Source organism: Silurus meridionalis, chromosome 15, assembly GCF_014805685.1.
Source record: "Silurus meridionalis isolate SWU-2019-XX chromosome 15, ASM1480568v1, whole genome shotgun sequence".
NCBI classification, from domain to species: Eukaryota; Metazoa; Chordata; class Actinopteri; order Siluriformes; family Siluridae; genus Silurus; species Silurus meridionalis.
Window position 1 is genome coordinate 10,940,014 of NC_060898.1, and position 117,650 is coordinate 11,057,663.

A 117,650-nucleotide genomic window follows, 5' to 3' on the forward strand; every position below is an offset into this window, starting at 1 on the left:
CATATGAAATTTAAATGTAAAGAAATAGTAGCGTAAGCCAGACGATCCACTGTGGAAATGTAATGACTGACACAGACAACTTAATTGTCTAATGTTGCAAACCCAACATAATTAATAGAGAATTAATCTGAGCATATATTCTCTTCATCACTTTTTTAAAATATTTAATTCATCAACTTTCTGAGATGTGCAATGATTTAGGTGACAGAAATTGCAAGTCCTAAACCTAAAGTGCAACACTAACAACATACACAACAGAAAGTATCACACTTTATGAATACAATAATTACATATGATCATCATTATGTTCATTTGATGACAATGCTGTAAAAAGAGGTGTGTGTGTGTGTGTGTGTGTGTGTGTGGGGTGGGTTAAATGGCTTTTGAATCAATTCCAAAGGCGCGCTCTGATTGGTTGCGACGCGGTCACGTGGCGACGGAGTCACGCGCTTTCCAGGAACCCGTCAGGAAGAAGATAAACAAAACAAACCCGAGAGGAAGAAGACAGCGTGGATTTGTGCGGAAATTTCATTGCAAGTTCTCGTCCAAGGCGATTGCAGGCGGATCGCGACGCCTTTCCTTGGACAACGGGAAAAGCCTGCTCACGTGTGAGTAAACGTTTTAAGCGCAGTGAAAGTCGCGGACGCCGTCGAAGGGATCGTTAATATGAATACAAACACTGTCTCCTGCCTGTTAGCTCGGAGGCTAAGTGAGAGTGGGAGGGACGGAGGCCATAGTTGTCAAAGCAGCACAGCAAGTTTTAGTTCCGCACAAAACACTGCACTCCGCTCCACTGTCTTCTCACGGGACAGATTTCGTGGGCTTGATGTATCAGGATCCACTACTGTGCATTTTAATTCATATTGCACTCAACTCTGCTGAAAAACTCTAATGATGGCTGCTTTGCTCTCATTGTCACGAGTGTCGCTGACTTGTTCTAGAAGGGTTGTGGTGTGTCTGTGGTTTTATTTTTTTCTGGCTGTGTTGTCAAGGTTAGTGCTGCTGAATGCTGGGCAGCACGCTTTTGTGCATACTCATTTGCCACGTTTTAGCCTTAATACATTCAGAAAAAAGTTTCCACATGAGGAAAGAAGGAAGAAAATGTCTGTAGGTCAAACGTTTAAAATTTGATCTAAAATGCCAAGCAACCTGGCAGTGTGTAAGAGTTGATGAAATCAGCTGAATAAATGACAATCACTCTCATCCTCCTGGATTGTAAGTTTGATTTACTTGTTATAGATTGCTGATATCTCTGGATAAGAGGAACAAAGCCCTGATATGATGAGGATGAGTAGTGTATTGCAGACTAGGGTACACGCCCCCCTACAGCACAACACCAAGTGACAGATGCTCTGTAAAGTTGTGAATCTGTGTGCCTTTGTCACGATATAATTCAACTTTTTAGTAAAAAAAAAAACACATTTCCCCATGATGGGAATGAATTGCATTGCTAATAATTTTTTATTTTGTTTTTGGCGATCCAGCTGCAGTATTAGTCCTTCTGTATTAGCGAAAGAAATGTTTATTAACCATCAGAATGGTACTACTAGAGAGTGGTGTGGTTAGACTAAAATATGAGATAATAAGATAAATAATCTCTATGTCTAATTCACTTCTTTACGTAACGCGGGGAAGGCCTTGAGTGTTGTTTGTTGCTCCGCGTTCTCAACCACACTTTATAGGTGAAGGATATTTACGGTGTTCAATGATTGACGTTCAGTCGGACCTCTTAGATATGCTCAAGGGGCGGGCGGAAGCCGCCCTCGTGTCCAATGAGGGCGCTGGAAAGCGTGGGCGTTGGCGCAGTGCGCTAGCGTTTGGTTGACGTTTGTTTTCGATTAGGGACCCGTGTTGAGTTCAGCGTTGTGGAGTAGGTCAGAGTCAGACGCGAATCTTCGACTGGATTTAAAGGAACAGGCGCTCTGTTTGCTGTAGCGTAGCACTTGTAAGCATTTTTACTTAGAAAGATTTTTTTATTTTTAGAAAGATTTTTTTTGTAGATCAACGCTTCCTCTTGTAAACATTGCGTGGGTGACATCATGCTGTAAGAGGAAGAGCAGCGAGCAAGCCACGCCGGGTTTCAAACGAGTTATTTGCTTATGAAATGTGACCAAAATATACATTTGACAAAGTTCAGAGTTCACAAGCAGACCAGGCAGAGCTTTCGGACATGAGCTGTCAAAAGCTCCAGGTTGCATTGAAAGAGATGTACCTGGATTACCTGGATTTACCTCTTGTTGTTTACAGGCCACTCCCCTTTTTGAAGTTTATTTATTAGTACTAATACCAGGACATCCAGGGCTTTCTGTAGTTCATTTCAGGCCAGTTTAGGAAGTTCTGAAGAGACATAAACTAGACATCAATTCTGGTGGACAGAAGGAAACATTGGAATATAAGATAATAAGATGAAACATCTGTGTTTTAGTGAATTATTATTATTTATTTTTTTTCCTTTACACCGACAGCAATAATCATGGCAAATATGTAAGTTCACATAAAATCTTATCACAACATCCCCATTCTTAAGATTCTTCAGTTCCTGCATTTGAGTCCTTGCTGCTCAGACATGCCAGAGAGAGAGAGAGAGAGAGAGAGAGAGATAGATAGATAGATAGATTCTAAACACTATTTTCAAACACTATTCCCTGGATTTAATCCCATGATTGTTTATGTATTGCATATGTGTTTCTTTTACAGTGCAACAGAACAACATATATAAGACTCTAGGAATCAAAGCATCTTCATATCAAGCAATGTTTTTAATAGTCTTAATATGTGGGCTGTTTTGGGAGAAGGTATAATAGGCAATTGATTATTATATTATCAGCTCAGAAACACAACAGCAATACTTTGGGACAGGAGCAAGCAGAAAGCGAAATAGTCTTCCTTATCTTTACACCTTAGGTCTGGTGGGCTTAGGCTTCCTTGTAATTTACAGTGCTGACAGCCAGTCAGCTCTTTCTGCAGAAAGCTCCCTGCCACTGAGAGCACAACAAAGTAACAGCAGAAATAGAAAAGCTGCTGGCTTCAGACATGGCACACAGACCACACCAATCAAAACAATTTCAGTTTCAATTATTTCCCTTTAAAGCACAGCTTTTGTTTTGTTATAATCAAAGACGCTTTAAAAAGAACACTGGTACAGCTGCTCATTCATGCAGTTATCCAATCAGCCAATCATGTAGAAGCGACAAAATGCATAAAATCATGCAGATACAGGACATCAACTTCACATTAGTGACGTTATTGTTTGTGCCAGATGGGCTGGTTTGATTATTTCAGAACATGCAGATCACCTGGGAATTTCCACACACAACACAGGGGAAAAAATATTTATTGAGCATCAGTTCTGGGACAGAAGTGCCCTGGTGAGAGAAGAGGCCGAATTGCTTCTAGCTGACAGATTATGGTTGTGCGAATAGCCATTTTTTACAACTATGCTGGGCAGCAAAGCATCTCCACAAGCACAGCACATGTTAAGGCAGATGGGCTGCAACAGCAAAAAAATAAAAATAGCACATAAAACACATCGGCTTGTTCTCCTTTCAACCAGGAATCTGCTCATACAGTGGGCACAGATAATTTGAAGCAGGGCAGTTAAAGATTGTAAGAGAAAAAAGTGCTGATTTTCCAGCCTTCAGCTGTTCTGTTCTCACTGTAGACTCATATTACTGTTGTGGTTCGACAGGAAAGGAATCTGATGTGGTCCTCTGCTGTTGTAGTTCATCTACCTTAATAATAAGCTAATTGTCTGTTCTGCTTTTCCACTCATTGTGGCTATAAACAGTGGCTATTTGAATAATCATTTCAGCTTGACTTCTCAACAACCACATATTCAGGCAACTTCTTTGATGTATTGAAACGCCACCATTCTCTCAAATTTGAGTCTGATTACAAATTTGAGTGGGGAAAAAAGTTTTTTATCCCCGGTATGTATACCGCATTGTGTTGCCCAAGATTCACCCTTGCTTTAGGGGATAATCTCACTTGATCACTTCAGCCCGCTGTTTCGCTTCTCTAATCATTAAGGCTGTCTTATGCTTATTCCTAGACTTATTCTAAACATGCTTTACTTAAACACAATGCATTACTATCCCAATCAACTTTTCACAATCACTTTCCCTTTCAATTTGGTGCCTGCCAAAACCTTATGTCACCTGAGGGAGTTTCTCTTTGACGATGTGACCTCTGGCCTTGATTATTTGCAAACTCACTCAAACTTAAGCTACAGATGGATTTCTTGCTTTGTGAGCATGTTTATTCATTAAAAAAAAAACGTACAAAAGGTTGTTCTGAAAACACTAATACTGTGTCAAACAAATATGATGTTATTATGTAGGCCACTTTGCACAATGCAAATTCATGTCTTAATTGCATTGCAAATTCATGGCTTTGTTGCGACTTCTGCGATTTTCTTTCCCACCATTTGCAGTTTTCTGTTTAGCAAATCTTCATAAATCATGAAATCATCCAGAAACAGTTGCCGATACAAAATGTTATAATCACTTTTTATAAAGAGCTATCATTATTAATGAAGTCGCACTGTATCACGTAATAATCTGACACTTCTTTTATACGTTCAGGTCAAACTCTTTATTTTATGAATTCATCTTTTTTATTTTTGACTGAAAAATCAAAAGCCTTTTTTTTTTTTACTACTTTCACCTTTTTTCATTAAATCTACTGCTCTGAAATAAGCAATGTATTATGATAGATTTTGTTTTACATTATTGAACTCCAAACATTCTCTATTTTCCCTGAAGAGAGAGCTCCTGTGTAGGACCACCTGAAAGCAGACAGGATTTGTCAAGAAAGGGGGTGTGGCTTCCAGACATTTTTTATTAATATTGTTATATTAATATTAATAATAGTTCAGGGCACCTCCAATCCAAGTGTTGATTGTCTCATGTTATTAAAGAGAAAACATTTTGTACATAATATGCCAAAACATTTGATCACTAGCAGTGTACACAAATTGAGTTCCTACACAAAATGTTTACATTTAGGCAGGTCTGGTCATGGGGTATATCAGTAAAAGAATGCTGAGGGTGGAGCCACCAGAAAGGAGGAAAAGAGGAAGACCATGTTTATGGATGTGGTGAGGGAAGACATGCAGGTAGTTGGTGTGAAAGAGGCAGATGTAGAGGACAGGGGGGAATGGAGACGGATGATCCGCTGTGGCGACCCCTAATGGTAGAAGCAGAAAGAAGAAGAACACAGATTAACCGAATGATCTGCACAGTGTGGTTACAAAAAATATAGACATTCCTGGAACTTCTAGTCCAGTGAAATTGATAGACCAGAATTAAATGTTGTATTAAATGTGGTCATATAGCACAAGCCTTGTTTACTTCATTGTTACTGCCAAGACTGTACTTGTACTGTACCATTAACTATCTAGCTTTACAAAAAAGCAATGCACATTATTGTCCTGTTTTTCCCAGTATGGATTTAAGTAACTAACAAGAGATCTTCTCGGAGGAGTTACAAGGTCTTTCTTTCTCTTTGTTCAGCATTTCTGTTTACAGCCTGTGCATTCTTTGCAACACAATCATTTCAAAAGCTGGTATCACCTTCCCTGTGATCTGTGAACTTTCGCTCCAGGAAAAATTGAGGCATGATAATTCTAATCGAAGTTCTAGTGTAGAATTCACCGTAACCCGTTATTAGCTCATTTTATTGAGCAAATGTCATGTATTTTTCTGTCTTTCTCACTGTATGCTTTATTATCTTTCGGGCTTAACCTTCTAAAGCTGATCATTCAAATCACAGCAAACTAACACTTTTTTGAACAGTTGAATGAATGAATTGCAAAGGAAAATGCTGTCTCTTCTCTGTTACAGTGACTTTTGCAGGTTCTCCCGGGCAGCACAGAAAGTCAGGATTGTGAGAACAGTGTAATGACGTATTGGAACTCTTCAACCATTGTGTTCTGGAAAGTTTTGTATGCAAATATTCCTTTTCGGCTGTTGAGAGAGAATAAGAATGCAGTCAGGCACTAACGGGAAAATACACTTTGTTGTTTTTTTCCTCTCCGTCTTCTTCAATGGTTCGTGTACAAGCGCTGCTGTTTGTGAGAACTGAAGGGTGATAAGACACTCATTTGACTTGTTCGCTACACCCGGAGGAAATGATGTCATTTTGCACACGAAGAAGACTCTATCTCGCAGCTGGCCGGTACATCCCTTGCGCTCTCACGCATATTTCACTTGATTTGTTATGCAAAGGGCATTAGGCTGTTCGGGTTCTTTTGTCTATGACGATCTGTAGGCAGTGGTGAAATGGTGCTGCAGAGGTTGTTTAAAAATATCCCCAACACTCTTGCTCTCTCACCTTCTTCCCAACTGGCTTCGGGGCTGCTATCGTTTCTTCCATGGAGCTGCATCACCTTTTTTTAAAGGGCCTCTGTAACTTTTTCTGACTATGGCGAGAAACGCTATGTCGTCTTGTCCTTTGTTGCTGTTTAGGTCATCCTACACAGAGGACCTCAGGTCTTTTAACTGATGCTGCTAGTGCTTGTTTTAATTTCAGCAAACAGTCGTATGTTACAGCTGCTTGTAGCTACTGTTTGTGCACTGAATTGCAGTTTGTAAGTGACATTTTATCTATAGACAACTCCACACAGGCTGAGTCACTGTCATAAAGAAAAAGTGTATCACGCACGCAGATAATGTGTATCATTGTGATAATTCAACCAAATACCAGTTTTCATTTGTTAATGTGTTTTGTTGTTTTTGTTTGCATTTTCCTTCTCTGCAGAGAACAGAGGAGAAACACACAGCCATACCCACATGTGTGGCTGAGGCATTGTTATTACAGAAAGACTTGCTGGTCACATCAATTTTCTCCAACAGACTGATATAAGAACAAGGGAATTGTGGGAAAAAAGGTGGCAAAAAGGTTTCCGCCAAGGAACCAGTGATCTGTTCTTGGCAATGCCTCAGGTAAAGCGTATTATTTAATGTGTCAGCTGTATTCTCAAAAGATATTGATTAAATATGCATTTGTTTTATGTTAATTAAAATAATTTATCTTATTTTACCTTTGTTTTAATGCTTTATCATAAACTAACGTCCACCTTAACTAGAATACTTACAATATTTGTATTAACGACCAGTATTTTTACTTTCCAGCTGATAATTCAGCAGTATCTTTTTTCATCTGTCCTGCAGCCTAGTGTCAGTGGAATGGATCCTCCCTTTGGGGATGCCTTTCAAAACTACACTTTCGCTGACCAGGCACTGACTAGCACAGACCTGTTAGCCAACAACTCTGACCCAGACTTCATTTATGAACTGGTGAGATTATGCAGTGGCTTTAAATAACATTTGAGAACTTTGAGCATGTTGTTTAATTATATCTTGTCGGCATCTTTGCATTTATCTTTGCATTCTTCTTGCAGGACAGAGACATGACTTGTCGCCAGAGCCCTGGAAGTGAGGAGTTTGAAGTTGAGGACTGCAAAGAGTTTGACAGTATGGAAAATCCTCCAGAACTAATAGACACTGACTTGACTTACAGCTCCAACTTTGAACAGTGGGACACGTATTGGGAAGACTTGACCAAGTACACTCGCCTCACCAGCTGTGACATCTGGGGCACAAAGGAAGTGGATTTCTTAGGCTTGGATGATTTCTCCAGTCCTTACCAAGATGAGGAAGTCATAGGCCGTACACCCACCTTGGCTCAGCTCAACAGTGAGGACTCTCAGCCGGTGTGTGACAATTTATACCTTCCAGATTCATTGTCAGGCCAAAAGCAGACTGTTTTTCCTCCACCAGCGGTAGGCAAAAAGATGGGCAGAACCACCACTTCTGTCACGTCCTCCAACCACAGTACACTGCCGGATTACGCCGAAGGTTCACAAAAAGCCACGTGGCCAGTGCCCTCTTGCACTGAGACTATGGCAAAGGCCCAGATGCAAGGGCCTAGTAGGATTTCATCTCCACAACCAGAGAACACAGATTATGTTCGCAAGGCAAAGGTTCGCATTAGCGTACCACGTAAGCCCTTCCCAGATAGTTGTGCTCAGCAAATCACCGTGTCTACCAGCTCCACTCTTACTAAAGAGCATGAGTCAAGTGCTTCTTTGATCGGCAATGCCCAAGCAGCCACTACTGACACTCCATCTTCTCTGATTCCCCTGGTTTGTGAGAAAAGTGTTGAAGTCTGTAAACAAGAAGCTCCATGTGGCTCTACTCCAGAGGTGGGGTTGTCGAGAGGAAAGCCACAGAAGCTTAACTTCCCTGTGGCCGGCATCAGTGAAACGTTACTCACCGTGAGTGCCCTCGGGGCCGACGCGACCGCTGCCGCTGAGAAGAAGAAAGAGGAGGAGCACAACTACTCGCTGTTCTTGACCAGGGCCAGGCTTGCAGGCAAAGCGTCCACTGATATGGAGGAAGATGAAGACGAGGAAGAAGAAGAGGTCGAGGAGGAAGAGGAAGAGGAGGAGGCTGAGGGGGTGGATTTGGATGACGAAGACCACGATGAAGGATTTGGCAGCGAGCATGAGCTTTCGGAAAACGAAGAGGAAGATGAGGAAGAAGACGACGACTATGAGGGAGACAAAGACGATGACATCAGCGATGCGTTCTCAGAGCCAGGTACATACCAGCATATTAAAGAACTTATTCCAGTGTCCTGAAATACATTTATAGTGCGTTTTTATTATAGGTCTCACTATCCATTACTTGCAAATGTTTTCATAGTGTACTTGTTAATTCAGCACGTTGTGTGTAAGCACTGTTCTAGCAGGTTTAGAATTGGGTCATGTTTTTCCTGTTTGAGAAGCTCCAGTTAGACATAATGTAAACTCTTACTGATGAGACATTATGATTAGCATGCCTAGGGATTATAAAGTCAAGCTGAAGCTGAAATTATATATTTTTTTCCCCACTCTGTATTCTCAAAGAACAGTTTTTCTTCATTTTGGCTTTTTGTGGCTTCCAATTTTTTGTTGATCTGAATTTTCTCCTCTGTTTCGAGCAGGATGTGACACAGACATGGTAGAGGATGTCAAAGGTTTGACACCTGGAATTTCCAGGAAGAGGGGCAAGCGTCGATACTTCTGGGAATACAGCGAGCAGCTCACCCCATCTAAACAAGAACGTATGCTAAAACCTTCCGAGTGGGACAGAGACACCCTTCCCAGCAACATGTATCAAAAGAACGGCCTGCATCATGGTGAGATGATAAGATAATTATTGCACATTGCAGCATGTATTTTAACAATGGAACATTAAAGTGTGATAAGAACCCACCGAAGTGTGTTCTTATCATTTAACAACATGGTCTGGAGTAAGTTGTTTCACTTATATCATAGCAATTTACTTCCAATTGTTGTGAAACATCTGAGAGACAAGTTGGTTCTTATATTCAGCTGTGTTAGAACACTAATAAACGTTCATTCTTTTGTCTCCATCACTCTCACTCTCTCTCAAAGATCAGCAGAAAGTATACAATTTGAAAATCTGCTCGATTTGGTACCTGCTGGACTGTAGGATTGTATTCGTTAAATAAATGTCTTCTAACAAAATGCATTATTACAGCAACAATTTTCTAATGTCTGTTTATTATACGCCTTTGATTATAAGAAGGTCAGCCGTGTCCCTGCGTTTGAGCTGTTACTATAGAAACAATAACGTATCGGAACTGCTGCATTCATATTAACCTGCCAAGCCGTGTGACTCGACAGAAAATAATACAGGATTTTTTTTAACTGACCAATTCAGAGTATATAAACGATTTCAAAACAGTAAAACGAAATGCCACACTTGTAAGACTGAATGCTAGCAATTCATAATAGATCCTGTATATACATAATAGATATTCTTTCTAAAACATAACAAACCTGAGTACCAAAATAACTTTGTTAATTATTAGGAAGCTGCTATTACTAAAAAAAAAAGAAATTTCGTTTAGAATGATCTATAGCGCTTTTAACAATGGACATTGTCCCAATGCAGCTTAAAGAGATGGAGGTTATTCAGTTTTAGTTTAGTGCCTATGATCTTATCCCTAATAGGAAAGCCAGTGGCGGCAGGGAAAAACTCCCTAAGATGGCATGAAGAAGAAACCTTGAGAGAAACCAGACTCAAAAAAGAATCCATAAGCATCTTGCCATCCACCCGGGTGGCACCACATTTCCATTTGTTACAGTTCCATTATTGTTGAGGTGTGCTATTCAGTGATGGGTACTGAAATGCAGAACTGTTCCTGCAAAATGCATCCTAATTCATTACAGTATTGTTTTTTCTATTTTGTGAATCAAAAGTAACATAATTTAATATACCGGTTTAGGACACACCCACTTCTGGTTGAAATCCAAAAAATAATGCAGGTACTTGCAGCACAAAAACAGTGTTATTACATTACACTCCTATTACATTACCTTCTGTTTTTCTATCTCAGGAAAATACACACTAAAGAAGTCTCGACGGACAGACGTAGAGGATCTCACCCCCAACCCACGGAAGCTGCTTCAGATTGGGAATGAATTGCACAAACTTAACAAGGTGATTAGTGACCTGACCCCTGTTAGTGAGCTCCCCTTGACTGCGCGGCCTCGATCTCGAAAGGAGAAAAACAAGCTTGCATCCAGGTAAGCTTTCATTCAACTCCACTTATTCTCTCCTCACTTGCAAAATTGTACTTCAAACAAACCTCACCGGGAAAAAGGTATGCTTGCACAAAATGTTCTTAATTATGTGAGTATAAGCAATTAAAACTTTGACCAAGGCAGAATATAGTTTTATGGATTTCAATTGGTGATTAAAGGGTTTTTTTTCTCTCTTCATACGCTTTTAATCCTTCGATAAAATCAGTGTTTAACCCTCAGCTAGACCTGACAAGATATCAAAAATAAAAAATTAATTTGCTTGGAGTTTATGCCTCATCCACCCTGGAGTGAAACAGACATGAATATAGGTCATTGCTACTGGAAAACAGTATGTGCCACATTAGCCGCGGTTGCTAGCAACTGTGATGGGTCAAGTGCCTACGAAAAAATCGGTCTACTCAGATCCAAATTATCTGCAGTTTTTCTAACTGATTTTTATTGAGCGGTTGTAAGTTACTTTATTCTAAATGCACACTAACTTAAAGAATACTCAAAAATATGCTAATCCTCCCAAACCTTAAATGCAGAATCAAATGTAAAGGACCTTATTACAATTTTGGCCACAATATTTTAATCTGTAAGACCATCTTACCAGTGCCTTAAAAAACAAGCTTGAAGTTCCTCATGAAATAGGTCCTTTAACCAATTTAACCAGTTATAACAAGTTCCATTTATCGTCTAAGTATTGCTGTGTCAGTATATATTTTGGGGGAGAAAAACATGCTTTGAAATTAGATGCTTAATCAATTGAACTTAACTTAAGTTGCCTCCTCCAAAATGGTAATGCTCTCTGACCTTTTGATTAAACGTCTACTTTTATGTGCATTCACCCATGAGCTTGTGTAAACCTCTTTTTTTTTTTCCACTGTTAATGTGTAACTTTACTTTGACAGTGAAATTACACTTCCTATTTAGCATATTTCTTTAGCAGTAAGATAGAAGAAAGCATTAAACACATGACAGTAATCATAACTTTCTTCTAGCTACCATTACCTACAATCCAGTAAGCCTCTAATGAGAGATCTAGAGGTCAGTGCTTATAACTGCAGAAAATAGTAAATGAGTTATAGTATTGCGGCTTTAGTTTTAATTGATAATAATATACATGCCCTTCCAATAACAATAATACAGTAATATAGTAAACCTATTAATTCAGTCTGTTCTACATGCCACATCTACAGTATTGGTCCAACAACCAAATGCAGGTACCAACCAATCTAAAATCTGCAGTACTATTTTCTCACAACAGCATTTATAATATAATTTATAATGATTTTAAAAGCACATTCTATAAACAGTTTACTAAATCATGAGCTACAGAATCAGATTTTTGTCAAAATAAAGAATTATTGAGTCAGCAGAGGAAAAATTGTACCTCAGTCACGCTAATAAATACTGAAATACTTATACAAATAAAAAAAACAACAGACTTTAGGTTAAAACCAGTATGCATTGGGACAACATCACAGATACCATGACACTTTGACATAAACCTAGCCAAGGACATAATTCCCATTAAACATTATGATAATTAGCAAAAACATTTTTCAGTTTTATTACAAAATTCAGTATAAAATCTATACAGCTATATACTCCTACACATTAAATACATATTTAAAAACTTGCCTGTTAAACTTCTTTACATTTATTGCACTTTATATCACTACAGGTGATGTGATGTTAAGATTTAACTTTTTGTTTTATTTATATATATATATATATATATATATATATATATATATATATATATATATATATATATATATATATATATAAAATATTCTTTTTGGATTAATTGTTTTCATTTTGTTAAGAATTGCAAAAGTTTACATGGAAATTTAGGCTAGGAATATGAATTATTAATATCAAATTATTAACTTGGTCCTAAATGTTAATTAAATTACCTGATATTCATAAGTGATGGATGCAACACAAGTAATACGCTTTAGGATCAACATCATAAATCAACACCAATCAACAAAAATAACAAGGCTAGATAACCAAGCAGTGTTTTTTAAGTAAATGAAAATTAAAAGTTAATTTCAACTGGCAACTGTAGCAAGAAGTAGTGTGACCATTAGTGACACAAACATGGCCAGCAAGCAATGCAAGAGGTCTAACGTTTTGTAAAAGAGAAGTATAATAATGTTGTGACTACCTACAGTGAGTGAGAGACTTTTATTTTTCTCCTCACTGTGAAACAATATCCCTTTATTGTTCTTAAAAGAAAAGCGTTGGTCTTTAATTTAGCAAAACAGAATGGTGAAATAATATTATATATGCATTTTTCATCAGAATATTTATTTTTAGTGAATAGATGTAATGGGTTTTTTTTGGTACAAATTGGCCAATTATCTCTTTTTTTTTTTTTTATTGTGTTCAGTGGTGGTTTTGAATATATTCTATAGTTAGATATGCATATTGTGTAGCAGCTATTGATCTAAAAACATAAATAGCAACTAATGACCATCAGTTCTCAACAATTTGAGCAACACAAGTGAACTTTGCATTACAGCATTTTCGTGCAAAACTGTTACTGTAAAATCATTGATCATGTTCAGAATGGCTCAAAACATCTCTCAAATACAACTGTGCATTGTTCTGTTCCTCAGGGCCTGCAGACTGAAAAAGAAAGCTCAATATGAAGCAAACAAAGTCAAGCTATGGGGCCTGGGCACTGAATATGGTACGTCAGTTTTAAAGTTAAACTAGAAAGAGGAAAATCAATGCTTACGCCAGTTGATGTCCGTAGTGGAATCTGATTCAATCCTTTAGCCAAAAGCTTTTATTGTGCTTTTTTTCTTGTTGTATGTCTCGATTGTGATGTGTCTTTGAATGGACATCATTGCCTACCTGGAACCACGCCACCACTGTTATATGTTGAGTTTATTAGTTTATGTATGCTTTTTTTATCTGTAGATCGATTGCTGTTTGTGATTAATACAATCAAAGAGGAGATTGTGAACAGAGTTCAAGATAACTCGAATAACAACGGGACAAGTATGGCAGAAAAGCTTGACAAGCTCATAGAGGAGACACTAGGTATGACACTGACTTTAAATCATTTTTATTTAGTTTTAATGGTTAGCAAAACCTCTGCATACCATACAAGGATGTTCATGTTTACTCTGCATATTTTTTTAGTACTGACTCTAGACTATTCAAGGTCTGCTTTTTTTCCAGCATAAAAAAAAAAAAAAAGCTTTTGCATGGTGCATGTATATTTTAAATGTCTAATAAATTGACATTGATTCATTCAGCGTATGCTTTTATTATGAGCAAATGACTAATGAAGCCTAATACAGTCCCACCACATAGCTGAACATTTGAGAGTTATATTCTTTGCTCAAAGATCCAGCAGTGGCTTTCTGGTAGTCTTTTGTGCAGTGTTTTGACCTGTATTGTTTATAGTGTTATAATAAATAACGAGCCATATGCTTTTTCACATTGGAGATCTAAACGTGGATAATGAATAATTCTCATTTTTCTTTCTCTTTGTGCAGTGCAGTCACCAGTAGCTGGCCAGACTTCAGACTTTGTGAACCAGATCCTTGAGAATACAGGCAAAGGTGATCCCACTGGAGGTCTAGTGGGACTGCGTGTGCCCACACTGAAAGTGTAGAGGCATACAGATAGTATTTGGAAGCACACTCGAAGCCATCCGCGCCATTCCTGTCTCACACTGTAACGGCCCAACACTCTGCATGCCCATGTCAACAGGAGATGCTCAAAATGCTTAATGTGGATATATGCATACGAACACCTGTCCATCTGTGCAGACGTATGTATATATTCGCCTTCCACGCACCTACAGAATTCTCTGCACTCAGTAGTCTTTTTCCTTACCATGTGTGCATGTGGCTGGTTGAAAAAACCTCCATCTGCAAGCCACCATTTTGCAAAATTCAAAAGCCAATTGACGAGATACCTCCCGGAATGAATCATCCTTTTACAAAAGAAGACGCAACTAGTTCCTGTTGTAGCCATTTTTCCTTATGTCCAGCAAATGCCCCTTTACTGGATACAGGAAGCAGAGGTGTTTTCTTTAGGGAATAATGCATCATTATTAACATTAATTTAGACTCTGGATAGAAAAAGTCATTCTACAACCTAATACACACATTTTTACCTGGTCATTTAAAATGTTCAAAATTAACTAAACCTCTGCTTTCCTACTCTAGTGTCCTGGCTTTTGCAGGATTAAACAAGTTAAAACTTTATATGCCAACTCTGACAAAGCCAACACAAACATATTAATCATCTAACTGTATTGGAAAGCAATTAAAAGATTTACGTTACGCGTGTGAATTTAGAAAAGGGACACAGCACGACAATTAGAATTGGGCTTGAATGTTCTGTTCCTTTTGTCTTGGTGGTCTCAGGCCGAAAAAAAGAGAGATTATTGACTGACTGGAGCAGATGGTCCATTTAAATCTCCTTGTTTACCTGGGAAGACGTAATATTTTGTAGTGGTAACTCCACTTCACTTTGATCAAAGTGCCCTCACATCAAATGATCGTGGACGTTTTCCGAAGTCGCATTGAAGGGGCTCAAATGTTTCCCTGACTCGGTCTTGTTCATATTTGTACTTATTAAAAGTAAGATTCATTGTGCCTTGTAGATATGGAGGTGATTTTACTTGAAAGCAAATAGACCATGTTTCAAGGAGAAAAAGAGCAGTGAGGCAAGTCAGACCTGCAAGTTTGCTGTGTATTTCAGCTTGATAAAGATACTATGAATGGACATAGGAACATGAAAAATATTGATTTATGCCACAGAGTCTGTGCTAGGTAAAATAAGATGGCTCTGACAAATATTTCTTTCCTCTCTCTATTTTGGTACTTCATTTAAGTGTAGAATGGATGTGTGTGTGCTCGTGTGTGTGTGTGTGTGTGTGTGTGTGTGTGTGTGTGTGTGTGTGTGTGTGTGTGTGTGCGCGCTTGGGAGGGGGAGTGGTTATTTTAAGTACTATTCATATATTAAATACGAAAAGAAAAAAAAAGAACGAGAGATTTGCACACTATATTCTGATTGTTTTGTTTTTGTACCAAAGACACGTGCAACGTAAATTGGCATCTAGCCAGTTTAAGTAAGGTTTTGCACAGCTATCCTGACACCGTATTGAATGTAAGTAAAAAAAAAAAAGTTGTAGGGTCAGGGATTTTCAATGAACTGTGAAGTTTGCTTGGGTCCAATTATCTACAGAAAGAAGCATTCACTCGTATCCTCCTAGCGCTCTTGTGCTGTTCTTTAGCTCTCAAGTTGAAGTGTTGCTTTGGAAACCTTTGTACTTAGATCAAGCAGTTCAGTTTCCCACCATGCAATTTTTTCCATTAATGCTTTTTAAACGGTAGAGCTGAAGATGCTTTTGTAAATGCATATGTATGACATTAACGGAGAACCAAAATGTTAGTTTATTAATATTCTTTAGTTTTATGGAGAATAAGCATACAGCAAAAACTTTATCTTGAGTTTGTCATGTGTATATTCCGTAATTAATACATACACACTCTTGTATATGTATTGATAAAATGGTACCTTTGTAACGGATTATGTTAATAAGCGTGACTCATTTTTATAGCTTTATATTCACTGAGCAGCTTGGAAATAAGAAAGAAAGACTTATTCTCTGTAATTTTTGCAATGGTTACCTTGATGTTTTCTGTTTTTAATGTTCTATGAACATATCTCTAAACCCTTTTTTGAGAAAGGCTTTGATGAATATATCATCAGGACCTCATGCTCAAACAAATTTTAAACCTAGACGCAGTCATAGGCTCTTCCTTGTCCATAACTAAGAGTGCTTATTCTTTGAGGCAGGAAAACATTATGAGAGAGAGCTTTAAAGTTGCACAAATGATTGCTAGCTGCTGCACCTTCATATTTGTCCAGTGTGAAAAGCTACTGCACTTCACAATGCAGAACTGCATGTTATCTGGAAAGAAAGAAAAAAAAAGAGAGAAGAAAAAAAAAAAGCATGATTGATAGTCATGGTTTATCTTCGGGTGTTTGTGGAGTTATTTTTGATTGAATGAAAGAAGGGAGAATATTTTCCTCTACAGCCTCCAAAATAGCTTTGTGAAAAAAAATAAAAAAGCTAAAGACATTTGTACACCATAGTAGCTCATTGATGTTCTCTTTTTAAATTTTTTTTTATTATTTCGTTTGGCAGCATAGTAATTTTGTATATACCATTCATGTTAGAGGCTAATGTAATTTGCAGTGTTCTCTTTATACATAGAAATTAGATATATCTTCTATATTTATCTTGTGTGTATATACAAACATATATATTATATGTAAGATAACTAAAGCACTTTGTCTAGACAAAAGAAAGAAAAAAAGGAAAAAAAAAGCATTCTTTTCCTTCCATCTGCTGCTAAACAGGCCTTGTTTGAATGCTGCAGTGAGTACTTGACTTTTACCATCTTAACCAGGACAGGTTGACAGTGAAGTCACGAAAGGACAGGCCCCTGTGTGACGACAAGTCAAGCGTCACAAACTCCATTTGCCTTTAGTAGACATTTCCTATGGAAAAGTGCAAATTCTGCTTTGTGTTCTTCTTCAGGTTGATGTACAGTATTGACATGTTCTCTTTGGACATTGCCAGAGGTGAATATTGTTATCAATAATTTTTTTTTAAGTAATTTGTACTTAAAGGTGGAAATCGGAGGTGATTGAGGAAGCGTAAGCTCCTTATTAGTGGTTCAGAAAAAAAAAAAAAAAAACTATATCGCTGTACTGTAAGGCAAATCTTGTTTGCCATAGGGAATTAATCAGACTACATCGATTTTGCCTTTCCAAACACCCATCCATTCTTGATAAAGGGCAAGGCTTGAAAAGCTTTGCTGCTATGAAAACTTATCCTGGCCTTCACCTTGCCATCTTGAATTAAAACCTCTGGCATTGGCTCTCAGTAGTTATGACCAATTTGTAATTAAAACAAAAAAAAAAAAAACATTTGGCAAGTGACAATGAGCATGGAGAATTAAGGTGGAGGTGCATGTTTATAAGTCAGTGGCCTGCTGTAGTGGGAAAATATCTGTGTTTGTCTTAGTTTTTTTTTTTTTATTATTAATTCAGTTTCTTGCATTTGATGTGACATTGTGAGTTTAAGTGTTTAACTCGAGAGACTCTGTGGCATTCGGTTAAGGATATGGTTGTTATTCAAAGCCAGTAATTTTTTTTTCCTGTTGTTTGGTTTTTAAATTAAAGCATGAAAAAGCTATTGCATTATGTGAATTTTACATATAGCTTAAGTTAGAGTTAATAAAGGGGCCTCTGCTGCAAATCTATCCTAACACAAATCTGAAATATTTCTGATCTTCAAAACTTGTACATTATAATATTATACACACTGCTCTTAAGCTGGAATATATTTAAAAATATTAATTGTTTAGTAGAGTACCTAACATTTATTTTGCATGTGTTCCTTCATTATATTTGCTTCATACAGCGATAACTGCTTTTTCCAGTTTAGAAATAATGATCCAACCAGCAGTTTGTTTGTTTATTCGATGTATTTTTTTTTTTGCATATTATCCTGAGTCTCAGTTAACATTTTTCCATTATTGTTGCCAGATTGCAATCCTAAAAACGAGTAAGCTATCTATTGAATCCAAATTGTGCTTCTATTTGTTGTCTGCACTATATACAAATTAAATGAATGTTTGGTTGAAGCTGCTTAACCATTTTTGTTATATTGTACAGAAAATCAGTAACCATTCCTTGTTCTGTTTGATTTATGTGTAAGCCCACTCCTAACTAAAAAAATATTTTTCTTGTTTGTTGAGTATTTGCCACTGTATCTGTACAGAGAAATGGCCAGTTGGATCCCAGTAAAAAAAAAAAAAAAAAGAAAAGAAAGAAAAAGTTACGGAAACATTTCTTGCATCATTTTCCAAAATGGCTACAGTACGCATTTGAAAAGAGAGATGTTTGTGTTCATGTGTTTCCTTTTCATTTGTATAATTTTGGCATGCATAGTTTTGTACATATGTGTCCTGAGCATGTGACAGACATAGCTCTAAGTGGTGCATTTTGTATGTCTTTGTAGTAAATTGGGATGCTCTCCCAGTAAAGAAATATTGGCTCTTTTTGTTTTTACTAAGAAATTGTATCTAATAATGTTCAGGTTAAGTCTAAAAGTTGTACCTTATGGTGGCCATAACTTACTATTAAAGGATGATAAATGGTTTAGAGCATTTGCTAAACCTTTTATGAGAGACAGTCTGTCTTATTGTTAATAAATAAACATGCCCATTCAAGTATATTTACCCAATTGGATGGTTGTCCGTTAAGTTGTTCTGTCTGATGGTTTGTCATGTAATGGACCTTTTACCAAGCTTTTATTTTTTATTTTTCATACATTTTGTTACTAATTAAAAAACCTAAAAATGATTTCACAGAAGTAGATGTCTAAGAAGATTAGATAAGACTAATGCTAAAACACTGTCGCTTCAAGAGTGCTCTAGTATGGCATTCCTCAAGCTTACTATTGCTTGAAATTGTTATTTGTTTTAAAGCTTTTTTTTTTTTTGTATCGTATCACAAGTATCTAATTGTCATTTGAGTGTGAAGATGAAGTATGAACATTGTGCATGATGACTTAACTCACTTCATACAATACAGAGTAATCAACCATCCAGTGAGACCATGACAAGGACATTGAGTAGAGATTATACACACTGATCAAGTCACTGAACTTAAACAATGAGCACAAGGGGGTGGATTATAGACGCCACACAGACTCTGTTGTAAACATAATGCAGTGGTGCTCCAGCCTTTTTATGTGATTGCAGATTACTTCAAGCTGAAAACAACCCTCATTGCACTTGGTCTAACTACAAATTACAAATTGTTTTTTAAATGATGCCTGCAATATCAGGTGCCTTATTCAAACAAATGAAATATCCAAACTTGATTTAATGATGTTTTATAAGGAAACTTCAGCCCATTATGCCAAGAACTAAATCAAGAGTTTTGTTTTCTGTAGTTTTGAGATGTCTGCAGAATGAGAGCTGTTGCTGCTTTGCCTCAGACAGTTTTCATGTTAAGATGAATGTAGTCTTCCTTCAGTGAAGTCAATTCAATATGTTAAGCTTGTACATTTTAACTTGTGGAACATTCTGGTTAAGAGACTATCCAAAGAGTGCAGCAGTCACGATGTAGAGTTGTTTTTAAAATGCTAATATTGTTTCTATTTACACCATGTTTTGTTTTGTTTATTTTTATTTGTTAGTTTGTACATTGGGTTCAAATCAATTGGTGAATGCACAAGTCCAAACCTTTCCTTTTTCAATGATATTGCTTTACTTTTTTTTTCTGTTTGGTTAGAGTGAAATATTTTTTTTTTTCATAATTCCAGAATGATACACGAAAAGGTCTTGCTAAAATAAATTTAGCAGACCTGCAGTGGATTAAAGACTTCCTTAGGAGCCCTTGAAGGAGCAGGTAGATCAGCCTTGGAAAGACAACGTCAGACCTTGTAAGCATTGTGTTCCCTCACCAACATTCAAGATTTTTGTGCCTCTTAATTCTTCTGGTTCTACTGTTCCTCCGATTACCATGTGATTTTATCTGGAACAGTCTTATTCATTCACCAACAGAATGGCCTTCACCACTTTACTCTCCAACGAACAGAAAATCTCCAATTTTCCAAATACAGATCCACGACACATGTAGACATAACGTTGTTTGACAGATCTGAGATCCTGTGTCACTGGATAAGAGGGCAGGAAGCAGAAGACTGTATTGTTTTTGTTAATATTTGTGAAGCTGTTCACTTGTGCGAGTTGCCGACAGCATGTTTTCCCTGTACCTGACCACATCCATAGAGAAGTCCAGAGTCTTCTCTCCATAGCCGCATGGCTTCCCTCGATGCTTTTTGAAGGAAAGGAAGCTCTTTGTGCGAAACAAAACATGGACTTTGGGTAGGAGTGCCGTCTCGCCGCCCATTGGTGCTGAATTTTGAAAATACATACTTGAACACCCTCAGTGGCATGAGAGCTGTGACGTATAATCTGTTGTCAGGCTCACAAACTTATTTCTTCCACTCCTTTGCAAGAAACAGTGCTGGACAGTGGTCAGTTTGACATCAGTTGGAGCCACTGTAAACACCCGTGCCAAGGCCTCGTCCTTATTATAGGATGACTGTAATGGCATGGACAGGACCTGCGGTCGGGTGGGAGAGAGGGGTGTGTAAATGTAGCGGTGGTAGCTCTTTTTGTTCACTTGTTTGTTTTTTTTAAGGAGGACATCAGAGTGCTAGTAGGGTCACCTGGACTGTTGGCCCCAGTTTTCTCGACTTCAGAAGACAACCACACAACCTGATAATAACAAACCCTTGTGTTCTGTTTGTTTTGTTTCCTGAGCACCACACTCACACATCACACTGCAATGATTTACATCTCCTTCCAAACTTTGCCAAATTTATATTGCCCTTGCTAATTAGTGACCTTCGGCATGGTTTCCAGAAAAGCAACAACCCCCCCCAAAAAATGTTTAGCTTGTTTTGAAATCCATACAATGTTCAATTATCAATTGATGGAATTGTCACTCATTGGGAAAAAAAAACCCCACACAATTCATAAACTTGATGTAATGCTTCTGATTGTTGATGCATTTTGTTGTATGGTATTCTCCTAGATAAATTAGCATGGGATCTTTAAGTAGCTCGTACTGTGTGTGTACTCCCCAAGTGTAAATTCTCTTTATTTATTTTTTGTCATAGTAGGAAGGCTGTATTTCATTGCTAAGTGCTCTAATTCTCTTGGTGATTCTAAAGCAGAATTCTGCAGTGTATCCTACTGAAACTAACAGTTACATGATCCTATTAGCAATGTCTATATTTGTAGTTCACATATATGCCTGTTCAAATACAATATCTTACAAGTTGTTCTATTTATGTTTCAGTGTTGTGCTGTTTTCTTTTCTCATGTTTTATTATTTTTTGTTAGGTTTTTTTTTTTTTGTTGGTTTTTTTTTCATTTATTTTTGGAGGCAAAACTGGTTGGAAAACAACTTGATTTCTTAAGCATTGTTAATGTACAGATATGAAGTAGGCTTAAAATCAGTTGTGACATATTTTTTATGTGTCCACTTGTGCTATTGTGCCTCTTTGTTTCTTTCTTATTTTGTATTATCCTTAAATATGTCTCTGCATTGTATCAGCCCGGAGTTGGTACCACAACTTAGCTTGTAACCATTATAGTCTAATGCTATTATTGATTTTAATATCACAAATAAACATTAGATACAGCAGTATTTGCTTGGTGTGGTTTTATACAAATACATACAAAACTTTTAGACAAATAGTCCAGATAACCCTAAAACCCTCTGAGTATTTCTTATACTGTAGCTTATATGCTCTGTCTCTCTTCTAATTTTTTCATTACTGGACATTCATTGGCCTCTTGATTGCCAGTGTGACACGGCAGTCCTTAAACTAAATCCTTCCCTGAACCAGTTATAAAATAAATACATAGTTATGAACTTGACTCACCTCTCCAGCACTGTCTCAAAGGGACTATCATGTTATCCCTTACTAACGGTTTCCCCAGATCCTACCATTCAGTCTTTAAAAAAAAAAAAAAAAAAGGTCTTGCAAATTGTTTTCCCTACATAATGATCCACTGATGCAGAGGTGAGAAGTAACGAAGTACAAATTCTTCATTACTGTACTTAACCCTCTACTGCACACATTTTGCTGGTTCATGATACAAATAATTCCACATCATTTATTGGTTCATTTTGGGATTTTTTATTGCTAAAAAAATAATTGTTGTTGTCTAGGGGCAACGTTGTGCAACAATGGTACAGAATCACAGAGAAAACTGTGAATTCACAGATCATATAACAAAACTCGAGTGTAACACATTTATAAAATTCTTTTTAAAATGTAACAAAATCATTCAACACAAAAGTTAAAAGCACTTTAAACATATTTACATATTGGATTTGATCCAGGTGTGTGTTTGTATCATGTAGTGTGTTGTGTTGTGTTATTTTATGTACTTTATTCTTTGTGAAATAAAAAAAAAAAAAACAGTTCTCTGCTGTGAAACAGAGGTGTACATTAAACCTTTTATACGTCACTTTGGGTGTTCCTGTATATGCACCTTCTCTTCTTGTCACACATTATTGACCAATGTGAGGTATTGTCCAAGCAGACATCCTGGTTAGGAATGGGAGCCATGTGCCCCTGCCCCTGCTTCATTCCATCTTTTTATGATTTGCACAGACTATGTGGTATTTGATGATCCAAAACGCAGTGGCACGACTTGTGTTCAATCAGCCCAAGTTTTCCAAAACCACCCAACTGCTGCGCTCCTTTCACTGGCTTCCAGTAGCTGCACTTATCAGATTCAAAACACTGATGCTTGCCTACAAGGCCAAAAAATGGACCAGCACCATCTTACCTCAGTGACCTCATCACATCTCGCACTGCACCACGCTGTCTGAGCATATAAAGCATTCAATGAATCCAACAAGTCAACACCTCGCATGTGCTGATTGTAAGTGGATACTGCTGCAGGGCATGGGACCTCGATCTTTCTCTTTTAGCCTCTGTCCCATCTTTTGACATGAGATATAGGGTAAGCATCAACCAGTTGTCAAAGAACAATTAAATTAAAATATTTTGGTATTGGTTCTGCTAGGCGCAGTAATACATTCCCAATTGCCCCTACATCTGGAAGCTCAGGTGGATAGACAGCTTGACCATGATAAATCTCAAAAGTTTGTGGAATGCCGTCATCCAAGAATTTGTAACCCCATTTTCTTGGTTTACTGGGGAGGTATTGCTTGGATCTGCTCTTGCCCTTAAATGGTACTTTTTGTTCATCCACACTTAATGTCTCACACATAGGCAGTTCTTTTAGCTTGGTAAGGATGTGATTTATGAGAGGCCGAATCTTGTATTCTTGTATCTTGCATTCTTGTGGGCGGTAAAACTGTTTTTGCTGCAATGAAAAAATCTTTTGATTACCTCCCACCACACAAGAGGCATCACATCAGCAACACATGCTATGCAATGTGTTAGAAGAAGTACAAATAATAAAAAATAAAAAACACATAAGGGTTTTTCTTCTTCTTCTTCTTCTTCTTCTTCTTCTTCCAGCTTTTCCCATTAGGGGTCACCACAGCGGATCATCCGTCTCCATTCCCCCCTGTCCTCTACATTTGCCTCTTTAAAACCAACTATCTGCTTGTCTTCCCTTACCACATCTATAAACCTCCTCCTTGGTCTTTCTCTTTTCTTCCTTCCTGGCGGCTCCATCCTCAGCAGTCTCCTACCGATATACCCCATGTCCCTCCTCTGAACATGTCCAAACCATCTCAATCTCGCCTCCCTTGCTTTGTCTTCAAAACGTCCTACATGCCCTGTCCCTATAATAAACTCGTTTCTAATCCTGTCCATCCTCGTCACTCCCAATGAAAACCTCACTATCTTCAGCTCTGCTACCTCCAGCTCCACCTCCTGTCTTTTACTCAATGCCACTCCAATCCATACAACATTGCAGGTCTCACCACAGTCCTATAAACTTTCCCTTTCACTCTTGCAGATACCCTTCTATCACACATTACTCCTGCCACTCTTTTCCACCCACTCCACCCTGCCTGCCTGTTGTTCCTACTGCACACTTCACTGCTGTCACATTGTCCTCATACATGTCCTGCACCACCCTCACATACCTCTCTGACACACCTGACTTCCTCATACATTACCACAATTCCTCTCTTGGCACCCTGTCATATGCTTTCTCTAAATCCACATACACACAATGCAACTCCTTCTGACCTTCTCTATACTTCTCCATCAACATTCTCGAAGCAAATAAGGCATCTGTGGTGCTCTTCCTCAGCATAAAACCATACTGTTGCTCACAGATGGTCACCTCTTCTCTCAGCCTGGCTTCCACTACTCTTTCCCATAACTTCATGGTGTGACTGACCAACTTATTTCCCCTGCAGTTACTGCAGGTCAGCACATCTCCCTTGTTCTTAAAGATTGGTACCAGCACACTCCTTCTCCCTTCCTCAGGCATCCTCTTACCTTCCACAATCTTGTTAAAATATTATGTTAAAACTTCATTGCCATCTCTCCTAAACATCTCCACGCTTCTACCGGTATGTCATCTGGTCCAACCAACTTTCCACTCTTCAGCCTCTTAATCACTGATCTCACTTCCTCCTTACTAATCCTATCCACTTCCTGCTTCACCAACTCCACACCACCCAACCTTCTCTCTCTCTCATTTACCTCGTTCATCAGCTGCTCAAAATACTCCCTCCAGCTTCTCAACACACTCTCCTCACTAGTCAACACATTTCCCTCTCCATCCTTTATTGCTCTAACTTGCAGCACATCCTTCCCAGCTCGGTCCCTCTGCCTAGCCAATCGGTATAAATCCTTTTCTCCTTCCTTTGTGTCCAACTTCACATGCAGCTCCTCATATGCCTTTTCCTTGGCTTCCGCCACATCCCTCTTCACCTGCTTCCACATCTCCTTGTACTCCTGTCTACTTTTCGCATTACTCTGTCGATCCCAATTCTGTTTTGCCAACGTCTTTTTCCTTATGCTGTCCTGCACTTCCTCATTCCACCACCACGTCTCTTTGTCTTACTTTCTATTTCCAGATGTCCCACCAATACCTTTCTAGCTGTCTCTCTTATCACTTCTGCAGTAGTTGCCCAATCATCCAGCACCTCTTCACCACCACCGAGCCCCTGTCTGACCTCTTCCCTGAATCTCATACGACAGTCTTCCTTCTTCAGTTTCCACCATCTTCTTCTTCTTTCAGTCCTCAATCTCCTCCTCTTCTTCTTCACCTCCAAAACCATCCTACAGACCACCATCCGATGCTATCTAGCTACACCGTCCCCTGCCAACACCTTACAGTCTCCAATCTCCTTCAGGTTGCATCTCCTACATAGAACATAGTCTACCTGTGTGCACCTTCCTCCACTCTTATACGTCACCCTATGATCCTCCTTCTTCTTAAATTAAGTGTTCATCACTGCCATTTCCATCCTTTTAGCAAAATCTACCACCATCTGCCCTTACATTCCTCTCCTTAAAACCAAACCTTCCTATCACCTCCTCATCCTTCACCTTCTACCACTTTATCTAACTCACTACAGAATTTTTCCTTCTCCTCCATCTCACAACCCACTTGTGGAGCATAAGCACTAATAACATTTATAATCGCCCTTTCAACTTCCAGCTTCACTTTTATCACCCTATCAGAAACTCTCTTCACCTCCACTACACACTTACTAAACTTTTCCCTCAGAATCACCCCTACACCATTTCTCTTTCAATCCACACCATTATAAAGCAGTTTAAACCCTCTAATGCTCCTGGCCTTACTCCCTTTCCACTTGGTCTCCTGAACACACATGTCTACCTTTCTCCTCTCCATCATATCAGCTACCTCTCTCTTTTTACCAGTCATAGTACCATTTAAAGTGCCCACCCGAACCTTCACTCTCCTCCACTTCTCCTTTACCTGCTGTCTCTGTAGACGTCTTCCTCCTCTCCTTCTCCTCCTTCGGCCAACAGTAGCCCAATTTCCACTGGTACCCTGTTGGCTAACGATACCTGTGGTGGTCCTTGGTAACCCGGGCCTCAACCAATCTGGTATGAAATTCTCTTTCGTGATCTGCATATTTGATTTGACACATGTTTTATGCTGTATGCCCTTCCTAACGCAACCCTCCCCATTTACCCGTGCTTGAGACCCTAAGAATGCACTGGCTTGTGCAACCCTCATGGCTGGGTTAAAGTTTTAATTATACATAGAAAAATATGGCACCATTGTTTATGTTCTCTGTAGAAGTTTTACATGTTTGCATGAGTGTCTTGTAAATGTTTTGCTTATTTTACTGAAAATAAAATGTTACCCACGATCAGATTACATAATTGAATTAAAATATGTAACATATTAGCAAAAATGTTATTCTGTTTCCATTCACTTTCATAGAAAAAGTTAAATAAAAAATGCAGGAGAGATTTTATTTATTTTTATACTGAGCAATAAAATGCTAATCAAAGGATGGACAGAATTAGAAATGAGTTTGTTAGAGGAAAAAAAAGCATGTAGGACGCTATGGACACAAGATGAGGGAGGGGCGATTAAGATAACTTGGACATGTGCAGAGGAGGCATGTGGGGTATATCGTTAGAAGAATGCTGAGGATGGAGGAAAAGAGTAAGGACAAGGATGTGGTGAGAAAAGACATGCAGGTAGTTGGTTTGAAACCATCCAGAGACGTACCAGCACCATTTGGATTCCACTTCATGTTGAGTTTGGATATTGGACCTCTTTGAGTGTTTAAAGGCTCTGGCATAGAAAAGCTGGTGTTGGATCTATGATGCTCTCAAATGCCGAGCTGTTTTCTGAGTTGCTTAGTAGCTCCTAGTTCCATAATCTCAAATGACTGTATAAGACTTAAGTATTGTTTTAAAGATTTATAATCATACTCTTGATATCACCCTAATAATGATGGGTTCCCCTTTTGAGTCTGGTTCCTCTCAAGGTTTCTTCCTCATTACATCTAAAGGGGTTTTTCCTTGCCACAATCGATCCAGGCTGCTCATCAGGCATAAATACATGTCATTCACCTTAATTCTTGGTGAAAAGCACAATAGAAATAAACTTGACTTCACTTGACTTTACTTGAAAGAGGCAGATGTAGAAGACAGGGGGGTATGGAGACAGATGATCCGTTGTGGCGCCCCCTAACTGGAGCAGAGAAGAAGATTAAGCAATAAAATAGCTGTTCAAAATAGTGTTTGACATACACAATGACAAAGACGTGAGAAACTATATTAAAAACAAAAAAGACTTCATTCAAGCATTCAACTTGTGGCAGAAGTCCCTCTCACTTGGAGGTCACCGGGCTGCAGCCATACCTACTTGTCTGGGGTCGTCAAACACGCCGGTGCGTTTTGTGCCATTTCTTCCTCATAACGCTGAAATTTACTTAAATGACTGGGTTTTTGTACAGATAAGAGCAATACATGATTCAAATCTGTAAAGGGTCTAGATTGAGTAGTAATGGCTACTTTTTACTTAAGTACATTTCAGAGCCCATACTTCTTTACTTTTACTTTTTCACTTGAGTAAAAAAGTATAGTTAGTACTCCAACTACAACTTTTACCAGAGTCTTTTAAAACATCAGTATCTGTACTTCTACATAAGTGAAGGATGTGTGTACTTTTGCCACCTCTGCAATAAAGTGAGAACATTGTAATGATAATATCAAAACAAATTAAACTGAAAATGAAATAAATCAAATGTCAGTTCTTAGTTTTATAGTTTGTATAGAAAATATGTCCTTTATGTATCTGCTTCAAGCATTATGCGTAATATTTGCATCCTGACAAGTCTGTTCTAATCTTGCCTATTCATTTTGTTAGAATTCTGCTAGATGTCAAAGGATACTTTTTTTTATATCAGTCAAAAACCTTTGACTTCTTTCGGAATCAATAATTTGTTTGAGAATACACCCACATTCATTTATCTTCCTTTTTATTTTGTGTATGGTTTTGAACTCCATCAGAGGGAATTTTGGGTAACTTGAAGACAATTTGGAAAGAAGAATGGACCAAACTTGAACCACAATGGTGCAAATAAATAAATAAATAAATAAATAAATGAATAAATAAATAAAGGAAAAGCTAATTACTTCTCATCACAGTCCCATTACATTTCAGATTTCAAAAAAGCTGGTGTAGCACCTTTTTTGCTTGGATATTTAAAGCATACCTTTGTTCAAGCTGATGAATACATAATTTTTTTCATATTTCTAAGTATAAGTACTTTTTTGGTAAATATGTTTATTGGAAAGTATGCATTTAAAATTGGTGAACAAAACATGTATGACTCTTCACTAGGAAAAAAGAAATCCACTTTCACCTGACGATTTTGCATGCAAACATTTGCACTCAGCTGTATTTTATCAATCAAAAGGTTTGGATAGACGACATTGAATATATATTTTCACTGAAACATTTTGGTGACAGCTTACAGGTGCATCTCAATACATTTAAACATCATTAAAAAGTTGATTTAAATAATTCAATACAAAAAGTGAAACTCATTATATAGATTCATCACACACAGACTGGTATATTTCAAGTGTTTATTTATTTTAATTTTGATGAATTTGGCTTACATTAAATTTAATAAAACAAATAAAAATAAACAATTAATCTCAAAGAATTTGAATACTTCATAAGACCAGTCAAAAATATTTTTAAGTGAACTGTTGGCCTTCTGGAAATTATGTTCATTGGTGGTCTAGTAGTTAGGATGCGACGCTCTCAACGCTGCGGCCCGGGTTCGATCCCCAGTCAGGGAACCAACCCCAGCCATTAGGGTTGCACAAGCTTTAGTGCTGGTCCCAAGCCAGGATAAATGGGGAGGTTTGTGTTAGGAAGGGCATCCAGCGTAAAAACGTGCCAAATCAAACATGCAGATGATCCGCTGTGGAGACCCCTAACGGGAAAAGCTGAAAGAAAGTTTTTACTGTTAGGTACTCAATACTTGGTAGCGGCTCCTTTTGCTTTAATTACCGCCTCAATTTCGCGTGGAATGGAGGTGATCAGTCTGTGGCACTGCTGAGGTGGTATGGAAGCCCAGGTTTCTTTGACAGTGGCCTTCAGCTCATTTGCATTTGTTGGTCTCTTGTTTCTCATTTTCCTCTTGACAGCACTCCATAAAGTCTCTATGGGGTTCAGGTTTGGTATAGTTGGCTTGCCAGTCAAGCACATCAACACCATGGTAATTTAACCAACCTCTGGTGCTTTCAGCAGTGTGGGCAGGTGCCAAATCCTGCTGGAAAATGAAATCAGCATCTCCATAAAGCTGGTCAGCAGAGGGAAGCATGAAGTGCTCTAAAACTTCCCAGTAGACAGCTTTGCTGACCTTGGACTTGATAAAACACAGTGGACCACTACCAGCAGATGATGTCTCCCCAAACCACCACTGACTGTCCAAACTTTACACTGGACCTCAAGCAACTTGGATTCTGTGACCCTCCTCTCTTCTTCTAGACTCTGGAACCTTGATTTCCAAATGAAATCAAAATGTTCTTACTTTTCATCTGAAAAGACGACTTTGGCCCACTGAGCAACAGTCCAGTCCTTTTTGTCCTTTTCCCAGGTAAGACACCTCTGACGTTGTCTCTGGTTCAGGAGTGGCTTAACACAAGGAATGCGTCAGCTTTAGTACATTGATACATCTGTGCATGGTGGCTCTTGAAGCACTGACTCCAGCTGCAGTCTATGAATTTCCCGCAAATTCTTGAATAGGCTTCGTTTCACCTTTTTCTACTGCATTATTTCCTTCCATTCAACTTTTCATTAATGTGCTTGTATACAGCACTCTGTAAACAACAGCTTCTTTAGCTTTGACCTTTTGTGTCTTACCCTCCATGTGCAGGGTGTCAATGATCGTCTTCCGGACAACAGGCTTTTATTGTCATTTCTACTATACACAGTGGCACACAGTACACAGTAAAAACGAGGCAACATTCCTCCAGAACCCTGGTGCTACACTAAACAACATAGAAGTCAGCAGTCTTTCCTATGATTGTGTAGCCTGAACCAGACTGAGACACAATTTAAAGGCTCAGGAAACCTGTGCAAGTGTTTGGATTTAATTTGCTGATTAGTGTGTGACACCACGAGTCTCCAATATTGAACATTTTCACAAAATTTTAATTTTCTGAGATATAGAATTTTTGGTTTTCATTAGCTGTACGCCATAATCTGTGTGTGATGAATCTAAATAATACTTTTTGTATTGAATTACTTTAATAAATCAATTTTTCAATGATATTCTAATTTACTGGAGATGCACCTGTATGTCTGCAACGTGTTTTTCCGACTTTAAAACAAAATATTTATTAAGCGTTTTCCCTTTACTTGTAACAATATAACTCTAAAATAGTAGCTAATACTAAAAATGGAAAAAATCTGTCCAACATTTCGGCTCTTTAAGCTTAGTTATTAAAGTAGTTAAGCTTTCCCCTTTAGCTTAAAAAAACGCGTTTCCGTTTAGTTCGGACCTTTTCGCTTTACGTACCACAACAAAGATGGCGGCGTCACCTGACGTCTCCGTTCGAATATGTGTGCAAGAAATGATTAAATATGATTTAGAAGTTAAAGCTCTCATTCAGGTAGGATTCAAGCTTTTCTTTTGAATTGTTTATTGGTGAAAGTTGAATGATATACATGTTTCCCTCGCCGCACATGTGGATAAGTTTTCTTCTACTCAGCAGACCTGAAACTGGTTGAGTGTTTCTTGAGTTCACACTGTGTGTTGTTCATAACAGGATATACGAGAATGTCGGGGTCCACACAGTGTGTTAATGGAGCTGAACGCTGCGGTGAAGGAAAAATCAAACTATTTAAGACAGCGGATTCAGGTCAGGATGTTTATACATTACATTTAGCTGTTTTTCGTATTCGTATTGAATGTTTTCCAGTCCTATTAATATGAAAAGCACAGCAATTTGAAGACCAGGACATTTTATTAAACGTATTTCTTTTAATAAAGTTCATACTGTAGACTAACTTTTGACATGCATGCTTTTTTCTCTAAACCATGGGTGTAAAGTGTTTTTCTTCCCCCCACATTGCCTTCCTGTAACCTTCAACCAATCTAAAGATTTTTGTCTAAACCCATTTCTCAACATTGCTTTTCCAACACAGAACTGCTGCACATTGAGAACATTATGAAAATGTCAGAAGATCCCTAATTTGGAAATGCATACTTGATACAGGCTAATTATTAGTGTTTGCATAAATAATCAGTAGTTTTTTATTATTAAAGTAGCAGGTGACCATGAGTCTTTTTATAAGTCTTTCTGAACTTTTATACTCAATACACAATGTATGAAAGCTTAGTTTTTTCCAATTGAGAAATTTTATTAGCAGTGTTCCGCAATGCTCTATATTTATCTGTGGCTTCTTTTGGACCTATATTTACTGATGGAGCAAAAATAAGCAAACCTTTTGCCCACAGTGGACATCATTTATCATTTATTATATTTGTTATATTTCTTTTAAAGTTTTAATGCATAATGCAAATCAAATAAAAAATATTCCACCTGCTAATCGCCTATAACATGTTGTTTACCTTATTTTTATGTTCTTTACTAATTGACAATAACATAAAATGGTTTTTTTTTTTTTTGCTGACCTAGTGAAATAGGGTGAGACTAAGTTGTTTTTAATAGCAAAACCTCTAAAAGTCAGTCTGGGTAAATGCTGTAAACTACTAAATATATTAACCTGTGCATTATATTTAATATGTAAAAGTGCAATAACCTATGCAAATTATCATCTGAATGCAGTCAATTTGAGGTGTATTTTATTTATTTATTATTGTTGTTTAACAGGCTAAACATGAACTTAACCAGCTGAATTGAGCTATGAAATGAGCTAGTCATCTTCACAAACACCAATTAATGATCAACCATTTACTATTTTATAAATATGTCAACCTTTAAGTATATTTCACTCACCAATGTAATACTCACACTGCTGTCACTGCTTTGTGAAGAATGTATAGCATTTTTTTGGCTTCTACTTTACTAGCAGTGTTAACAAATTTTTGTGCAACTATAAAAAACTTTTTTCTTGAAATTGATTTGATGATTCTTTTTGGGTTCAGTTTATTTAATCAGTAAGTCTGTGCTGTACAAGAAAATTTAGAGTTAATTTTTAGTGTCCTATAAAATAGCTTTAACTGGGTTTGGACCTGTGGTGCTCTATGGTACAGTGGTGTCAGCCAGTGCTGCCCCCCAGTGGATTCATTCTGCTGTTTTGTATTTTTGTACTATTCTAGTCAGGAATAAGCCCAACATGCTGTTACGTTTCTGTTACTGTTGAAGCGAATGGACATTTGATTATTAAAATCAATCCATGTTGATTTTTTTTTAAGGTGGACATTATCGATTATTTGTTGCAGTTGTTGAGACCACCTCATATAAAGTTGACAAATTTATGTTTTTTTGTTTAACATAAAGATTGGCTCTGTCATGCTGTGGGAGGCAATTTTTTTATTGGTCTGCTTGTCATTTTAGAGCATATCTTCCCAATTCCTGGTCCTGGCGTGGCCTCTGTATTATAAGTTACAGCATCCCCTGCCCTAGCACACTTATTTTTACCCGCTTTTACAGTCTTTATAACCCAGTTGTGGTTGATCTGTGGGAGATTCTGGACTGACTTCTGTATGATGCAGCATGTGTGAGCAAAATAACTTTAGTGTTCCATATGTCCAGTACCGTTTCTGAATTCACAGTACAATGAAACTTCTTTCTAAGAGGCTTCATTTTGTTTTTACACACCTCTGTGTTTATCATAACCAACAAATGACGTGTGGACTTCTGTCCAATTCCTTTTTTTTCTTTTCTTTAAACAATTTGAACTAAATAAAAGTGCAGGGAGCTGAAACATCCTAATATGATTTTTACATATACACATGTATGTATTTTTGAGATTTTAACTCTTTTGGACACACATGAAAATGACAAGATTACAGATGTTTAAGTAAACAGTGAATAAACTGGGATTCCCTGTAGAGGAAGTTCTGTCAAGAGTCAAACTCCTTTATCATTTAGATAATCACAGTCAGCATCCAAAGCGTTCTTTTCTGCTGACAGCTAAATTCCTGTGACAGCTGTGATTGGCTAGCAGTTGCCAACAATCTAACTTCAGGTTAGGCTAATTTGCTAAAACATTACCTAAATAGTTGTGTGTTATCTTTTTTAGTTGACTAGGTGCATCTCCTTTGAGCTAATTTACAGTTGATCTGCATTTCAAAAATGTATATTTAGGATTCTCCAAAAAATATGATTTCAATATTTTGAATTGATACTTCTGTCGCCTCCTCAGCTCTATAATCAGTTTAATTTATAATGCAGCATTGTGTTGCAAGGAATGGTCAAATGTTTAAAGAACTCTTTTTGGGTTATAGGATTTGGAACAAATGGCTAAAGAACAAGATAAAGAGACTGATAAGAACATTATTATGGCTGAAACAGAAAGTCACCGCAAACAAATGTTAAGGTGAGGCTCCGGGTGCTTGTGCTTTTATGCTGTGGTTGCCTGTATATTTATGTCAAGCTTGTTTTTGCTCTTCTGCAGTAACCAGACAGCATGGAGGAAAGCCAACTTGGCCTGCAAGCTGGCCATCGACAACTTGGAAAAAGATGAACTACTCCACGGTGCGGATTCTGTGAGGCAAAGGCAAGTCTTGTCATTGCTACATGTTGCAGGAAACAAATGCTTTCAAATAGCTTCTAATATTTGCTATTATTATGAGATTAGATATCTGTTTATCGCTTTCCATGTTAAAGACACGAACAAAGGCATATCCAAGAACACATTACAGAACCGGGGGTTTCAAGACTACAGATGTAAAGGAAAGTTTTCAAACAGATAATATGTTGGAAGAACTTGGATTCATTCTTATTGAGAACAAGAATAGGTTCAGGAGTCTTAGTTACTGGTCTCACGAGTACTGACACTTAAATTAAGTAAAGGATAGATTAAAAGGGTGATTAATAGAAAGACGTTATTAAGTAAGTAAGTAAGGTAGTTCACAAACTAAGCAAGTTGGTAGTAAAAATGGTAGTAAGTAGCTAAAACAGCTGTAATTGGATTGCCATTTTTTAATTTTTGTCATTCTCTTTATGTTGGGTACAAATACAGTCGACGAATGTTGTTCTCTCTAGTATAGTTCCTGAGATTTCTAAAAACTCCCACAAGACACAAGGCATTTTGAAACTGTTCTGGTGTCTCCTAGTTGACTTACAAAGACACTTTATTTAATATTTGTTTGATGGTAGGAAGGCCACCAAAGAGAGCATGGTTGAGACATCCAGTAACATCACAGAGAGTTTGATGAGCATCAGCCGAATGATGTCCCAGCAGGTCAAGCAAAGTGAGGAATCCATTGGCACTCTGGGTAAGTGCACTCAGATTGGAATTTTTTCTAAGGCTTTCTTTTGTCAAAGTTGTTGAGCCTCTGTATTATTATTACTCTTAATAATATAGATTTAGTGTTATCTGTTGAATCTTTAGTTCAAGGCTATTGACATGGCAGGCTGCACTCCAAATATGATTTTAATTAATACATTTAATTAAAATAATTATGCATGTAAATACTTGAATCTTTTAAGCCTCCTTTAAACAAATCAAAATAATTTGTGGTATTATCTGTAGTTTAACAGCCAATTACAGAGATGCATGATTAGTGATGCCTGTTTTTGTCACTGTTGGTATCTCACATTTACATTTACATTTATGGCATTTGGCACTGGCAGCATGGTGGTGCTGGGATTTAAACTTCTGATCTGAAGTCTAATGTCTTAAACACTATGCTGGCTGTTATATCACAAATAAAATCACTTTCCTCTATATCAAAGTGATCTTTCATCAATTGAAGGTTGGATGGTGTGGAGATGGTGAAGCAGGAAGTGGATAGGATTAGTAAGGAGGAAGTGAGAGCGGCTAATAAGAGGATGAAGAGTGTAAAGTCGGTTGGACCAGATGACATACCAGTAGAAGCGTGGAGATGTTTAGGAGAGATGGCAGTGGAGTTTTTAACCAGATTGTTTAACAAGTTTTTGGAAGGTGAGAAGATGCCTGAAGAATAGAGGAGGAGTGTGCTGGTACCGATCTATAAGAATAAGGGAGATGTGCAGACCTGCAGTAACTACAGGGGAATAAAGTTGATCAGTCACACCATGAAGTTATGGGAAAGAGTAGTGGAAGCCAGGCTGAGAAAAAAGGTTACGATCTGTGAGCAACAGTATGGTTTCATGCCAAGGAAGAGCACCACAGATGCAATATTTGCTTTGAGAATGTTGATGGAGAAGAATATGACAGGGTGCAGAGAGAGGAATTGTGATACTGTATGAGGAAATCAGGTGTGTCAGAGAAGTATGTGAGGGTGGTGCAGGACATGTATGAGGACAGTGTGACAGCAGTCAAGTGTGCAGTAGGAACGAGAGACTGATTTAAGATGTAGGTTGGATTGCATCAAAGCTCTGAGCTCTTTCCTGTTTGCAGTGGTGATGGACAGGTTAACGGAAAGGTCAGACAGGAGTCTCCGTGGACCATGATGTTTGCATGTGTGTGAATGAGAGGGAGGGCAGTGGAGGGGTGCGGTTGCAGGGAAAAGAGGTGGAGAAGGTGGAGGAGTTCAGGTACCTGGGGTCAACAGTGCAAAGTAATGGAGAGTGTGTTAGAGAAGTAAAGAAAAGAGTGCAGGCAGGGTGGAGTGGGTAGATTGGAGTGGCAGGAGTGATTTGTGATAGAAGGGTGTCTGCAAAAGTGAAGGGAAAAGTTTATAGGACTGTGGTGAGACCTGCGATGTTGTATAGTTTAGAGACAGTGGCATTGAGTAAAAGACAGGAGGCGGAGCTGGAGGTAGCAGAGCTGAAGATGTTGAGATTTTCATTGGGAGTGACGAGGATGAACAGGATTAGAAATTATCTTATTAGAGGGACAGCGCATGTAGAATATTTTGGAGACCAGGTAAGGCAGGTGCTATTAAGATGGTTTGGACATGTGCAGAGGATGGACATGGGGTATATTGGTAGGAGAATGCTGAGGATGGAGCTGCCAAAAAGGAGGAAAAGAGAAAGTCCAAGGAGGAGGTTTATGGATGTGGTGAGGGAAGACATGCAGGTAGTTAGTTTGAAAGAGGCAGATGTAGAGGATGGGGGGTATGGAGACGGATAATCAGCTGTGGCAACCCCTAATGGGAGCAGCCGAAATAAGAAGAAGAAAGTTGGTCAAACTCCTTGAATGGGATGTACAATAAGCACATATGGGTGTGATGGTCATATGGGAATATCTTGATGAAGTATGATGATTCAGAGGCCAGGGAGACTCATATAACTAGCATTTAGCTATCAATTAAATTTTATCTAATGATAATGTTAAAGTATAAAGTTTAGTTTTCTAAATAGATTATTTTAAATTCTTTAAAATAACATATTCAACTTTAATTGGGGTAAATGGGTACTGAAGATGTTTTACTTTTCTTAAAAGACAGTAACACTTTTGAATGTAGTAAAATCATGCTCTTTGTTAATTGAATGGCTCTGAATGTGCTTTAGTTAAATCCACAATCCATCTTTTTGCTTTATTCATAGCAACATCATCAAGGTCAGTGCTGGAAACAAGTGAAGAGTTTAAATCAATGACTTCCACAATCCACTTGGGACAGAAGCTCATCCTGAAATATAATCGGCGTGAAATCACAGACAAACTGCTCATCTTTCTTGCACTTGCTCTGTTTTTTGCTACTGTACTCTACATACTGAAAAAGAGGCTTTTCCCTTTCATTTAGAGCAAAAAATTTAAGTTTTTTCTTTCTTTCTTTCTGTCTTTCTTTTGTCTGTCTTTCTTTTGTCTGTCTTTCTTTTGTCTGTCTTTCTTTTGTTCTTTTGTCTGTTTTTTTTAATTGCCTGCAACTACTTAAAATGTTCTGTTGATAGTGTTGGTGTGAATGTTTGTGTGCCTGTCTTCTGTACATCCATTAGAGTTTGCAGTTTGGAACTCATGAATAATAATTTACAGTTTTTCTCAAATGCTAAAACACAAAAGCCAATCCTCTAAACCAAATGACCAGTTGTCTAAACACATTTACTAAATCTAGCCATCATTTTCCAATATCATAAACACATTTCACATGACACAATTCACAAAACACAATCCTCCGTTCTCATAAATCTTAACACATTTTTTTTTGCTAAAACACAAGTTGAAAAAGAACTCTGCTCATATTCTCAAATGAAAGCTCATGTGATGCAAAATGCTTGCCACATATTTGAACACAATGAACCCACATGGCGTCATTCATTACACACAACGACTCAAAATTGAAGACACTTGTTGCTAATGCTGTGACCACATGTACAAAAGCAAGTTCAGAGTGCACAGTTTGCTGAAGATTCCAAACAAACACAATGGATGAAGGCAGAGTCAGAGGAAGAGGGATTTGAGTCAGAGGAGAGAGAAGAGCAGGCCATGGAAGAAGAGGAGCAGGCCAACGAGGAAGAGGAGTTCAAATCAGAGGAGGAAGAGGAGCAGGCCAACGAGGAAGAGGAGTTCAAATCAGAGGAGGAAGAGGAGCAGGCCAACGAGGAAGAGGAGAAGGTCCAGGAGGGAGAGCAAGACAACCTCGCACCATCGTTACGGACGAGATGCGAGCAACAGTCATTGACCATGTCATTGTCCATGGCATGACAATGGCTGAAGCAGGACCACGAGTCCGTCCAAACCTGAGTAGGTTCACCGTGGTCACCATTATCAGGGCATTCAAACAACACAACAGGTATTGTACTCTATTGCTTTCTTTGTCACAATACAATTTTACAAGCCTGTGAAAGTAGTCTATTGGTTTCAAATCAGTTGTTACTGTATTGTAAAACTTACAACACGTTTCTTTGAAAGAATGCCACATAGAGGTGGGAGGGTTGCCATATTTACAGCGGCACAAGAAACCCTCATTGTGGATATGGTTCGTGAGAACAACCTCATCAGACTCGGGGAGATCGGAGACAAAGTCATTGCCGATAATGTCAACTTTGAGAGCATTGATGATGTCAGCTTGGCCACAATAGACCGAGTTCTCCAGCGCCAAAAGATGCGGATGAAACAGGTCTATAGGGTTCCCTTTGAGCGCAACTTTGCGCAACACAAAGACCTACGTTACGAGTATGTGCAAGTAAGTATGCATCCATGTTCACAGTACAGTTAGTGGACATACTGTGTTGCTCAGTGGCCTACATTACTTCTGGACAATACTGTGCTACCTGATTGATTGTTGTTCTGAACACCTGTGCACTTTCACATTTTCACAGAGGATATTACAGTTGGACACGATGGCCAGACCTCATGAGTACCTCTTCCTGGATGAGGCTGGCTTCAACCTGCAGAAACGAAGGCAAAGAGGCCGTAACATCATTGGCCAAAGAGCCGTCACTGAGGTTTCTGGCCAATTCGGGGGTAATATTACTCTTTGTGCGGCCATGGGTTTGGAGGGGCTTGTCCACCGGCATGCTGTCCTTGGGTCTTACAACACCCAACGTCTCCTCACCTTCCTAGAGGAGCTAAAAGACATCCTCCTGGACCACCAACAACACCATCCTGGGCCCGCACATCAAATTTATGTGATCATTTGGGACAATGTACGCTTCCACAAAACAAAACAAATCAGAGAGTGGTTCACCACCAACAGTAACCACATTTTAAACGTCTGTCTGCCACCCTACTCCCCTTTCCTGAACCCTATAGAGGAGTTCATCTCATCATGGAGATGGAAGGTTTATGACAGACAACCATACACTAGAGAGAACCTCCTAAGGGCAATGGAGCCGGCCTGTGTTGATATCCCAGTGGAGGCCTTCCAAGGATGGATTCGCCATTCCATGTCGTTTTTCCTGTGTGCCTGGCAAGAGACAATATAGCCTGCGATGTGGATGAGGTGATGTGGCCCGATGCAGCTCAGCGACATGATGCCACACAGTGATTTTGGTGTGTGTGTGTGGTGTGAATAAAGTAAATAAAAAAACTTCTTGTTTTCAAGAGTACTGTTGTGTGCAATAGATTCTGTTTTTGCATCGAGTTGTTACAGTAGTGTACATGCAGAATTTACTATAGATTTATACTCTTCATATGAAACTCTCAAATCTAAATGCCTAATCCTCTGCAGAGATCTAAGAACATCCATTACTGTAAAGTTTCAAAAAAATGCCTTGGCAGTTATGAAACAAAGAACCTTCTCACAAATTGAGCATTGTGTTTTCAGTTGTTTTGCTGTAGTGTGTAATGATGTGTATAGTGTTTACATTTTTGAAAGCTTCGAGCTGCTCTTTTGGTGTAAAAGTTTGAGTTTTGAAGTGAGAAGGTGTGGATGTGTTTATGTAGCTTTAGGAAAGGGTGTTGTGTTTAGACATTGGGGAACATGGAGGAAACGTTTGTGAAATGTGTTTTAGCATTTGAGAAAAACTGTAATACTTACATACTAAATACATATTGTGTGTAGGCCATTTCTGTTGACTTTATACAAATGACACAATAATAACAATAACAACTTGGCAAAAATTGTTTACTGGAAGTTCAAGGACTTTTTATGAAGTAGTGCATCCAGTTCATTGCATTATAAGCATTTATATATACGTACACACACATGAAGTTACTTTGTTACAAGTTACCAATCAGACCACTGGATGGTGCTGTACTGTTTGTTCCATTTAGCTCTTATAATTATGTAATGTAACTCAATGTATTTTATCTGAACATGATGATATCCTACAGGTTCTTAGCCCTGGTCTTCGAGTACCCCTGTCTGGTACATTCATTGTTTTCCCTTCTTAAACACACACACACACCACACACACACACACCAGCTCAGGAACGATGATTACCTACATTATTAGTTGTATCAGGCTTGTAGGATGGGGTACTCCACTGCCACGGTTGCGCACTTGTGTACTATTTGATTGTTCAGGTTGTTGTAGTCAGTGTTATGCATAGTATCACTGCTTTTGAGCTCATATTTGAAACCTTTTCAGCATTTGTGCCACCACTCAGAAATACTTGTAAGCATGGTCATTGATTCCCTCAGTGTCCTCAGTCCAGTCTCTGTGGAGTTCAGGGGCCTCAGGTGAAGTTTGTTACTGATGACTCAACTGTGATGAAGTGCCTTATGTCACATCTTAATTTATTTCCTGTAATGTTTATGACTTTAATAAATCTGAACTATATTAAAATGTTTTGAAGTGTTTTTAATATAATTATATATATATATATATATATATATATATATATATATATATATATATATATATATATATATATATATATATATATATATATATATATATATATATATATATATATATATATATATATATATATATATATAATTACAAAGTTTCTATAAAGATTTTGGCAAGATGATAAGAGCAGATTTGGATAAAATAGAACTAATAAAGTAAAAACCAGACAATTCACACACAAATATTGCAAACATAATTTAATGGGAAATATTTATTTTGGAGGGGGGCTATTTGTGGATATAATGTAGTTTTGTCATCATGTACCAAAATGTAAAACATAAATAATTGAGACAACAGCATGTAAATGTATAAATAATACAACAATACAAGTGATATAGAAAATACATTGAAATAACATCTTAAGTTGGTGCTGTTGAACCTGAAAAATAATCATGCATAACATTTGAAACATAGAAATAAATAAACAAAATTGTTGAACATTTGAACAGAGAAATTGACCTCTGTACATGTAAAATATTGCCTTAATAATTAAATGTTAAAAGGATGAGGTAGGTACAAAAGATAACTGTAGTTTCAAATTCTGCTTATAATTATTTTATACAGTTTTACTTCAATCCTTGGAATAATAATAATCATTAAAAAAAATCTTATAAATTTAACTTGATATCTATCACATATATAGTAGAAAAATGTCTGTATACATATAACATAAGTTACCATTTTTAATAAAACTCAATAAACCTGTTTATTTTTATTTAATGGCTGTTACGTGGCTGAATATTTCAGTAGATGTCATAGTTGTAAATCCCATTTTTTTTCTACCACATTGATTGCCACCGGATTTTATTTAATGCTTTGCATTACCCAGAAACATTATATTCAGTGTAACTAAGATAGACATTCCCAAGCATGATTCACCTTTGGCATGAGAGAAGAAGGTACAAAAAAAACTAAATGTGGATCAGAGCTTGTAACAGACTGTGCTACTGAGAAAGAGCACCATGAATTTACATTCATAACTGATTAAATGAGCCATTTGTATCTTCTGTGTTCACTTAAACCTCTGCTGCTGAGTATAGAGTCCTGTCTTGACACCATTTTTCACACTAGACTTTCCTCAGTTTGTTGAACAGAAACATGAAGAGGCTTCAGTTTTGTATTAATGCAGCTGGAAATGTCACTTAATGGGTTGCTACCATCCTAATATTTTAGATGCAAAGTGCACAATCCCACTGTAGATAGTATAGTGTAGATACTACTACTTTTAAACACTATGCATACAATACTGTAGTTTGAGTGTCATTAGCAGACCCGTTTGAATCGTCGGCCATTAGATGTGTTGCACTATCGTGCAATCGAGGCACTGAAGGCTGAAGTAAGGCCCTCATTTTCTTTGTGAAGTATCTAAACCTGCTGTCTATTAGGCTGTGGGAGAGGAGGACCAGCAGGAGGCAGGAAGTTGGCGCTGCTGAGAGCAGGCACAGGAGTGAGTGTAGGCACAGTCTGGATCCTGGTGTGGGCTGGCAAGCAAAAACTCAGGCTGGCACACAGTGCACCCCAGTTCTGTTCACATTGGGCGTGGATACGGCGGGTAATGGCCACACGAACCTCCTCACCACAACCCAACATGATGTTCACCAGTTCCACATGAGGCCTAGTGATATTAAAGAGAGATAAGGGGTTAGTTGATGAATTAGAACTCATCTGAAAGATAACGTAAGTAACGTCCGCTAGATATTTAAACAGTGAGAGTGTTAGTACTAAGAGTAATGACTGCCTAAAATAGTTACTTGAGCATTTATATGATTATATGATAGTGATGTGGTATAGTTTCAGAAAAATATTTTGTAGATGTACCGTAATTTCCGGACTATAAAGTGCACCCATATATGAGCCGCACCCACTGAATTTGACAAAGATTTTTATTTTAAACATAAATTAGCCGCACCTGTCTATACCGAAACTAATGAACTTTACACAGGCTTTAACGAAAGACCGTGTCTGTTACACGGTGTAACAGGTGAAATATGTTGCGGCTCCTTTAAGAGCAGAGCGGTATTTTGGGAATAGCCTGCCGCGCATTTTTCCGCTATTACTGCATGTGTGCAAGACCGAGGAATATGTCCTTATTATTTTCTGATGCTCATTTCTAAATTTCCTTGACTAAACCGTAATGCTGTTGCCAAGAAAAATAAAAAAAGAGTTTTGGAAACCTGTCTGTGCTTATATGATTTCTGTTGCAACTGGAGTTAGTGAACTATTCCAAGACCCTGATTCAATGCTTGTATCTAAACAGTAGCCTACCAAGAAAGTCATTGTTTACTGTCTTCCTCCTTCCGTGGAAGTTTTTTCTCCCGATGCCGTGCAGCTCAGAACACAGGTGAGGTGCGTTTTTTCGTTTCCGTTCGGAAATTTCATTGGTCTAATGTTACGTGTCTCAGTTTTTTGGCTTGAAGTTTGTGAAACCGGGAAAAACCCAGGAAAAATCCATAAATTAGCCGCTTAGTTGTTTAAGCCGCGGGGTTCAAAACGTGGGAAAAAAGTAGCGACTTATAGTCCGAAAAATACGGTATACTGGAACATTCTACTTTTTGATTACAATATAAACTCCAGAGATATTGTTGGTATGATAATGATGATAACATTTCATTAAATGACTGAAGTACCCCCATAATACAGTGTCAATAAAAGCATCAATTAACATAAATATCAGTTTCAGAAATACAAAGACCGAATAAAAACATTGAAATCTCTTTAATGTGCACTGTAAAATAGATATTTAGTAAGTACTTGCTAAGTTAGTTTAAAGGTAAACTACATACCCTTTGGGAAAGAGATCCTGGAAATGGATCATCTCCGTCATGACATGGATGTTCTCCCTGACCACCGAGCAGAGGTTATGTTTGTTGTAGCACTCCCGTTGCAGCTGAAACACCATTTCCTTCACGGAAACACACTTGCGACTGACGCAGCTGAACTTGTGCCGTAACCCGTGTGCCATGCACTTTAATGCGTCCTTGATGAATAATTTGCCCTGCAGGGAAAGCTAAACTGTTGACATTTACATCTTACAGGGCTTTTTACCTAATGCCTAAACTCTTAGCCAGTATACAATGCCAGGCCACATTAGACTATATGACAAGATTTCTAATACATTGTTATAAAATATATACATCTTTTTCTATTTTGACTATTTCTATGTTTTAGTTTAATCTGATTTATCCATAGAATCAATATTTCCAAAGATCCCATATTACATTACTTACTAATGTAATGGAGCAGTCTAAATTATTGTGCCTATACTATTATTAATGCATGCAATTATATATCTGTGATGGGCTGGTGTCCCATGGGGGCTGGATTCTCTGGAGCCAGTGTCTCAGGTTCAAGTATAAATTAAATAGATCCTGTACTTGACGAAAAAAAACTTGACTTCTGCACACCATAACTGTGTGTGTGTTTAGAGTATTTTATAGCTACAGCCACACACTGAGAGTATTTGATTGTGTATTTACTTCAGGGGATTTAGTAACAGCATCTTCTTTTAGTTAAAAAAAATGTAGTGAAGTAAAATAAAATATTTTCCAAAATGAAAATACTCTGATAGACCAGGGTAAAAAAAAGTACTGCGATAAAGGACAAACTTTCCTACTGTCCACTTCTGAAGTTGAATCCATGAATGTTTTTTTTTTATTATTATTATTTTTTTTTATCCCAAATGGTAATGGGTAGCGTTATATAACAGAATCCATTATGCAATGGGCTGTAATGCGTTTGCGTCCTGTAGTGAGTATGGAAAAAAGGAAAAGCTGGAGCTGTGCATGTCTATAAGCGCGGGTCAGAAACCTACTGCGTTAGTGGGGCAAATGGGCAGAGTGGGGGTCCGTGTATGTCGGCTCGCGCATTAACGTGCATATTATATTACTATTATAAATATGAATTTATCATTAATTTAATGATTAAATATATGATGAAAATTAAACAACTCACCATAATGCAGAATCAATAAAAAAAGGCTACTAAAACAAGTGCGGGGAAATTGGTATAAGGTAGAAATCGTCTTAAAAAAAATCAATAAAACGGAAATAAAACAATGCAAACGTTTGTATTGTTTCTGTGCGGTGGATGGATGGAGTGGATGGTTGGAGTGGATGGATGGGGTGGATGGGGATCCCTGCTCTAAGCTGCTCTCACTCACTCAGTGAAGCTCCAGATGTTAAATACCTGAGAGTCGAACTTGCCGGCGTTGTGCAGGAAGCTTATGCAGATGTCGTGCAGTCCGCGGATCTCGCAGGAGTTGTTCGTAAAGCACTGAAATGTTCCGCAGCCGACATCTCCTGCGCTCAGCAGACACTGCTGGATCTCCACTACAGCCGGAGCAGGAGCGTGAGAAGTTCCATACAACACACACACACACACACACACACACACACACACACACACACACACACACACGCGTTCATTTGTATTCAACGAGGACTTTTATACCATGTAACACAACATTCAGAAAACACGTTTTGTGATCAGGTGAGTTTGTAGGTTTGTATGTAAGTATTCTGGAGAGTTAATACTATCTGAAGAATGCACTTTTGGGTGTAAAGTAGGCGACACTGTATTGGGTCCCTGGACATAAACTTGTTATTTTTGGAAAGATATTACCTGTATCCTGTAGGGATAATCGTCTTTTCTGGATGTTCAGAGGCCTCTCCTGGGAGGAGGTGTCCTGAAGGTCGGCGGAATCCGTAGCGTGGACTCTGCGCTGCAAACTCAACACCAGCAGCACTACAGCCAGTTTCACATACATGTCTGGCAGGAGCAATGAAACTGTCTGAAAACGCAGAAGCTTTCTTTCAGTGCGCCTTCGGGTTCCTGGGGCATAACCGTCAACAGCAGCTACAGGCGATTACCGAGGGGCCGCATCTGACCGAAGACTGAAGCTGGAGCAGAGGATGGATGCTCACTACGTCCGCTGAAACTCAAGTGTTTGAGGAAAGGAGACGAGCAGGTGCCGTCAGTCTCCACGCTGGACCTATCACAAGCGTCGGAGTTACGTGCCGCACCGCACACTGCCTTACTGCCCTGCTCCGTGCAGGACCTTCCTCACTGCGCCGCCATTGGCGTTACTATAGTTACCGGGTGGCGTTGTGGGATGGAGGCAGAGCACGCGGGGGAGACAAAAAAAAGTCTCTCTCTCCCTGTTAGTGCTCTAAAATCTCATCAGGAGAAGATCAGATCTTTTTTTCTTTTAATTCCAATATCGTTTTACTTGCACAAGTCATTGTTGCTTTAAAAAGCGTTAAGCCAACAAATGAGTGTAATTCTCATCAATGCTAAAACAATATAATGATAGAAAGTAAACCGTGTCTAGAGGACTGATTCTATTATTCAACAGTCATCAGTGCTGTCAATAATCCCTTGGTATTATGTCCAATGGACGATTCTAGAGTTCAATGTTTTTGTACAGTATATTACATTAATTACCATCAGGAAATATGGAACAGGAACTCGTATGGTGTGTAAGTAATGATATAATGTTTCAAATGATTAGACCAATTATTCATACTCTATCCTCCTAAACAAAACCACCAACAAATGCAAACACTGTTTGTTTTTAAAAAGGAGATACTGATAGTACACACTTACTATACTGATCCTCACTCCTCCATTATGTACATTATTATGTAAGCGGCAATGTTCCCACACCCAGTAGGAATTATTATTATTATTATTATTATTATTATTATTATTATTATTATTATTATTATTATCATCATCATCATTCACTGTTTTCCCTCAGCCTTCTCTCTGTCCTGCCTTGATGCAATAGTACATGCAATCACACCATCAACATATAACTTACTTGCATATTAAGCTTTGTATTGTAAAAAGTTTAATTATTACTAGTTAAATTTTTAGACTGCATCTGTCTGTAAGGCCTGTGACATATAACATATAATATGAAGTTGAACTCGAATTAGTATGGCCAGTGCAGGCACTGTATATATAGACTACCTCTTGACTACCTTCATCTGTCAGCTTCTTAAATCAACCACTAATTTGCCTATGATAGTTGGAGGAATGGGAAGAATAAATAAGAGAAAGCAGCACAGCAGTAGTCATGGCAAAACAGTTGGAAATGTAACGAGCTGTATGATGCTTGAAAGGTTTTTGTACAAAATTGATCTCTGGACAGATGGGGAAGCATAATCTCTTTCCACTAATAATTAGAAAGACACTAGCTAATCATGGGCATCTGTGAGCTGTCTCTTAGAATGTGTTACTCTGGCTCATGACACAGCATAAGCAGCAGTTCATCTGGTTGGCTTCACGTTTCACCCACACCACCCCCACCTCCAACCCCCGCACTGCAATGAACTGAAGTCTAATTCAGTGTGTACTCCTTCCGTGTGTCCACCAGCTACACCAAAGCTCTCTTCAGTATAAAGCAACTATTGATAATTAATGAGACAATTTGTTGTCTTGACTATACTAACAACATTTAAAAACTCGAATTATGTAATAAGTGTTTCAGATAAAACACTGTTATCCCAAATAACTAAGAGGTGAGGCAAAATCCAATCCAATCATATAACTGTTGAGAAGAGATGAATACATGTGTTGCAATGTCTCCTAACAAATTAGTAATTATTAATTAGCAATCATAAAAATAATGAGGACTTCACAGTCCAGTGGTAGGTAGTGTTAGTGTGCCACAGTTCCAGGATCTGAGGTTCGAAGCTTAAACTACTGTCCATGCGGTGAATCCCATGGCCCAGTGTGGGTTTTCTCCTAGGTTTTTAGGTTTCGCATTACCTTCCAATAACATGAGTGGGGGTAGTTTGGCTCTAAACTGACCTAGCTGTGAATGATCATGTTGGTGTAGATGTGATTCCCTACATTGTACTACCTCATATTCATACCATCTATCCAGTGTTTAAACCAACAATTAAAGATAAATCGCTCAATAAATATGATAGAAATTACATGTGGCCAGGTCATCAAACACCTTAGAAGGTAAACAGGAGAAAGCCACATATTTAAATACAATAATTTTCTCAAATCACTAAGAATAAATAAAACAGTATATCACAGTAAAAAAGGAACTTACAAATTTCTGTACATGTAAAAAATATCTGATATAAGCAGCCGGTTAGCTCATTTTAAATGATTCCAGCAATCCCATTCCTTATTATTTCCAGTAGTGCCTAAAAATAAATGAGAAGGTCACAATCTGTTCTGAAAAGCATTAATCAGCGCTGAATTAGCGAGGATGGTGTATGTTTGCTGTTTTTTAAAGAGTTATTTTCACTTAATAGGTAATTAAGTTGTGTAATAGTTATTTTTTTTGTTGTGTTGACTTAATGCATTTGCATTCTTATCCATTATAGCCCTTACTTTTGTATCAGTGTGTGTTTATGATTTATCTTATGTCTAGGAGAACTGGACACAGGCCAACGACCCACCTGTGAAAAACTACCCTAAACCTGTTTTGAACTAAACTGTTGGGTTGTGGAACTGTGGTGTTTTTTCCAAACACCAAGTCTGCAACTTTCATGAGTCAGAGAGCAGTTTCTCAAGAACAAGTTAGGTACAAAACATTCATTTTATGACAGCAAATGGGTGAGCAAAGACAAACTGTCCTCATCAATAACTCAGGGCCTCTGCACACTCCCCCATGTGTTTAGTTAAGATAATATTAAAGTGTTTACAAATTTGGGCCGTGTAAGTGAAGGACTGTGCCTATTAAGGAGAAAAAATGGAGAAGTTTTGCTTTGTACTTGCTAAAATTCATATATATTTATTGTTCTTCCTAGAACATAAGAAATATGACAAATGCTGATTGAATCTCTATACTTGTGTTCATATGGTGTTATATTGGTAATAAATAAATGTTTGTATTATCTACATTTTGATCATTGCTAGAGTTATAACTTGAGATAAATGATCCACAACATATAGCAAGCATACTGTATATAAGACATATTTGTTTAGCTTCTTTCATAAGACTTGTGAACTTAGTGAACATGTTGATTCATCTTTTGCCAACTTTGACACAAACCCTTTCAATCTGTATATTTGCAGTGGGCTTTGTGTGGTACTTTATCACAGATAGTGTACACAGTCTTGATTTGTGTCTACTTCAGTCTTGGAGTGAATGTATACATTTAGGTTATTCATAATATATAAATGTTTGCCATATTTGTTCTTGTGTTTGTATAATTTAGACATATGTGCTCATGCATTAAAAGAAAAGAACTATGTGCATTTGATCCACACATAATCCACTTATAATGGTGACAGGAGGAAGTTGCATTGAAATGACAACTTGAGCTAATTACCGTTATATTTTTTTAAAGATCATATTCCATTAGTTATGATCAATATGGTTTATTAAATCTAGTTTTTGCACTCCTCAAATGCATTTAAAAAAAAAAAGAATTGTTAAAAGCATTTACATGGTTAATTCCATTGATTAAAACAGCAAGAACAACAAACTGCTGTAATGGACAGGACACTATCTTTATTATTGACTAATTTTAGTTCTTTACATCCTGTTCATTACAACAATATGCTGTAATGAACAGGACACTATCTTTTTTATTGACCGATATTAGTTCTTTACATCCTGTCTAACCACTCCTGTCATCAGTTAGACACACATTTGCTCGATCCGTCAAATATGACATAATTTAACTAGACAACATAAACTTTATATGCCAAAACAGATGGAGGGTTTAATAATAATCATTTTGTTTTATAAATATATTAAGTACAATATAGATTTTAGGTTTGCTTTTGTTTAAATCAGCTTTTTAGGCCACATAAAATAATTGTAACATAATTGGCATGTTTGTTTCCTTATGATGCTTCTTAAAGCTTATACCTAGTCATACCTAGAGTGTTGCCAACCACCCCTTCAAACATGTTCATATATCCTAGTTAATATACACAAGGTTCATACCTTAAAACAAATACTGGAATATTCATGTTGTGAGACATTTTCTTGGCTTAGATACATTGGCTTCCATTAGGGGAAAGTATCATAGCAAATCAATACGTTCTAGGATGAGAATTCTTTAATATAAAGGGCATGTTGATTACTGAATGGTTGAACATAGAAATAAAGTAAATCATATGTTTTGCAGTAATCAGTTCTCAACCTAAGTATAGAATGTTTTGGATCTGATTCAGGGAACATGAATTTAATTTGTTGAGATACTGGTAGAATTTGAAACTGTTTTTTGGTCACCTGTCTGTATACCCTCAACCAAATAGAAATTCTAAGCTTGTGTATTATTATAAGACAGATATATATCAGTCAATTAATTACAAAAAATATTTACATTATCTGTGTAAAGCTGCTTTGAGACAATGTTCATTGTTAAATAAAAATATTGTATAATAATATAAAAATAATTGAATTCAATTGAATTTACATACTGTCAAACTCACTCTGTCATTTTTTTTTAATGTGATTCATTTAATCAGAGTTATGTTTAAAAAAAAAAAAAAAAAAAAGCATGCAGTGATGCAATTAGTGCAAAGGTTTCAGGTAATCAGGTTTTTTTTTTTTTACATCAATGAACAAGTCAGTTTTAGGAGGCAACAGAAACAGCCATGATAAATAATGTACGTATGAACGTATACCATATACATGGTAAAGTGGGAAATTCCTTCAGCAAAAAATTATTAATGATGAGTGACAAATTTTGATGTATCGTCTTTAAGAAGCGACAACTCTATTTCATTCAATAACTGAAAATGTTTTGTGTTTACTTTTAATGTAATCTAAGATGACATTTCTTTTTTTTTTTGCATTTGGCAAGACAAAACACTAAAATGTTTGAATGTATTTTTAAAATGTGGCCAACAAAACAGAAATAAATTAATTAATCAGTGATATTTGTGGAAAGAGTACGAAATAATGCTCACCCAACTGTATATGTATTGCTACTGTAGTAATAATTCCCTTTAGTAAAAGTAGAGATCAAGAAAATTAGTAGGGAGATGTCATCTAGTGAAAAATAAGAGTAATTACTTTACAACTGTTATTTTTTTCACATTTTACATTTACACTAATACAAAATAAGTTGTACCTGAAGTACATACTTTTAAACACTTATGGCACCTTACCAAGTGAGCCCTACTGAAGTGAACACCACCACGATTAGAAACCTTGGCAGGTGATATTACTGTTTTTGTGGTTCACATGCAACTTTAAGACATAACGCAGTAGAAACTCTCCGCCAGAGTAATGTTTGGCAATCTTAATGTTGAAATGAATTTGATGAAGAGGACCCTTGTATTAACCTGCTTATTCACAGGCATTTCCCAAGAAATGTTCATGCTATCTCTATAATCCCACCCCCACAACACAAAGTTTCAGTGTAAACCTAAATGACCTAGTCGCTAGCTGATTGACACATGACCCCTGTCCAGCAAACATGTTCTTACAAATACATGTATCCATGAACTCTTGTACTATACCTTGTTATGACTGTGACAGCTGAGGAAAACATGTATTGCATTAATGCATTGGGGGATGTCTAAAACCAATTTTTTTATAACCCTCATAATTTTTAATTGTGGCTCAACAATATAATATAAAAAAGCTGAACATTAATTTGATTGTATTTGGTCCTAAAAAAATGGCAGAAAAAAATGTAAACCCATAGGCTTTAATATGCCTTTACTGAGCATTAGTGTTTTGATTACAACTACCGTAATTTCCGGACTATAATGCGCACCCATATATAAGCCGCACCCACTGAATTTTACAAATATTTTTATTTTGAACATAAATAAGCCGTGTCTACACTGAAACTAATGAACTTTACACAGGCTTTAACGAAAGACACGTTACACACGGTGTAACGTGTTAAATATGTTGCGCTTCCTTTAGGAGCATAGCGGTATTTTGGGAATAGCCTGGCACTGCAATACATCCGGTATTACTGCATGTGTGCAAGACGAGGATTATGTCCTTATTATTTTCTGATGCTCATTTCTTAGTTTCTTTGACTAAGCCGTAACACTGTTGCCAAGAAAAATAAAAAAGCACGAGTTTTGGAAACCTGTCTGTGCTTATATGATTTCTGTTGCAACTGGAGTTAGTGAGCTCTCTCTTCACCCAGACTCAACGAGTTACAACGGCTTGTATCTAAACAGTAGCCGACCAAGTAAGTAATTGTTCACTGACTTCCTCCTTCCATTCACAACTATTTCTCTCGGGAGTTTATCTTTTGGCATTGTCGTGCGTTTAAAAAAAACTTTTTTTCTCCCGATGCCGTGCAGCTCAGAACACAGGTGAGGTGCATTTTTTCGTTTCCGTTTGGAAATTTCATTGGTCTAATGTTATGGGGTTCAGTTTTTTGGCCGCTTCGTTGTTTAAGCCGCGGGGTTCAAAACGTGAGAAAAAAGTAGCGGCTTATAGTCCGAAAAATATGGTATTTAACAGATTCAAATATATACGTAAGAGTCAAGAAGATTTTATTGCTATTTCAAACATATATGGCTGACGCAGTACACAGTGAAATGGGACAGCGTTTCTCCAGAACCCTGGTGCTACATTAAACAACATAAAGCTGCATCACACAACATAAAGCTACATAACACAAGACAAAGTTAAGGACTAAAGTAAGTTATCCTCACCACATAAAGTGCACCGTGTGCAACCGAATGTAAACAGTGCAGACAGTGTGGGACAGATACACAAAACACAAAATTGCGCCGCCAATAAACCTTCTGCATAACGTTATCGAGTACAATGTGCAAAAGAGAACTGTATACAAGAGTGTACTTGTAAATAAACACAAAATGTAAACCGAAAGGTTGTGCAAAACAGAAACAGCATCAGTCAAGTAAATGTGCAAAACAGCATGTAAACAGTTATATCAGCCATAACATTAAAACCACCTGCCTACGATTGTTTTGCTGTCAAAACACATCTGACACTTAAAGGCATGAACTCCATAAAACCTCTGAACATGTGCTTGGTATCTGGCACATAGACATTAGCAGCAGATCCTTTAACAACTGCAAGGTGTGAGGATGGGCCTCCATGGATCACACTTGGATGTTAAGTCAACACCAGAACTCTTTGTCATGTTGTTCAAACAATTTTAAAACAATCTTTTAAATGTTTTCTGTGAGATCTGGCCAAACAGCTAGCCTTCCATATCAATGAGCTCCCCACACATATCAATAAGCCTTGGGCAACCATGGTCTTGTCAACAGTTCATGGTTGTCCATCCTAAGGAACACTTTTGTGGGTACAACTACTGCATACAAAGAACTCCCCACAAGACCTGCTGTTTTGGAGATCCTCTGACCCAGTTGTCTAGCCATCAAAATTTCGTACTTATCAAAGTTGCCCAGATCTTTGCCATCTTTAGTGCTTCATACACATCAGCATCAAAATGCTTTTTAAATCCTGTCTAATGTAAATGTTAATCACATCACTTGTCTATGGTTTTCATGTTATGGCTGATTTGTAAACAGAGCAAACGTACTGTAGGCCTGGGTGTTCACATCTTGCTAGATGTATTGGAATGTAATACTAGCATTTATATAGTATTAGGGACTATATTTGGATGCTGCTGCTAAAAAGTCAAATCTTTTGTGTCATGGCCACAGTAGAGAGGTGAATGTACTTTAAAACCATAAATATAAGGACACATTTACAATGGAATTTCAATTATCCTTGTTTATTATATGATAATGTGTGAACCATTATCCCAATTATTATGAAACAGCCTTAAATTATATTGATGAATCAAACAATATTACTACAAATGTTTGTACAGGACATACAAATCAATCAAAACATATATTAGAAAATTGTCTTCAACAAAATTTGTTTTAAATAAATACAAAATTGTACTACTGATGACACTAAAAATTTTGTCAGTTTTTTTTTTAAGTATAGATTTAAGTTGTATTTCATACATTTTAGCTTTCAAACAATCTATGTTTCTTATCAGCTTTGTATAGGCTCTAACAGAAGTGCCCAGGATTTCAGAATCATGAAAGAATCTTGGCCAAGCTGACAGTTTGCACAATACCTATAGGTCACCATGAACTTATTCCATGAACTTATTCCACTTATTCTTTGACTATTCTTTTGACATATTTATCTTTGCCTTTTGTCATGAGAAGATGCCTGTGTTTTTTAATCATGGTAATGTTTGGCTTCTTCTTTGCTTTAGCATACATTTGTGGATGACATGGTGAACTGTGTTCACAGACAAAAATTTCTGGAGATGTTTCTGAGCCCATGCAGTGATTTCCATTAAAGAATCATGTCTGTTTTTAATGCAGTGCCACTTCAGGGCCCCCTTTTTTAAAAATGTTTCCCTTAAAATGGTACATTTCCTCATTTTAAACATTCCATATGTGTGGCAGCGTGCATGTGGATGAGCACAGGTGTGGGTGCACCGACGAGTGCTGGTGCGGGTAAGTGGATGAATGCCAGGGCATGAATGAATGGCGGAGCTGGACGAAATCAGGTAGTAAGAGTACACCTGTAGCTGATGAGACTAATCAGTGTGCTTTGTTTCAGTATCCGGTGAAGCCAGTAAAAAAGAAGAGAGACACAGGGCAAAGCTGACTCTGTGCATGGTAATGTGTGGGAAAGTGCAGGGGCAAGAATGAATAGAAAATAAAAATAAAGCTCCGCCTGGTAAACAATCGCCTGTTGCCTCTTTCTTCCGGGACCAGTGATATTTGTTACAGTGTTGCCGAAACCTGGGTTGGAAGAGAGGTATAATTCCAGGGAGTCTACACCACGGTGGGACCTGGACCAAGCCATCATGGAGTGCTGCAGCAGTTGCGACCGCCACCTGCATCCTGTTCAGTGAGATGGGACTGGCACTCATACACATGCACTCTGCCACAATATGTTTTCTATGTTCTATTGTGAATAAAATATTGCTTTATAAGATTTACATTTGACATAGTGTCCCAACATTTTTTCTAATTGGGGTTGAACCTTAGGTAGGAGTCACCCTTCTAGGACTCCTAGCAGGTATCTGAGGGCTAGTGCTTTTTGACTGTTTAAAAAAAATTTCAGTGAAAAGTGGGCTTTTCCCAACTTTACATATGACATGGTTTAATTGATTTACTGTATGCCAATATGAAGGACGAATACAGTGCCACCCTGCTGCCTGCACTGGGGAAGGCAGACCTCAACCTCTGCTTCAGCCTCACTACAAACCAAGAGTGAGGAGGCTACCCACAACCACACACTTATTCAGAAAGGGGTCTCCTGATGAAGAGCAGGCTCTGAGAGACTGCTTTGAAATACAAACAGGGATGTACTGGTCGCACAGTGGGAACATTGAGGAGGTTGTTGACTGCACTACTGACTGCACATTCTGCACATTCTTGTTCTGGAAAGAACTGTACGCTGCTATGGAAACAACAAGCCCTGGATCACAAATGACATCAAGGGTCTTCTAAACCAGAAGAAGAGGGCCTTTAAGGATGTGATCAACAGGAGGAAGCTGGAGAAAATATTGCAGAATAACAGCATGAAGGAGGTGTGGGACGGGATGAATATAATCACAGGATGCAGCTTCAAGTGGGGTGACACTATTGAAGGAGTTGTGGGAAGAGCGAAGCAGCTGAACAACTTCTTCAACAGGTTTGACTCCTTCACACCTCAGTACCCCCCGGGACTATCTGTTGAACAGAGAAAAATGTCCCTCCACCCATGATCACGGGTCTCCCAGGTGTGGGGAGAGTTGAGGAGGCTTTGATCCTAAAAAGCAGCTGACCCAGATGGAGTATTACTACAACTACTAAAGGACTGCGCATTGGAGCTGGGAGACCCTCTACAGCGCATCTTTAACCTGAGCCTGACAGGCAGACCTCAGTACATCAACTGGGAGACTGGAGGTCTGACACTGTGGTCAGCAATACGGGAGGGCCACAAGGGACTGCCACAGGAAACTGATCCAGGACTTTGTTGCATGGTCTGACTTGAACCACCTGCACCTTAACACCACCAAGACCAGGGAGATGGTGTGTTGATAGTCACTGGAGCCTGTGACTATCAACGGTGACTGTGTGGAGTTTGTAAAGACTTACAAATACCTGGGAGTGCAGCTGGATGATAAACTGGACTTGACTGCTAACACGGACACTCTGTGCAGGAGAGGACAGAGCCGGTTGTACTTCCTCCGAAGGCTGGATTATTTCAACATCTGCAAATAGCTGCTGCAGATGTTCTATCAGACTGTTCAGGCGAGTGCCCTCTTCTATGCGGCGATGTGCTGGGGAGGCAGCATCAAGGAGAAGAATGCCTCGTGTCTGGACAAGCTGGTAAAGAAGGCGGATTCTGTTATCGACTCAGAGCTGGACAGTCTCAGTGCTGACATTCCTCACTTTTCAGAACTGTACTATACATGTACACTATGCACCTTAACACTCCACACAGGACTTGTTAAACTTTAACTTAGTTTTTTTACCTTAAATCTTTTAAGTATTTATTGAATGCCTTATTGCCTAAGTTTGTGAATATGTGAATTTAACATTTGGATGAATAAAGTATCTACCTACATTTACATTTGAGGCATTTAGCAGACGCCCTTAACCAGAGCGACGTACAAACTGCTTTGAGTCTCTAGCAATTAATAAATCTACACTGGTACGCAAAATTACAAACTTAATATAAATATAACTCTTGAATTCTACAAAGCAAACTTGGAAAGTGCTAATTTAAGTGTTTCAGGAAGAGGTAGGTCTTCAATCGTCGCTTAAAGATAGTCAGAGGCTCCGCTGTCCGCTGTCTACCTACCTACCTACCTACCTATTGAGCCAGGATATTTGATTCTTATTAGCACACTAGTTGCATGGGTTCATGGTCATTTGAAACCTGCCCAAGTCAGTGCTTATACAGCATACATTCCACTGCCATCATACTTGTTTATTGTAAACTAGCAGTGGTACCTTGCAGAGGTTCTGTTTGAGCTGGCACTGAAAGCTTTCAAGTTTGATTAAAGAAATCTTTAAAGTAATTATTTCTCTTACAATTAAAAACATTTATGTTAAATAAAGCAAAATTAACTTCTCATTGTGTGATTATATATCAAATGTAGCCTGCTTAATCTGATTTAATTGTAATCTTAAATTAAATTAAATTATAAATACTAATAACAAATCTAATAAATCTAATAATTTAAACATTCAATAAAGAGAATTATTAGATGCATTTGACAATAATCAAGATATTTTTTTCATTGCTAAGATATAATTTGTTATAGTGCACAAATTTTCAGTTTTGAGATGATATTGCTCCAAACACTAAGGAAATGTGCGCAATAGATCTGTTTAGCAATTGGCAGCCTTATTTGACACAAAGGCACCTCTGTTCCTAAGAGTACATGGAATGGAAAGTACCTTTGCTTGGCCGGGTCAAAACAATGCACTTGGGCCTTTGCACATCTGGCCTGCATGCAGCTAATCTCAGTTAGCCACTGCATGTAATGAATCTCCTCCACTATTGGGCGTAAAAGGAAAAAAAAAAAGTGAGGAGCAATTAAATTCAACAGATGCAAGAAGGCTTTGCTAAGGAATGTGGATTTAATTGTTGTGGCTTGAGCTGCACACAAGTGACCTGCAGCTGCGTTTCAGTGTGATTTTTCCCCCTATTCTCATTCAAATAATTACACTGGTGATTTATAAATGTCCAGAAGACAAATGCAATGTCAGCTGAGACTTCCCTTGACTCCCTCCCCCCCGCAATGCCCTGAACATACAATTTCACACTACATTAGCAAAGTTCTCCAAGGAGAGGAGGATTAAATTGCTGCATATAAATGGCCAAAAAGTGTTGCATAACTTCTTTTACAATTCAGGTTTTTACAGATTTTTTTAAATAGCTACATAAAATTATTAAAACACTACAACATCAATATACTCCTTCAACATTGCTGCAGTAAATCAACTAAAACTAAGTAGGTACATATAAAAAAAAATAATTGGTGACTCTTAATAAAAGTTATTTTTCTCCAGTTTGCGTCCAAACACTGCAAAAAAAAATCCTCAGCTAGTAAAAATGTCTCTCTAATTTTTTCTTAATTTGTAGATACTGTATACAATAGAATGGAAAAAAATTATATATATATATATATATATATATATATATATATATATATATATATATATATATATATATATATATATATATACACATACATACATACACACACACACACACACACACAAATATCATGAACAGGGTTTACTCAGCCAGAGATATACTGTTAGCGTATATTATCCTGGTGGTTATGAGAACACTAGTTACAACTGTAAATATATTTCTATTAAGCCGAAATTATTGCAATAATTGGTCAGTGAGCAGGAACCTTGAAAATAGCTGTATTATGGGAGTATGTATTATAAATATTACAGTACACAGGACAATGTCACTGTTGTGGCATCTGTCAGTGATGTGCATAACACTGATCTTTGGTGACTATTATTGATTGATCTGGGCAACTTTGAAAAGTTCCACATTTTGAAGGCTATTTAACTGGTATCTCTCCAAAAGCAGGTCTTGTGGGATGTTCCACTGGGTGTTCCCTAATGGCAGCAGTTCCTGTTAGCTGGATAATGCACACTGCCATAAGGAACATGACAAAGAGATCAAGGGAATGACTCGGCCTCCAAATTCCCTAGTTTGCAGCCTGATTGAACATCTGTTGGATGTGCTGGAAATACATGTCTGACAAGAGTTGCTCTGCTTGCAGGACTTGCTCTGCGGCTAACATCTTGGTGCCAGATACCACAACACAAACTCAGAGGGCTTGTGGAGTCCATGCCTTGACTAATCAGAGCTGTTGTGGTGACATTATAAGCAGGTGGTTTTAATATAATAGCTGATCAGTGGGGTGCTGGTTGTTGTGTGAATTCTTTTAATACTGCAATTTCCTAAAGAACAGCATTTACAACAACAAATTTACAACTATTGTCTTCAAGGAAGAAATGTGGTTAGAACAAAATCTTGAATGGTGAAATCAAATCAAACAAAAGCAACAGTAAAACTCATAGCTATGTTTAATAGTGAAATTTAGAGCATTAAAAAGATTATTCGTGGAATTAAATTTAAACAGCTGTGTAGCCTTGTGAAAACCACTCATCTATGACATGATAACATTATGAGAGGTGAAGTAAATAACACTGATTATCTCTTCAACATGGCACCTGTTAGTGGGTGGGATATATTAGGCAGGCAAGTGAACATTTTGTCCTCAAATTGTGATAGCTAGATGACTGGGTCAGAGCATCTCCAAAACTGCAGCTCTTGTGTGGTGTTCTCGGTCTGCAGTGGTCTGACACGAGTCTGCAGAGAGAGCGTGAGAAAGAGCCATGTGAAAATGAAAGTACACCTTTGAATTCAATATTTTACATTTTCAATCCTTATCAACATAACATATTACACAATATTTATTTGAACAAAAATCAAGTTGAAATGGAGAAATCCTGTGTAAAAAAAACTAAGTACACCATATGATTCAATAGCTTGTTGAAACACCTGTTGCAACACTACCTTGTAATTGTATCGTGTGTGACTATCCGTCTTTCACATCACTGTGGAGGAATTTTGGCTCACTGTTGTTTGCAATGTTGCTTCAGTACATTAAAGTTTGGAGGCAGTTGTTATGCACAGCTCTCTTAAGGTCCTGCCACAGTATTTAAATCAGGGTAAGGTTTTCGACTTGCTGGGCTTTTTGTTTCATCATGATTGTATTTGTTTTCAGCCATTCTATTGTAGATTTGCTGGTGTGATTGGGATCAGTGACCCAGTTTTCGCTGTCAGACTTATGGCCTCACATTTGACTCTGGAATACTTTGGTATACAGTGGAGTTCATGGTAAACTATATAACTGCAAGTTGCCCAGGTCCTGTGACTTGATTTGGGCTTTATTACTGTCAAATAAATAATGAGAGTGCAATATGTAATGTCTTGTTGCCATGAGGTTGTATTTACCTAATTCTATGAGCTGATGAGGGCGAGACGATTTTTATTATGTACTGCCCAATGCATCATAATGCTTTCCTTGTCTTGCCTTCTTCCCAAAGTAATCCATATGATGCGAATAGGATTATAATGTCTGTAGAGAAAACACACAAAGTAGAAGCCTGATACACAGGGAATAGATCCCCCAACAGATAAGTGAAAACACAAAATACTGTAAATACATAAGGATGGCAAAATTCCCAATAGCAATCATGTTTTCATTTTTTTTCCCAATGATACGATCTTGAAGAAGGGAGTTGAAAAATGCAATCAGTGAGCACAAGCATCCTCCACTCCCCTTAACGTAGCCTTCAGCGAGTGGATCAGATCAGGTTCTCCAGATGGGGAAAGAGAGACAAAATATCGTTAACACCAGTTTCAGGACTTGGGCAGCAGTCATACTACCAATCTGGTACAGGAAATCTGAGATCATTCCTGGCTCAGGCATGGTTTATATTCTGATGAACATTTTTCTGCTGAACACAATAGAGGCTAAAAATGTTGCGCCGTGAGGCCTAATTGCCAGGTGGTGCAACACTGTGCTCTAAACGATACTTGGAACATTGTGTGCTATAGTGCATGATCAATTGTAAACAGTAAACATGCACTTTTAGTACATTTTCAAAGATAAAAATTAAACCTATATATGAGAAATACAATGGATATCATACAACCTATACTGTACCTTTTTATTTTTGTTGTTGTTGGTTATCACTTTTAAAAGGTGAAAAAAGCCTGCTATTTTAACAGGGGTGTGTTACACAGATGCTAAAATAGCAACTTATGAATATAATCTATTTCATTTTCCAATCAATTATTTCTCTCTATATATTTTAATTTAAAAGGAAAATGTCAGTTATTAGCATTGCATTAGTTTTCCATATTTTACTTCCTAAAATAAACTTTATTCTTTTTATTCCAAGAAAGCATTTTATTAGCTCAAAATGTGTAGAGGACACATGAATGCTAAATGTTAGACTGAGTTACATTTGCAGGAGAACGGAGCTGAAAAACGTAAACAAGACAAACTTGTAGACCATCATCCTAGGGGAAGAACACTATGTCCCGTCTATAAAGAAAAAAAACCTTTAGCGGAAGGCTTTACCACAGCAATGGGTTTAGCTTAGAGTGCTAACAGCTTTCATTCCCAAACAGATTCCATCACTTGACACAGTGTATGAGTTCTAGAGAACACAGTGACCTTTCCTAAGCACTCACTCTGCTTAATGTCCAGTTGTGAAAGAAAAGATATTCTGAAAGGAAAAAAAAATATTAATGTCCAGTTGTAAGGGGAAAAAAAAAAAAGAATCTTCTTCAGTATGTCATCACCACATGGAATCCGGGATAAATGAACCAGTAGGCCGTAAGCCAGATATTAATTTGTGTGGTTCCCACAACAAGATGGAATCTAACAGAATACTTTTAAAATACAATGATAAAATGATGGAGGCAATTCCCATATATAATATTTATTTGCGAAAGCCGAGTCTCTGTGTACCCTGTTACAAGCGGGGGAAAAAAGGAAAGAAAGCACGTCACGAATGTGAAATATCACTGTGTTCAAAGTCCTCGTCACAAAATCTATTCATTTATATGACATCATTCAACTAAGATAATCCATTCTTCTTTCACCCATGTTCTCTTTATGGATGATTTTACACGTATATCGTGCATAGGCCAAAGATTATTTACTTCTCTTATTCTTTACATATGCACACACACAATGTCTGTCCAGCTCACTCTGAGCATGTTTCCATGCAAAGTGTAATTCCAGTTTTGGTGCAGTTCCTCAGCTAATGGCCCTGAAGCTCCAGGCCATCATAATCCCCAAGAAGCACAACTGGCATCACATGGCACCTGAATGATAAAACCTGTGTGAAACAGGGTTGAGTCAATACTAAAATAAATCAAACATCTCAAGCATTATGAACATTATCAAGGTTTAATGGTTCAAATAAATCAGCTATGCCATGTGAAAAGATTATGGATATAGTGTGTTTGGTGAACTGGTATAATTGTATGCTGTCGTCCCCTCACATTCACACGTTCACTCCGGTTTGTTGACGGTGGTGTGGTGGGTCGTCTCTTATCCCAGAGATCCCTCATGTCTGTGTTACCTTCTGGTTCTCCCTTTTAGTTATGCTGCCATAGCGAGTCTTGCCGGAGTCCAAACTGCACAGTGACATTAACTTTCATACACCAATAGGGACACTTAATAATCCATATCCTTCTCTTCCCGTCACCCTCCCTCTCCCTCTCCTCTCTCTCTCTCTCTCTCTCTCTCTCTTTGTCGAGTTAAACATGCTCCTGAGGCTCCAGTGACCACTGTTCCTGCCCCTCTCCCCTCCGTGGATCTTCATACTTCTGTGCAGCTTGGGACGGTCTCTCATCAACACCTTGGGTGGTTCCATGTAATTCCGGAGTAGAACGGCTGCTTTGAGGACGGATTGGACTGTAGTTGGTGTCGGCGGTCTGCTGCACTGATTCGGGAGTGCAGTTTGATCGTCATCACTGTACCCCGCAGCATTGTATATCTGCTTCAAATGGACATTTGGTGCAACCCAGATGAGGATGGGTTCCCTCTTGAGTCTGGTTCCTCTCAAGGTTTCTTCCTTATGCCATCTCGGGGAGTTTTTCCCTGCCACAGTTGCTCATCAGGGACAAACATACTTACAAAGAACATATTTACGTTTAATCACCACATTATCTGTGTAAAGCTGCTTTGAGACAATGGTAATTATTAAAAGCGCTATACAAATAAAAATGAATTGAATTGAATTGAAATGAAGGTGGTAATTCTATTGTATCGCTCAACAAAAATTCCATTAAGACGACCCGTTTCCTTTAAAGTAAACTTTTACCTTATTGTGTCTTTGCTGTGGTGTTGTTGCTGCCAGCATCCTGCAGCTCCATCTCAGTCGATGAATTCGACTCTTCTTTTTTCTCAGAGGCCAGGAAGTCGTGGATAGCTTTCTCAATGTGTGGCCGGAAAATATGGTTCAGCTTAGGATCCACCACCTGAGTTATAATTCGGTCCACACCCGACTCCAACATTCCAGACCTGGGCGAATTGTGGAAAACTTCCTGCAGTTAATATTATACTTCAGCTGAAAGCACCAATACTAAACAGTACCTGTAGGAGGTGTCCTAGACCTCTTATCTTATAGTACACAGTATATTACAGGTTTATTCTTTTTATAATTTGAGTTTGGCCTAAATATGAAGAGGACTCAAATAGACATTGAGTAAATTATTTAAAAGTAACCTTAAACCCAGTGTCTTTTTTTTTGGAGTTCAAAATGTTTTTCGTTGTATGCAGAAATAAAATTTCGTTTTCTCTTTAGCACTTTATTGATTTCATAGTTGCAACACACTATAGCTTTTTTTCATACATAGCATAAAGGTAAAATAAAACCCCAATATATGCAGTGTTATCTTCATTTTAGATTTCAAAAGGGTTCTGTGGCTTGCAGTGTTTTCTATTCTGTGGAAATCAGGTCAGAATGGCTCTTTGAGTGTTTAAAGTTGCCGACCCCTGGCCTAATGGAAGTAAAGCAGTATGAATTTTAAGGATTTTGAGGATTTTGGTCACAGTTGTAAGAAGAAATAGGTCTTGATACCTTTTGCAGTATTTTTTTTATTTATTTTTTTTTACAGTTGCTAAGAAAAATTAGTGCTTGATAACTTTCATGATTTATTAGGTTCATTTAAATAATCGTTCTCCAAAAAGTTTGGTTTGAATATAGTTCACAAGATTATATGTATCCTTATATTTTACAATGAGCCTGTAGATAAGGCAAGTGGCAAGACAAGTAAACAGTCACACTGACAAGTTTATAAAAATGTTATGAATCATCTTTTTCTTTCGGCTTCTTCCATTAGGGGTCGCCACAGCAGATCATCCGTCATTCCCCCCTGTCCTCTACATCTGCCTCTTTCAACCCAACTACCTGCATGTTTTCCCTCACCACATCCATATACCTACTCCTTGGTCTTCCTCTTTTCCTCCCTCCTGGTGGCTTCATCCTCAGCATTCTTCTACTAATCTACCCCATGTCCCTCCTCTGCACATGTCCAAACCATCTCAATCTCACCTTCCTCGCTTTGTCTCCAAAATGTCCTACATACTCTGTCCCTCTAATAATAATAATAATTGTCCATCGTCGTCACTCCCAACGAAAACCTCAACATCTTCAGCTCTGCTACCTTCAGCTCCACCTCCACCTCCTGTCTTTTACTCAATGCCACTGTCTCTAAACCATACAACATCTCAGGTTTCACCACAGTCCTATTAACTTTCCCTTATACTCTTGCAGATACTCTTCTTTCACAAATCACTCCTGCCACTCTTCTCCACGCACTCCACCCTGCCTGCACTCGTTTCTTCACTTCTCTTACACACTCTCCATTACTTTGCACTGTTGACCCCCAGGTACCTGAACTCCTCCACCTTCTCCACCTCTTCTCCCTGCAACCGCACCACTCCACTGCCCTTCCTCTCATTCACACACATGTACTCTGTCTTACTCCTACTGACTTTCATTCCCCTTCTCTCCAGCGCATACCTCCCCCTCTCTAGGCTCTTTTCAACCTGCTTCCTACTCTCACCACAAATCACAATATCAATCGCAAACATCATGGTCCATGGAGACTCCTGTCTGACCTTGTCCGTCAACCTGTCCATCATCACTGCAAACAGGAAAGGGCTCAGAGCCGATTCTTGATGCAGTCCAACCTGCACACTTCACTGCTGTCACACTGTCCTCATACATGTCCTGCACCACCATCACATACTTCTCTGACACACCTGACTTCCTCATACAAAACCAAAAAATTTTATGAATAATATGTTGTATTTAATTTTTCTGGTACATTGATGGTTCCAAAATTGTTTAAATACTTATTTTAAAATTGTTAGAAAAATGTCCTTTCATTGTTATACATGATGCTGTTACTATTTATTGCACATCTACATAACAATGTTGAACAACCATAGCAGATTTAAACTGACTGATTACAGCACGTGTAGTGAAATCCTGAGCAAAAATAGATGCTATTAAGCATAAAACCTTAACCATATTACTGTGCCAAGAGTGCAGTGTGTCCTCTGTATGTTTATATTGACGGCTGGTTAAGCACTGAGTCATAGCAATGCTCCTGCTCTTCTGCTGTTAGCAACTCATAAGCCACCTGTGGGTTTAAATCAATCTGAAATGTAGTTTATAAATAATGCATCACTGCCGGAGTATTGAGTGAGATGCTATGTGCATCCATCACTTGCTTCATTCACATCACATTCATTCAGCTTATCTATAAAGTCATGATTTAGTCATTATAAATAAATATTCCAGTCTTTTTTTTTTTTTTTGCTTTAAAACCATTAGAGGAACAGATAATCCTGCCACATGAAGTGATAACCTCATGAATCATGAGACCTGCTTTTAGAAAATATATATATATTTTTTAATTTGATAAAAAAAAAAAAAAAAATTATATATATATATATATATATATATATATATATATATATATATATATATATATATATATATATATATATATATATACACACACACATATATATATATATATATATATATATATATATATATATATATATATATATATATACACACACACACACACACACACACACACAGTATATAAAAATATATATATACATTTTTTTTTTTCATTATTGGTTAGTTGAACTGTGAATTACACTGCAGCATGCATCTTCATTTTATTTAGACTAATAACACATTTAACTGGAAACCAAGACTTTAACTCTTGACCTACTGCACTACGCTCTGTCGCAGCCCGTTGCGCACTTGGTTTTTGTTGATGGAGGGACTCCACTCCTGCGTGCTCAGGTGATTAGCTACATAGTTGTCCACCTTCTGCCGTAAATTCTGATAAGCTGGCTAAAACAGAAGACAGATCAATTTATTATACATTTGAACATTAGTGGGCTTTTTTATTTTTTAACATTCACCATGAAAAATCACTTAGATGTATGGACAGGTATGTAATGCAGTTCAGTTTATTATTGATCAATTTAAATGTTTTTGTCATTATCCTGACTTAGACTGCTATTAACAATTTGAACTATAGATGTAAAGCAGTAGTTTGGAGTAACATTTAAAAACTAATAAATTACATAAAAATGTTTGAAAAACTTTTTTATTATTGTATTATTCATTTAAAGTAGTAAATAAAACATTAATGACACGTAATTTACAATTTTTGTTGAGTTTACACCCCCGCGAGGATCGATGTTGCACTTTATATCTTTTAATACTGAAATATATCTCGTATGTTGGCCTTCATAACTAGTATATAATATTGCGATTAATCTGATATTTTGTCAATTTAAAGGTGACATTGTGTGGATTAAAGAATAAAAATGTAAATAAAATAAAGACAAAATAATGACTTAGATACAGGCTAATGACATCAACATTTCAAAATGGACCATTGCCCACGTGTTTGTCTCTCAGCTGGTCAATAATCAACATCATGAGAGAATCTTAATGTAAATGCTTTGATGGGGTTCAGTTTGTTCAAACAGCTGCTGTGATTTTTCTGTCATTTAAGTCACTTTGGTAAAGTTAATTTTTTGCCTTTATAGTGGCATTTAATGATGGGGTGTCCGATTGGTCCTCCTGCCTGACATGTTATGACATTTCTCATTTAGAATTTCCTACCGGAATAAACCCCAGATTTCCTACTCGGAAAGTTGTCTAGTGTCCTGAACCTGGAGTTTACAGCATATTTAATCAGGTGGTCACGAGAACCACTGTACCAAAAGCAGCACTTTTCTACAATAAATGACATCATGCCAGTTTTTAATCTCTTATTCACTATACAGACACGTGAGTTAGTTAACTCTAACATTGTCCATAAAGTTTTGCTTATATTGAAGGTAAATTTCCTGAACTTTACTCATCGGGTTTTTGTGACGTCATTCCGAGTTATGACTTCATAACGACGCCTGGCTTGAAATATTAATGTGATCACATACAGATAATAAAAAGCACCATAACAAATATCACATTTAGAAAAAAAGTCATATTATGTAACGAAACGTGCCAAACGGTACATTTTGTAGCCAGTGGAGTTCCATAGTTACATTTTATTTGGTTAGCAGAAGCACCTCGCTGATGCTAGCTAGTCACACTGAGCTATAATGCTAGCTTGTTAGCAAAATTTCACCTTGGTGTCCACGTCTGCCAGGCAGTCCCTTCTGAACTCGTCGAAAACACCGCGGTTCTTCAGATGTTCCACGATTAGCGCGATTAGCTGAGGATCTCCTGGAGGAAGACCTGCTGCACTGTTTGCGTTCTCGGCCATACTCGGCTAGATTTACCTGCTTGTGATTCTGGACGTAGCCAGACGAAGCTAGCAAACACTGCTAGCTAACAAGTTGTGAAGTTGCGTTGATCGTTGCGGGAAATATATTTTTTTGTGGGTATGAGAATAAAGCGTGGGCTTTTGTCAGAAAATGCGATGAATATTCAATAAACGACCAAGAAAGTCATAAAACTGCACTGCTAACACATTTATAACACTTCCCAGTCTTTTGCTTTGTTGTGCTGGTTTGCTCATTAAGAGGTTTTTACTGCCACCTACTGCACGCGAGGAGAATAAATTTACCAATTCAATTCAGCTTGATTTTACAATAATGAACACTGTCCCTAAGCAGCTTTACTGAGATAAATATGTTATCAAAATCGAATTTATATGTCACTGCCTATACGTTTATCCATTATGAGCAAGTTTGTGGTGAAAATGGCAAGGAAAAACTCCCTGAGATGGCAAGAGGAAAAAACATTAAGAGGAACCATCCTCATCTGGGTGACATGTCCACATGATATAGATCTGTGATTGTTGCAGTGTGCTGTTCAGTGATGGTCCTTAAATACAGAACTGTTCATGCAAAACGCAGTCCTACGCTATTTTATTTGAGTGTTTATTTTACACTACAATCCAAATCCATCCTCCTAGTTGCTAAAGTCACCTTAGCTTCTGTAGATGCTTTGTATACAATAGATTCTGTTTTTGGATCCTTTGTTGAGTCGTTATGCTGTTTATTGCTTATAAAGCATTTTCAGAACATCACTGAACAAATAATTGTAATATATATTTTATTACTTAAATATTTTTTGTTTGTTAGCCTTCATAACTAGTAAATAATATTGAGATAAATCAGAATTTATGTTCATTTGAAGTTGACATTGTGCGGCTTAGAAAACAAAATAAAGACAGAAATAATGACTTAAATACAGACTAATGAATACTGATATTTATAACTAACAATAAAATAAATACTATTAAAAAGCAAAAGCTCTTAAAAACTGTTTAAATGTAGACTAAATTTATCTATGAAAGTTGTTAAAGCTGGCAGATATTAGGCAAATCTCAAAATCAAAAAAACAATGTTAAATGTAATATAATTGTAATAGTTTAATAGATACAAACAGCTCTCATTTTAGAAAAGATATTTCTCAAGGTATTAGGTGTCCACTAGATGCCTCCAATGTTGAAAAAATAGGCCTGTGTAGTTTGTAAAAAAAAAAAGAATTTGGACTAGTAAATTAATAATTGGATGATGTTTGCCATTTATTAGAAGTTCTTACATTTTTTTTCTTTTTTTATCACAAAAAACCCATAGGCATGCAAAGATACATTCAAGGCAGATAGAGCATGAAGCCAGATCAACCGAATCTATAGAGGAGCAGAGAGGGTAGGAGATGACAACATTCAGGACAGGAGGCATCTGGCATCAGGTACAGCCATAACTAATTAGCTGTTCTATCAAATTCCCAACCTAATGGTGTGAAACTGAATGGCAAAGTCCACCACACTGCAACTGCCTTGTTGGAGGCTTAGTAGTTATTTAGATTCTTCATGGTCACTGTTGGGGTGATTTAAGAACATCTTAAATTTCTCTGCAAAGGTGAAGTAAGTGTCTCAGAACTTTCCAGTAGTTACAGAGTGTCATATAATAGATTAGGGCTCTGTCTGAGAGGACAGACATTATCTGAAGCTTAAAAGAATAGTAGCCATCAGAGTCTCCTGAGTGGCAAGTAATCCTTGTGCATGTTTTATTTCTGTCTGGGCTGGGACGCGAACTGTCAGAAAAATAGGAGACAGACACTCAGCCACAGTAAATAAATAAACAAATAAATTAAATTAAATTAAATTACATTTCCCTACAGGATCAATGAAGTACTCTGGTTCTGATTCTAAAGTATACAATAAGCCAAGAAATTAAGGACAAGGGCAAAAACACACATGAATGAAAAACAAGTAACAAAGCAATACATAAATGTGGCTTTGCATTATGTTCTTTTGATATTTGTGTGGCTTTGCTCTCATTTATTTGCCTACTTTCTGCAAAAACATGCTAATAATTAAAATGGCCATGCAATAATACCAAATGTTTGTGTGCATAAATAGCACCATGCAAAGGACTTGTCTCCAAGTCAACATGTACATTGTGTCATTATACTTTATTTATTGAACTTGTTCTGCATGAAGTAGCTTTCTGTTTTGTGTATTTGATTAACCAGAAAACAGAAACTATCCATGTCTCTTCTAAAGGAACATTTTACCCCACCCTACATTTATAATCTGTTACTATATTACCATTATTTACCATGAAAGATCTTGCTACAATGACCATTTTATAAAATGTGGTGATTGTCCAGTCTTCAAAGTCTGTATAAGTCATCCATATTCGCCTCACTTTGTAGGAGCACAGCGTTGCCAAGCAACAAGGGAGCGGAGCCATGGTGACACGAGAGGATGAAATGTTACAAAGCACATTTTCCCTGATGGCTTTTTGTCTAGTTCTGTAACAATGTACAACAACAGGCCGTATCACCTGAAATATATAAAAAATATCCCCAAACACTAAAGACTATGGCATATATAAGCAAATCTATTTTCTCCAGAACTAATACTATATTTTGGCTCCCAAAATATGTCAAACCTATTATTGTGTGTATTATGTGCCAATAAGTGTCATAGCAGCTATTGTTTTTATGATGACACATTCTAATTGCAGTAAGCAGCAAATGATTTGTTTATGAAATTGGGCATGATGGTTAATATGGAATGCATCAGTCTGTTCTTGAGACTGTCTTGTGGTTATGCATACCAATGGTTCATGCACCAATGGCAAAGCCCATGGAAAGATACAATACAAAACATGGAATGAATGACACATTTTTACCACAAGATGGAGCCCTAATGTCATTCACTGAAGTCTCAGATCTACTTTAATCTACTGAATTTGCCACTTTGGTTAACAGCTTTCCATAAGTGTGACCTTCATTTTGTACACACTATATATATATTGCAGATAAAGTAAGCCTAGGGGATATGAAGCATAATATGGGAAAAATATTTTTTTATTAAAACCATCCCATAATAGTTGCATCAGACATTTGAGGTGCAAACAGCAAGGTAAAGATGTCATAATAGCATTGTAAGAACTTAATATGTGGTGATGCATAGCCTTCACCAAACATCGACCGTTTACATTCTAGGGAATTTTAACGAACAGGACGGTGGAGAGATTACCCTGATAAGATAGAATAAAGCCTCATGAAACAAAACTACTGGAAATCAGATGTTACAGAATTACATGGCAATGTGTGATTGTTGGACTTCGACTGTTATGTAATTAGCACATGACATAACCTGGGGCGTGATCAATCTTAGCATCTTCTAATGCACCAAAATAAAAAATAAAAAATGAGGGTTAGACCAAGCACACAATGCCAGTCTCGAGAGCTTTGTTTTCGGTTTCACCAAGTTGTGGTTTTGATTAGTAGGTAAAAATAATTATCTTTTATAGCAGAATTTCTAATGTGTTTAGTGATCATCCTGTTTGGATATAAGGGCCCAATGCCCTAAATAAGTATGTTATTTTACTGGCAAACACAGTACTCTCTCTTCTACCATGAGCTGTCTTTTCACTCAATCTGCATAAAGCACTGAGGTGATGGAAACTCACCCACTGGACTACTTATCAGACACAAATTCAGTTTGCCACAAAAAAACCTAATTTGCAGCTTGAAACAAGCATGCAAGACCTTTCTGTTACCAAGGCAACTTGTTCCTCCAACTCCTCCATCTCCCAAGCAGGGAGACATTGATCATTGCTTCACATCTATCAAGATAATTGCCACTGGTTACATTCGCTCATTTAAAAAGTAAAATAATACAACAGACAGAAATATGTATTGGAAAGCAGTTATTCTAAGAGTGACATGATTGTAACTGTTGCAGAAATTCCCACAAATATGTTGCAATGGTTTGGTTTGCTTTCAGCCTTCTGTCCAGTTCCTCCCAATCCAGCTTAAAGGGCTGTAATTGTGGAGACCTAATGTATTTTTTCTTCTAAGGTAGCTCTGACACAGCCTGGAGGTATCATTATTTTTCTGTAGGATGAAACCCTGGTCAATCAGACTTATTCCAGAGGGTATAGCGTGGCGCTGCAAAATGCCGTGATAGTAGGTTTGGGTCATTGTTCCACCCACTCTGTGCAAGTCACTGAGACTGGATCCAGCAAAAGTGCCCCAGTCCATCACGCTTCCTCCTCCATGTCTGACAGTTAGTGTCACACACCAAGGAACCATCCTTTCGCCTACTTGACAACAAATAAAAACCCTGCATGAAACAAAGATTTTATAATTTAATTAATTGGTCTGTAAAACTTTCGTCCAGTCTTTAGTAGTCTACTTGCAGTACTTCATGGTTCAGGCAGACCTCTTTTTCTAATTTTGTCATCTTAGCATTTTTTTCCTGCTGCCATTCAACCTGTTAAACCTTCAGCTTGAAGTCTTCTCTTGGTGGTTAAAACTCACTGAGACTTGGATACTTTACCCAGTCTTAAGCTGTGCTTAAAGCTCTTATCCTGTGAGATGCAAGCTGTTGACTATCAGAAACTTGTCTTCTAATTCGTTTGTGTCCTTGGATCTGTCAGACCACATCCTCTCCCCCAGTTTCCAAATGTCTTTTTCATGGGCTAGGAAACTGTAGTCACTGACATCCAGGTTTAATTCTGCAATTTCTCTAAAGCAAAGGCTTACACTTTAAAGGGCTCTAATGGTCTGCCTGTCTTTCTTTGTTAATCGCTAATTTCTGACCATTATCGGAGCAATATTCAGGTACAATACTGTTCAAATATTGTTAAAAAAGGGTGTAGTAACACAGTCAATGCTGCTTTTATACAGACACAGGGTTTTGGAAAACCTGTAAGAATCGTTAGCAAAACTTTCAAGCCTTAAATTACTTCCATTGCTGCAGAACAGCTGTAAGGTGTTAATACATTACTTCTTCCTTGAAATAAGGACTTTCTGTATAACTCTGAAATGTATTGTACATTATTATTAATTTTTAGGTGACCTAAATAATTTTTCTGGCAATTAATCACTTAGCTTTGTACCTTTTCTACAGTGGTGGACACCACTTGGACACCTACTTAAGTAGTTCTGTTCTTTACTCAAGTATTTCCGTTTGGAGAGACTTTTGCTTTAAATTTACAACATTTCAATGTCAAATATCCTACTTTTTACTCAATTACATTTTACAATATCAGTCGTTTCTTGTTTTTTATGAGTGGATAAAAACTGAGCATCTGTGATTAACTGGTCAATCACTCAGCAATCCACCAATCAGGGTCGAGCTCGCGCTTCATTTTAAACTTGTTTTGCTTCCGACATAAAGGAAAAAGCAATCTTTTTTTTTTCTTTTTCTTTTTTGTAATAACCGTAACATGCTTTAATTGATTACAAAAAATATCTTAACCCTTAGGGTTTCCATTTTAGAAAAAAATAGCAAAGTAGTAAGGGGAAAACGTGCAAAAGATAAAGGTGTGCATGCAGCTCATCTCGTTATAAGAATGCAGTATATCCAAATTATCATTATAATATATAGCATGTAGTTTATCATAATGTGTGTAGCTTGCAACAAAACAATTACAACCCAACTAGTCTAGTTGGATTGTAGTTAAACTAGCACTTATTAATTTGGGTACCTTTAATCAAGGTGATGTCATGCAGGTTTTCTGTGATTGTACTGAATAGGTCCTGAACTGAGTTCAATAAGGGGAATCTCAAGTGTAGTTTAAAAGGCTAATTTAAAAGACATACAGTGGTGTGAAAAAGTGTTAAAGTGTGAAACAAATGAGAAAGTAAGTAATTGAGATCTATCTGTCTGGAAAAGGTTATAGTCATTTCTAAAGCTTTGGGACTCCAGAGAGCCTTTATTCACAAATTGCAAAAACATGGAACAGTGGAGAACCTTCCCAGGAGTGGCCGGCCAACCAAAATTACCCCAAGAGCACAGCGACGACTCATCCAAGAGGTCACAAAAGAACCCACAACAACATCCAAAAAACTGCAGGCCTCACTTACCTCAGTTAAGGTCAGTGTTCATGACTCCACCATAAGAAAGAGACTGGGCAAAAATGGTCTGCATGGCAGAGTTTCAAGACGAAAACCGCTGCTGACCAAAAAGAATGTAAAGGCTCGTCTCAGTTTTGCCAGAAAACCTCTTGATGATCCCCAAGACTTTTGGGAAAATACTCTGTGGACCGACGAGACAAAAGTTGAACTTTTTGAAAGGTGTGTGTCCCATTACGTCCGGCGTAAAGGTAACACTGCTTTACAGAAAAAAAAGCATCAAAATGAATGAAAAACTAAATAAAGACTTTTGGAGTGGCCTAGTCAAACTCCTGCCCTAAATCCTTTTGAGAATCTGTGGCATGACCTTCAAAATTCAACTCAATTCAATTCATTTTTATTTGTATAGCACTTTTAACAATGAACATTGTCTCAAAGCAGCTTTACACAGATAATGTGGTGATTAAAAGTAAATATGTTCTTTGTAAGTACGTTTGTCCCTGATGAGCAACTGTTGCAAGGAAAAACTCCCCGAGATGGCATAAGGAAGAAACCTTGAGAGAAACCAGACTCAAGAGGGAACCCATCCTCATCTGGGTTGCACCGAAAAAGGCGGTTCATGTTTAAAAACCCTCCAATGTGGCTGAATTACTACAATACTGCATAGATGGGTGGACCGAAATTCCTCTACAGTGCTGTAACAGACATTTGACTGCAGTTGTTGCTGCTAAGGTTGGCCCAACCAGTTATTAGGTATGGGGCAAACAATTTTTCACACAGGGCCATGTAGTTTTGGATTTTGTTTTCCCTCAATAATACAAATCTTCATTTAAAAACTGCATGTTGTGTTCACTTGTGTAATCTTTTACTAATATTTTAATTAGTTTGATGATGTGGAACTTTGAAGTGTGACAAACATGCAAAAAAAAAAGAAATCAGAAATGGGGGCAAACACCACTGTATATTATAAGGATATAGATGTTGTATGAAACTTATAGCTACATTAGCCAAGGAGTTGTAAGGTTTCTTGGTTCTGAGAGTTTGATAAATTATGCACAATGACGTGAAATTAGTTGTGCATTAAATGCATTTAGGGTGATATTTACACATGAAAGAGAGCTCTCAGAAATGTATCCTGATAGCTGAAGCATAGAGGAGATTTTCAAAGCTGAAAATAATCAATGGGGGAGACGTAGAGGTCATGGCATGGTTCACCCAGGGCGTCGTTCAAGCTAGAACCACTATTGTCGTTTGGTGGTATCTACCTAGCAAAAACATACAGTTCAGGGTTTCAACATCGAGCAGAACATTTTGAGAGGAATAAATGATGGAAGAAACTCCTGACCTCAATCTGCCTACATCACCTGTGGACTTATTTGTGAGACTCTTTTTGAAGTCGTTAAAAAGAAAATCTTTGGCTCATAATAATTCATTAGATATCAATCAGTGTTTGATTCACTTGACCCTAACAAAGATGAAGTGGTTACTAAACATGCATTAACACCTCATTTATTAAACATGATCGATATCAGAGCTACACACATTTTGTAGCCATAGAAACAGCTTTTAATGACTTGGTCCAGGAATATTAAAAAATTCAGGTTAACAAATTCTAGCTGTCAAAAATACAAGCTATCAAAGATTCAAGGTGTCAAAAAATTCAGGCAAACATCTGTTATACTCTGAAAGAGCAAATGAGTCAAGCTCTACATGAAATTAATTCTGGCTAATCTCAACACAATTCATGGAGAAGTTCTTCATTTTCACATTCAAGATATAACAGTATAAAAACTAGAAACTTGAGGAGCCCCACAAGAACCTGGGACAAACATGCAAAACTCAACACCTCAATACCTGAGCTGACAATCAATCCCAGGACTTTGATAGGCAGTTTAATAGGCAGTTATGACACTCAAAGAACCACTGTGCTGTCCAAAGAAATACAAATTAATTACTCTGTCTGAGTCGGAAGTCAGTGAACAGATTCACAGTTTTTGTCTAAAACAGAGGAAAACTGTGGTATAATAAAAAATTCCACAGCATTGTGTGCCACACTTTCACACTAATTCAGGCACCCATGATACCATGATATACTGTACATAAATCATGTGTAAGATATCCTTGATCACTAATCCTAGATTAGGTTGACCCAAAAGACTCAGTTCTTGTCTTTATCCTCTTTATATGCTTACGCTGTGAGAAAACCCAATCTGTCGCTTTTTGGTATGGCTAATCCACGTTTTGTTGCTTCTGCTAAACGAATAACATGAACAGATGTGGAGTTATTATCGTCAACCGTTTTTATGTTTTCACAGTATGGTAATATGTATCTTGTTGCCATTAGTAGTTATAGTAATTCTGTTGTATGCTTCTAGAATAACCTTTTTGTATGTGTAGCGGGTCCCGACTAGGTCCCCACTGGCAGATGTATATATATAATCCTCTGATCGGAGTGCCCTGAAAATATTACAAATAATATAAAGAAATCAGTGAAGCAGGACAACTGTTGCTCATACTCCATTCACTCGGATTATCTTTATTATTAACTTTGTATCTGCAATCATGAATTATCTTCTGTTCTTTGTCTGTTCCACATTGAAACACAGGTTTTATCCACATTTAGATAACATGACATTTAAATAGTCATCGAAGTTCTGTTTCCACATAAATGTATCTTCACACATTTTACAGACATCAATGTGTTAACATTAGTATGAAACCGAAAATAAACATATTCCATTTAAGTCCTAATTTTAGTCTATTATCAATCATATTTACCCATTCACTTAGACATCTTTCCTCTTTACCCTCTTACCAAAAGAGTAATTTTGTAATTACTTTACATTTTAAGTGTTCACTTTATGCAACAGAATAACCCTCATGTGCAGTATTACATTTACACTATAAGAACATAAACCTGAAAATTAAACTGTATATTTGTAGTATTAACCTTTTACCTTTTACAACATTGTATCACAAACAGAACTGTTTTCAACACACACTAGAATAATGCACAAATGCCTCAGAGCCATAAGAAACATATAGAACAAGCAACATGTGGCCGCCGGCCGCCATTTTCTCAACCACGTGCTATTAAACTTAACTGTTTCACATTTAACATACTTTTTTACTCATGGAACACACATCACTGGGGATTCATATTAGTTTGGAAACATTTGTAATCACAAAAAAAACTGTGTAACTGACCTGAAAATATTACAAATAATATAAAGAAATCAGTGAAGCAGGACAACTGTTGCTCATACTCCATTCACTCGGATTATGAGCTCGTCTTGCTCTGTGCATCGCTAATTGTGACGCGGCACTCGTTGTTACTGCCCCCCTGTGTCCGTTTAATGAAATATATGTCTCCATGTGTTTTTTTCATAGTCTCTGATTAGCATTAAATTATATGCATCAGAATAAAATAAAATAGCACAAAAGTAATCATCTCAACAAAACTTATTTTGAGAGTGTCACATCCACCCCGACAAACAAAAATGGCTCCCGACATTTGTCACAACAACAACAAAAAAAAACCTCTTTTTTTTTTTTTAATAAACTTGTGTGGTGACCGGCATGTAATATGTGTAAGGCCTGTACATCTGTGGTATGTAAGGCATAGGCAGAATAAACTGTCTGGCTATGTGTGGCATGAATGTTAGGGGAAGTGAGTTAATCTGTGAGGAAATAGAATCTACATGTGTCTGTGTTGAAGGTTGGCCCAATGATTCATAAGTGAACACTGGCTTTGGCCTTCTCTCTCTGGCAGACCTCCTAACCTCTCTGTGTGTACCTTCTGTAGGCCAAGTCATCATAGAGGGGTAACTTAGTCTTTTCTGCTGTACTTGTTCATCATGTTCATTTTGCTCATCCTCTCCTGACGGAGGGGAATAAGTGACATTATGTTGTTCCTTTGCCTGTGATTCCTCTCCTACTAATTCCACTTCTCTATCCATCAAACTTTGCCTATCCTCTTTTTCAGTGGTGTTTCGTTTGTGCTCACTTTCAGGTAGGTTTGTTTCACCCGTGTGTGTATAGTCTCTTTCTGGTGTCTCTTGTCCATCTGGTAAGTATGTGTCCATCGGTTCTCTTTCCTCAGTCAGTAATGTATCTGGACATTCTTTCTGGGTCATGGTTGGTTTCTTTGGGGTCAGAGCAGGCACTGTTGTAGGAGATGACTTTGACACTGGACTTTGCTCTCTCCCTGAGGTCGCGGATCTAGTATGTCCAACTTGATCATTTTCCATTCTCACTACCGGTGTTCTCAGCCAATAACCTCCTGTCCATTCATCCTCATCATCAGTGTCCGATGTTTCATCCTTATCAGCAGAGTTTACTCTCCGTTTAGGCTGTTTTTGCCCCTGATGGGGGGTTATAACAGGGTCAGCTGGCTGTGCTGGATTCTCAACAGGCAAGTCATTCACTAACAGCAGCAAGTTCCTGTGTATAGTTCTGTTCCTTGCATTTGGGTCTCCCTCAGCATGAATGACATATACCGGATTATCTGAGATTTGCTCCTTCACCACATAGATCCTCTTCTCCCAGTATGAGCGTAGCTTACCGGGCCCACCTCGCTCACCCATGTTTCGAACCAGTACTCGATCTCCTGGTTTGAGGACCACGCCCCTCACCTTTTGGTCATAGTAGGACTTGTTCTTCGCACTTGATGACAGGCTAGATTTGTTTGCAATCTTGTACGCTTCTGCCATCCTTTTTGACCATTTATCCACATATCCTTTGTGCGTCACTGATTCAGTGTTATCCAGTAATCCAAACAAGAGATCTACGGGGAGACGGGGGTTTTGCCCATACATCAGATAATGAGGGGAGTATCCGTGGACTCGTGGCAGTACAGTTATAAGCGTGTATCATTTGTGGCAAATGTTCTTTCCATCTCTCCTTTTCTCTGTCTGTCAGTGTCCGTAACATTTGCAACAGTGTGCGGTTAAACCGCTCAGCAGGATTACATTGTGGGTGATACGGAGAAGTTCGTGAGTGTCCAACCCCTGACAGGCGCCCAAGGGTGCGAAAAAGGCTGTTCTCAAACTCACGTCCTTGATCATGGTGGAGACGGTTTGGATAACCCAGACGAGGTATGTAATCGTTGTATATCCGTTCAGCTGCCGTTTGTCCTGATTTATTTTTGGTTGGGTAAGCCTGAGCAAACCTGGTAAAATGGTCTATTACTACCAGAATATATTCATAGCCCCCTTTGCTTTTCTCCAGATGTAAGTAGTCTATGCAAACCAGATCAAGAGGGGAAGCAGAAGTCAGACCACCCATTGGCGCGCGGATGTGGGTAGTGGGTTTCTTCTGTTTTATGCAACTGCATTTTCTTGTGACATACTCCTCTATGCATCTCTTCATCTGCGGCCAATAGAAACGTTCTCTGGCGAGATGGAGCACGTTCTGTGCCAACATGTCCCATGTTGTCATGGAGATGTTTTAGAGCAACTGACCGGTACTTGGTGGGTAGGACTAACTGTTTTCTTTCTGGTGTTTGGCGGTACAGAACTCCATTTTCCAAATGTAGTTGATTCCACTCATGAAGGAGCTTGAGTGAGCCCACTCACTGACCTTCTGACTTCATCTGTGAGAACATCATTTACCTCTTTCAATGTCATTATTTTCCCTATCCCAGGGTCCTCACGTTGGGCTTTTGCCAACTCTTCGCGGCTTATTTCGGGCAAGAGTGAATGAGGCTGAGATAGCACATCAGCCGAGGAGGTGTAAAGTGCAGCTATCCATGCTACATCCTTCTTCTGGGCTGCTCTACTCCCTTCCCAAGTCGCATGCAGCACATCCTGAGACAGTTCCTCCGTGCATTTTGCCACATAGTTGTCAATATCGAGAGGATACGTGAGAGCGTGTCGGCATCTATATTGTTTTCCCAGGCCTGTATTTGATACTGAAGCGGAACTCTGACAATTCTCCAACCCAGCGATGTCCAACTGCATTGAGTTTTGCAGTGCTCATGACATAAGTCAGCGGATTGTTATCAGTGTAGATGGTGAAATGCGGAGCATAGAAGAGGTAGTCTCTAAATTTCGCACACTGCCCACTTGAGAGCAAGGAACTCGAGTTTTCCGCTGTGGAGCCGGTAGTTTCTCTCGGCCGGTGTCAGAGTTCGTGATCCATACCCAATGACACGCATTTTTCCACACTGTCGCTGATAAAGGATTGCTCCGAGCCCTTTCTCCGATGCATCCGTGTGTAGAACGAATGGCTCCTCGAAGTTGGGGTATGCAAGGACTGGGGGGTTGGTAAGCATATTGACAAGCCTTTCCAAGGTGCTTTGGTGATCAGCCTTCCATATGATGGGTGTTTTGGACGGGAGCTGTGGACCCTTGGACTTGCATGGGCGTGGAAGGGGCTGAGTTATGGACTTAACTTGGAGCAACTCATACAATGGCTTTGCTATTTTAGCGAAATCCTGTATGTAGGAACGGTAATAGCTCAGGAAGCCAAGAATCCTCCGGAGGTCGCCAACTGTTTGGGGCGTTTTGGTTTTTAGAGCCATCACTGCTTCTAGGTCTTTGGGGTCAATTCGAACTCCCTCTGCCGACACCAAGCGTCCGACATAGCGAACCTCCTTCTGAAACATCTCACATTTTTCTGCCCGTAGCTTTACTCCATGATGTTGTAGTGCTTGGAGGACCTTGCGAATCACCTCCACGTGGTCACTGAAAGATCTGGAGTAGCACAGTAGGTCATCCAGGTGCAGGATGCAGTACTCATCTCTTAGGGAACCTAACATCTCTTCCATGCTCCTCTGAAAAGCTGCAGGTGCATTAGAAAGTCCGAAAGGAATTCGTACCCATTCGTACAGACCCCAGGGAGTGATGAAGGCGGTGAGATGGCGTGACCCTTCTGCCACAAACCCCTGGTGGTAAGCTTTACCTTGGTCCAGTATGCTGAACATTGAGTACCCGCCTAGCGTGTCTAGCAAATCCTGTATTCGCGGCAGTGGATGTCTGTCAGGTACGGTTTTTTGATTTAGCAGACGATAGTCTATGCAAAGACGAAGAGTGCCATCCTTCTTTCGCACACATACAACTGGGGCAGAATAGGCGGACTTCGATTTCACTATCCAACCTTTTATAAGAAGATCTTGAATGTAATCTTTCACTTCCTTAAACAGTGGTCTGGGAATGGATGTGTATGTTCTCTGCACAGGAACATCGTCGCTGAGGTTAATCACCATTTGTAGATTGGGAATACAGCCAAGGTCATTTCCATCCTTTGCAAAGGCGTTTGACTCCTCATGAAGCATCTTTCTAGCAGCCTCTTGCTGTTCTTTCTCCAGGTGGTCAAGGTTTACAGGTGGGTCCCACAGAGGTGGGTCTGAGTTGCTGTCCTGAGTGGTGGTTACCTGACTGACAGTCGCTGAAGGCTGTGTTTTGTCCAGGATATCTGCTTCCACAACATTTTCAACACGCTGCAGAATCCCTAGAGCCGTTTTTCGTGGTATTGTGATGTCATGATTGGTGTTATTACCAACTGGAATGGTGACATAGGGCTTTGTTGGGTTCTGTATTTCAAACAAGCCTGGCCCTGCATCCCACTGTCCACACGGTAGGCTGTCTTCATCTGTCTCGAATAACACTAATTGGGTAGAAGTATCCATGTTCGATGGAACCCGACACCTCACCCACAACACTTGACCAGCTGGGAGCACGATATCCTTGGCACCTGTTCTTAAGCGTCCCTGCTGCATAACTGGCTTGGCTGTCTGAATAAAGTTGACGAGAGCATCAGCTGCTTCTTTGGGAACAGATATGGCATTGCTAAGAAGGCTAGCAAGTATTGGCACTAGTCTCTCTGGTTTTCCACAAACTAACATTTCCAAGACGTTAAAGCCAATCAATGGTTTATCCATGGGGTAGCTGCTGATGAGAAATGGAACACTAATGGACAGGTTGGGATCCAAATTCCCTGGCAAGTTCACTGTAATAGCTACCCACCCATCATAGGGAATGAGACTACCGTTTGCAGCGATAACTTTCAGTTCCTGCTCTCCTAAGATCTCAGAAACTGAGTGAATGCTGAGGTCAGGTAGGTACTCTTGTTTCCAGGCACGACTGACTATGCTGACTTGGGACCCAGAGTCGAGCAGAGAAGTGACTGCTAAGCCATTTAAATAACTGTGAACTAGAGCCTTTTTCCCGATCAGGTTAGCAACTGCTCTAGCTTTAGCTGCACGTGGTGACTGGGGAGGGACTTGAGCTACTTGGTTACAGTGGCTTAGTGTGCTTGTCGTTGAGGGTGAGGGTAAGTGTGCTGTGTCCTTATTGACCTCACCTTCTGGTTGGGACTTATTTTTAGACCCGGCCACTAGATGTCCCTCTCCAGTGCCCGGTTGGAGTTTCCCTGTCTCTTTGGACGCTGTAGACAGCCTGCTGCACGGTGTCCTTCTTCCCCACATGTGAAACAGTGTTTACAGTCTTGTCTGTCTTGTTCCACGCAACTTGGACAACCATAGGGCCTTCCACGTTTAGAGTGCGTCCTATTTTGACTGTACTGACGCCCATTGTGTGTTAACTGTTGTTGGTTTTGCATAGTCTGTACTAGTCTGGTAAGCTCCTCTACTTTGGCCGTGAGGTCGCTCAGAGGATCGGGTTTTGTCTGCTTTGACTTGGGCCCTAAACTCTCTGCCTTTATGCTAGGTGTCTTTACCACATCTGACTCGAGCTGTGCGCTGTGTGCATTTGTTACCATCTGTCTGCGTCCACCAAGTCTTTTCATTCTCTCATTTTCTTCACTGGTGATTTTCATCACATGGCGTAGAATCATCTCATCAGTGACCCCACTGGTTGTCAACAGAGGTTTGAGCTCTCTGCGTATGTCATTGTGTTTGTGTCCAAAGCCTTGGTACACTGTATGTAGAAAACATCTTGTACTGTAGCTGGAGAGTATTTAATGTTGGTGTCAGCCAGTTTTGATGTCAGTAGGATGCGTTGTTTTAAGCCAATCAAACGATAGAGAAATTGTTGTGGTGTCTCATTTTCATCTTGTTTCGTACACATCAACTCTTGGAATAGCTCTGTGCTGTTTTTTTCTCTTAGATGAGTTTGGAGAAATCCCTTGAGTTCAATCACTGCCATGTCGTCTTTGTTTATCAACATCTCTTTAAATATACCTGGTCTTATTATCTTAAGCACACCACGAACAATCTCTGAGTCGGAGAATCCTTCTTTGACTCCATCATCAATTTGTCTACAGACATTATTGTAGCTAATATCTGAGGATTGATCACCGATCTGCCCGCCTTGCACTTTGAACTCTCTCCGTGGAAGGTAACTGAGTTCCCTTAAGGACACCATCCCCTCGCGAGCTGACTGAGGGGCATGCTCACCCAGGGGGTTCCTGTCTGGCTGCCTCAACAGGACTGAGGATGAGGGCGTCTGCGTCTGTGAAGAGGGCATATGCATCTGCAACGGTATAGCATGTGCTGGCATACACTTTATGAGCTTCTTGCTAAGCTCCTCGTAGCTAGCGAGCACCCTAAGCAAGTCAGCGTTCGATGTGTCAGGTACATTTAACATTGTAACCTTAGCCAAGCCTAAATCTGGTTCGACAATACCACTAGGGGATGTAGTAGTGACTAAAGTGGATGTGTGTCGACTTTATGGTGTGTGTCTGTGGTGTGTTCAGGGGTGTTTGGATAGTAACAGAACCTTCAGCAAAATCAACTAAATTGTCAAACTTATCACCACCCTGCCCAGTATGTAACTCAGAATCACCCTTTGCATTTTGAAATGACATAACATCACGACATTTTACTATATCATCAATAGCATCTTTTAACATGAACAACTGAACCATTCCCTCGTCCTCTGCTTCAAGTAACTGCTTACTGTACATGAACGAGTTGATGTGATCGTAGCATTCCTCCTGATCTTTCTCCACAAGCTCTGACTGGTCCACGTCCAACACTGGGTTTACCGCTCTGGCGACCCGAAGAAGCTCTTCAGCTGTCAGGGTGAGTAGGCTCTTCCTAATGTCCCACACTAGGCTCTTCCTTCCCCCGCTCGACATGATGGCTCCTCGTCTCCCCCACGGCTGGCAACACGGCTCGGTGATGGTGCAGTCGGCTTTAGATCACAGGCCTCCACTCGTCCACGATCGCAGTCCCCACTGCTGGACAGGGCTAATTGCAGGTCAGCGTTGTCATCATTCGGCTCCCGATCCACTAGGTGGTGCCAAGTATCCCGGACGAGCCCCAGAATCTGTAGCGGGTCCCGACTAGGTCCCCACTGGCAGATGTATATATATAATCCTCTGATCGAGTGCCCTGAAAATATTACAAATAATATAAAGAAATCAGTGAAGCAGGACAACTGTTGCTCATACTCCATTCACTCGGATTATCTTTATTATTAACTTTGTATCTGCAATCATGAATTATCTTCTGTTCTTTGTCTGTTCCACATTGAAACACAGGTTTTATCCACATTTAGATAACATGACATTTAAATAGTCATCGAAGTTCTGTTTCCACATAAATGTATCTTCACACATTTTACAGACATCAATGTGTTAACATTAGTATGAAACCGAAAATAAACATATTCCATTTAAGTCCTAATTTTAGCCTATTATCAATCATATTTACCCATTCACTTAGACATCTTTCCTCTTTACCCTCTTACCAAAAGAGTAATTTTGTAATTACTTTACATTTTAAGTGTTCACTTTATGCAACAGAATAACCCTCATGTGCAGTATTACATTTACACTATAAGAACATAAACCTGAAAATTAAACTGTATATTTGTAGTATTAACCTTTACCTTTTACAACATTGTATCACAAACAGAACTGTTTTCAACACACACTAGAATAATGCACAAATGCCTCAGAGCCATAAGAAACATATAGAACAAGCAACATGTGGCCGCCGGCCGCCATTTTCTCAACCACGTGCTATTAAACTTAACTGTTTCACATTTAACATACTTTTTACTCATGGAACACACATCACTGGGGATTCATATTAGTTTGTAAACATTTGTAATCACAAAAAACTGTGTAACTGACCTGAAAATATTACAAATAATATAAAGAAATCAGTGAAGCAGGACAACTGTTGCTCATACTCCATTCACTCGGATTATGAGCTCGTCTTGCTCTGTGCATCGCTAATTGTGACGCGGCACTCGTTGTTACTGCCCCCCTGTGTCCGTTTAATGAAATATATGTCTCCATGTGTTTTTTTCATAGTCTCTGATTAGCATTAAATTATATGCATCAGAATAAAATAAAATAGCACAAAAGTAATCATCTCAACAAAACTTATTTTGAGAGTGTCACATATGCTTCTGTTGACCATACCCTGAACTATCCTTTTGTGGCATGTGTTACTTTGATCATACACACAGTGGTTCCTGTATTTCTGTTTTAGGCTTATCTTTTGCAGGCTCAGCATAAACTTGTGGAGTTGTCTCTCCTAACTTTTGTCACACACACACACACACACACACACACACACACACACACACACACACACACACACACACACACTCAAACACACCTGGCAGCCCACCCCCTTTCTTACCATCTCTTTGGAAGTATATCTTCATGTGTGAGACAATAAACTTTGGAACTTCTCTCTGAAATGTGTTTCATTGAGACTTCCCCAAGCGCTTGTAGGAGAGCAAAGATTGAGAGGAAAGGCTAAATTCGAGGGTATCCTGTCCAGGGGACAGAAGGTAATCCTGCCCAAGCGGCAGAGGATAAAACACTTCCTTACATCATCTGACTTTTTTTTATGCCAATATTAGACGTTTTCTTTTTTCTTCTATTTTCAAATTGCATTCCTGATATTAAGCTTTGTACACTCTTCAAATCTTTGACTTTTTTATAAGCATGACCACATACACATTTGCATTTTATTTTGCATTTTATTTGCATTTTTTATTTAAGTTGGAAGCTGTAAGTTGGAAGTTGGTCAACTCACAGAACCAATTCAGATCTATTGCACTTTCTATAAGCTATATCCAAAATCTGATCAGAGTACAATCTAAACAAGTTTTATCCTATGGGCACAGAGTCAGTGCTTGTCTCTCATTAGGGTGCTGTTTAGTAAAAAGAAGTATTGCTGAAATTTTTTTTTTTTTACACTTTTGTGCACAACATGCGCCATTGAAATTGGAAGTTTATTTTGAGCCTAATAAAAGCCAGCTTTGAGAGATATGGCACTGAGAGTACAACAACAATTACAAAAAGGTTGCTGAGTAAAATGTAAATGAAAAAATAATGCAATGGTTTGTCAATCTCATAAACCTATATTTCATTTACAATAGAACATAGTAAACATATCAAATGTTTAAATTCGAGGAAATGTTCAATTTTAAGGAACAATATATGGTAATATTCAGTATACATCTGGAAGCTGAGGAGACCAGTTGTTTGAGTTTTGTTGTGTCTGATAACATGATTCTAGCTGCTCAACAGTCTTGGTCTTTTTGTCATATTTTTTGTTTTATGATGCACCCAAAGTTTAAAATGGAGAAAGGTCTGGACTACAAGCAGGAAAAAGTTCAGTACCCAGACTCCTGTATATTCAATTCAATTTAATTCAATTCAATTCAATTCAATTCAATTTAATTCAATTCAATTCAATTCAATTCAATTCAATTCAATTCATTTTTATTTAAATAGCCCTTTTAACAATGAACATTGTCTCAAAGCAGCTTTACACAGATAATGTGGTGATAAAAATGAATAAGATGTTCTTCATTAGTGGAAGTTTGTCCCTGATGAGCGAGCCAGTGGCAACTGTGGCAAGGAAAAACTCCCCGAGATGGCATAAGGAGGAAACCTTGAGAGGAACCAGACTCAAGAGAGAACCCATCCCCATCTGGTTTGCATCGAATGTCCATTTAGATTAGATTAGATTAGATTAAACTTTTTTAATCTAATGCACCACAATACTTTCATAGATGCAGGCTTTTGAACTGAGCACTCCTCTTTAGCTTGGAAAATAGTTTCCAAAAAAAGAATTTAATTTTTGATTCGTCTGACAAAGAAGAGTTTTTCACTATGCCTCAGTCAATTTTAAATGAGCTTTAGCTTATTAACAAAACAATTACAACCTAACTAGCCTAGTTGGATTATAGTTAAACTAGTACTTATTGATTTGGGTACCTTTAATCAAGGTGATGTCATGCAGGTTTTCTGTGATTGTACTGAATAGGTCCTGAACTGAGTTCAATAAAGGGGATTCTCAAGTGCAGCTTAAAAGGCTAATTTAAAATACATAGACTTATAAGGATATAAATGTTGTATAAATCTTATGGCTACAATTAGCCAAGGAGTTGTAAGGTTTCTTGGTTCTGAGAGTTTGATAAATTATGCACAATGACATGTGAAATTAATTGTGCAATAAATGCTTTTAGGGTGATATTTATACATGAAAGCGAGCTCTCAGAAATGTATTCAAATTTTTGGACTGCTCGGAGAACATGTTTTACTCATCCATTGACAGTAGCTGAAGCAGAGAGGAGATTTTCAAAGCTGAAACTAATCAATGGGGGAGACCTAGAAGCCATTGCATGGTTCAACCAGAGCATCACGGTCACAGAAGAGTTTTTCACTATGGCTTAGTCAATTTTAAATGAGCTCCGGCTCAGAGAAAATGACCACATTTCTGGATCATGTTCACTGATTGCTTTTTCTTTCCATGATAGAGCTTTAACCCACATTTTTGGATGACACGCCAAACTGTTTTTATATACAATGATTTTTAGAGGTGTTAATGAGCCCATTCAGTGATTCCCTTTACTGAATCTGTTTTTTAATGAGTGCCGTCTAAGGGCCCAAAGAGCATATGCATCCAAAATAGATTTTTGCCCTTGTCCCTTACACACAGAGATTTCTTCAGATTCTTCTGTACTCTAGCTGATGAGATACCCAGTGTCTTCGCAATGTTATGTTGAGGAACATTATTTAAAAAATTGTTCCACAATTTATAGATGCAGGGTTTTTTTGCAGCTTGGTGAGCTTCTGCCCAACTTTACTTCCAGGAGACTTTGCCGTTACAGAGATAGTTGCAAAATGGTCCTTCAGTTGTTTCTTTTTACACTTACTTTCCAGCCTTTTGTTGCCTTTTCTCACTATTTTAAGATGTGCTTTTTTAAGATGTGCTGCTCAAATTCAAGTTTAAACATTTGATATGTTTTCTATGTTTGATTGTGAATAAAATATTTGATAATGATAGTTTTTATTTACATTTTACACAGCATCCCATTTTTTATTGGAATTAGGGTTATAAATAATCAGAACCCAGCCTGTTAAAAACAAGGCTGTCAAAGAACAAGGGAGTAAATTACATGAATGTCATCTTTATACAATAATTCAAATATTTGCTTATTTGTGAGATGTATACACAGTTGCCGGTGAGAAACAGACTTATCATCATCGCACACCAAATGGTTAGACTTGCCTTGTAAAATAATGTTTACATTTCTCTTATAAGATGAAAAGGCAATACTTTATTTCTCATACTTTACATATGTGGACTGCTCTTACATCTCCTAACTGTATCTCTTGATGTGTTATAGTTTTACTATGAGACGATGTACTTGTAAATTCATTGTTAATTAGATGGATGGATACTGAGTTAGACATACAAATAGAAACGTGGATCAAAGTAGAAATATTCATGCTAATTATTGGTATAAAATATCATGGTCTGTTTTAAATTATTCCGAACACTTTTTTGCTAATTTTAAAAGAAAACACAATTATGCCATCTCACCAAAAAAAAAAAGAAGAATAGAGTTTGTGTGGGTTGGAATGGATTATACACAGATTATCTGAATAGTGGGAATCAATATTCTCTAAAATCCACTTGAATGCAAGGCTGTTCAGCACTGCTTTATTTAAAAGTTACATTAGCATTAACATGAGGCAGGACAAGAATGTCCTTGACAGAGGCAATAAAACAAGCCACTAGAGGGCATTAATTTCTTTGCCTTTCAAGCTTCATAGAAATATGAAATAATCAAAGCTATACAACCTTGTTGGACATCTCACTACAAAATCATTGGCATTAATAAGTAGTTGTCCACACATTTGCAGGTATAATGGGGTGGGGGGAGACATACAATTGTGTAAAATGTATCTGTTACACTTCACTAAAATTAAGGGCACTATTCCAGTAAAACAGCTCTAGATCATAATCCCTTCTCCACTAAACTGTTGCAACTATACAATCTGCTAGGTAGCATTTTTACTGGAATCCATCCAACTCAGATTAATCCATTAAACTGCCAGAGAGTGAAGCATAATTAATCACCCCCAAAGAACAAGTTCACAGGGTCCAGTGGCAGTGTTCTTTACACCAATCAAGCTGATTCTTAACATTGTGCATAGTAATCTTAGGTTTGTGCAGCTGTCCAAATGAAAAGCTTTTTCATGAAGCTCTTCTTGTGCTAATATTTCCTCCAAAGACAATTTGGTACTCTGTAGTGACTGGTGCAACAGAGGAAAGGAAATTTTTGTGCTCTACATGCTTCAGCATTCACCACCCTCGCGCTGTGAGTTTCCATGGTCTACTGTTTCATGACTGAGCTCTTGTTGCACCCACATTTATCCATTCCACAACTATAGCACTAACAATTGACTGGGGAGATCTAGCAAGATCACACAGGTGCAAGTGGAATGAAGCACTTTAATTTAAGTCGTTTCTACCACTGTTTTTCAATCAAACTATTTAGTGATGGCTATATTCACCTTTTAGCACTGTGTGTGCCTTAAACTCCTGAAATAATTAATAGGCGTGTAATAATTCTGTCCAAATAGTGCATATAAATTGGACATTCATTTATTGATTCATTTATTTAAAAACAAAAGATTTACGTGCTTTACATGCAGTGAATTTAGAGCAAATATGTGGCTTCATTTCTTTATTTAAAAATATGTTCAAAATATACAGTGAGGAAAATAAGTATTTGAACACGCTGCTATTTTGCAAGTTCTCCCACTTAGAAATCATGGAGGGGTCTGAAATTGTCATCGTAGGTGCATGTCCACTGTGAAAGAAATAATCTAAAAAAGAAATCCAGAAATCACAATGTATGATTTTTTAACTATTTATTTGTATGATACAGCTGCAAATAAGTATTTGAACACCTGAGAAAGTCAATGTTAATATTTGGTACAGTAGCCTTTGTTTGCAATTACAGAGGTCAAACGTTTCCTGTAGTATTTCACCAGGTTTGCACACACTGCAGGAGGGATTTTGGCCCACTCCTCCACACAGATCTTCTCTAGATCAGTCAGGTTTCTGGCCTGTCGCTGAGAAACACAGTTTGTTCTTCAAAATTTGAGCTCCCTCCAAAGATTCTCTATTGGGTTTAGGTCTGGAGACTGGCTAGGCCACACCAGAACCTAGATATGCTTCTTACAGAGCCACTCCTTGGTTATCCTGGCTGTGTGCTTCGGGCCATTGTCATGTTGGAAGACCCAGCCTCGACCCATCTTCAATGCTCTAACTGAGGGAAGGAAGTTGTTTCTCAAAATCTCGCAATACATGGACCCGGTCATCCTCTCCTTAATACAGTGCAGTCACCCTGTCCCATGTGCAGAAAAACACCCCCAAAGCATGATGCTACCACCCCCATGCTTCACAGTAGGGATGGTGTTCTTGGGATGGTACTCATCATTCTTCTTCCTCCAAACACGTTTAGTGGAATTATGACCCAAAGGTTCTATTTTGGTCTCATCTGACCACATGACTTTTTCCAATGACTCCTCTGGATCATCCAAATGGTCATTGGCAAACTTAAGACGTGCCTGGACATGTGCTGGTTTAAGCAGGGGAACCTTCCGTGCCATGCATGATTTCAAACCATGACATCTTAGTGTATTACCAACAGTAACCTTGGAAACGGTGGTCCCAGCTTATTTCAGATCATTGACCAGCTCCTCCCGTGTAGTTCTGGGCTGATTTCTCACCTTCCTTAGGATCATTAAGACCCCACAAGGTGAGATCTTGCATAGAGCCCCAGTCTGAGGGAGATTTATAGTCATGTTTAGCTTCTTCCATTTTCTAATGATTGCTCCAACAGTGGACCTTTTTTCACCAAGCTGCTTGGCAATTTCCCCGTAGCCCTTTCCAGCCTTGTGGAGGTGTACAATTTTGTCTCTAGTGTCTTTGGACAGCTCCTTGGTTTTGGCCATGTTAGTAGTTGGATTCTTACTCATTGTATGGGGTGGACAGGTGTCTTTATGCAGCTAACGACCTCAAACAGGTGCATCTAATTTAGGATAATAAATGTAGTGGAGGTGGACATTTTAAAGGCAGACTAACAGGTCTTTGAGGGTCAGAATTCTAGCTGATAGACAGGTGTTCAAATACTTATTTGCAGCTGTATCATACAAATAAATAGTTTAAAAATAATATATTGTGATTTCTGGATTTTTTCTTTTTAGATTATGTCTCTCACAGTGGACATGCACCTATGATGACAATTTCAGACCCCTCCATGATTTCTAAGTGGGAGAACTTGGAAATTAGCAGGGTGTTCAAATACTTATTTTCCTCACTGTATTTATACTGTATATTATACATATTTCAAAATATTCTTGAATTATAGCAGTATTGTGCAGAAACTCCAGCTATATGATGTATTACAAAAGCCAACTCAATGTACTTATCAACTCATTTTAAACATAGATTTATGTGTCTATTTAAAAGCTGTCCGGCAACTGCAGCAACATTTAAATATAGTTCAACAAACTTAAAGCTAATTTTTATTTATCATTGTGGCAAAAATTACTGTCGAAATATGAAATTAAGGATTTGGACCTTGTAGTGTTACCATTTTACATTTTGACCTGGTGCCCCCTGTTTATTCCAAGGATAGGCTCTGGAATCATAGGCTCACAGCCATAATTAGCGAAGCACTAGTGTGTGGACGGAACATTTAATTCTAGAAAGCTTTTGATTATTACCAGTCTACACCTACTTGTCTGGACATGACACTGTATATTTTATATATGTATGTTTTAAAACATGAAATGCCATATCTTCTTCTTCTTCTTTTGGCTGCTCCCATAGGGGGCACCACAGTGGATCATCCGTCTACATACTACCCTGTCCTCTACATCTGCCTTTTTCAAACCAGCCACCTGCATGTCTTCCCTCACCACATCCATAAACCTCCTGCTTGGTCTTCCTCTTTTCCTTCTTCCTGGCAGCTCCATCCTCAGCATTCTCCTATTGATATACCCCATATCCTTTCTCTGCACATGTCCAAACCATCTCAATAAGGCTTCTCTCAATTTGTCCCCAAAACGTCCTACATGCGATGTCCCTATAATGAACTTGTTTCTAACCCTGCCGATCCTCGTCACTCCCAATGAAAATCTCAACATCTTCAGCTCTGCTACCTCTAGCTCCAGCTCATATAACATGACAAATTTAGCGTATAGGGTCACATCAACTTTAGTCCGACAATGCCCCCTTGTGGGACCCCTATGGAGTTTTGATTCAACCATTGCATATAGGGTATAATTACATCAAGAGAGGAAAAGCATAATTATTTATTCAGTAAATAATTCATAAGTATTTATTCATTTCTGTGTGGAATCAACAAAACATTTGTTTTGTCCTAGGCTTTCATCATTTTCATTGTTTCATCATTTGCTCCACTCTCCTTTTCCCCCTCGTATTTCTTTTTTTTTCATACTGTTTCTCAATTTTCGCACCTGTTCATCTGCAGACTGGGGACTTTCTCTACTGTGTGCTGTTCTAGAAATAAAACCAAAATAGGTGGTAGGTGCCACTGTTCATAGCATACCATATTTTGGTCCCCTGATAACATTTTTGTTTTGTCAGTAACATGTGAATAGTATGTGATCAACATAACTGATAACAGCATATGGTAAGTGCTTACATGTGTAATTATCAACAACAGTATTAAAAAATGTGTGTGTGTGTGTGTGTGTGTGTGTGAGAGAGAGAGAGAGAGAGAGAGAGAGAGAGAGAGAGAGAGAGAGAGAGAGAGAGAGCAGTGTTCTCCTCCTCATGCATCTTTAAAATGGGCTGGAGGCTCAGTTTTCTCATGCTGCACGACAGAGAGTGGGAGGGAGGGAATGAGAGACAGGTGGGAGGGGGAGGAGAGAGATGACAAGAGAGAAGTAGGTGTAAAATGAAAGCTCGGTAAAGAAACATTTACTCCCTCTCTCTGTTTTATCCCTCTCTCTCTCTATGTCCACGTGGGTATTCCCCTACTTGCTTGTGCTCACCCCCTTCAAATTTTGCTCTCTCTCTCTCTCTCTCTCTCTCTCTCTCTCTCTCTCTCTCTCTCTCTCTGACAGCATCATCAGAATTATTATTTACTCTCAGGGATCAGAGGCATAAAAACATCCTTCTGTTGACCACCCTCACTTCTTCTTTACCTCTTCTTCTCTTCTATTTCTCCACCTCATCTTCTTCCCTTACATCTTCTCTCATATGTTTGCTTTGAGGTAGAGAGGTATTAAATCAAACTTGCTAATAAAAGAAGAGTGGGGGAGAGAGGAAAAATTAGATTGAGGTGGAGTGTTAGTGATGCCTGTAAATGTACACTATGAGATTTGAAAGACCGTGGTGATGATAAATGAGATGAATTCAGCTGGAGAAAGAGCAAGAAAAATACTACCATAAAATCAGAGTATACATGTATGAGAGAATCAGTAATATTAATAAATTCTCTAACCTCAAGACACTACAACCATTTTAAGCTGTAGTCCTTTCTGTTGATTTCAGAGTTGTGAAATGTTCTAGAATAGTATTAAAATATTAAATTTCCAGACAGTTGCCAGTTTTAGCCACATAGTAGAAATAAAACTGGGATGCTGGTCCATTGCATGCCACCATATACAGACATTTACCTCCATTTACACTTAGGGACAGTTCTTAGCTAGTTTTCCTATTTGAGAATCAGAAACCTGAGAGAAAATCCACATGGACAAAGGAAGAACATAGACAGTCACCCAACACCAAGAGCAAACCTGATATTGTTGCGCTGTAAGTCCGAAACACTACCTGCTGTGCCACCAAAATACGAGTGCTGTAAAACATATTTAATGTGTAATATTTTAATTAATTAGTAGCCATGAACTAATCAATAACTGTCAAGCATTAAAGGTGACTGGTGCCACCATTCAGTCATGAAATTCAAATACATTTTTATTTGTATAGCACTATTAGCAATGGAAACTGTCCCAAAGCAGCTTTAAAGAGATTTAGATAAATTGAATTGATATGTTGGATATGAATGGATAGTGCCTATACGTTTATTCCTTCTTATATATGAAAATGAAAAAAAAAGAGATTGGACCTGGACCTTTATTCATTTTCAGCTAAGTATAAGATAATACCAAAAAAGATTTTTGGTATGAGGTGTTGAGGTGAAATTTGAAGCAGGAAGGTTTGTTCTAAGTTCAACCTAATATTATTTGGGTAACTAAAACCCTTTTTTGTTGCTTTTAGTTTTGGTCAATGGTCCTTATTGCATGCTGTGCTTTTTGCAACACACATTAAGACAAAGTTTTTATTCAGAATGTATTATTTTCTTCTTTGTGGATAGACCATGTGTCACTGACATTAGATAAATTATGAACATGGCATAACCTATTTATAATTTATTTCTGACCATCTTAATTACATTTAAAATGAAGATCATAAATAATGTCTACAGACAATAAAGACAAATGCACTATCTATGTCTTCACTTGCTCATAGTCTCTTAGTGTATGACCTAACATGGTGATCAAATGTACCACTTTTGATTGATATTCAAAGAGGACATTCTTGTTCACATTCTCTTTTTCTGATCACCTGTATGGCATATAGAGTAAAAACAACTAAAACTAGCTTTACAGGTCAGTGGTTTCCAGGGTGGAAATCAATATAGGGTGCAGTGATTAGTGTGTGTGCGTTAGAGTGGGGGTGCACACAAAGCATGAGTCAGAACTAGAGGAGGAATCGATAGGGGCGTAAGTGATTGCCCTAATGGGGACTGTCTGTTAATGGAGAGTAAGACAGCAGTAGAGGAAAAATGAAGGGGGGAGGGATAAAGAGACAGAGAGAAACAGAAAATAGAGAGAGAGAGAGAGAGAGAGAGAGAGAGAGAGAGAGAGAGAGAGAGAAAATCACTCTGTTCTGATTTCTCTAACACTATTTCAGCATTACAGTAAAAGAGAATGCTGTGTGTATCTACCTGTATGTGTTGGGTGATAGGTGCCATAGTGTGTGTGTGTGTGTGTGTGTGTGTGTGTGTGTGTGTGTGTGTGTGTGTGTGTGTAAAGGGGGGGCATGTGACACAGTTTAGGTGTGTATGTCTTTCCTAATCTTGAGAGCCTCGCTGCATTTCATTGCACCCATAGTTAAAAGCTTGGGGTAACACGAGCTCTGGTTGGTCATTTCCATCTCTCTCCCTCGGTGGAGCTTCTGATGAATAAATGAAGAAGGGATGAATAATTAACATGGCCAAGCATGTATATGGGATGACATGGCAATGCAGTTCAAAAGTAACTGCATACATTCGGCCAAACTCTTTAGGTCAGCACAGTATCATCTCTAACATCTACTCATTTGCATATATACATATACGTATACATATACATACGCTCACGCACACGCACACACGCACACACACACACACACACACACACACACACACACACACACACACACACAGTCTGCAATACTAAACCTTGGAGAGTGCTTCCAGTAACTGTAGTAAAATAATGCTATGGCTGACTTTACATTAAAGTTAAACAGGCAAACAAAAAAACTAAATAGCTAAATGTTTGTGGACAACTGAATATCACCCCTATATGTGGGCCATCCCCAAACTTTTAAAAAGGATCATGATACTTCTTGATACAACTCCATGAACAAACAATGACCATAAAGACCTTGTTTGCCAATGCTGGTGTGTCACTTGAGTGACCTGACCACATCAGACTTTCTTCTTCAAGATCAGTGTCTGACATGACTTATGTTCTTGTAGCTGGATGGGCATAATCCCTACAGTATATCCACATTACAAAACCTAGTGAAAAAGCTTTCCCAGAAGACTGGAGACTGTAAACAAAGAAAAGTGCAATTGTGTGGGACCCATGTTTTTGTTAAGCATAGTTTAACAAACGCATCTGATTATGATGATTGGGTGTCCACATACTTTTGGGCAATTATGTTATGCAAGGAGTGGTAAGGGAAGTACATGAGGTAAATTTACAACCCTGGAACACTGTATAAAATGTAAATAAAAACAATGCAATGATTTGCAAATCTCATAAATCAATATTCTATTCATAATAAAACAATAAAAACATATGAAATGTTTAAATTGGGAACATATACTATTTTAAGGAAAAAAATAGGTCATTTTGAATTTGATGGCTGCAACAGGTCTCCAAAAAGCTGGGACAGGGCCATGTTTACCCCTGAGTAGCATTATGTCTTCTGTCCATATACATGTCATACATCTGGGAACTGAGGGAACCAGTTGCTGAGGTTTTGGAAGCATTTCTGGATCATGTTCACACATGCCTTCTTCTTTGCATGATAGCGATTTAACCTGCATTTGTGGATAACATCGCAAACTGTGTTCACAGACAATGATTTATGGAGGTATTAATAAGCCCATGCAGTGATTTTTATTACAGAAGTATGACTGTTTTAAATGACTCTGCCTCCTAAGATACACTATTTATATCCAATCATCTGACCTGTTGCCAGATAACCTAATTAGTCCCAAATTGTTGTTTTTATTTACATTTTATCCAGTGTGCCAACCTTTTGGCACTGGGGTTGCAGTATTTAGCTAATAGGCTGTGGTGAACAGTAACAAAGTAAATATAATCCGTTACTGTATTCAAGTAGCTTTTTCACGTATCTGCATTTTACTCATATTTTTTTGTTTAGTGGGACTTTTACTGTAGCTTCACTGCATTTCAAAGTCAACTATCGTACTTTTTACTCAACTACATTTTGCAAGATGCAAAAGATAAAGTTGTGTATGCAGCTCATGGTGTTATGAGGATAGTAAAGGCTAATGCTTTTAATGAAATAGGCTAATAAATGTGTTTAGGGTGATATTTATACATGAAATGTAGCTATCAGAAATGTTTGTGTAATACAAAATTTGTGTACTGCTCTGAGAATATGTTTTACTTATTCAGTGACAGTCAGTGTTGTGCTAGTTACTAATAAATAAATAAATTAAACTTCATTTAAAAGTAACTCAATTACTTTGTTAATTACTTACACCAAAAAGTAATTACTGTTAAAAGTAACTTTTTAGGTACTTTTTTAAAAAACCTTCTTTAATGTTTATTGTTTCTTTTATGCGTTATGGTCTATACAAACACAAAACTGACTTAAACACAAAGTAATTTTTAAACACTATTTTATTAAGTAAGACCAGCACAAACTGAATAAATCACAAGGATTGCTGAAATAAATAACAAAACAAGCTGAATAATATATTCAGAATCAAAAACTAAAGTGGCTTCTGCATCATAAAAGCTGTTGTGTTGAGCTTTTAAAAATGTTCCTTTCACAGCTTAAGTAACAAAACTATCAACAATGTAGAACAGAACACCGGGTTAGCTTCTAGCTTCTAGCTTCCTCAAAGCATGTAGTTTCTGGAAATGCTTTGCAGACTGGAGTTGCTGCTTATCGCAGTAGATACGACCTTTGAACCAGAAAGACACAGCTTACGTTTAACTAAAACGTTTTTGTCTTTATGCTCAACAAAAGTAATGAAATAATGAGCATATTTCCACTTTGAGAAACTCGTCTTGCTCTCGCCTTGACTCGCCATTACTGCCGCACAGACCTGAATAAACGGAGACCTCAGTGCGTCTTCTTCGTGTTTACAGTGGTTGGCATCCACTAATCCTACAGTGCGTCTTCTTCCTGTTTACAGTGGTTCATCCACCAATCCTACAATGCGTCGCTGCTGTAAACAGGTTAGACTGTAGTCTACACTTCAGCCAAAATTGATTAATTTAAAAAAGTAACGGGTAACGCACCATACGGTAACGGTAACGGAGTTACTTTATTCAAAAAGTAATGCGTTACAGTATTAGTTACTGTCAAAAGTAACTGCGTTACAGTAGCGCGTTACTAGTAACGCATTACTGCCCAACACTGGTGACAGTAGCTAAAGCAGAAAAGAGTTTATACAAGCTGAAACTAATCAATGGGGCAGACGTAGACGTCATGGCATGGTTCACCCAGTGCGTCATTCAAGCTAGAACCGCCATTGTCGCTTGGGGTATCTACTTAGCAAAAACATACAGTTTGGGGTCATTTCAACATCAAGCAGAACATTTTTAAAGGAATGAATGATGGAAGAATCTTCTGACTCTAACTTGCCACAACACCCGTGGCCTTATTTGTGTGGTTTTTTTTTGTTGTTTTTTTTTTTAAGTGGTTGAAAAGAAGGTTTTGGTATCAATTAGTGTTTAACTTATTATCATTCTATTATTAGATCGGTGTGCTCAGAGTACCAGAGTCTTTTCACATAAACTGAGTTGAGTAAGAAAGAGTCTTGTGATGAAAATGAGAATATGAACATTATAGCCATATTAAATAGTAGTACTTGGATATTTAAGTACATCTGAAGGCAAATGCTTTTATACTTTTATTTAAGTGAAAGTTTAAAGAAAGCACTTTTACTGTGGTAATATTTTACCTACTTTATCTCTAATTTAACTCAAGTACATGCTTTGTGTACTTTATCCACCACTGCCAATAGGTAGATTTAATATACTAAATATGTTCAATATATACAAATAAATGGCAATTTGGGACCCTGAGCAAGACATTCTAATGGATTATAAAATTCATAGCCATGTCCTAGATGCTATGTATTAATGTGGGTCAGTACCAGAATAACAGTAAGGTTGGTTTAGCAGGGCATTCATACTTGTATACTGATATACTGCAATATTGTTCACATTTCACTTTATCCTGATTTTGTAATATAGCTGTTTTGTGTTTGAATTAACTGCTTTACTCAGAAAAAATGATTATCCCTCCATAGAGAACATATGCCAGTGATTTAAACCTGTGTTTAATCTGCACCAAATGAATTAAATACATATTAAAACACACACACACACACACACACACACACACACACACACACACACACACAAACACAGAGTAAGCCCTGTTAGACAGGCCAGACTAGTTAGACACAATAATCCTTCTTCCTAAACAAAGTGTGTTTCTCTTTTAGCTGCATTTTTGAGGTAATGTTTTTGGCTAGTCAAATGAGTTGAATCAATCATACCCACCCAAGTCAACATCCATCTTTTTGTTTCATACTGAAAGATGGTTAATCAATTGTTATGAATTTCTAAATTATTCCCTACTCTCTGTGGCAAGCATTTACACTCTGTGGTGATATCCTGCAGGCGATTAGCCATTAGCTAGGAATCCTCACTCTGGCAAGTGAAGTGTTCCTACAGTAAAGTGTTATAGCCTTTTCACAATAAAACTGTATGCCTTAATGTTGTATCTACTGTAATTACTGGTCTTTTCTCTTATTTTAATCCTCATTAATTGTTCACTATGCTTCTGTAGGATTCTGCTAGAGCTAAAGAAAATTGAGTTATTCCTATTCCTAAGACTCCTGGCCTAGATTTCACTGTGCTAAACAACTACAGACCCATATCAAATCCACCTTTTGTAGCTAAGGTCGTGGAATGAGTTATAACTTTCCAGCTGCGAGCCCACCTTGTCTTCACTCTGGTTTTCATCTATTGTATAGCACTAAGGCAGCATTTACTACAGATTAGTGGCTTTAATATTTTTATCCTTCTTGAACTTAACCAACCTTTGGCACAATTTATCACAATGTACTTGTTGCTTGTCTTTCTGTAATTGGTATTAAAATGTTCATTCTCTTTATGAATTATTTGCCCCACTAGCGAAAATTAACTAGTGTTACAGTATTAGTTTTTCCCCTTTATTTCAATGACACACAGATATACATTTGCCCCTGCTTTATTTTTCAGCGACGTTACATCCCTTATTAAGCACCTGTACCAGTGGCATAAAGTACTGGATGCACTATAGCGTTCCCAAGCAAAAATTGGGTAAAAAGTAAATCCTTCTTTTCGATATGTAGACAGTTGCTTTGATTTGAAACATTGCCATACAGTGCACCCAGAAAGTATTTACAGCCCTTCCTTTTTTCCAAATTTTTTGTTCTACAGCCTTATGCAGAAATGATTTGAATTACTTCTATAGAGTGTAGATTTCGCACTTTTATCAAGTGCAAAAATCATTTTAGTATACGGCTGCAAAACTAGAGAAAAAGAAAAAAGATTCTGAATAATTTCTGAAGCACTTTAGAGAACCTTTCAGAACCCAGGCACATATAGCCAAATATTCCTCCAAGATGGAATCATGTATGTGGCAGTCTTTTACAGCCACTCTAACATTTCTGTAATAATCATATAGTACTTTTTTATCTCACACATTTTTCTTAGTGTACAGATATTTTTTTCTTTTTCTTTTTTTTTTTTATTTATTCTTCTACCTTTTCTTCATAACACTATAATCTTGCCTTGTAAATCCCAACAGCATTTTTAGTGGCAGATTTAAATTCTTAGCATTTTAGCAAACCAATTGACATTGAACTTCAGTATCACTATTATATCATTTGTATATTCAAATTATCTAAACATAGTTTGGACTCTTCTGGGTGATATCCAAAACTGGCAATAAAACTCTGAAATTGTCTCCCACAGAGCCTATACATCTCTGCTGCTGTCTAGTCTACTCATCTAATTTACACCCCCATATTCTCTACTATTTCATTTACATGTGTAGTATGTTGTTCCATGTGGTTTGTACATTTGTGGCCTGTTTGTCATTTACATATTAAGCTGATACCTGTGTGTTTTGTGTATGTAATTTAAGTGGAGGTAAGGTGCTATATAATCAAACTGCCACAACAAGAACAATAAAATAATAAATAAAAAAGAAATCATATAAATAATTCTCAGTGTTTTTTTATTTATTGTTTCTTAGTTTGTTGAGCAGTAATGGGGTTCAAGCACTAATCACTTGGTTTTAAAATGTAAAACACTAACATTTAATGCTTTCTTTCACTTTCAGAAATCCTTATAGACTCATGACTTGCCTGGTGCATGGCTTATTTAAGGAGCTTGAAGTACAGGTTAATGCAAGGGTGTGCTTGTTCTATAATTACACTTTGGAGAGTCCTGATTTGTTTTCCATATTGTTGTTGGGGTGGCTTTAAAAACAGTGTCGTTTGACTCATAGAAATAAATTTCCATAATTGAAAGCCAAATGAAGTATATGGACTATATGAACTCTATATTTTTATTGAGTGTTTAAACAACAGAGATTGGTGTGGATTTGAGTGAAATATTGTTTACAGAACCAGTTACACTAATGACTTCAGAATGTGCAGAAACAGTCAGAAGAAGAGAGTGAGAGTGTGTAGAAAGACAGATGCACCACTTTAGGATGACTAATGCTGACCAGTCACAGCATGCTTGGTGGATACTAAGGCACAGACTTAATGCCAAAACAGCTTAATGTCTGCAAGTTATCTGTCCTAATCTATTAGCTATGAGGAGTGCTACACAGACTACCTTCTCTACATTCCCACACAATACTCTTGGCTCTTTGTGTGTGTGTGTGTATGTGTGTGTGTGTGTGTGTGTGTGTGTGTGTGTGTGTGTGTGTGTGTGTGTGTGATTGTATCCTGACACACCCATTAGGTATGAAGTAAAGTGGGAGTGACCCTTCAAAGTTTAACTTTGTGTGCGTGTATTGTAAATCTTACAACTAAACTTCCAGCAATCTATAGCAGATTAGGTAAATTTTTGGTAGTAAATGCAAATTAATATGTCTATGAGCCATGATGCAAAACTGAGTAAACCAATTGTCTATATTGCTGCATTTGTATAAAGATTTTCCTACTCGTAAGTAAGTCATACTGACCAAACTCCTGACTAGAACATTTTTGTAAAAAATCGGACATCCTTCTCAGGAACTCGATACATAGCTGCTCATAGCATGAACAGTAAACAGTAGTATAAACTTATCTTAAAATCAGTTATAACTATTAATAGAAGATTAAGTTTCATTTGGATCACTTAATATATTGACATATTCAAATATTAAATAATTGACTATTCTGTTTTCTGTCTTTTGGAACTTCTTGAGGAGAAACTTTTACATCACTCACTACATTTAGCTGGATAGCTAGTTACTAACAAAACCCAAACATGGATGCATCCATTTCGTTCCAAAATGAAGCTTGATCATATAGAGGTAGAGAATTATGTCATTTCAGCTACCACTTCTCACATCTAAGGTAAATTAAATGTGGATTCATTCTGTACCTTGATGACTGATTCAAGTAGCCAAATGACTGCACATTACTGTAGAAAATGCAGAATGTTTTCATTCCATTTGTGATATAAAACCAGTACAAACTATGCAAACTAAGTCTATAAGAATTTACACACCAACTATGTGCAATACAACTGTCTTACGGAGGGAGGGGGACTTTTTTGAACTGTGGCACATTGACTGTCCACCACTTAAGTTACTAAATGTCACTTTATGGTAGGCTATACTACTGGGTTTAGACATCATGTGGTACACACACACCCAGGGTGTTACCCACTTGCTCCTTATTCCACAACAGTGTGTAAGTGAAAGGGCATTTATCAACTCTTGTTATCATGCTCACACACACACACACACACACACACACACACATACACACATACATACACATACACACACAAACACAAACTCGCACGCACGCACGCACGCACGCACGCACACACACACACACACACACACACACACACATACTGCTCATGTGACTAAAGCAAGAATGATAAGAAACAAGCAAACACATTCTGTGACCCACTCACATATAAGCAGAGATAGAAGTTAACACATTTCATTACTATAATATCATATCTATAGTTATACATTTCATTAATATATCATTTCATTTGCATGAATACAAATATGTGTAGTATAATTCATTAATATTTATATATTTTTTTAACAAAATCAAGGATCTTACTTTATACATTTTCATTATATTCCAAATCCTTATTGTATTCCTAATCCAAGTTTCTTTAGTAAACACATATTACATGTGAAAACTGTCAGCCCTCATTTAAGAACAAATACCCAATTATAATACAGTATAAATTGTAAATGCTTTTAACAATTGCCATGGCCTTCACTGAATATATATATATATACAGTGGTACCCCACTTATCGACCTTAATCCGTTCCTTAAAACCAGTCAAAATGCAAAAAGGTCGAAGAGCGAATGTACACGCAATATACAATATACACGCACTAAATTGTTATATTGACCGCTAAATAACACTTTATTGTTCACAAACCCAAGTTAAATTTACGAAAGATGCTCTCTCCACAAAGGCTGGGGCGAGAATGGGAAGATCCTTTCCCTCGCTTCACGTGGGTCGGGGTAAAAATAGGTCGATAAGCTGGCATTTGGTCGTTCAGTGGGCGCAACTTTCATAAAACTGTTCGCTAAGCGAAAAGGTCGCTGTCCGAGCTGGTCGATAAGTGGGGTACCACTGTATAATCTTTTGGAATGCATGGAGCTGCAGCTTTATCTTTGCTCATCAAACATACAAACGCTAAACTGATGACTAAACACTAAAATGCTAAAAACGTAATTAAACATGGTAAAATATTTTAAGATTGCTATTGTTGCCAGCTGTAACTTGTATAACAGTTTCTCAGTGTGGAAAAAAATTATTGTGGTTTGAAACAATTATATTTAATGAAGTATCAGGCTTGCCCCAAAATGTCTTTTTAACTGGGCATAGACCACATCCACAAAATGTAATATTAAATTGTTAATATAATTAACATTTGCATTAGCGTTAGTATGTCAGTGTATGTGTGTGTGTGTGTTTGTGTGTTGGTTTAAATCTACAGTGTAGATTAGGGATGTAAAGGTACATGTATCCTTTTTTGGTACAGGGCTTTCGGTTTGGTACACATGTGTACCGAATGCAATCCTTTTCTTAATTCAATTCAATTCAATAAATTTTTATTTGTATAGCGCTTTTAACAATGAACATTGTCTCAAAGCAGCTTTACACAGATAATGTGGTGATTGAAAGTAAATATGTTCTTTGTAAGTAAGTTTGTCCCTGATAAGCAACTGTGGCAAGGAAAAACTCCCCGAGATGGCATAAGGAAGAAACCTTGAGAGGAACCAGACTAGAGAGGGAACCCATCCTCATCTGGGTTGCACCGAATGTCCATTTGAAGTAGATATACAATGTTGCGGGGTACAGTGATGACGATCAGAAGCGAACTGTATTCCTGAGTCAGTGTAGCAGACTGTTGACATTAACTACATTCCAATCCATTCTCAAAGCGCCCGTTTTGCAGAACATACTTAAAATCTAAGTATTAAATGTATTAAGTGGTAGACCACAAGTTTGTTAAGTCTCTGCCTTGCACTTTCAGTGCATTATTTGTAAACTTGAACATATACATAACTATGCCTGGGGTATAAAAATGAATCCAGAGTTAGCGCAATGTCACTCTACTCGCTCCGCATGTTTTGCGCATGAATGAAAACGCCAAAGAATCCATAGTTAGCCGATAACCAGGATGTGGCTAGCTGCTAACACTAGCACTATAGATTCTTTTGCAGTTTATGTTCAGCTTCAAGAATTTCTCATAAAAAATTTGAAAATCCTGACAATTTCCACATTTGTTAAAGTATGCTGAAATAAGTAGAACATTTAAGCAGAAGATATCTTTAGATCTGTATTACCTATTGGGGTATAACAAAAGTAAGCTTTTTATTAATAATAATAATTATATTTATAAATAATTTTATATATATATATATATATATATATATATATATATATATATATATATATATATATATATATATATATTTTTTTTATAGTCATATTCTTTTCCTTATAAAAACCTATTTAAGTAAATTAGCCATGTAACTATAATAATGCTGTTTTTGTTGGTCCACCTGCTATTCTCCAATGTACATATACTAAAAACTATACAGACAGCACTATCCATACTCAATATGAAAAGCTTATATTAATATTTAGTATCATCCAACTACCTGACTAGTATACGTGTAATCATTAAACTGTACATCACCTATATATATATATATATATATATATATATATATATATATATATATATATATATATAGTCAAACTGATGGTGACAAAGCGACTTTGTGTGCTCTCCCAGAGGTCAGTAAAAGTGAAAGTACAAGCTGTTATATATCTCTCATGTAACCCTTTCCTACTTACCCAGGCTGAATAGGGCTAGTGCTTTATCCACCCAAGCACTAATAAAGAGTTGCAGCACAGGGACACTGAGTCTGTTTTGTGTGTATTGATATCGATATACATACACATAAATATAAAGAGACATAAAATATAGATAAATATGTTATTTAGGAAGGAAGAGACTAAATATAGTTTGCTTGCCTAGTTTTGGTGTGTGTGTGTGTGTGTGTGTGTGTGTGTGTGTGTGTGTGCTATGTGAGTATAAGATCGCTGGTGTTTGTCATGCTGCAGGCTTTGCAGGCTGAGTGAGAGAAATACAAGAAAGAGAAAGACTCACATGGCCTAACTGTATTATCACATGGGTTGTCCATGTGCAACCGCTTGTGTCAGTTGCTTGTCTAAGTTTGTGCACATGGGCATAAACTCATCCAGTACATCAAGTGTAAGCAGCAGCAGAGTCTGCAAAAGGTGTAAGATGATGTTTATGGAAACCCTTGGCTGTTTGTGGTTAAAGATCTGACTCTGATTTGCTCCACATAGCATTAACTCTTAAATCATATGCTTGTCAGCGCCATTTATCTATGCATCCAGAACTGGACAAATCATTGTTCCTGTCTGCAGTTAGATGAAATTACAAGTATTTGCTGTTGTGTCCGATTAAATTATTTCCTGCAAACATGGTTACTGATACTCTGCCTCATTGGGTAATCCAATTATGATTATCTTCACAGCTCTGTGCAGTATATCTGCTGTAGCCAGTGCCACAAGTTGGAACTGATGAGGTGGAAATAAAATGTAGAAGCTTGTTTGTTATGATAATTTATGTTCCTTTGTTGGCAGTGCCACTGAATCCTGTCAGCATTAGCAGTCCCATAGTGGGTAATCACACAAATCAATCTTTGTGTTCACTCAAAAACAAAAAAACAAAAAAATCCGCACATAGAAAATACAACGAGTGAGAGGATGTTAGTATCCTTGTAGCTTTTTTTACAGAATTCCAATTCCCAAAGTGTTTTATTTCCCTTCTTGACACAGCAATTTGCCATTCATTACAGTTAATAATTTGACAAACAAGTTGTCATACTTTTTTTGTAGGTTGGTAGTTACATTTATTGGTGTATAATGCCCATGAAACCACATAAACAATACCATTTATTTGAGCTCTCAACAGATATTTTACCAACCTGCAGTTTATCAGAAAAAAACTGAGCTTTTCTTGTTACTGAGAAAAGCCAGCTCAAAGTCTTCTGTCAAGAAAAACAATACTCACTATTACATAAACATAAATTTTTCCTTCTATAAATGTGTACAGAATAGCATTAACCCTGTCATATGAAGATTGCTAATTAGAATTTTTGTAATGGATGGCCTACTCCCTCTCACATCAATCATAACAACACTAGCTAACTATCTGTAAACTGGTGTATATGTGTGTAATAGGGCAGATAGCACTTTCTTTAATGTGCGTCATTTTTCCCAATGCAGCTGCATGTACAGTAGGCTGAAAGATGCCGAGGTCAGCTTCACATGCCTCGGAGGAAGCATGTGTTTACCCCAACCTTTTTGGCAGGAAGCTGCAATGTGATCGGGGGAGAGTTAGCTGTTGGGTGAGAATTGACAAGACTAAAGTGGTAGATTTTTTTTTATTGTGTACTGTTAATTATGCTGAGTTTTTCCATATACAGTACAGACCAAAAGTTTGGACACACCTTCTCATTCAAAGAGTTTTCTTTATTTTCATGACTATGAAAATTGTAGAGTCACACTGAAGGCATCAAGGGCTATTTGACCTAAAAGGAGAATGATGGGGTGCTGCGCCAGATGACCTGGCCTCCACAGTCACCGGATCTGAACCCAATCGAGATGGTTTAGGGGTGAGCAGGACCGCAGAGTGAAGGCAAAAGGGACAACAAGTGCCAAGCATCTCTCGGGAAACTCCTTCAAGACTGTTGGAAGACCATTTCAGGTGACTACCTCTTGAATCTCATCAAGAGAATGCCAAGAGTGTGCAAAGCAGTAATCAAAGCAAAAGGAGGCTACTTTGAAGAACCTAGAATATGACATTTTTCAGTTGTTTCACACTGTTATGTATATAATTCCATATATAATTCCACATGTGTTAATTCATAGTTTTGATGCCTTCAGTGTGAATCTACAATTTTCATAGTCAGGAAAATAAAGAAAACTCTTTGAATGAGAAGGTGTGTCCAAACCTTTGGTCTGTACTGTATGTCCTAAAGGAAGAAGCTGCTACTATATAAATATATTATAGATAGTATATTAGAACTACAGCTAGAACTATCATTAAATGTAGGATATTAATCACCAACTATAAACCATGAATAAATAATGTATACAGTTAAATTATGCCATCTTGTAGCTCTTCTTTTAACAGTCTACATAAATGATTTACACTTGTATTAATCTATCGAGGGCAAACACAATTCAGATCTATGTATCTATCTGTCTGTCAGTCTATTTCTCTCTGTCTGTCTGCCTGTCTGTCTGTCTGTCTGTCTGTCTGTCTGGCTGGCTGGCTGGCTGGCTGGCATTTATTTTAGATCAGCCAGACTAGGTCATACCAATTAGGCTGTGTTAAGGCTGTGTTGTTACTTACTTCCTGCAGATAGATACTGCCACAATGGAACAAAATAATTGTTATAATATATATCATAATTAAGTTATTAAAATTAAGAAGCACTCTGAATATTACTTGGCAAGGAACATTGCTGTTTCTTGTACATACATGCAGGATACATAAAGAAACATGCAGAGATAAACTCTATGGACAAATGTTTTGTGGACACTTTGCATACGATTCATTGAGTAATTGGACAAAACATTGAATAATTCCACATTTGGTGCCCATTCGTTGTTTATTTCTATAGCGCTTTTCACAATGGACATTGTGTTAAAGCGGCTTTACAGAATTTAGGAATTAAGGTGAATGATGTGTATTTATCCCTGATGAGCAGCTTGAGGCGACTGTTGCAAAAACTCCCTTATATGTTATGAGGAAGAAACCTTGAGAGGAAACAGACTCAAATGGGGAACCCATCCTCATTAGTTGAAAAAAACAGGTGAAAACCTGGCCAGCAGGAGCCACCTCTGCTCTTCAGGACTGTTTTGTTTTTGTTTAGGGAGGCTGCAACCAACAGTGACTCCATCAACTTGGAGGAGAGCACATCATCAGTGACCAGCTACATCAGCAAGTACGTTGATGACGTGACCCTCTTTAAAACAATCACTCCAATCAGAAGCCGTAATTGACCCTCCCAATGACCAGGTGCTCTGTCTGACCACAGCTAAATAAGGAAAACTGTATGCAGAATTAACCCGTGGAAGTCTGCTGGACCAGACAGCATTCCTGACAGAGTGCTCAATGAATGTGCAGAACAGCTAGCCGATGTCTTCACCAAAATCTTCAATATCTCCCTGAGCAGCAACTTTGTTCCTGACCCACTTGGACAACAAGGACATGTTGCTGTTTATAGACTTCAGCTCAGCATTTAACACAATAATCCCTCAGCGTCTGATCGATAAGCTGAGCCTACTGGGCCTGAACACCTCCCTCTGCAACTGGATCCTGGACTTCCTGACTGGGAGACCTCAGTCAGTCCGGATCGGAAACAGCATCTCCAGCACCACCACACTGAGCACTGGCGCACCTCAGGGCTGTGCACAGCTCGAATCACATCATCAAGTTCGCCGATGACACGACCGTGGTGGGTCTCATTAGCAAGAACGACGAATCAGCATACAGAGAGGAGGTGGCGCAGTTAACAGCCTGGTGTGGATCCAACAACCTGTCTCTGAACGGTGACAAAACTCATCCTCAGTGGAGATCGTCAAGAGCACCAAATTCCTTGGTGTACATCTGCCGGATAACCTCGCTTATCACTCAACACCAGCTCCATCACCAAGAAAGCCCAACAGCATCTCTACTTCCTGAGAAGGCTGAGGAAAGCTTATCTCCCTCCCCCCATCCTGACCATGTACTACAGAGGGACCATCGAGAGCATCTTGAGCAGCTGCATCACTGCCTGGTTTGGGAACTGCACCATCTTGGATCGCAAGACCCTCCAGAGGGTATTGAGGACAGCTGAGAAGACCATCGTATTCTCTCTCCACTCCATAATGGACATTTGCATTCACAAACCACTAGCATTGTGGACGACCCCACACACCCGTCACACACCCACTTGCCATCACGAAAGCGGTTCAAAAGCATTCGGGCCGTCACATCCAGATTGTGCAACAGCTTTTTCCCGCAAGCCATTAGGCTTCTCAACACAGAATTAAACAGAAACTCACACACACACACACACACACACACACACACACACACACACACACACACACACACACACACACACACTCACTCTCTCAACTGTGTGTTATTCAACTGTACAACCTGAATCAACACACATTAATTGTCTCAATCCATTTCCCCGCCATTTATTTACCATTATATTTATACTTAACCATGTGATACCATTTACGTGCTGTTTTTTGCACCTCTCGACTGCTGCTACTGCTGTTTTTGCACTGCACTGTGTTTGTTTATATATAATCTTGTTCATTGTATTTTATAGTTCTCTTTGCACAGAACTGTATATTCAGAGTATACAGTAGGTTTACTGGTCGGTGCTATTTTGTGATATGTGTTTTTGTCCCACACTGTCTTGTGTTGTCTGTCTGCACTGTTTACACTAGGTTGCACTCAATGCATTTTATGTAGCTTTATGTTGTGTGTTGTAGCTCTATGTTGTTCAGTGTAGCACCAGGGTTCTGGAAGAACGTTGACTCTTTTTCACTGTGTACTATGTACCACTGTGTATAGTAGAAATTACAAAAGCCTTTTGACGTGACTCTTGACTTGACTTTATTTGGGTGATATCAAGAGTGTAATTATAAATTTCAAAACTATACAAAACACCAGAGAGCTACAGTCGCCAACGGCATGCTTATCAGTGACAAACTTACACTTATAAAGAATATCTTATTCATTTTTATCACCACATTATCTGTGTAAAGCTGCTTCGAGAGAATGTTCTTTGTTAAAAGCGTTATACAAAAAAAAATTAATTTAATTTCATTAAATTGAGAGTGAGAACTACCATGAGTCTTGGAGTGTGAGATCAGGAGTAATGTTCTTACTACAGTCTTATACAGTCAGTTGATGTGATGGAACCAGGAGCTACTGAGCAAGTCATAAAATAGCTCAACACCAGCTTCCCCATGCCAGAGCCTTTAAACATTCAAAGAGGTCTAATGTCAAATCTCTACATGAAATGGGCTCCAAATAATGCTGGGACATCTCTAAATGGTTTTGGATGTTTGCTGGTTCGACATCTACTTCTTTAAAGGTCCATAATCTTCATGAGATGGGGCACGACTGGAGCTGGCACAACTATGGGATAGGTAAAGAAAGCGAAGCAGTGGAGAGGAATTAGCTTAGCTGCTGTTTGTGATATTATCAGCACAAGTTGTTAATGTGCATTTGATCAGATGTGCTGGAGCACAAAGTTATGATATGTGATGTGTGTTATGTGTAGGACTTGCTAAAAGGATATGTCTTTAATTTGCACTTAAACTGGGAGAGTGTGTCTAAACCCCTGAACACTGTCAGGAAGACTATTCCAAAGTCTAGGAGCTAATTGTGAAAATGCTCTACAACCTTTAGTGGACTTTGCTATTCTAGGAACTACTAGAAGTCCAGAGTTTTGAGATCTCAAAAAACGTGACGGATTGTGGTGTGTTAGAAGACTGGATTGATAGCTGGGAGCCAAACCATTTAGGACTTTGTAAGAAAGTAGCAATAGTTTGTAGTTGATTAGAAACTTAACAGGTAGCCAGTGTAGGGATGATAAGATTGGGGTTATATGGTCATATTTCCTCGAACTCTGGCTGCTGCATTCTGGAATAACTGTAGCTTGTTTTTAATGATGCAGGACAACCACCTAGTAATGCATTACAATAGTCCAGTCTGGAGGTCATGAATGCATGGACGAGCTTCTCTGCATCAGATATAAACATGTTTCTAAGCTGTTTTTTAATTATTTTAATCTCTGGCCTATTTCAATGGCATGCATTCAGGGTTGTGTTGTGTTGGGCTGGGGGCTTGGGCGGTTGTTTTGTCCCAAAAAACACCTGGTGGTTTAATTTAAAAATAAAAGTGTTTGCTCTTTTTTTTTTTTCTTTTTCAATTAACCACTGCATTAATAAATTTGTCAATGGAAGGAAGGTTCTTACAAGGATATTAAGACAAATATTGTGTGTGTGTGTGTGTGTGTGTGTGTGTGTGTGTGTGTGTGTGTGTGTGTGTGTGTGTGTGTGTGCGCATGCGCATGAGTGTCTGTGTCTGTGTGTGAACAAGGTTGACACAGAGCAAAAGAAAACAAACTATGAGTCGGATTGTAAACAGCAGCTGTCGGTAGGCTCCAGAGAAATCCTTTTAAACAAGCTGGACTACTGTATGTATGAGTGTGTGTATTTGTATGTGTTTCTAACATTACTGACACACTCTGTACCTGCTGTGAGCCTGGGTACACCTGTACAGTAAATTAATGTTACCTGATAGTCTAATTATTTAATTAAATCAAATTACATTATTTTACTTGGATCACAAAATACAGTTCAAAAGTCTCTGTATTTAGTCTGTATTCCCGCTAATGACCATGTTGAAATAAAAAAAAAAAATCAGATTGTGTACAAGTTGTGGTTATATCATTTAAAAGATACGATGTGAAATAGAAGAGTTAAATTGGCTGTTCTTGGCCACTTGACCTCCACTTTATTTAAGAGAACCGAACTGGTATACAGATGTCCGATTAAAGCTTGCCATCTCTGCACCCTACTGCCTTATAGGCTCGTATATTACATAAGCAGCTGAGCTCCAGTTGTTATGACAGAAGCCTCTTCGGCCTTTGTACTTCTCTGTGTCATGGTTTATTTAGTTTTTCTCCCCTAACAGAGAGAGCTCTAAAAAACAGTAACTTAATCTCTGTGCCATTTAGTAGAGAGCAGAACTTAATTGTGCAAGTTAAAGAACCATTTAGGATTACACTAGATTAAGTACTTTACATCTCAGTGATGGTTATTTGGTTTTGGGGAACAGAAACCTCCTGTAATACATGAGGACTCATACCACACCCGTGTTTGTCTCACTTTGCTTACATGGACCTTTCATTGACAACTATTATTGCAGCTAATTAATAGTATGGCTGCATCTAAATCTAACCCTGACCTCAGCCTTACTAAGCAGTTAATGATGTAACACAGGAGTACCAACCCCTGGGTTTTTTCTTTTTTTATTCTATTGTCATTTTATTCACTTTCACATATTTGAAAAGATGAAAACTTCCAGCTATGCCAATTTCCTGCATTTTTTTCAGTCACAGTTTTTTTCTATGAATCGATAAAAAAAGCTTGACCGATTCTGTATTATGGTTGTTTGAGTAACGTTTTCATTATATATGCAATAAATTAAACGACTAATCAAATCACATATTATGGTTAATAGTGATATAATGTGCACATTGTTGTTTTTAGTTATACATGTGACAATCTATCTGTCTGTGGAAAAAAATTTTTGTAAAATTGAACCGTAGTGCAGAAAAGGTTGGGAACTGCTGATGTAACACACCCGTACACTCATATGATTCTTACATTTGACACAGGTCAAATCTATCATTTGTGGTTCTCTTTTTTAACCAAATGTTCAAACTTGAAACTTGGCTGCACGTCTCTTCTCTCAAGTGAGAAAACTTAAAAAATTATTTTTATTATACCCGATATTTTGTGCAAAATATGCTAAAAAGCAATATAGAAATAAGACAAAATACAAATCAGGCACATTTGTGTATTTACAAGAATCTTAATAATGTTATAAATTTAGCTAATAATTGAGAGAAATATAGAATTAATATAGATATAGAATAAATAAAAGGTTGCATTTATCATTTCCCCTCTAACATACATCATCTTATTATCCACTGATAAGCAGGGAACAAAATATGGGTTATGGAACAGGCTGCCATGGGCAGATGTGTCAACCATCTTCCCTCATTTTAATTTCTCTGCTTGTATCTGTTGAGCCGAGTATTGTGGATGTGGACTAGTGCTCCAGTTGCCATGGAGAGCAAGCTGGGGGATGTGTGACCTCGACAGGAAGAATTCGGTGTCAGTGGAGTGACTTTGCTGAAGCGTGACGCTTGTTTTAATGATGACTCACACAGAGGCCAAGGCCACAAACACACTGCTCACCATCCACACCATGTCACAGATATTATAATGTAATTATAGATTTTCAAGCAAACTCTCATTGCTCCCCTAATGCATTGTTGATACTCTGTGATAGAGACACGTAACACATTCACTTGGCATCTTGGTATGATGTATGGGCATATACCCCTGTGAGAATTGCTCTGCCATGCTCATTGTTTTAAGGATGATTATACGTTTTTTTTATAGTGTTAGTTAATGTTAGGTGAAGAGGAATATCTTAGATGTAAGCTTGACAAACTACACAAGTGAAGCATGACATTGAAAACAAAATAGCCTTGTTGTTCAAGGTGACTGTGCAGTTTCCTACCACAATATTGTTTGTAATACTTGTCTTTGGTGATGGGTCCAGTTGACTTAAATTTGGTTGTTAGAGATACTGTTAGAGTTTGGAGAAACTAAGCGGGAGGTTTTGTTGAATTTGTCTGGTTTAAAGACCTTTTATAGAGATAAAAATCTTTATATTCCTAGACAAACAATGTCAACCTAATAAATGTCTTTACTATGTCAGTAAAGAATCCTTTATGTTTCTGTATAAGTAATAAGGCTCTTTTTAACTACTTCTACTGTGGCTGGCCATAGAGCTTGACAGGTTACTATTGGAAAGCTGTTTCAGGCAGGTCCCTTTGGAGAGTTGGATTTAATGCCCATGATCCCTCAGTTCAAAAAGAATAGCAGATTGCCAGCTTTTTTTGTTTCTATTTTGTCAAACAGCATAGAGGATCAGCATGATGCAATAAAAACACTCTGCTCTTCTATCTCACTGTGTGCACTGAGCCTCTACTTCATTTTCTAGCTTTATCCTTCACTCTCTGCATTTTCTATGTATTCTGATGAAACAAACAGATTGCAGTAACAAAAATCTCTGTCCTTTCTACTCCTGAACTACATTTAGGATAATATGAGGGATGATGTTTGTATATAGTAAGTCTTGTAACTGCAGTCCTTTAAAATCTTTTGAGTATGTGCGTGTCATTAGTGCAGAGGTAGTCAGATGTGTAGGTTATATAAAGTGAAGCCAATATATATTACATAGTATTTAATTATTTATTACATTTTATTTATTATTGTCTGAAATTTATATTTGAGGTCACCCAGATGAGTATGGTTCCCTTTTGAGTCTGGATTCATAAGGTTTCTTTCTAATACCGTTTCAGGGTTTTTTTTCTTTCCACTCTTGTCACTGGCTTGTTCAAGACTGTAGGGACAAATTTATGATGGTAAAAAAAACTTTTATTCAAATAATACAAAAAATATATTTCTGTACAGCTGATTTAAATTAATGCCCATTGTTAAAATTGGTGTACAAATAAAAATTGTGTCTAAACTGACAGATATGAGCGAAATTAAACAAAGAGCAATATAGTTAATAACATATAGTAATCTACAGATGTAGGTTTTTTTTTTATACTTTTACCTACATTTAGATCCGATTTTTTGAGACAAGAATGGTAATTAAACAAATACGCAATTATCGGTTGGTTGCATAAGAATTCGGTCCCTGAGTCACATTTGGCTGAATTTACAGATTTAAATTTGTTGGGACACATTAACCAAGTGGTGGTTAACATACTGAAGAATTCTATTTACTAAAGGTAATTGGTTAAAAAGCTGTTATAAAAGATGTTACCTGAATGAAAGTTACAGTATACAGCAAAGACATCTAATTTATCAAGTAAAAGTACATGTTGCTAATTTTGCATTGGTTATTTTATTTTAAACCATTTTAAACAGCAATGCTTTTTGTAACAGAAAATGTTGAAATGACTGTATGTTAATATCAGCAACTGCTGGAAAAGATGGAAAAGAAATATGCCACAGTAGATGAAGTTTCATGATTCTTGATAGCTTTCATTACAGCTATGAACCTGATTGAATTCTAAATTGAAATGGTTGGATGCTAAACTGAGCCCTTTTGATAGATGCTTAGTATATTGTAGTGTACAGTTATTGACTGAAAAACAAGGTCTAAATAAAATGCAAGAAGCAAAAGGTATATTTTTTCTCTTGGAAATGTAATTATTTACTCTGTGCCAGCTGCAGGTGTTGCTTACCGCTCGTTACGTCTGGGGCCGCCCTCCACTACTGCACCACTGGTACATGCTCAAGTACTCAAGTATTCAAATGTAATAAGACTAAAGTAAAGTATACTATAAACGTAAATTATCGTAAAATAATACTCAGTACAATTACTATATAACAAAATCCCAGCTTTGCATATTTTTTTGCCTGTATTTCTTGGCAAAATTGCTCAAGCCTTGTCAGACTGGATGGAGTGTGTTGGTGAACAGCAATATTTAAGTTTTTCCATAGGGTCTAAATTAGATTGAAATCAGGTTTTTACTGGACATTTAAAACATTTAGGTTCTTAGTTTTGAACCACTTCAGTGTAGCTTTGGCTTGCTGTTCTGACTGAAACTGAATTCTCCCTCACTAGAACAGGTTTAAGGATTGCTATATTTTTGGTTCCATCCATCCATCATTTTAATGCTAATAATGCTAATCTTTCTTTTCAGACATTGCTGCACCCATGCCATGTGATGGTACTGTCACTATACTTTAATGACTCATGGTGGTGTATTATTCTTTTTACATTTTTACAAGAACTTGTTCTTGTTTTGATAGCTTCTTTGACCTTTTTGTGCAGTTTGATTAAGTGCGTTGATAAATTTTGTATTCTACAGATCACATAACACTTTTACTCAAAGCTGCAATTTGTGAATTTTGATGACAAAACATTATTCAAATATAAACAACTTGCTATGTATTATTTGTTGCTAGTAATGAGGTTGGTGGACTTAACCATATGAGAGCCTGGCTTACATTTAATTTATAGTAAAGGAGCATTCATGTTTTTATAATGTTGGCTGCTTAAGCCACTTTCTCCTAGTTGTTCTTGGCATAATTATTGAATACACAGAAGACCTGGAGTGATCAAAGCTGGCCAGCCTTTCTTCAATGCCAGGCAGCAAACATGTTTGACGCACTGTCCTCCACTGTGCTGCTTACAATCATCACCACTCTGCCATTGAGCAGCATATGAGACCATACAATGCCTAAAGGGAAAAAAACACAAAGGCTCTAGCCAATATTCCAGTCTGAATGGGGAAGTCAGTTAGATAGTAATACACATTGTCACATATACACATATAAAATATGTATCAAGCATTTATTGTCATTTGTTTCCAAAAATACAACATATGATGAGAAATTAAAGTGAAATAAACTATTTAAAAGGGATCAGCACTTTAATACATTTCATATTTTATGATGCAGGATTTATTCAACATGAACATAGAACATATATAAAGTATGAAAGAAATATATAAGATATAATATATAAATTAATATTTAAATATTTGTTACATTTACTATACATATGATTAATCAAAATATAACTACTTATGCACTGAAGTTCAGAACTATAAATGCAGTTTTTTTTATAAAATTAACATAGATATTCATAGTGTATGCTTACGAGTGTTTTGAAGACATAGTTTTCACCCAAGTGACAGGAGCTATTTCAAGCAGTAATGACATTTGCTTAAATGCTTATTCTCTAGGTTTTCTCCATCCAACTACTATGAAGAAAATGGAGTATTCCCAGTCCTAGGGTCAATATAGATGCATTGATGGCCATCTATGGTGATCAGTTTGATAGCCTTAATTATTGATCTAAAGCTGGGTGACCTCTGAATGACCCATCCATGGCAACAACTACAAAGGAGGTTTCAATGTATCTACATCCCAGTGAAGAAGAGATGAAAACATACATACATACATGCATGTTGTTAGGTGGAATAAAAGGGAGTCTTTCATGGCAATTCAGAGTTGTTACTGATTATAAAATTGGGATGAGTAAGGAGTGTAATGCTTTGTAAGCTTTGATACCTACTTGGAGGTTTCATTTGTAGGGTTTTTCATTGCATTTCTTTGGTTCATTATATGTTGCATTGTGCTAAGGCAATTACAAGATTGTGCATTGGTTAGAATAATTCCAGATCCTGTTGTTTTGTGCTTGAGATCTCCGAGTACCTCACTCATGGAACCTAATCTGGGCCTGCACCAAATAAACATGATACTACAGTCACACTAGGCACATTATCAGCTGAAAAATTTGTGTTTTTTCTGCGGATATTGCACTGCAAAAAAAGTTATGTAATGATTATAACAGGAAAAGATAAAGAACATGTTTTCTTTCTTTATTTGACAAAAAATGAATAATATATGGACACAATTTATTTTATTAATTCCCTGAATTTGTCATAAAAAATTGTTTAAAGGCTTGTAAAGATGCTGGTATTGATCGTAACAAGATTGGGTATGCCTGTGAAGAAGGTGCTATTTAAAGTCATTTTATTTATCAATACAAGAATTTTGAAACCATATTAGATTTACATATGATTGATTTTGCATTCTTTTGCAACTAATAGACCTATTATGTTCTAAACTAACTTTTTATTTAACAAGCCTGACTGTGTTTTTTAAATTACTTTTTAAAGCCTTAACAACACAGTTATTCACATATCACTGAATTAAGCTGCAACATTCTGTGACCAATAAGGCTGTGTGAACATTAGCATAATATACATAGGAATGTATATTAACTCCATCATCATGACCCTAACATGTTTTTGAACTGTCAGGACATTCATCCTCAATCCTATTATGTCCACAGTAGGACTGAATATTTTTAGGAATGGCTTTATCGTGTGTATGTGCTGTAGTATGGCTTTGGGCCTGCAAAATTTTCCTTTCCTAAATGCCAGTATACAGTCAGTAGAAACCAAACACTGCAGTAGGTGATGACACGGCATTCTTTAGAGAGAATGAGAGAGACCCTGGCTGGAGCAGTTTGACAGGATGTTTCATTATTGATGAGGCAGTACACAGTGCACCTCTGCTGTGGTGGAGGATGGTGCAGGCTTGCCTGACTCAGCATTTTACCAACTAAAGCCTGGGCTATTTAGCTACATCAGCACTACATATACTAGTAGGGAGTGGCGTACAGAATGGAATGCATGAGGCCTGATTAAAAAAAGGATCTCCACTAACTATTGTTTAAAAAAAAAAGTTTCATATTTATGGCATGCAAATTACTGTAATTATAACTC

The 117,650-nt window shown here is 37.8% G+C and overlaps 3 protein-coding genes across 6 annotated transcripts; 2 read left to right on the top strand and 1 right to left on the bottom strand.

Annotated features, from left to right (window-relative positions):
• The first annotated feature begins 474 nt into the window (after nucleotides 1-474).
• crebrf (creb3 regulatory factor) lies at nucleotides 475-21,880 on the top strand. Of its 3 annotated transcripts, XR_006927963.1 has the most exons (10): nucleotides 475-608; nucleotides 6,760-6,944; nucleotides 7,173-7,298; nucleotides 7,403-8,603; nucleotides 8,989-9,183; nucleotides 10,411-10,600; nucleotides 13,231-13,304; nucleotides 13,538-13,660; nucleotides 14,122-14,399; nucleotides 19,986-21,880. XR_006927963.1 is itself a non-coding variant. In XM_046867499.1 (9 exons), the coding sequence occupies exons 2-9, from the start codon at nucleotides 6,936-6,938 to the stop codon at nucleotides 14,238-14,240; spliced, it is 2,037 nt and encodes a 678-aa protein (XP_046723455.1). In that variant the 5' UTR covers nucleotides 475-608; nucleotides 6,760-6,935; the 3' UTR covers nucleotides 14,241-21,880. The 3 variants fall into 3 exon arrangements, 2 of the variants coding, with proteins under 2 accessions (XP_046723455.1, XP_046723456.1); XM_046867499.1 differs by having other exon boundaries at nucleotides 14,122-21,880; XM_046867500.1 differs by lacking the exon at nucleotides 475-608 and adding an exon at nucleotides 5,165-6,177 and having other exon boundaries at nucleotides 14,122-21,880.
• Nucleotides 21,881-30,706: 8,826 nt separating this feature from the next.
• bnip1b (BCL2 interacting protein 1b) lies at nucleotides 30,707-40,427 on the top strand. Of its 2 annotated transcripts, XM_046868456.1 has the most exons (8): nucleotides 30,707-30,809; nucleotides 30,966-31,058; nucleotides 33,614-33,705; nucleotides 33,784-33,885; nucleotides 34,488-34,606; nucleotides 36,804-37,987; nucleotides 38,107-38,380; nucleotides 38,517-40,427. In XM_046868456.1, exons 1-6 carry the CDS (start codon nucleotides 30,726-30,728, stop codon nucleotides 36,998-37,000), a joined length of 687 nt encoding a protein of 228 aa, XP_046724412.1. In that variant the 5' UTR covers nucleotides 30,707-30,725; the 3' UTR covers nucleotides 37,001-37,987; nucleotides 38,107-38,380; nucleotides 38,517-40,427. The 2 variants fall into 2 exon arrangements, with proteins under 2 accessions (XP_046724412.1, XP_046724411.1); XM_046868455.1 differs by lacking the exons at nucleotides 30,707-30,809; nucleotides 30,966-31,058; nucleotides 33,614-33,705; nucleotides 33,784-33,885; nucleotides 34,488-34,606 and having other exon boundaries at nucleotides 37,045-37,987.
• A 290-nt stretch (nucleotides 40,428-40,717) lies between these two features.
• LOC124398208 lies at nucleotides 40,718-67,126 on the bottom strand. Its single transcript, XM_046868289.1, has 8 exons — nucleotides 66,697-67,126; nucleotides 65,281-65,405; nucleotides 62,350-62,542; nucleotides 55,554-55,778; nucleotides 45,117-45,354; nucleotides 44,682-44,824; nucleotides 43,280-43,491; nucleotides 40,718-42,111 (listed from the first exon to the last, which is right to left on the bottom strand). The coding sequence occupies exons 1-8, from the start codon at nucleotides 66,832-66,834 to the stop codon at nucleotides 41,862-41,864; spliced, it is 1,524 nt and encodes a 507-aa protein (XP_046724245.1). The 5' UTR covers nucleotides 66,835-67,126; the 3' UTR covers nucleotides 40,718-41,861.
• Between the last annotated feature and the right edge of the window lie 50,524 nt (nucleotides 67,127-117,650).

Bases quoted from the DNA above. Each gene is read 5' to 3' on its own strand.
- crebrf (XM_046867499.1), top strand. The intron at 10,601-13,230 runs GTAAGCTTTCAT...TCTGTTCCTCAG, and splicing joins AAAAACAAGCTTGCATCCAG to GGCCTGCAGACTGAAAAAGA. The intron at 13,661-14,121 runs GTATGACACTGA...CTCTTTGTGCAG, and splicing joins GCTCATAGAGGAGACACTAG to TGCAGTCACCAGTAGCTGGC.
- bnip1b (XM_046868455.1), top strand. From the start codon at position 37,857: ATGCGAGCAACAGTCATTGACCATGTCATTGTCCATGGCATGACAATG. The intron at 37,988-38,106 runs GTATTGTACTCT...TTTCTTTGAAAG, and splicing joins GCATTCAAACAACACAACAG to AATGCCACATAGAGGTGGGA. The intron at 38,381-38,516 runs GTAAGTATGCAT...ACATTTTCACAG, and splicing joins TACGTTACGAGTATGTGCAA to AGGATATTACAGTTGGACAC.
- LOC124398208 (XM_046868289.1), bottom strand. From the start codon at position 66,834: ATGGCCGAGAACGCAAACAGTGCAGCAGGTCTTCCTCCAGGAGATCCT. The intron at 45,355-55,553 runs GTATTTGTAAGT...CGGTAATCGCCT, and splicing joins TCATCCAGCTGCACTCCCAG to GTAGCTGCTGTTGACGGTTA. The intron at 43,492-44,681 runs GTATTTAACATC...CTTTCCCTGCAG, and splicing joins CCGGCAAGTTCGACTCTCAG to GGCAAATTATTCATCAAGGA.